General features: G+C 38.6%; 1 protein-coding gene across 1 annotated transcript; it reads left to right on the top strand.

The window, feature by feature from the left end:
- The first annotated feature begins 27456 nt into the window (after positions 1–27456).
- Positions 27457–116249, top strand: LOC145997204 (juvenile hormone epoxide hydrolase 1-like). The gene is made up of 6 exons (XM_083133952.1): positions 27457–27580; positions 84989–85184; positions 85973–86517; positions 88805–89004; positions 93440–93674; positions 113670–116249. Exons 2-6 carry the CDS (start codon positions 84996–84998, stop codon positions 113896–113898), a joined length of 1398 nt encoding a protein of 465 aa, XP_082990078.1. The 5' UTR covers positions 27457–27580; positions 84989–84995; the 3' UTR covers positions 113899–116249.
- Positions 116250–144179: the final 27930 nt, after the last annotated feature.

The following is a 144179-nucleotide window of genomic DNA, read 5'->3' as shown; positions in this document are numbered from 1 at the left end:
GCTTTATGAATATTTGGATACATTAGGTGAAAATGTATTGTACTATGATACCGATAGTGTTATTTATATTCAAAGGCCAGGTGATGTTGATCTGCCTGTTGGAGACTATCTAGGGGAGTTAACAAATGAACTAGAACTCTATGGGAAAAATGCTTATATCAGAGCATTTTCATCCAGTGGCCCGAAAAGTTATGCATTTGAGGTAGTAAATCCAGACAATACTAATGTTACTACTGTTTGCAAGGTGAAAGGCATATGTCTAAACCATAAAAACAGCAGCACAATCAATTTCGAATCACTCACCAATGCTATTCTCAACAACACCTCCTCTTTAACTTTACTCAACTCGAACAAAATCGTACGCACAAAAACACATTCCGTTGTTAGTAAGCCGGAAATAAGGGTTTTTCAGGTGGTATATACCAAAAGAAAAAGATGTGCATCAAGTTTCGAGACTTTACCATATGGATTCAAACAACAGAAAACAGAATGAGTTAATTTTGTAATGCAGTGGAATATATTTTTATTAGATTAAGTTAATGCTATCCTTAGTAATAGTATATCTGTGATTTGGTCAACATACAAACTGGATACCAAAACAAATCTCATATTATATGCAAATGTTAAAACTTTTCATTACCAAATCTGTTACTTAGTAAAAAATAAAAGTGAAAACCATTCATTTGAAACCATTTGCTGTCATTGAAATATAATTATGCAGCCGCTATATTTTTTTTTTGCTTATTATCAGTGCAAATCTGATATTATGTTGTGCACTTTAATGATGGAGTGAGTGACTAGTTGACAAGTTGGTTCTTCGGTGCAACGTTGTATGGTACAAACGGCTTTGTGCCCCTCTCCAACTTAAAAAAAAAAGAGGCCCCCACAGATGGTAGCCACGTTGATGTCGTTGTGGGGCTTTCTACAAAAAGCTACCTGTACCAAGCCCAAAAACTTATTTTGAGATGGCGAATAAAAACTTTCCATGCCTGTTGACCTTTAGTTTCCTCAACACACATACCCAGTTGTAATCGACCCCTCGACCCCCCTTTGGTTTCAAAACACATCTGTTTGTGCATAATGGCTAATCGAGACTGGTAACGCATTTTTTAAAAAATTCGATACTATTATTTATTTTTGGTTTTAAAACATAGCATACATTAGTGGAAAAGTCTTTGCATTGTAATCAAAAGGTTCCAGGTTCGATATTCGTTGAAACAGCTTTATGCATTACGGTTAATCGGGACTGCGTTAAAAAACGCCAACATTAGCCCCTTGGTTACGCATTTTCTATTTGTGTATCAAAAATAATCGGGGATAGTAACTCACTTTTTAAACAAATCAATGTTATTCTGCAAATTTGCCAGCATTGGAACCCAAAACCTTTTGAATACTAAACAACAATATCAGCTATTTTGTTTTGCTTTTTGAATATCTGTTCGTGCTAATCGGGACTGATAACACACTTCTTTTTTATTTAAACAGAAAATCATTATTAGGCACTTTGACAACAATTTCTATGTATATATCCAACATGTCCAAATGCCACAAAGGGGGGAGGACGTGTTCGTCAAAACGCAATAAATGGGAACTAATTCTGTAAACTAAAAAAAAAAAAATTATAACTAGGAACTCGAACCTGGAACCTTTCGAATACTAAACTCCAGTCACAGCCATTTTGTTTTGATTTTTAATATCTGTTCCTGCATAAATACTAATGGGGACTCAACACACTTCTTTTTTTATTTTATTTTAAAAACAACATCATTATCAGCCAATTTGACATTGTGAATCGAACCCGGGACCTTTTCATTACAGCATAAACATCCTATTTCCAATTAATTCATTTTCTCTTTGTGCACAAAAAAGCTAATCGGAACTTTTAAACAAATACAATTGAATATCCAATTTTCACCAATATTGGGAATCGAACCCTCAACCACTTGGTTGAAACATCTCGCGGAATAAAAAACACCCGCGCCGCGCCGCCCCCCTCCGCGCCGCGCCGCCCCGCTCCGTCCCGCGCCGCGCCGCCCCGCCCCGCGCCGCGCCGCGCCCCGGTCGCCGCCGCCGCCGCCGCTAAACACAAAACGCGGCCGCCATATTGATTTTATTCAAATACTATTTATGCACAGATGGACTAATCGGGACCTATAATGGCGGGACAAAACAATTGGCCTCATTTAACTACCTAGAGAATCGAACCCGCGACCTCTTCATTACCAGGCGACAACATTAACCACTAACCCAAGGCCGCCATATTGATTTTATTCAAACACTATTTATGCACAGATGGACTAATCGGGGGCCTATAATGGCGGGACTAAACAATTGGCCTAATTTAACTACCTAGAGAATCGAACCCGCGACCTCTTCATTGCCAGTTGACAACATTAACCACTAACCCAACTCGATTTTCGAACTCAACCATTTTGTTGCCTTTATTTACACACAGGCTAATCGAGACCATTCAATATTGACATCGTCGACTTGTAATCAAAGGGGTCCCAGATTCGATACTCGGTGGAGGCACATAGTGGTCCGAATCACCACTTTTCAACTGTAGCTCCAATCCTGATTAGTTTTGCCGTGCATAAAATTGACTTAAAAAACTAACTCAATCTATCAATCAATCAATATTGACTCTACCAGGAATCGAACCCTCGACGCCTCTTGTTTTACAGAGCAATAACCTTAGCCACTAAACTTTCGGGGGTAAAGCAAAATTCGGCGCCATCTTTAAATCATTTCTTCATGTCTTTGAATCATACGCAATGGTTGCGCGCGCATTTCCTCCACACACACACACACACAAACATACGCACGTGTTAGGTTAGCATACATCAAAACACAACGTGACAAATCCATTGACCCCCTCCCCCCACCGCTTCCGATGCCTTCAATGTCAACAGTCACGTTCTGCTGACTCAACAATAACATCGCTCGTACCCCGCTACACCGGATGTAACATAACACCAGGCGCATCAAATTTTTGCTGACGCGTAGGAACATAGTGCTGCCACTACTACTAAGGCACATCAACAAATGCTTCTACCCCTCCCTTAAAAAAAAAACAATGATAGAAGTTCATCAAGGCGAGTGTAGGGGCGCCGAAATTTATTCCCGCTCCAGACGCAGAAATCTCTAGTTACGGCTCTGGCGCCAGGGGTCCCGAGTTTGAATGCCCGTTCATCAATTTCATCACATCATCACTCATCCCCTTGTTCGCAATTCGCCACAAAGTGGCACCAAAGCGAAGTAAAGTAAAAGAAATCAATCAATCAGTTGTTTTTCTTCATCTTCTCACACTTCACACTGTTCATATATTGAAATGCATGGTTAATCAATTCTGTTAATAACTCTTTCAAACTGCGTTCAAGGAAAACCTTTGGAAGTTAGGGGACTTCTAGTCATTTATCGTACGTTCCGCAACCTCTAACATAAAAATCTAACTTCTGGAATTTTCCAACTAGTTGAACCATTTATCTTCTGGATTCGGGGGAAAATACGAAAACATGGTGTTCTGATCTATCTCCTGCATTTTACTCTAACTCTCTGACCTAATTCATTGTTTTGTATATTATGCTAGGATTCTAATTAAGTTAACTTAATTTCTGTTATTGACTGTCAACATAATACTATTATTGCTTTCTCGTAATTTAAAATTAATTGTACCAATTTCCTGGGGGGATCGACCGACACGTTTGGCACCTCCTCCCCGCCGCCCAGATCCTACACAATGTTTACATCTCCGGAAATATGAAATAATGGACCTATGCCAGCTTAGTAAACTCATGCATGTGCAGTAGATTAAAAAAAAAAAAAGTCCAAAGCAATCCTGGACACCGATCCAAAGCGTAGGTGAATTGGTCAACAGAACACCCTATGATAAAGGTTTATAGGATTCGGGAAAGAAAGCAAACACAGGAATCATGTTGACAGGAAGATTTTTTTTTTGTTGGGAACACAAATGTCAAATAGTTGTAAACCGTCCAGCTGCAGACGAGAACCTTTCATACTTGAGATATTTCACTCATTTCATATTTCATTGCAGTCCATAATACTTAGCCATTAACGTCCTGGGCAAGGAGGTCAAGCTCTACCTCATGGAAAATAAATAAAAACCTAAAATTATATATTTCACATACGTAATTTTATTTCGGGTGCAGTAAGTAATTTATGTTAATTATTAGAAGAGCGTTGGAGGAACATGATGACTTCAAACTGAAGTAGTGCTTCTTTGAAGCGACATCATCATTGTGGTAGAAAAAATCGTTTTCCGTCCTAGATAAAAATTCCTACAGACGTGAATGTAATTCTAGCACACCCACTAGCAGCATAATTTAATCTGAATAGCTACTAACGCGCAGAGTGAATGACAGTGATATATTGTCCACTGCAATATAAATAGTTTTATTGGAGTGTGTAACGGTATGTCGCACCGAAACCTTTTTGCCCTTCCACAGCTACAAACAGAAACTAATCATATTTATGTGTCATTACAGCAAATCTAGATACAAAAATTTGTACGAACGTACACTTCGTTGTCTTGGTCCGTTGAGTACACGCCTCAATGCCCTATCACCGAAGTTTCTTGGTTCAAAATGCGACTTGGTGTTGCTATGCGATTTTCTCCTCAACAATGTTGCGATTCTTGAGTCGGTGGCAGAGAGTAATCCAAGGTTATTAGAAGTATAGGTTGGGCCAATCCGTTGTTTACTCGTGATGACGAAACGACGGTAAGAGGTGAATTTATCCATGAAATGAATTCCAAATTTATGCGCTAGTGTTGCACTATGCAGATAGGAAACCATGCCAGAAACTGAACACACGAAATCGAGTACACAAATGAGCATTTCCACCCATTTACATTTTGTGGCTTCAGACAAATTGAAAATAAATATAGATAGTTACTTATTTTTATGCGGGACAGAATATTATTGATCGGAACGGGATTTTTTTTAAAATCCCGACATTCGGGACGGGAAATATTCGCAATTTCTCGACTAGTCGGGAAATCTCAAATTCTCATTTTCACCTTAAGTGATTTTCTTTGCATTTCTGGAATGAAAACTAACAATTTCTGATAAGTTCCAGACACTTGTAATGCAGAAAACGTCAAGAATTAATACGGTTTTAAAATGACCGTTCGGTATTTCCCGACTGCTCGGGATCCAGAAAAGTTGGGAAGTCATTTGCTGTAGTCGGGATAGGGACGGAATTTTTCTTTCCGATCCCGGTCCCGACTTTTCGAGATACCGCAGACCACTTGTTATTATTATTTATTTTAGTTCAGCACAAGATACATCTTTCAAGTACGTTGAACATAATATATACGTTATATACGTTTTTCAAAAGGATTCTTCGGTCACCGAGCTTTGGATTCGTGTGGGAACGCTAACGTGAATCATGCTAATGCTAGAATCTGCAGTGCGCATTTCTGCCCAGAAGATTATGTACGTGATCTGATTTAGGTTTTACATCGAAGAAAGATCCTTAAGCAAGTTGTCTTCGACTCCTTATTATGAGCAGGAATGTAGGGAGTATAATCCTGGTAAATACTTCGCCTACCATTTCTTTGCCATTGGTGTACAATTCTCTCTCGCTTTTTCCCTACATATTCACTTAAAGCAATAAAAATACAAACTGCTAACTTTTCATTCCATTTTGGTTATTTATTAAACGGTACGTGTTTGTATTTATATTTGATAAATTTCCTTGCTCTTCCGGCCATTTAAGTCAATTGAGATGATGAAGAAGTGATAAAATAGATGAATCACCAATCACAGTTCCCCTTACTTAGAAGAGCGACCACAAGAAAAAGAACCTTCGTCGAAAAGTCCCGCGCACCTTCCTCCTCTTCCGTTCAACTCGAGGTATAAGAGAGCATGCTCCACTCTCCCCCTCCCCTCCATACTGGAGTACGGTGCACAGGACTCGCGAGTCTGCGCAGGTTTCTTTGCTTGTGGTTCCACTATAATAGTAATATAAAATTGTACACTCACCTCACTTAGTTCTCCGGCAGTTTGTTTCTTTATACATCATATTTGGAGTCTATAGTTGTACGTACACTGTATATAACACACCTGGATGTATAGGGTCAAGGAAAACAAACAAATTAGCATAATTTTCTCTTCGGTGAAGATGTTGAACCTAAACCAAAAGAAACTCAAATAATGAATTCGACAATGTAAATTGACGAGATTTAGTAAATCATTTGATGAAGTGAACTAACTCTGAGTGGACTAATCGCAAAGTACATAATCAGCTCAGACCCTATTACTTCTTCATGGTATGTGATGCAAAGTTCCCGCCCAACCGTTTGACGGCGTTAGTGGTTATCGCATCTCCATTTCTACAACCTGTAGCACACATCCTCATCTAGACATTGTTCTTGTTCTGATGTTTAATATCTGCATACTGCAACACTGTCGTTTTGTCATTTCACGCGACTTCACATTGAAGTGATGCATTCACTTGGCCGGTTACACGTCATCGCACGCAAAAACTTCAACCGTTACCATGGTTTTGGGCCAGGGCTGGAGTAATCGCCTCACGATCTCAGAACAAAGGGTTCCAGTTTCGAGTTGTGGCCTGGCCATCGATGTTCCATTGTGAGTGCCGTTTCATCAGTTTCACGTAATCGTCATTACATCCTCTCAGAAGTGGAAGAAATGTAACGTAAAATAACAAAAATACAAGAAACCCAGTCAGGACTAACGTAAAATAGGTAGAAAAGCGACGTGAAATAAGGACATCATCATTTCAATTATTTCACTTACAGTGTTTTTTTTTCTGTCTCTCTTATTTTTATGTCGCTTTTCTACAGACTCATTCTATTCTATTCTATTTTAACAGGAAACCTAGAGACAATATCTGTTAGAGCCTTACACTATGGCAAGAGCATTTCGTGTTGTCACAGTGGAACTCAAATCCACGTGGTTAACAGTTCGGGTTGCAATTCGCTTCAACCTTCCGTCTCTAACTCAAGAAAGACCCAACCGTTAAAATTTCAATTTGAAGGCTGCACGTGTAACAGTCTCCTCTCAGTGGCTTTGATTTCTCACCAACACTTGCCAGAAAGGATTTCCTCATATTGCTGGTGAACCCTGAACGAAAGGTCATCTTTCCAGGTGGTTGACAGCTTGGGCTGCAAGTCGCAAACTTCAGTGGAACCTCTCGCGGCCCTGTACAATTGACGCCAGGGCCCAGTGGTTGAGAAATGAGAAACACTTGTTTAGATCACGAGAAACAAATTTCATACTGTATTAAAAATAATAAGACACAGTTATATATTGAAAGGGAGAAAGACTATAGATAATGAATAATCAAGAACTGCCTACCAGAAAACGAAACTTACGTACAAATATATAACAGTTGGGCTGAAAAGTTCATAGGCTGACTCATAGATGGCGTTACTAGAATTAAATCCATGTGATTTTTACTTAGTACTAACCTTCAAAAGATACGTGTATAAATTTCACAGCTGCCGGATAATTAGTTCGTGAGATACAGCATTGTGAGTGAAGCAGCTTTTGTTATTGTGAAAAAATGGATAAAAAAGAATTTCGTGGGTTAATAAAGCATTGCTTTTTGGCAAAAAAAAATACTGTTGAAGCCAAGACTTGGCTTGATAAACATTTTTCGGACTCTGCACCAGGAAAATCAACCGTTGAGAAGTGGTTTGCTAAATTTAAACGAGGCGAAATGAGCATCGAAGACGATGCACGCAGTGGACGCCCCAAAGAGGTTGTTACCGACGAAAACATCAAAAAAGTCCACAAAATAATTTTAAATGATCGTAAAGTGAAGTTGATCGAGATAGCTGAGACTTGAAAAATATCAAACGAACGTGTTGGACATATTGTGCATGAATATTTGAACATGCGAAAGCTGTGTGCAAAATGGGTGCCGCGCGTGCTCACAATCGATCAAAAGCAACAACGTTTTGATGATTCGGAGCAATGTTTAGCGATATTCAACCGTAATAAACACGAATTTTTCCGTCGATATATTACAATGGATGAAACATGGCTCCATAACTACACTCCAGAGTCCAATCGACAGTCAGCCGAGTGGACTGCACGTGATGAACCGAATCCAAAGCGTGGAAAGACGCAACAGTCGGCTGGCAAGGTTATGGCATCAGTATTCTGGGATGCGCATGGTATTATATTCATCGATTACCTCAAAAAGGGCCAGACCATCAACAGCGATTATTACATAGCGTTGTTGGAGCGTTTAAAGGATGAAATCACGAAAAAACGGCCCCATTTGAAGAAGAAAAAAGTGCTGTTTCATCAAGACAATGCACCGTGTCACAAATCAATGAAAACGATGGCAAAATTATATGAATTAGACTACGAATTGCTTCCCCATCCACCATATTCTCCAGATCTGGCCCCCACTGACTTTTTCCTGTTTGCAGACCTTAAAAGAATGCTCGCTGGAAAGAAATTTAGCACTTATGAAGAGGTAATCGCCGAAACTGAGGCCTATTTTGAGGCTAAAGAAAATCGTACTATAAAAATGGCATCGAAAAATTGTATGACCGCTATAATCGTTGTATCGCCCTCAAAGGCAACTATATTGAATAATAAAATCGAATTTTGTCAAAAAAATATTTTTTACTATGTTAGCCTACGAACTTTTCAGCCCAACTGTTAGTGTTAGCATAATAAGCATCATGTACTGCATACAAGAACGATCTCATGCATGAAATCTGAACTTCTGCCGTAGTAGGTACGGTGGCGCGACTAGGGGGACACTTGCACCCCCTCCCCGACTATGACCTCTTAATGTTAAACCTTGTCAACAAAGAGAATAAAAAACTGCCCTTGCCTCCCAGTTGTGGCACCCAATTTCCACTAATGGTAGGAATGATATCAAATTATAAACGATGAAAAGAAATATAGAAACGATTTTAAAAAATTCGTAGTATCTATCAGACAAAATTCAACATTCATCAGGAAGCAATTCGTAAAATCAAATCTGTCTCACAAAACTGCAACAATAAAAGTGCTTCTATTATCATCCAAACACTGAAATTCGATTTTCATTCTGTTCGAATCTCCTTGGTGCTTTCATTTTAATATCCTACTTCGTCATACTTCTATTATATTTCGTTAGCATTACTTCTTTATTTAGTGTTTGCCCCCTCTCCCCCCCCCCCAGAATTGGTTTTCGTTCATGGAGTGGAGGGACAATGCATCCCTGTGGTTGCATCACTGATATCAGGACGTCTGGAACCTGAACTGAAGACAAGTTGTAAAATAAATCTCGTTATCTAGTTTACTGATTCATTGATTTTCTTTGTTTTACTTCGCTATTCTGCCGTTTTTAACTAATCGCAAAAATGATGATGATTCATGATATGATGGAGAGACAGAAAACGCCGATGCCCAGGCCGGGAATCGAACCCTGATCGCCTGGCATTTTTAGTAAAAATAGTTATTATATTAGTATTATTACTGTGGTAGTATATTCAGTGTGCGAATTAAGCTTTATGCTTTGGGGGAATGCCCCCAATCAGTGTCGTAATTGTAACTTCCTTTCCGGGGGGCGGGGGTAGGTTCTTTTAGTTATGCAAATTTGTATGTGTTACCAGTTAGTAAATTCTACTATTGCCTGCCAGTTCTAAGGACCTGAGACATTAAATCTTCTGATAACATTTAGACATAATTTAGAAACACAAGCCCATACACAATACGAGCTATTTAACTAGTAACACCCAGAAAACTCAATGGCGAGAAATGTGATTTATGTACAGTGCGTAAATTTTAAAACCGGCTCCGAGCATAAAGATGAGGAACGTTACAAGATAGTGATCTGCCCATTTAGTACCTTACAACAAATGTTGGAAATGACATCCTTCTTGCAGGATACACATGTCCAGACGAATTGCCATACTCCTAGCAACCTTATGGAGTACTTCTGCGGTGATATTCTGAATGGCAACAGTGATGTGATGTTTCAGGCACACCATACACCACCTTTCATAGGATGGTGGGAAGACTCAACAAAGATGTGTGGATTTTCGGCGCTCCATGTTCGGTAATTTTGCGAATTGACATAGTCGTTAAGGTGGAACCACATCACTGTTGCCATTCAGAATATCACCGTAGAAGTACTCCATAAGTTTCCTAAGAATATGGCAAGGCGTCTGGACATGTGTATCCTGCAAGAAGGACGTCATTTCCAACATTTGTTGTAAGGTACTACATGCGCACATCACTATATTGTAACATTGCTCATCTTTGTGCTCGGGGTCGGTTTCAAAATGTACGCACTGTACCTCCAAGGAATAAGGCTGACGAAATCACCTCTTCTTGCCATGACGGTAGACTTTTGTACTTTGTTTGGCAATGGACAGAGCAACGGCGTTACCGTGGGAGCTGTGCCCGACGACAATAAACAAATAAACATTGAGTTATTTAAAAATAGAACTTCAGACGCAAAGCAGGACACAATTGTCTTAAAGGTTAATTAACTGCTTTCCCGAATGATTTTTCAGTGGTGTTTGTTCCTTAGTTAAGAAATGGTATTCTACGTATGTGCTTTCATTTCCAATTTCTTTGCCAAGGATAAAAACATATCTGGCAGGGATGATTTTTTCTTCTGCTGGGGATAATGAAATTTTGTTGGGGGGAAATCCTCGGCATCCCCCCGTTAATTCGCACACTGGTAGTTATCAGTGTAAACTATAACAATAATAAATTATTGATAATTTTCTTTGTGATTACAGTAGTTGTAGTAATGATTACTAATGCCAATTACATGCATACTTCTTAGTGTTATCATTAAATAAGAAAGTGAATAATATTTATAGGTAACAATTGGATTAATTGTTGTTTTAAGTCCACTTTATGCACAGCATTGCTAATCGGGACTGGACCTACAGTTTAAAGTGGGATCCGATCCACTATGTGCCTCCACCGGGAATCGAACCCGGGTCCCCTTGATTACAAGGCTACTACTGCGCCATTGGGGAGGCCTAACATATAACAAGAATGGAAGATTTACTGACTGGCAAATGCAACAGATCATGTTGAAATAGTATTGACAGAGACAGGTGAAACAACAAGAATGAAGAATCGGAAAAATCCAGGGTTGACTCAGTAGCTCAGTTGATAAGACGACCTTCCTGACGGAGAGGTTAGCACAGCGCGTTACGACGACAGGGTTTCTGGGTTTGAATCCTTGAAAAGACATGGACGTTCGTGCTTTCCCCAGAGGCGCAACCACGAATTTTTGCCTGGAGGGCAAGGACCAAGAAGATAAACATGCCAATAATAATAATAATAATTGCATTATTATTATTATTAATGGCATTTTTTCTTTCTTTTTTTCCAACATGTTCCATTTCACAATAGCTAATAATGGAATACAAGCACACAAACTGTATTTTTGAAAGACAAAATTACGAATATAATTCCTTTTGTCGTATGACATGTGTAACTTTCATGTAGAAGATATGTTTTACACATATGCAACATGGAGAGACGTAAAATAAGAAAACATATATGCAACATGTTAACACAAAATTATGCACGTATTCAATGTTTCTTTAATACATATATAAGTATATTATTTAAATACACTACATAATCAATTCATTCACAGCATAACAAACCAACAGAAAAAAATATAAATCGGCTCTCACGTGTGTGTGCCCCTTTTCCTCAAAACGATTGTTCATACATTTAAAACAAAACTTTTTAGCAACAAGTCTGAAATACAGATTTGGTCTTACTTCCACAGAAGAATTTAGAATGCATTATAGAAAAGAATCACAATGCGAGCGAAACGAGGAAGAAAATGTTCAGCTCCAATTTTTGTAAACTTAAAACAAGTGCACAAAAATAGGGAGCAAATAATTTCACAGGGCACCGTGGCATTGTTTCTTTTACAACATTTTTCATGTAGATCGCTCGATGCCCAGGTCCAACTCATGCCGTACCCTAGCTATGGCTCTGAACTTGATGACACTGTAAGAGTAGCACATAATGCGAGCGAAGCGAGCAAGAAAATTTTACGAAACTTATTTTTATTTGTATAAAATTTAAAATCGAGGGAGACAATTGCCTTTCTGTTCCCTCCCTCGGACAGGTGCTCTTGGCTGTCAGGAAGAAAATTGCAAGAAGTATATGAAAACTAATTCCATCTTGAGTATCATTTCGTCCTGCTACTCTTAGATTCTGCTAGCCTTACTTTTCTTCATTTCAGTGTTTGCCCCCCTTGAATTAGCTTCCGTCCAAGGTTGGGGAGGGGGGCAATGCCCCCTGCCTTCTGTGGTTGCGCCTTTGGATTTTTTCCTTCAAATAATATAAAATTCAACATTTATATATTTTTGCAAAATATATGTAAACATTTTACACCTTAAATACACCAAATTTAATCCATTACATGAAGAAAAGAAAGTGTTTAATAATAATAATAATAATTTCTTTATTTAGCAGTCGAGGTTCAGCTGTAGGCTGCTGTACCCGAAAGGGGGGGTGGGGAGAAATATCCAACTCTTACGTATTAGGCCTTAATTGACACGTGAGCTCTGGAAAGGGGGATTCTGAATTAAACTTTGGGGCGGATAGTATCCAACTCTAGGTCTTAGATTATGGCGGGTGTTTTAGTTAGAGGGGATTGAGCAATAAATTGAGGGGGTATCCAATTCTTGTGTATTGTTATTATCTTAGAATTTTGCGGAAATTCTTCTGTGGAGACTGAGAATTAATTTTTTGAAGGAGGCAATATCCACTCTTCAATATAAACAGTAAGTCTAAAATTGGCATGGAAATGTTGGTGATAGGATTGAGTATTAAATTTAAAGGGGGGGATAGGAAGCACTTGATAATGTGCTAAATCTTAGGCGGAGAAAGAGTTCGAACATTAAATTTTGGAGACTGTATTTAGCGATATGGTATCCACACGTTTTCGACCCCGAACGTGCCAAAGGAGAAGCTGGAAAAGATTAAATATCTCGGGATTCTAAGAAAGTATTGACACCCCATATAATTATTAATGAAAGCCTGAAAATAAATGGATGTAAATTTTTTTTTGCTCGCTTCGCTCGCTACGATTTGTTACGGGAATGCGTGTTTGGCGCTTCACTGACTTGAATTTGAAATTTCATGCTATAGCTACAAATTATATTCTCGATATTCATTAATAACATCACTTCTTAAAATATAGTGCTTAGTGTTGGTATACTGCTTAATTTAATCTGGTGCGTCGTATTATATTATCGCCGTGAGTAAGAATTTCTCGTGAAACAATTGTTGAATTGTTGTAGCTTCGCTACGGCTACAGCTACATTTACTGAAAAGTAGCTCGCTACGCTACTCCTGTTCACTACTCGCTACTTCGCTACTTTTTGCGCTACTTCTGCATAAAAAATGAAAACAACCATATGGGTATTAAAAAAATCCCCTACTACTGCTAAATAGATTCTGTTATTTATTATTATGTTTCCAGACATTCGATAATTTTGATAGCAGTGTTACTTCAGTTACTTATTTTTACTATAGTTTTTGAGAATACCATACCTATGCAAGTGGCATATCAATTCAAATTTGAAATATGAATATTGCAATTAGGGTGTTACCCAAATTAATTGTTACACCTATACACAAATGACATTTGGTAGGATTACGTATTTATGTTCACATCAACATATTTTTCTTGAGAATAAATATTTCATTTTTTATAGACTGATATTAAGTACTCCAGGTACTTTTCATTCATTTTGAATGAAAAGTACCTGGAACCCTTTGACTACAAAAGGGCCTCAGGTTCGATACCGTACAAACAAGAGTTTGTTTATCTTTCGGGATCGTTGATAGGCTATGTGAAGTCTGATATTCGAAGTTAATTGGCTGCGAGAGGTGTATCGTAAGAGGGGGTACGTCTACACTTAATCAAGCAAGGGGGCTAGCCCCGTGAAATAAGAACTACACTCACGATTAACTTTAAACACTAGAATTGACTGGTGTGGTAGGGGTGTGAGAGAATGATAGACAAGGATTTTAGGAACGTTCGTTACCTGTATATCTCGAAGTGACGATCGACTCGCTGGTTCGTTGATGAAACTCTGATGAACTCTACTGAAATAAAGCTCCTTTCCGATAGTGTACTACTCCTCGCTGTAACACCTTTTGTAACGTTCGGTAACAACTATTCACGCCATAACTTTCTTAGTTCAACAACTTGTATAATTCCGAGGCACCGACTGTGCACGGGATAGATTTCAGATACCTACTGTTTGAAGAAATATTTATTCTCTCGAGCTATTTAAACGAAATTCGAACTTCGGCCGTTGAAAGACTGCGTCTCTCAATAACGGTGCTTTCAGCGTTAAGCTGTGTTTGCAGTATCTTTCCTGCGATTCCAGAAGAATTCGTGTCAGCGAATTTTTACATCCGTTGAAGATCGCAGGTGGCATTTGCTTGAAAGAAGCTCTTTCCAGCTTCTTTCATATTCGGGCCTTTTTTATGAAAGGATTATACAATCGGACTATGTCGCCCGGGGTCCCAGATTCGAGTCATGCCTTCGGCATGATACGATACCCAGCGGAGGCACATAGTGGTTAGGATCCAGTCTCGATCAGCTTATCTATTCATAAAATGGACTCAAAACAAAAACTAGGAAAGACGCCAAGTTGGGAGGATGAGATCCTCCTGCTCCTCCATTCCCGACACTGATCATCATTCATCATTCTTCCTCGTTCTCACAATTAGCCGAAAGTGGCAGAAAGCGACTATAGATAAGAGAATAATTAAATAAACCATTCATTCTCATTGTCATGATTGAGAGAAGTGGAAGAATAGAGGAGGAGGTAAACAGAAGAGGACAAATCGGGGGTGGACTATATCAAAGCGTTCGAAGATTAATATGGAACAGGGAAGTACCTATGAAATGCAAGAAGGTAATATATAACACATACTATGTGCCAATAATTACGTATGGAGCAGAGAGTTGGATAATGACATAGAGAGAGAAAGAAAAGATGCAGGCAATGGAGATTAAATTTTTAAAGAGTCTTTTGAGGGAGACTAGAAGGAATAGAATAAGAAATGAGGATATGCGACAGACAGTGTGTGTGGTGAAGCTTCAGGAAAGAATAGGTCAGGCACAGATGAGATGGTTCAGACACATGAAGAGGATGGATGCAGAAAGACTACCAGTAAGAGCTTACAATGTACAAGGAGTGGGAATAAGGCTAAGGGGGAGACCAAGATGTCAGTGGAAAGAGCAGATAGTGGAGAGTGTTAGGAGAAGAGAACAAGATTGGAACACCTTGGAAAGAGAGGAGTGGTGAAAGACAAAGAAAAAATGAAGAGGCTTGACTTCTATGCCGACCAGCCAGAGGCAGGAAACAGCGAAGGATGATGATGATGATGTCATGATTAGCAAAAGTTACAGAAAAGTGACGCAAATGTAGGAGAAATACATAAATTTGAAAACTATGTATATTAACTAAAGAAAATTGTTGTTTCTGCAGGAAAGTCAATAACTCGTACATACTTTTTGCAATATGATAAAATTATTGAGGAAACTGTCGTGTAAACCTGAGTGTTCTAAACGTATTGTAATTTTAAAATTTGTGAACAAATACTATCGTGAACATAATTGTAATTCCAGAAACTCTATCATTCTTGTAACAATAATTTCTTGCTGGTGAGATCCTATATACTGATGATGATCAATGCTGTTACCGTACTGAGACATTTATTGCTGGCACTATTCCCTTGTCAGTGTAGTGGAAAATCCATCGCTCGTTTTTGCACTGCAAGTTGTCTTACACAGCAATTAATGACTTTTTGGTGTCTCTTACACCATGAATATCCACAGGATTGGTTCCGGGTGTGACACAAACGAGGCACTTTTTTCCAGTGGTGCAGCAAACGAGGCATGTTTCTCCACAAAATATCGATGCAGCTAAAAAACGTAGCTGTTAGCAGGAATATATTCATATATGTCAGTTAGTTATCTGGATTTCTGAATTATTCAGATACTAATTAATTAAATTACGCATATATCTATAATCTACAATCTAGATAATCTGTAACTCCATGTAATAGACTTTCTTTATGAACGTCCTGCAAAATTAAGGGTTATTGTCGATTTTTTCTGACGCTGTTGCCACATTCAAAATTCACCTCAAAATCGTGAGAAAAAATTGGAAAACTACAGGAATTTTTGTAGCTTCGCTACCGCTACAACTACAATTTTCAAAATGTAGCATCACTACAGCTACAGCTACAAATTTTGTAGCTAACTACAGTAGCGACGCTAAAAGTAGCTCGCTACTTCTGACCACTGCATCTGGAGCATGTTATTTGGTTTGAATTTTCTATCTTTATCTTTAGGTGTGTAAACATTTGTGTTAAATACTCGAACTATAAAAAAAAACTATTTATATGCATATTTACATAATTTAATTTACTACATTTAACCAATCAATGTGCTAGCTTTAAGTTTTTTTCGAAAATCCAACAATAAAAAAATATTACGAATTCATCCAAACTATTTTGGGGAGATTATGATGAATGATTTTAGGGGCGGTCTTGAGTGATGGGCACCCTTGTTTAGGGAGGAGGGGCAGATCAAGTATAGTAGGCTATTCAGTAAAGCTAAGGAAAAAGTTACTTTCGATAGACAGGCTGTCGTAATTAAACACTTTGTTGGGATTACGGTATGATTTTGGGGGGACGCATGACATGATTTTGTTGGGGGGGGGGGATCCGCCATTGGCCTTGGGGGGATGGGCACCCTTGTGCGGACGGGAGGGATGCAGTTCTCCCTTATTACTTTGTCTTGGAAATTTAGTGTAGAGAAATCTTATCATCTTTATTAAACAATATTATACGCTTAAAGAAAATTAAGTATTTTTAAATTAACTAACGAACGTTCAAAGCAACTGCGGCGATTAGGAGGGGGTGGGTAGCCAGTTGTCCCCCTTCCACTTTTTGAACACGCATTATGTATTGTTAATGGTAAGTCTTGTCTAACAAGAAAAAGTAAACTGTCCTTGCTCGCTCCCCGTTTTAACAAACAATCGTTCCTACCTATGATTAACACTCCCACATAGTTTAATCCTTAGCTGTGTTACCTGTATCTGGCTGCAGCATAAATTGCTCGATCATTGCAAAGGAATTAAATACGTGTAGTTGTTTTGAATCTGCTGCATGAAATCATGTTTATATTTAAAAGAGTATCTGAATCACAGTTACTAATTCACACAGTGTAACATCCGACCTTTTTGGATTAATCCAATCCATGTATATATTTAGAGAAAGTAGCCCAACTACGCACCGTCTCTTGCAAAGCATTTCAAAGGAAACAGGACAGAAACTTCTCTCTTGAAAGTCTCCATCCAGTGACAGGGATTAGGGAGGTCATAGGCGGCTGTTACCCCCACTTTATGTCACTATGATCTTTTAATGACAACCCTTTTCTGCCAAGAGCAAGTAAACTGTCCTTGCCTTCCAAACCCAGTTTTGGCACCCAATCGCCGCCACTTCCCCGTCGGTAGCAATATGGGTTGCATACGGACTCTTTGATCGTCATAAAATCATTCCTTAAATATTTGATAGCAGCTATTGAAGAAATGGCTTAAACACAACAGTAGCTGTAGTGAAGGCGAAAGCAAAGAACTGCTTTCGCTGATAGCATTTCGATTCGTGGTATGTTTAAATACCGTGCGTCCATTTCGATCTGCAGCCGAGAGATCGGGAGAAGCGTGGCGGGCGGCACTGACGGAGATGCCGACATTTGCGGCCTGAAATGCCCGCTTATTTTTATGGACATATGCAGACATTTATATAAATATTGCAAAACGATCACTAACACGGCGTAGAGGTTTGTTTGGAGAACGTTCTAACGCTGCACCAATATCATCGAGTTTTGCTTCGGTTAGAATCCGTCGTTTTTGCTTAGGTGTTTTAAAATTTAACGATACAGTTTCTCGTAATTTAAGGACAAGATGTCTAACCGTATCTCTGTGTGGAGTTGAAACGCATGGGAATTTCTGTACAAATTACCTACACACGTCTCGACACGAGTTTGTTTTCACGTACGTGTCATACATAAGAATTCTTTGTTCTAACGTGAATCTTGCGGCTGGCATTCCAATCGTCTCACTGACACGTCACACATACACACTACAATAACACAAACAAGTAACTGCAAGTAACCAAGAATAACACTCTTGCGCACAGTACGAAATTAACACGCTCTTGGTTTACATTGCTCGCCACTATATTTACAACTCTGTATTCATCTAGTCGCGAAGGAACAAAAAACTCGAGCTCGGAGATTTCGGATTGCAAGGAAGCTCACGAACACTATTGACTTTTAACGGTTTCTTCTACAGCGTAATCTTGATACAGTGTTGCACATTCAAAACCTCCAAACGATCCCCATCGGCACAAAACTCTTTCAAGGATATAAACTTAAGCAGGACGTTACTGGTCAAAACTATGATTAAAATGTTTTATTATCTGTGGCTCTTAACATCGTTTCTAAAGCGTATTTTTTTGTGTATATAAGAGCAGAACTTGGATGAATTACAGAAGAACTTTTGCGTGTTATAACACAGGTTAGTGATCGTTTTGCAATATTTATATAAATGTCTGCATATGTCTATAAAAATAAGCGGGCATTACAGGCCGCAAATGTCGGCATCTCCGTCAGCGCCGCCCGCCACGCTTCTCCCGATCTCTCGGCTGCAGATCGAAATGAACGCACGGTATATTGTCTCATATTTTAAGTCCGGTTGTTATAGCTGGCACGTCTTTAGAGTCATCACAGATTGACTTGCTATCAGCAATGGGACATCTTCAAGTCACTCCACAAAACCTACATAAATATCGCGTTGGTACTCAACCATATTCACAAGTACTGATTAATATGTAATGAATGTTTTGAGTTTCTTGCAGTTTTAACTACTTTTGATGAACATGTAGTCTAATCGGGACTGGACGTAGAGTTTTAAGTGGGACCCGAACCACAATGTAATGTGCCTCCACCGGCGAAATATGTAATGACTTGGAAAAAGAAATTTCTCCAGTCAAAAACAAAAACTGACGCACCGACTAGTTGACAAAAAGGAAGCCCAGTGCCATTATCAAAGGCATCGATGTACGTTTCAGTCAGGAAACTGTAAATCTGGTGAAAGCAGTAAGCAAGCTTTTTACATTAAAACCTAATGAAGAAGATATGCTTTATTCTGCCCAATTGAGTGTATCCGAGATTGATCTACATGCAGAAGTTTGACTTCTTCTAAACAGCATTAAATATGTGACTTAGATTTGGAATTATTAAAAAGGAAGTTGCATAGACAATTCTTGTACACCCTATATATATATATTTAAAACGTTAGTACAGAAACTGCACGGTATCCCAGAGACCTGGGTCCGAGACCTGGTTGAGCATTCATCTTTCGCTGAAATTTCTATGAAGAGTGGAAGAATCGTAAAAATTCAAAAGAAATGTCGACTGTATTGAATTCGCCGAGGACTGCCCTTCGATTCGGAACATCATTCATCCTCATCGTCCTCATGAAGGATTAGGGGGGGGGGCGTCCACTTTTTGCCACTTTTCCCCTGCACTATGCTAAACTTTATCTACGAAGGAAAAGTAAACTGTCTGCCCCCCCCCCCTAAGTTTTGACACCTTGCTCCCAATTTTGGAACCCAAATCGCTGCGACTGAAGAAAAATTACCGCATATATCCAAATACAAACGAAAAATTCAATACATTTAAGAAATTGTACAGGTGTACCAAACGTCCCATTAGCCCCTATTTGAATTGTAGACAAATCTGCAAAATGTTATTTTAACAGCATGCGTATGATGAGAGGAAGGTATACCATTAAATCAGACAAATAGCCATCATTTACTCTGTGCGCACACCGTCATTTTCATGGCACAGTATTATTCGCCTCCAGGTGCGATGTGAAATCCTCCGTAACGTGGCTGGCGTGAAGGAAGCAAACGCACTGCGAACAGCTTCTTGAAGTGCCTCAGTTGTCTGATAATGATTATGGGCGACTTTCTGTTTGATGTGCCCCATAGTGCATTATCACAAGATGTCAGATTTGGACTTCGGGGTGGGCATTTTAAAGGTGCTGGTAAATTTGGCGATCCTCGTCCAATCCGTTTGTCTCTGAACACATCATTGAGGAATTCTCTTAAAATGGTCACCCCGAAATCCAGATCTGTCATCTTATGTTACGGAGGATTTCAGGAGGCAAATAATACTGTGCCATGAAAATGGCGGTGTGCACAAAGATCCTCTGGAGTAAATAGTGGTCATTGTTCTGATTTAATGGTATACCATCCTCTTATCATACGCATGCTGTTAAAATAACATTTTGCATGCTGTTAAAATAACATTTTGCAGGTTTGTCTACAATTCAAAGAGGGGGTAATGGGACTTTTGGTACACCCTGTATATTACTTATCGATCTGGATGACTCATGGACTCTAAAACGAGACGCAATCACCTAATGAGAAACAGAACCAACGAGAATCGTTGCATGACAACCAACCAGTTCCTACGGACAACTTCACAAGGTCGTGAAAACCTGCTTCTATAAACATTTTCTTCCTTATTTGTATGGAAATGGAACTGCACGTGCTTACCGTATCACTAGGCCTTGTTCAGCAACGGATGAAAGGGGTGTACTCTGTCCCTACCATCTCTGAAGGAAGGCCCGCATAGCGGCAGAGAAGGAGGGGAATCGAGTGGGCAGAGCGAAGCAGTACACACTGCTGGATAGGCTAGTAACTGCAGTCGTTTTCTCCCCCTCCACGCAATTCCGTTCCCTCTCGCGTGTTCATTGGTGGAGCCGTCTCGTGTCACTACTTGCGTAGAGACTTCTTTTCGTTCGCTTGCTCCAGAGATACCCGAGACAGAGTATAGTCTTGGCAGATTTTCAGAAAGTTAATAAACTGAAGCTTATTAAAAACGACAATGTGTTAGAGTTTGACGCACTGAAATAGCCGGTATGATAATACATTGGAAAACCTCATATTTAAAAATTTTGTTCGAGAGGGTAATACGGGTGGGTTAACAAATTTCTTATTATTTGTGCGTTTTAAATTAACCAAAAATTGTAGTTTATGCTATGTAATTCTGTAATTTGAAGCCAAAATTTCGTGGCATTATTTAAATATGTTACTCAATCAATTCATCCACCTCGTAACAAAGCAACAGCAAAAACTGAATAAATTGTCTCTCAAATGTGCAAGCTCCTTTTCCTACAATTGTCCATGCATTTAAGAAAAAATCAATTAAAAGATGTCTCACTTTTCTCTCTGGAAATTTACAATGAATTACAGAAAATAATAAGAAATGGCGAGCCAAGCGAGCAAGAAAATATTTAGATTCGTTTTTTTTAAAACTGAAAACATTATTGATTTAATAGGGCGCAAATAATTTCACAGGGTGCCGAAGCATTCTCCTTTTTAAAACTTTTTTCATTTAGATCGTTCGGTTCGCCATTAAGGCCCGACCTCAGCTACGACTCTGAACTTGATAAGACTAAGAAAAGTAGGTATTACGAGCGAAGCGAGCAAGACAATTTTACGAAATTTGTTTAAATTTTTCAAAAAAATTGGAACTGAGGGGGGCAATTGCCCCACTGTGCCCCCTGCAGGTGCCTCTCGATGTCCTTGCCCCCCCCCCCTAGAATTGCTTTCTGGCCAAGATTGAGAGGGCAACGCGCCACTTCAACACGTTGCTCTTCACTTATGTATAATTTTGATCATCAAGGTTGACATTTTTCTGGGATTGCTCTATAAGTTCTAGGGAGATTTCGCAGAGAAGAAACAAGCGACACGTGTCATGTGTCACTTGAAGACAACTAATCAACTACAGGCTTATGCAGTGTGGGACGTTGCTGCAGTGCGAAATGTTTGATAATGATTAGTTCGTTCACAAGTGACATGCGTCGCGTGTCGCTTGCCACCTCAGTGTGGAAGATCCCTTAGACATCTTCGGATAGAGGAAGGAGGCGAATCCCCATATTATAGAGAGAGGGTTGTCGGGTTGGGAAAGGGATCATCTCTGTCTTCTTAAATATGTCTCTGGGCTGTAGAGCTGCAGCAACCTTCTTCCTGGAAAGACATTAAGAACAAATCTCTTCAATAATTGTGGTATGAGTGAGAAACTGTCACTTGCGAAGCAGACAATGCTCTCCCTTATTACAATAATAATTTCAAAATACTTTCCACTCAATAAAACACATTGAAATGAGTTAATTCACTAATGCCATTATAAAGAAACGTTTAAATATTGTGTTAAATGCAGAAGGAAAAAATACTGTGTACATTATTTTTCGTGTACTTGGAATAATAAAAATACTTTGTTGAGTTAAGGGGCAGTCGTTAATTTAATCTGCAGTAAGCACATACATTATTATATCTAGGCTGTTTGAGAAAAAGTACTTAAATTTTAAAAAAATGCAATTTTGCACAATACAGTAATTTATGTTTATTCCATCAATAGCAAACATTACAGACATGACATACATGTTGCATCATCACTATTTGGAATCTTTGCATATGACCAAAATAATATTTTCCTTAATTGATTCAGTGTGACCTAGATAAAAGAAACAGAAAATCGCAGTTTGTGACTTTTTTCCCGATCACCCTATAGATATAGGAAAATGAAACCAGAAGAAGCGCATACTTTCTGTGCTAACTTCCTTCAATTCTGCGCTTCATTACGAAGAGGTACTCGTATTCAAGGCCAAGGTTAATTAGTTATTCTCTACAATACATTATTATAAAATCTAAAACACATCTTCTCTGTATTTTTAGTTTGTATATGTCTGAGAAAGTGAAGGTGGTGGGGGGGGAGAACAGGTTTTAACCCTTCTTCTTTCTGTAAACCCAAAATGCGAGTACAGTACATGCATAAGTATTGCTTGGCAAATTGTCATTTCATATGAAGAAGTTAAATAAACAAAACATAATAATTGTAATATTTAAGGTACTGAAATCCATGAATGGGGTTAAAACCGTATAACTATCTTAGAATATTTTATTTTTTAAAATGACTAATATATATATTTTTAATTATCTAATATTCTACTTTCCTAATTACATCCATGTTTTTTAGCATGTAACTAAAGAAGTTTGTATAAATAAAAAAACTGCAATATGAAAGAGAGACAAAAAGCAATCGACTCCGACGCACCGCCACTGTCACGCATGTTTGGTTATAGCTCTGCTAATTTCCACGTTAGATTAAAGAAATTATCTTATTTACGTTTACATTGCGTTGACTTGGCTGTAGATGTTGTGATCTTTCCCCTTCTTCAGAGAAAGCATTCCTGGAAAATAAAGTTGATTCTCATCCTATACAAGGTGGCACCTAGGTGCGTTCATTTATCGTCATTAGCCTTTTCAGCAAATAAAATTTTCATAAAAGGTTTCTCTTACACTTTTAAAAGTATGCATGCAAAGCTGTTTCGAAGCAACTAATTTGAAAAAAAACCCACTGCAAACGTTGACTACATCTCATTGCTAGGCAATAACAGTAATTGTTAGTAATTGCTATTGGATCAGAAAAATACGTCAACAAAACAATACAATTAATGACTGATATAACGTTTATTATAGTGCTTGTACTGCATTCCTCAAGTAACTCAGAGTGCCTGACGTAAATTCTAATAAACAAATGGAGAGTGAGACAAGTCGGTGGCCTAGGGCGTTGAGTGTTCGACTCACGATCTCCTCAAAAAACCTTCGGGTTAGATTCGCTGCCTTGGGATGCTTTCCTTTGTGATTGTCCCGTCATCATTTTCATCAAATCATCATTCATCCTCATCGTTACGATTGATCAAAGGTAGTAGAAAAAGCTACGTAATATAAGAAAAAATACAAACACAATTACTGTGTAAACGAAAAGTAACATACACGTAAAGGTAAGAAAAAAATGAAAGGGTTCTTCGATCTCTTGCAGCCCTGCAAAGGGCTACCAGCTCCAGTGGCGGCGATATTTGCTTTAAAAGACCTGCCGAACTGAAGGGGAGTCCTAGCTAGATATACAGAAAAACAGGAACGCGATTGTATTTGAGAGAAACGCTACGATGTGTTTAAACACGTCAAAGGAAAAATACATTTTCACTCTGTTACACGCACTATACACAGTACTCAGCCATTTTCTTCAATACGCTATATGGAATATTATTATTATTATATTCATAATCATCACCATGTTAAAATATGATGCGTAGGACGTAGATTAAAATATTGTAATGTATGCACTTGCTACATATCTTGATCGCCTTGTAATCAAGGAATCCCTGTTTCGATATTCTTTGAACGCACATACTGGTTCGGATCCCACTTTAAACTGTACGTCTAGTCTCGATTAGCCTCACTGTGCATAAAGTGGACTCAAAGCACCAACTCAATCAATCAAAGCTATATATTTTGAAAGATTGATCTGTTGCATTTGAGTGAAATTGGTCAAGGTACTTGAAATTGATATGCAAAATACCAAACGTATTATCAATAAATCCTCAATATTTTACGTGTTTATTATAGTAGATAAATACTAGGTGAGTAATGATATGATGAAATTGATGAAATGGCACTCACAAAGGTCGTCCATGCCAGTCCGGAATTCGAACCCGGGACCCCCTAAATATGAGAATGTTACTGGATATGATAGAAATTCTCACTTTCATACGTAAGATAATAGTTTGATGTTGACCACGCTCAGTTTTCTGATTACGTTAAATACGATGAACCTGTGTATAGAACCGGTGGCAACCCAACATCGTGAGCAAATTAAGGGGGCTACGAGGAGTAACGTAACCCTGTGTGGGAAATATCCTATAATGGCTGGAGGTTCGACGTGCTGACCCCACTTCAACCCCATTACCGGTTGAAGATCTCCAAACATTTAGATAGGATTGTGAGAGGGAGACTTGCAGTCGGGAGATAGGCAAAGGCCCTTCGAGGGATGTCGAGCCATGGGTTATTATTATTATTATTAAACTCAATGAAGGTGTCCCAGTGGTACATCGCAGATGAATGGAAACACTAATTTTGAAATTATATTAGTCTCCAATAATTCATGGTTTAACTTTCAACACCTTCTACTTATTGGGTAATTAATTAATTATTAGGTAATAATATGAAATACAGAAATTAATTGTTTTTTAATTGTCGTAATATTTATATTGTGATTATACAGGTATATGTACGAGATATGCCCCACACCCCGCACTGACCTAAGGCCAGAACGGATTATGCCTTGTGGCATGCGTTTTGATCATAACCTGTGGTTAGCACATCGCGCTACGACGCCAGGGGTCCCGGGTTCGAATGCTGGTCTGGGCATGGATGTTTGTGAGTATCCATTCATCAATTTCATCTTGAAAAAAAAATCATCACCAAAAGTGGCACAAGAAGCTAAGTAAAATAAAGCAATTCAATCAATTGATCATAACCTGGTCTGTAAATGGAGGGGTATTTTTTTTTCCCAAAAAAATATATTTTTCTATCTTTCGAGAGGGAATATTTAGTTAACGAAGTACCGGATGTTTGCACCCAGGTCGTTGATCTCGTCGCGTGTCGGATTTCTCTTTCGGTCTGGTGGAGTCGGACGCTGTCTTGGCTCTTGGGAGCCTCGGAGCAGTCTGCGCCGTAAAGCAGGTGAATGAAAGTTGCGGAGGAACAAAAAGGCAGGAGGTGAAAGGAAGAGCGTGATACTTTCTTCACCCTTGCCAGATTTCCCTTCATACCTTCGTTCAGTCATACTGCAGCAGTCTACAAGGATGTTCAGTTAGTTCTCGGCATTATCTAACAATGGTAAACTGAATAAATGGAACCAGGGTGCGAAATCACAGGGATCGACGAGTGTTTCCAAACACCAAAGATTTCGACTTTCAAAATCCTACCCACAATAATTTTTGGGAAGGTGGGTTTCTATGTTAAACACTGAAGATTGATTGATTGCATTTGTAATTTTGGGTGCGTCAGCACTTTGGCTATTTTGCACCCGTCAATTATACAAGGTCCAGCCCTTTACCACAACTAAAAGAAATCCAATAGAACACAACTGTAATGTCAGAGGAGTAAAATGAAGCTCGTAGTCAGGATTTATTTCGGGGGGGCTCATCCCTTACCAGCACAGGCGTCGCCAGAAATGTTTTTAGAGGGGGGCAGGCCGTGCTGATAAAACTTGATTAGTAGAAATAATAATGATAATAATAATTACCACAAAGGTTATAATTGCCATTTTACAATAATAACTATTATAAGTTGACAAGACACAGGACAACACAAACACACAGCCGGACGAGGATTACACTGGCCACATGTCCAGACGCCAGAGCCTCGTCAGACTGCAAGATGCAGTCCACGGTGTACAATGTGAAAGTAAGGTTGACAATTGGGTGTACTACGTGAAAGGGTTTCCCCATTACACCCCAATACTGAATATAAGCCTACTTCCGTAGCGGAGTGGTCAGCGTAGTGCACTTCCAATCCAGAGGTCTTAGTTTCGAACCCTAGTCAATGTATCAATGCGTTTGTCCCAGTGCCATTTCATCACTTCATCATTTATTCTCATCGTTGCAATCAACCCAAGAGGTAGAAAAGCGACTTGAAATAATTAATCAAAATATAAATTCAATCAATGATGATAAAAAATAATGTTGACTTTAAATATATTTTATTAAGGACATTCTCGGAGACACGTACACACTCGCAATATAATGCCAAGTATCTGTGTAGTGTGTGCATTTGATTCTTGTATGTTGCATGCTTCAATCTCTACACGAACCCTTTTGGAACTGAAGGCGGAAATCCTACGGGTGATTGGAGGCATCGGGACAGACATCTGCGAGAGGGTTATCAATAATTTTGTGGAGCGTGTAAATGCATGCAGGACATTTTCTTTCATACGTAAATAGGAGATGTTACTGCTTACATACATGTGAAATATAACTATTTTAATGATATTTTCCCTATTTTTATTTAATTTTCTAATTCGGGCGACGCCAAGGCTCACGGGTTCGAATCCAGCTCGGGCTTGGTTGTTTGATAATGTCCATTCATCAGTATCATTATTTCATCACTTATCCCCATCTTCGCAAATTAGCCGAGGCACAAAACGCGAAGTACAATAAACTAAATGAATAACAATAACAAAAATTCGGCGTCCTATACGGAACATCCTACTTATAACCTGATGATAATTATTATTATTTCTATTCTGGAGTTATTATGAATAGCTCGACCTCATTACAAAACTTTCTGGCCATGACCAAAGTATAAACAAATTTTAAAACCTTCAGAAAACCATTTCCATGTAAATGCATCGTGATGACTTGCGTTTTACAGAAGGCACTATAGATGTGAACTTATGAAGGGGATTGGAAACACTGCTCGAGACTCCAATCAAGGTCACGGCGACGCTTCCTCGCTCTTACGGCATCAGTCAACTCTCCCAGTCCACGAACAGCAGTGACTCGACCTGCAGGCTGCGGGAGTTGACTGTTGCTGCTTCAAGCAAGTGAGTGTTGTGAGTGCACGTGTGGATTCAAAATTTGACTGTAAGTACGATTGTTATTCTAATTCTAGTGTTAAATGGTGTGATTTAAGTCGCGACCTCTCTTTTCAGTAGATTAAAGTCGGAATTTTGAGTGCCTTTCCCGATCAACAACCGAAGGGAAAATTATTGCAGGTCAGAACATGTTTTCTCGCTTCCCAAGACGCAAGATTACAATGAATGTTCGTTCATGAAGTAAAAGTGCCTAAAGTTTGGAGAACTTCCACAATACAGCTTGGTGTGGCTGGAATAGAAATGGAGGAACGTTAGTTGAAGCTTTGCTTGAGCACAGATTCGACACGCCCCAACTTGTAAACAAACAATCTTGAGTTGCGTAGGAAGCACAAACAAAACAAGCAGAGGGGATGGGGGGAGGGTCTTTCTCGACAAAAATTCATTCTGGTCAGAGAAAGCCAGGCACGTAGTAGGAAAGAGGATTCCGGGGGCTGAAGCCCCCGCCAGAAATCCTTCCAAATATCTAATTTAAAGTACAGTGGTAATTAATTTTATTTCATTAGCAGGGTTAAACATCTTGTGTACAGGCCCTTACCTAGAATTGATCTCCAAGGGGGGGCTCACGGGTTATCAGTGGGGACTTTGTAAACCAAGTCCATTTTTTAAAAAAATAACAGTATTAAATGAAGGTAAATTATGTGTGGGTAAGGGAGGGGAGGGCCTCATTATGTTATTTGAAATTTATAAATATCATATACTACACAAATACTACATTTTCTACATTTTTTAAAACATCTCTTGAAGTGTTAATTGTCTGGTACTGAAATCATCCCTTACACACTCCATACTACTTTAGATTATATAGATATTTATATCACACAAAAAAATGCACAATATTCAATCATAGTAGCTAATCAGTGGTGATTTATTCATTATAGAGTCCAAAACTCTATAATCAATCATAGTGCCTACAGTACATTCCACCCCCGGCCAAAGCAATTAAACTCCCCTTCATTCTCAAAACTTGGGAGCTGTTGTTGACCTTTGATGCAGATAAGAAGGGAATTTGCATGATGACGTCAAAGTCAAAGATTTCTGTCTAAACGGGAGGTCGCAACAGGGACAGTGAAGGTACAGATACTCCCCTATGAAAGAACTTTCTGAAGTCTAGAGAATATTCTAATACTTGCAGCTACTTCTGCTCACAAACAAAATGAGCGGATGTAATAGATACTGTTCATATTATGTGGACTTATCCTTAAAGTTGTGAGTTGTCTACATTTTCACTCTTCACTGCAAACAAATTATACAAAATAGTTTCCCTAATGTCAAGGGGGCTGATGGCAGTGCCAGAAGGGCTGAGCCCCCCCTGGCCCCTGCCTGGCTACGGGCCTGCTTGTGTAATAAGTTGTAATATACCGAGAAATTCATCTTCAGGGCTTCTACGCCCACTTTGTCACTTTTAGATGGCGGCTGCTGATTAGGGATGAGCCCCCCCCCCGAAATAAAATTCTGGCTACAGGCCTTGATTAAGCCCAATGTGGCATCTGTGTTACCTCACAGCAAACTTTAGATTTATCTCCGGCGAGACGATAGAAAAAAAAGTTGGAGTTGCGGTTACGGCCTCTACATCAAATGACCTGTTTGGGGGATATATCGTCCTACGTGATCGAGTGGTTATCGCAGCGCGCTACGACGCTAGGGCTCCCGGGTTCTAATCTCGGCCTGTCCATGGTGCGTTCTTTGCGAGTGTCCCTTCATCAATGTAATCATGTCATCTCTCGCCCTCATCGTCGCGATTAATCAAAAGCAGGATCGGCGATTGGGTGCCAAAGGTGGACGATACGGGATCGGTAGGGGATTTTTTTGTTTCAATACCAACGTTGAGGACGGGAAAAAAATTGACACTGCGGAAGTTTTTAGTCTTAACGCACTCATAATTAATAAAATAATCAGTGGCGGCGATTAGGAGGGCGAAAGTTGTGTGTTCGAGTCCCGGACTGTCTGTGAATGGGTGTTCCTTTGTATTTCTCCTTTCATTATTTTCATCTAATTACGATCTAGCACGAAAGGCGACCTAAAACATGCAAAATGCAAGAATGAAACCATTAAAATCTACGGCAGAGTCGAGTAGTTGCTTGTGGTCCGTTTGGTATGTGGAGTTTGTAGTGGAGGCAGTGGCGAAGATATAGTACAAGCAATGCAAGCACTGCTTGCACAATTAAAATATTATTTAATGTACTTAACGTTGAGTGCATTATTTATTTTCTATCGCACTCGATTTCGCGAAATTTTACGGCCGCAAATTCTCTCCGCAGCCCGTTGGCAAGCAGCAACCTCTCTGCTTGCAGCCACTGTGCGGGAAACCAACGCTTCTCAAGTATCATATGGCGAAGGGTAGATGCTGGTGAAGGGACGGTCCCCAAACCACTAATAAAAGCTCTGCTTTTCGGAGCTTTTCGGCTTCTCGAAAACACCCGAGCCAAGCAGAAAGCAGACACTACTAGCAGAAAGCATAGAAGTGTTAACATGATCTCGAAGATGTATATTTGCTTTATTATAAACACAGAATTATTGAAATAAATTATTATAACTGTTCCAAATTCCATGTAGATAAACTTTAAAGCATTACTTTGAGTTTCAAGATTTGTAAAACGTGTCAATAATGTCGACGTTGAGGGATTAAGACAAACATGGTGTTCCGGCACTGGGGAGCGCTGGAATCTGCAGAACAGCTGGCTGTTGTCCGCTTCACACTTCTCTTGTCTCAAATTACAACGCACGCCAGTGTTGACAACTACCAAATAATTTACACTATATTTATCGTAAGTTTTCATACAAACGATGAACTGATGTTTTTTTTCGATAAAACGTATGTAAAAAAAAAAGCAATGAAACTCTCTTCTGAGACCTGCAAATAGCAAAAACGTTAAGTCATAAATGCTATCCAACTCGAAATATTATTTTTATTAATATAATACATTTATTAAAAAGAAGAAACAGCGCATGTTCTTCCTATTGTAATGGCCTATTATTCGAAAGCTTAATTAATTTTAAGCTTCAAGTCAGTTCTATTACTCCCCCGTGAACATTAATTTTTACAACGAGGTTGACATCACTTTTCTGTTAGCTTCTGAGCTTTTCGGAATATTTTCCATTTATGTGGGAAGAACGAGTGGTTGAAGTGAGTGTTCTCTTTTGTGAAACAAACATGAATATTTCAAATTTCGTACGGGAAGCTGTAAGTAATAGCAAGTATTTTATTATCAATAACGTGGAATTTTGAACTTAGCAGTATGGCCATTGAGAGAGGAGTTCATGGATATATTATTATTATTTAAAATGTCCTTTCTTCCCTAGAAAAACTGGGGCAATGGACTGTATAATTTATATACCCCCCCCCCCCCCATTTTTCGGAGTATTGCATTGCTTTCCTTCCTCTTAAGACCACGCTTCGCTACTGAGTGGAGGCATGGACGACCGGAAAGGGGGGGGGCTCCCCTGGAAAATGAAAGTAAAAACAAAATTATATATTTCACTTCATTTCAGCCACAATAATATGTGTTAATTATTGCATGAACGTGAAAAATTCATATTGATGCATGTTTCTGGAGGACGCAATATTATTATGGAGGAAAATGTGCCTTGTTTGCCCCCCTGGAAAAAAAATATCTTGCTTTGCCCCTCCCTGGAAAAAAAACCCTGCGGACGCCCATGGTGGGAGGCCTTTAAAATAATATATTTAAATAAATATAAAGGATTGCTATTTTACGTCAGATGTTTATAAAGTAGAAACTAATTCCTTTACTAACTGGTTGAAGATGTTAATAAATTAAAACAGATTTGATATGTACAAGTTTTTGTTTAGTTTTTGCTTTCTGTTAATGTAAATCAGTTAGATTTCATAGTTATATTTGTCTTGCAGTCTTGATTTATTTTTCTGTGCACTTATTATTATTGGTGGAGATCTGTTAATGATCTCTTGAAAGACAGAGAATAGTGTGTATTGCTAGAAATAATCCTGTTAAAATTTGAAAACACAGATAGTGAGAGAGAGAGAGAGAGAGAGAGAGAGAGAGAAAGCACTAATTTCCGGGTGTGTTTTCGATAGTATCCTTAGTAAAGTACATTTTTAGTAAAAAGCAATTACTTGACTTTTGTTGTTGTAAGGATATTGCCCGTCCCAGGCCCTGCACCCACTAGAGCCGACCCTGGACAGGCGTTGTAAAACCAGAAATAGAATTAACCCTTTATCGACTGACGGGACTCTAAGTCCCACATCATACACGGCTTGCTACATGACACATTTGGTTTCTCTCTCGGTGGGATTTGTGTGTCCTTGTTATGTGTAGTATTTACTAAATCACAACAAACGGCAGGCGCCTGCTGGAAGTAGGCTATATGCAATGGAGCAGTAAGCAATTTCTTAGACCTAAGCATCAGCTATGCAGCCATATTGACCTCATAAAAGTGCAGTGGTCTTACATTTATGAAGATTAGATATTAGAATGACTATAAGTACCCCCAGAATTTTTATAACTTATTCTTATCTCACATATATATGGTTATAAAATATTTTTTTAATAGATTATAATTTTGGAGAAATACGATAGGAAAGTTATTTTATGAACAAAACATCATTTCCCGACAGGCTTCCGGTGTCTACTACTTTGCTCGAAAAAATATTAATATATTTTCCGTACTTCTAAACTAGTGGCGTGCACAAGATTTTCAAAACTTGTGGTATCTATTAGTGTTCTGCCTGTGTGTTCAAAACTACTAGAAAAAATAATCTATAAACAGACATTTAGCTTCATTGCCCAAAACAATATTCTTCCACCCTCACAGTCAGGATTTCGGCCAGCACACAGCACTGCTACGGCTTTGCTGAAAGTCACAAGTGACATCCTCCAGGCTATGGATAAGAAATTCCTCACTGCATTAATATTATTGGACCTGTCCAAAGCATTTGATACGGTACAACATAAATTACTGCTCAGTAAACTGAAATATTACAGTTTTTCACAATCTACCCTTAACTGGTATTTTTCATATCTAAGTAACCGAAATCAACGTGTAAAACTGTCGCCTACTTTATTATCTAATAATTTATATATTTCATCTGGTGTTCCACAAGGATCTATACTAGGTCCCTTATTGTTTACGATTTGTATTGCAGACCTACCCTCAGTTGTCAAATACTGTAACGTACATTCATATGCTGATGACACTCAACTAACCAAATCATTCAATCCAACAGAAATTGCCATAAGTATTGAATACATAAGTAATGATTTGGGTGCGATAAAAACATGGTGTGATGCAAATGGCCTTAAAATTAATGCTAATAAGTCATGTTATACATTTATTGGAACTCGAAATGCTATTGGTTCGGTCGAGCACACTAATACAACAATTACAATAAATGATGATGTCATACCTAGAGCTCAAGTAGTTAAAAGTCTTGTACTGATATTTGACACTCGTCTATCATGGAATGAGCATATTAGCCGCCAAATCAATAAATCATTTGGAACACTTAGATTCTTGTTTAAATGTAACAAACTATTATCTTCAGAAATCAAGCAGCGATTAGTTGAAACACTTACATATCCATTTCTCGACTATTGTGACGTAGTGTACTCTGGTAGAATAAATAAAACTTTACAAGCAAAGATTCAAAAATGCCAAAATGCGTGCATGCGGTTCATATTTTGCATCCCGAGACGTGAACATATTTTACCTTCCGTAAATAATAAGAATATCCTCAATATGTACCGTAGGCGGCTACTGCATACATATTGCCTTATACATAAAATTATTACATCTGGCAAGCCGTCGTATCTGGCAGACATGTTGATCCCTCGCACCAGTATTCGCAGCCATCATACAAGAAATAATTTCAAATTTAACCTTCCACTCTGCAACACACAGGCATATCAGTCGTCGTTTTCATATTTTGCTGCAAAAATATGGAGTGCCCTACCTAAGACCATGTTGAGCATATCTAAAATAGAATCTTTCCGAAATGAAGTAAAGAATTTTCTTTTGGCAGAGCAGAGATTGTGTTCAAATACTATGATGTAACTTGTATGTTTATGTTATGTATTTTTTCTACATGTTTTTATTTTTACTTATTTTTCATTCATTTTATTTTATTATTATGTAGTTGTCTTTTCACAATTTTTGTATCATTTTATTCATACATTTATTACAATTATTTTATCAATAGATTTTGTAACTAAATCATACAGTTTCTTGCACACTATTAATACTGTAATAACGTATGTATAAGAAATGTAAATTTAAATGTAATCGATGACATGGTTTAGGTGGCAGAACAGCCTCAGGCTGAACCTCGCCCACGTAAATAAAGAATTTTGAATTTGAATTTTTTGAATACACTTTTCTTAGGAGTCAGCCCTCATTTTGCCATTTTTCCAATTTTTAAAGGTATATTTTTAACACTGGGCCAAATGGGAGCTATGGCCCCCCACTAACCCCTCTCATTGCACACCTCACTGTTCTAGACAGTTTTTGGTGTTGTAGGGCTATGGAACAAATATCGATATGGATGAGGATATTGATGGGTGACTGGTAGAAAATATATCTGATGTAGACACCATTTGAGCATAATAACGAAAATATAAGGTAGTGGCGTGCCGAAGGGTGTGTTGGCGGGGATTTTAACACCCCTCTCCTTGGCATTTGGCCTAGTATTTTTAAAAAGGCCGAGTCTGCTGCCACGCACGTGTCAGCAGCAAGAATAAGCGTCAAATTTGCTCCTGCCACGTAATTCGTCTGCTAAGAGGATGTTACAAATCTTAAGAACAGATTAAGACGAGAGAAATGCAAGTTTATGATTAGTGGGAATGAATGTACAGGTAATTTAGAACCTTTATCTTTAGAAAGCATTTAGCGATATTATTTTAATGCTAACAGAACTTAACCTAACTACGAGAGCATTTAGGTTTATTATTAGAAGAATGCTGAGGGACCTAATCTTATAAAATTTTTGTGAAAGTAATCGCTACAACTTCACAGTATGTGTTACAGACGTAATTGCATACATAGCATGATGAAATCACGATAAAACAAAAAACTAGTCTACTGCCACGCGCATCTTTTTTCAAGGTTCCAGCAGAAAAACAACGTGGCAGCAGACACTACCTTTTAAAAAAGACTGTCAAAAAGAGGGAATAGACGGAAAATAAGGGCTTTCTAATAAAGAAAAATATACAGGGTGTCCACAAAGTCCTGCTACCGTTACGATGAAACTTAACTCCTAAACTATATGAGATAAATACATGCAGTTTTTTGCAACGTGTTCTACAGCTCTCAAAGTTTTATTTACAATTACAACACTTCCACATGCTCCCCGTTAGTTGCCCTCAGGACGTCGAGACTGTATTCGATCTCCATCCATACATGCTGCAGCATAGCAGCATCAACCTGTTCGAGAACTTCTGCAATCCGTTTACGAAGTGTGACAATATCTAGAACAGGGGTTTCGTAGACATGATCCTTGACATACCCCCAAAGGAAAAAAAATCCAAGGGGGTGATATCAGGGAGCGCGGTTGCCAGGAAATGTCTATCCAAAAGGTCCCTCACAACATAATCTGCAAAATCAAAAAAAATAAAATAATAACAAAAAAATACCACTACTTATTAAAACTTTGAGAGCTGTAGAACACGTTGCAAAAAACCGCATGTCTTTATCTCATATAATTTAGGAGCTACAGTATGTTTCATTGTAATGGTAGCAGGACTTTGTGGACACCCTGTATATAACTTACCCCTTACCAAAATCCAGGGCACGCCACTGTTTGGGTTTTAATTTATATATTTGTCTTCTGAGGAGTATATTCTAAAGTATGTAACAGGTAGGGTGTAGATATTTTGCCTATAAGTGTTGAAGGGATATTTCATAATTAAGCACAACCTGATGGCTGATACGAGATACATCATTTCTCTGTTTTTTACACAAAACGTTAGTGGCCTATCGGGACTTAAAGGTCCCATTAATTATAATAGGTATAATTACAACACTCATGCAATAATTAACATAAATTACTGTGACCGAAATGAAATATATGTGTGTAATATATAAGTTAATGGTAACAAATTTTCGAGGGGGCGTGACCCCCCTTGCCCTCCTTCCGGACACCCATGTAGTCAGTCCTCATTTTGCCATCTCTTCTTGCCTTTCATGTAATTTCTTTTTAAGAATTATAGGAATACTGGGCCAAGAGAGGTGGTACGACCCCCACTCCCCCTTTGAACACACACTGCCCATTTCTGCATGGTACGGAATTATTAAGTCTGCTGCATGATTTATTTATTAATTTGCTTGTTACTTTTTGTGGCGGAGATTAAGGCTCGTGCCTTTCCTCAAGGGTGCATGACCGCTCGCAATGAAATTTCCATACCCAGCTCACTGTTTCTGTGCAGAAAAACAAAGCTTGGAAAGTCTAGGAAGGAGGCTAGACAGAGAACAGGCAAAGTGCAGCAGTTTTAGAGATAGCCATTGAGGCTGACCTTGACCCATGACGTTCTGCATTATGTAATGATTACCGTCATGGTCGCATGCTGAAAGAACCGCTGCTACCGCCTGGATTCCTCCCCCCTATTAAAAAATCGTTTTCCATCTCTAATTAAAGGGTTCACCTTCACGTTCCGTGTACGTAATGCATATGTGAGTTGGGGATATTACTGGGTGAACTTTCCTTGTAAATGTTGCATAAAACTCCTCGTGCACTCGCCTCACTTAGCACTCCGGCAGTTTGTTTCATTGTACGAGCGTATTTGCAGATGATACAATTCAACTTACCTGACTGGATTCCGATGAAATCATAATGTGCGTACCTTCCTACAAATATTTTTTCATTCTTATTAATGAAAGTTTTAAATAGTATATCAATACAAAAAACACCGTATAATTAAATTCGTCGACCCTGCAGGATTTTTTTTTCGGATAGGACTGAAATTGTACAGATGGATATTACATGGCTGCGTTCTGGAAGGGGTTACATAGTAACACATTTCGTAATTGCCAATCTTAGCCTTCGCTTTAAAAGTTATTCAAATACAAAAATGCTAATCGGGGATCATTTTAAGGTTCGTTTGATTCCACTTTGGTTTCTCCTGAGGGTGTTTTTATTTTTTCATTTGAGCTCTGATTTTCTCAAAATTTTGGGATGGACCGTAGCCCACCAGCTCTCCCTCTGCGTACGCCAGTGCCCTCTAACTATAATCTAGGGAATCGTGGACATAGCCAAAGCTCAAGTAAGTCATTCAGAATCATGGGGTTGATTGAATTAATTGTTTTTTGTTATTTAGTGTCGCTTTTATGGAACTTTGGTCTAATGGCGACGATGAAGATGAGTGATGATAAGATGAAATTGATGAAGGGACACTCGCAAAGAACATTCATGTCCAGGTCGGGATTCGAACCCGGGACCCCTTGCTTCTTGGCATGCTATGGAAACCACCACATCACGGAAAGGCAGGGGTTGATAAAGGGGAGAGCGGAGGGGGCGATCGCCCCTCTAAAACAAACACTCACCAATGGGCCTCGCCAAAGAAAACTATTATAGGTGGCAGCAGCTCTGTTGTGTCCCAAAGGCTTTTGATCGGCAATTGTTCTCCCATTTAAATAACATGGGGAATTTGATGCTGAACGTGCTGCTATTACATTAAATTGAAAGTTCAATATCATCTTAACCTCAGAAATGATGTCTGAACGTGATAGTTGAATAATCAGTGCTGTAAAGGTAAGATTTTTGAAAAGACGATCGTCAACAACAGAAAAGATGTCGGAAATCAAAAAAAGTCTTAAAATATGCACAACACTTGTTTACGCCACTTGCAATTTTCACAATTTAAGTGATCTATTGTTGGGAATCCGGTAAAGAATAATGTATAATAATTCCACGCATCTGTACATTTATTTCTATAGTTGTTTTTTATAACTGACTTTTTTTTTCACGTGATATCATAATTTTCCACGTAGGTAGTAAATATGGTCCTTTGTTTAAATTTATATACACACATTTATCATTACAAGAAATATATTTTCTTCTGTTTCATGTCTCGCAACCTCTAGGGCTATCTTATTTACAGGAATTATAATTGTAAAATTGTTGTTACCGAGAAAAAGAAGGACGAAAATAGGAGGGGAGAATATCTGCTTAATAAAAGTGAAAACATACGTTAATATTAAATTACCGAATAGGGCATAATGCCAGTCATAGTGTATAATAATATATATAATGCTTTTACGTACATAATACAGTTTTTCTTTATAATTTTGAGTTTGTTCGATTCCTACTCCCGCCGTTGAATACACATGCTCGCAACCAGAAAAAGAGCAAAACATAGTGTAAAAATCGAAATATTTGTATTATAGACCCATGGCAGCTAGAGACAACCCAAATGACGTAAGGTTTTGTGTTCTTTGTGCATAAACGTACTATATTTAGCTCGTTTTTGCAACCATTTCGTTGTGCTTTAATATATTAATTCTTAGGTTCAGGAGAATTTATTTTTTGGAAACTTATGACTGGCTACATAATCTTAAAGCTTTACTAAACCCATTTTTATCATCGATTTACACGAGGAATTCTTACCTTCGTTGAAAATGACGTTTTAATAGCCATCCCACCGTGGTCCAATGTAAAGATTAGGGCAACCAAATGACGAACGAAATTATTTAGGGACACAACAGGGGTGGCGCCGCCACCGGGAAAGTTTGGCAATGAACAGTCCCATTGGCATAAGGGTAAATGGCGATCGGAGGCGACGTCTAAAACTAACATCAGCTTTAGCTAAACCTGACTGGCAAAAGCTAAATGTCTCCCCCCCCCCTTCCTCCGCTCTCGTTCGGAGGGAGGTCGTTAATCCATCACTGTCACCAGTTATCCACTCGCGATATCATCTCCAGAGGTTCTGGGTTCCAACCTTTGTCAGGACATCGACATCGTTTCGTGTTTGTGTTCTTGCATACATGGCATGCGATGTACTAGTAGAGCGACGAAAACTTCAACAAGATAGATTTCGCGGACAATTTGCTGCGTATGAACATGGTGGATTTTCCATCTACAGAGGACTGTAAGGTTGGATTAGAGCTAAATTCACCATAAACTGTAGTCTGGCACAGGAATCAGTGGAGCAAGGGAACGAAAATGGGTCTAATACGTATGCACAGCCTCGAGAGGGCTCGACCAATGAATGTGTGAGAGGGGAAGTCATTGCATGGAGGGCAAAACGGCCGCAGCTACCAGCCGTTTGCAGCAGCGCGCACTGCTTTGAACCGCCCACTCGTTTTCTCTATCGTTATGCGCGACCACACTCCACAGATTTGTGGGACACTGTACATTTTTGTGACAAATTTTAGTGGTGCATCAGGAAATATTATGGCGTTGCACGCTTGACTATTTGTAGTGTATAAGTGTTAAACTGAGTAAGCTCGAATTTTGTTTCTCTGCATGTCTGTGCGCTATTGTTCATTCGCAGAACTAAAAGCACGGCCTTGGAATTAGGCGGTGGGAGAAGTTCGCTCCGTTGCCACGTCGAAGCACAACTCCGTGTGTTCGGAGGTTTAAGACAATGAAAGATGTCATTGTAGAGTTGGTCTTTGTAATCCATGTGATACAAACTGGTGTGGCACCAGCGTAGTTCTGCCCAGCCGCCTATTTTCATGGCGTTTAGTTAATTGTTACAAGAACAGGAATGAGACACAGACGCTGTGACATAAAAAGCGAACTGTGGCTTCTTTGTTGCTTAGTCATATGTTTGTAAAGGGGCAGGAAAGGAAGGGAAGATTGATAACAGCGATGAGCAAGCAGCTTCTTATCAGCCGTACATAAACTTAGATAGCAAATCGTTGTCACGTGACGCGTCCAGTGCACGAGCTTCACACATTATGCAACTTGAGATCCGGGAATAACCACAGACATACAATCAATTAATTTAGTAGCACTGTATAGTTTACAGAGCGCACACTCATTTTGACGTTTTGCAAAATTAATTAGAATAGTTTTCGTTTTCACCAAGAAGAATCAAACACTAATTACACAAAGTAATAGAAAATTCAACTTAAAAACAATCGAATAACGTCGATCGAACTGCACCTTGGACAAAAATGATGTTTAAAGGAGCGAATTGCAGCACTACTGATTGAGCCAATACATCCAACAGCAAAATAAATAGTAAACGAATTGTCCATAGCCATTTTTGTTCAGACTATTTTCGACAATGTGACGATGTTGATCATAATTTGAAATAAAAATGTGAGTAAGCAGAGGAAAACATCTGCTTCTCATCAGCAGTATTCTATTCTCTACACAACACAGGACGTAAAATAAAAACAGAATTAAAATAGTGATGGACAATTTGCCTACTATTATCTTTGCTGTTGGCTGTCTACAATACAGACAATAAATCTACCAGTACTGTAATACGTACAGCTTAATAGTAACCAGAGGCGTAACTAGGTTGCCGGGGCCCCCGAGGTAAAGGAGCCCCGAAACGCCGGAAGACTTCAATGGATTTTCGCTGCATGTAGATTATAGTGAAGCGTGATACCCAAAGCTGATGGTTTCGTGTAGTTGCGCGTCTGCAGTAATCATTTTATCAATGTAAAGACTTGGAGCAGACGAGTATCACTTCTACGTCAATAAAACAGACTGTCTTGATACGGCTGCATATGATCTCTCACGTAACGCTCTCTTAGAAATGACTGAGCTTCGGGGAGCATTTGAATCAATTGTTAAAATGATGAAAATATGTTCTAAGTAGGAGGATTTCACGTCAATTCTCTGACAATAGAATGAAAAAGATAAGGAATCACTATGACGAACTGTGTCCAAAGACATACCAACGGAGAGAGTTGGTTCAACGTATCAATATTTTACCCGATATTCGACACAATTTACTCACAACTGGAAAATTGTTATAAAGGCATGAAAGGAGTTGTATACGCATTAAAGTGATGCAGCGTTCTTTAGGTCAAGATCTATAGACACCGAGCTTCGCAAAGAACCTGAAAAAAATGCAAAAACATTTCCTAACTTTTATTTTATTTATAAATATTAACTGAAGTTCTTTCAAACACAAGATAAAGTGTGACGTGATGTGGAAGAGCTTGCTCATCTCCTTGTGATGCAACGTAATTAATCGGCTTCCAGTTATTGTGATGGTGCCCGGCTTGTTTCATGTACAGTCACCGGCCATAAAAATGGGACCCCTAAATCCTGAAATACTGGCATCCCTGCAATGCGTTATGTGGCGGTGACTGTACCTTACTGTTCCTCTCGCAGTAGCAATTTAAAATTTTTGAAAGTTATTTGCGCAGTACTATGAGTCAGGGGCCAGTGGCCTGGCTTTATTTTCAAAGGAAAATGACGCAGTCAAAAGAATCAACTTTAACAAAGTAATCGATGCTTTGCGTAAATTATAATCAATTAATCTATAATGTAAACATTATAATTAATCATTAATCTTAATTTGTTAATGAGTAAAAATGTATCTATTGTATTAGTTATTTTGTACAGTCAACGGCAAAGATAATGGTAGGCAAATTATCCACCTCTATTTTCTTTACTTTTTTATTCTACATCCTGTGTTGTTTTGAGGAATGAAACTATATTGGTTCGAAGCAGGCATTGTTCTCTGCTTATTGATGTCATTATTTCAATTCATTGCCATCACATTGTGTAATACAGATGGAATGAAAATGGTGGTGGACAATTCGCCTACTGTTTCTTTCGCCGTTGTGTGTACTATTCGTCTGTAGCATTTATCAAAAACAAACATATCTTTAATCATAATACAGATAATTGATTTTATTTGCTTACACCCCATATCCTAAAATTACGCATTTTATGTTCGTATATGTAGTCATTATAATAGCATAACTGGGGCTCCGTAATCGTGTTGTCTGCCCCAGAGCTCCCACGAGTCTCGCTACGCCCCTGATAGTACCCAGTATTTATGAAAGTTACTTTAAAAAAGTAACTTAGTTACAGTTACTCATTTTAGAAAGTAATTCTGGTAGGCTGCTTGAAATGTGACTTAAATCACTTTTACAGTTAGGTACTTTCTGCTGGAAATTTGTTACAAACAAATTACATTGTACGTCTGTGTGTATTTATATCATTGTAAGAATTTAAAAAGTAATGAAACTAGGAGTGAGTTTTGCTTGAGTGATTATAATTTGAAAAATCGTTTATATTCCGCGGTATTTTAGAATGCAGTGGCTCAATTCCACTTGCAGCTATTTTTATCTCTTCCTTTACAAGCTCAACAGGATCCATTCCCTAATCGAGGCTTTCTTTTTAACTCGACTGCCGTGCTCTAAATGCTCTGATTGGATGCAGCAATCCACGTGAAACAACGTATTCTTCGCCTGAAATTAGAAGTGACAAATTGCAATCAAGTTTGGATGTTCTAAAATTATGTGCACCAAGCCTAGTTTAATTGCCTTGCTTAGGCGATTCCATTAAAATCCTTATTACTTCAGCATCTAGAGAAGACACATAGTTGGAAGCTGAGTTGTCAAATGTAGTTCTTTCCGATGTTATAAATTTTCAATTGATTGAGTATTGTTTTAAGTCCACTTCGTTCAGTCTAAAGCTAATCGGGATGGGACCTAGCTTAAATTGGGGTACGAACTACTATGTGCCTCCACTGGGTATAGACCCCTTGATTACAAGGCATTGACTTTACCACTGTTTTTCAAGTTACCAATTTAAGTGTGGGAAAGTAATTCTAAATGTAACCGTTGACTTGATTGATTTGCTTCTGCTTTATTTTACTTCGCCTTTGTGCAACTTTTGGCTAATTTGTGTAGATGGGGATGAGTGATGCTATGATGAAAAAACTGATGAATGGACACTCGCAAACATCCCTGCCCAGGCCGGAATTCGAACCCGGGACCCTTGGCGTCGTAGCGCGATGCACTAACCACTCCCCCACGTGGGCCAGCTGTAACCGTTGACAACGTTATTTTATTACAGAAAGTAACTCATATACAGTTACAGCTTCTTACTTTTAAAAGTAAGGACACACGCTGAGTAAAAAATACCCAGAAGAAGAATTTCTTATAAAGTCGGAATTTTAATTGGTTCAAATCATGTAAATAGTAATAGCTTCATTGGTTACTCTAGTTTTATTAATTTTGAACATTTATATTGGATCACACAATTGATAAAAATGAGGAAAAATAGGAACATGTTGAAATCCCAAACTGAGACATGAGCTCGCGTTGGGTGAATTTTACCCAAGTAGTGTTTCTACTGCCCTGCGAGTGGGACTAACGAACTAACTGGCTCAAGATCCCCACGCTCGGAAGGATTCTCTGGAGAGGTACTGAGAAGGCAGCCCTCAATCATCTGAAGTCATAAAAAATATATATTTCAAAATCGGCTGCGTAATTTTACGCATACGCGTCCTCACAGGTTAGAAAAGTAACCGTTTCTTGAAACTGCGTTACTTCCTAAACTTATGCACTTATTTTTCACGCTGTTTAGGGTGTACCAGAAGTGATAGCGCAGAGTGAAACGGTGAAAAATACATGATGGTAGAAGCAAAAAAGTCTGAGTAATTATTGGGTCGCAAACGAGCCGCTTACGAGATAATTTCGAATGTATGGTTAAGATCCTTCACTGACTTATTTTTTTGTACATATCGTACGCTTGTCTCCTTGCGCACTAAGAGCTTTCTTTAAAATTGAAAACTGCCGAACATGTTTTTTAAACTGTTGGTGTTAAGTCCACTTTATGCACAGGAAGATTAATCGGGACTGCACCTACGGTTTAAAGTGGGATCAAGACCCACTTGTGCCTTCATCGGGTATGGAACCTGGAAGTCCTTGATTTCAAGACGACGACGCAACCATCACGCCATCGGGGAGACCCACTGCCGCACATGTAACATAGTGCACAGTGCAATAGTCCTTTGTAATAAGGGGCCTCCCCGATGGCGCAGTGGTAGCGTCGTAACCTTGTAATCAAGGGGTCCCGGGTTTGATACCCGGTGGAGGCACAAGTGGTTCGGATCCCACTTTAAACTGTAGGTCCAGTCCCGATTAGCCTTACTGTGCATAAACTGGACTTAAAACACCAACTCAACAACAACTCCTTTGTAATAAAATCAACAGTAATGTCTAGCGAGGTTATTTGTTACCAAATAGGTCTCTAGCACCTCAGACGTGAAAAGCATACCATGTGTATAATCAAGTCAGTGGCGGGTGGTAACCATACATTGGAATTATCGTTTACTGGAATGTTTTTGTTTCTACTATCGTGTACTTTTCACCGTTTCAGTTTGCTCTATCACTTCTGGTACACCCTGTATAAACATGATGAGAAGTATTAAAGCTAATGAAAGCAAAGCCCAAGGGCTCAGAAGAAACGAACTACCACAGTACTGACAGAGACGAGTGAACAATTTCAAGAGCAACGTTTATTCGGTGTCGTGCTACTTGAGCCGACCGGTTTTTTGTGCTGCTTGCACCGATCCAAGAAATTCCGGATTTTAGCTGTGCGAGTTCTACCAAACTCGTCTTTTGCTCCCCATCACAATTTATCCATGCTTAGGACTAGCAACACAGCGTTGCCGTGCTTAAAAGCAGAAGAGCCCTTTGCCATTAAGAACAATAAGAAATAAAGTAAAAAAATATATATAAGGGAACTCATTTGTCATAGTTCACATTCATAGTGTTTCACAGCACAGGTTTTTTCCTACCAAATTACGTAAAATTTTATAATTTTGATACTTCTAGTTCTATCGTTTCATCAGAATTCATGACGTATTTAGAAGGGGGTCCCCCCTCCGATAGACTTACCAATTAAATAATAAAATACCTAGGTATGCTTGTTTATCATTTGTTGTATATAATCAATGTTTGTTTTTCGTCTGTTTACTGGAAGGCGAGGTTTAGATTGGGATCATACGGCTTTGAATGACAGTTACAAACAAGATTTATGCATACTTATAATAATATGCATAAAATATTAACCACAAACTTTACTTTTCGTCAATTGGATCTAACATTCTTTTTGGTTATTGAAGAAGTATTTATGTCTGTATGTTTTTGATATTAAATTCCTTGTCAGGCCATTTGTATTAATACAAATTTTTTGCGATCTTAACTGCACGTAATCTAGATAATGAATACGTGCTGTTATAACTCTAGTCTTACACCGTCTCTTTACCTATTCCTGTTTCTATTAATTAATTGAACAGTGGATCCTGAAAACCAATATTCCGGACATGTGGAACATTTAAATGACATAGATAGAAGTGACAGGCATGTATCTAGAAATATATTTCGGGGTGGGGGGGAGGGGCCGAACGAAGTGTCTGAGAAATAATAATAATAACTTTTTGCATTTTCTATTAGGTAATTTTTCAGAATTTTTACAGTTTATGTTGCTTTTTTTATATTTATTTTGCTCCCCCCTGTTGTTTCGTTAATTTTACATGCATTTGCTAACATATTTATGTTCCCTTACATGGTATGTTTAGCAAGTACGCCGTTAATTGAAAATTTTGTCACTGTAAAGTACAATATTATTTTAACCGAAATCTTTGGCAATGGATTATATCTAATTAATTGTGGTTTATTTCTCTTCCAGCAAACTTAACATTCTTCGAGAGAATCCAACTTTAAAGTGTCCTTGCTGGCCACTATCCCTTTAATCTGTGCTTTTAAAGTAAAATTAGTCACCACATCAAATAAAATTTTAATCTGACGTAGTACGTACGCAAAAGGCAAATGTATTTTCACATGCTGTAGTACTGTATCGATCCTGCAAGGCACACTCTAAAAAAAGCTTAATGACATACAGAAAAATCTTCTGGCGTATTGTATGTAACGTTAAAGTAAAAATAATGTAGTTTAAATCACCAAACAATGGGTTTTATATAATTATTCACCTACTCTCATGTAATTTATGTGAAAAAGAATCACTTTCATTTTAAAATTTTAAATCTTAATCTCATTTTAAAATAATTTTAAGGTCATCAACTTCCGAGCCGTACTTATCACTGACTGTGTAAATACATGGTTGAAGTACACTTTGTAAAACAAAAACAACGACCATCCAAGCACATCATCAATCGAAATGTTTTGATATGAGAGTGTGTGGTTTGTAAACTCGTCCTTTTCCACCATTCATGCAGCAGTGCCAACACATGAGTTTGACACAGAGGATCCTCCTCACTCCACTTTCACGTGCTTGCTTTCTCCCGGCTGAAAGAGAAAGTAGGATTGTCAGGTGAAATTCGATATCGAAGTTACCACACAAAAGGCATTGCTGTGAATCATCCTCTTTCTATTGATTTAGAAAATGTATGTTTCTGGATCTTACCGAGGAATGTAGGCATGTGAAAGAGGGAGGGGTGTCCTTAAATAGTTTCCTTCTTTTTTCACCTATTCAACCCCTTTTCTGCCAGGGAAGCTTGGGCACTCGGTTGCTACGATATTACTTGTCTACATCCAAGGCTCCGTCGCCAGGCCTGAAGCTAGAATTGACCCATGAGAGGGAAGAAGTTCATACACTGCTAAGAGAGTGTATCTCATATTTTACTATACAAAACAAACGTGTGTGTGTTTGTCTATAAAGATGCACACGAACCCACCCCATATCTCCACTGTATGCACAGAAAGGCTCATTTGCACTATCCTTAAAGTTTAATGTGGCATGCGAACTACTATGTGCCTCCACATTGTATCGAACCGAGGACCCCTTGGTTATAAGGCGACTACGATACCACCTTGCCATCGGGGGTGTGGATTCGTCACTCATTCCAGTTACATCATCATACTCACCATTCAAGCACTCCTCGTGTGTTTATATCTTCAAAGCCATATTAATTGTTGAAGGTCCACGAATTTTAATTAAATTCAATTCCGGTCCAGGAGAGAAAATCAGCAAGCATAAATGGATTCTGGCCCTTTTTATCTAAAGTATTTAAATTCGGGCCAGGAACCTTTTTTCAGGGTTAAGTTAAATACGGTCCAGGAACCTTTACTACGAATGAATTTAAAAAACTGTCCAGGAACTTTTATTCCGGATCAATTTGAATATTGAAATGTATCAATACGCAACTTGGACCGAATTTAAATTGTGCGAGAAAAAAGGTTCCGGTCCTATTGCGGAACTCAATAGAACCCAGTTATTGGACCAGTGGCGTACGCAAGGGGGGGGGGTTACGGGGTTTAACCCCCCCCCTTGAGCTTGAGAAATATTATGAAAAATGCTGTGGAAAAAAATTTAAATGGCCAATTTATCACAGTCAATGATCTGGGACAATACTATTACTACTTCTACTACTACTCAAGCCCGTAGCTAGAATTGTTCTCCAGGGGGGGCTCACGGGTTATCAGAGGGACTTTGTAAACCAAGTCCATTTTTTAAAGAAAATATTAAATGAAGGTAAATTATGTGTTTGGGGGGGTGCTCATTCATTTATAAATATCATATACTACATTTTTCTACATCTTTTAAAACATCTCTTAACGTGTTAATTGACTGATACTGAAATTATCCCTTACACACCCCATACTATTTTAGATGATACAGATATGTATATCACACACAAAAGACGCACAATGTTTAATCACAGTGCCTTCAGTATATTCCACCCCCGGCCGAAGCAATTCAACTCCCCTTCCTTCCCAAAACTTGGGAGCTGTTGTTGACCTTTGACGCAGATGCGGAGGGAACTTGCATGATGACATCAAAGTCACAGATTTCTGTCTAAACGGGATGTTGCAACAGGGACAATGAAGGCACAGATAAAGAAGCTCCCCTATGAACGAACTTTCTGAAGTCTAGAGAATATTCTAAATACTTGCAGCTACTTCTGCTCATAAACAAAATGAGCGAATGTAATAGATACTGTTCATATTCTGTGGATTTAACCTTAAAGTTGTGAGCTGTCTATATTTTCACTCTTCACTGCAAACAAATTATGCAAAATAGTTTACCTAACGTAAAGGGGGCTGATGGCAGTGCCAGGGGGGGGCTGAGCCACCCTGGCCCCTGCCTGGCTACGGGCCTGCTACTACTACTGCTAATAATAATAGCTAATAATTTGAATTATTATTTCCATGCAGCATGAGAAAAGCACAGCATTCCAAACACACGCGTCTTTCAGAGTGATGCCTTGAAAATAAACACGAATTCTTGAAAATAAAATATGAGGGTAACTATGATTTAAAACAGAAGAAACATGTTTTGTATCTCAGTTGCAACAATGTTCAATACACTGGCGTACGCAGGATTTTTTTTTCCGGGAGGGTCTGGAATAGTAAATGTGGACACATGGCTTCGTTTTGGAGGGCAGGATGCATAATAAAATATTTCGTGTTTTTGGAGCTTTTCAGTCTATTAAAATTGTATTCAAAGTCAAAAATGGTAATCGGGACTCACTTGAAAAGAGGTTTCGCATTTACACATTTTGATTTTTTAAAGTTCTTAACGGATTTTAATTTGAAAATTCTGATTTTCTCAAAATTTCGTTAGGGGCTGGAACACCATCGGCCACCCCTCTACGTACGCTAGTGTTCAACGAACTTGTATTTTTTTTGTGTGTGAACAATGAGAATTAACAAAATAAAGTTCTTGGTTCGTTGTAAGAGGCTAATGTATAGACAAAGGCTAGGCCTAGGCGGACAAGAATACAGTCACCAGTTCGCCTTCCCATTGTATTGTTTACCGCAGCACGTTTGAATGTCTCTTTTAAAATGTCTCACCTTGTTGACTAGACAATTATTCAAATGACAAGAAACTTAACTATTGTAAAATATTTTGTTGGTAAGAACAGCGAGACAATCCAGATGTGAATTATCGGGGACATTTATGCGGGGAAGAAGCCGGAAAAATTCCAACCAAATTTCTGGAATCGAATCCGGATCTCCCGCGTGATTGTCAGACACTCTACCGACCAGACCACCGCAGCTCCTTGGATGAGTTCCATACTTTCATTATTTCAATTTATTTTAATATATTTTCTTGTTTTAATGGATTTTCTTAATCCTTAAAATGTCGCACCTCGTTGACCAGACAATTATTTCGTAACAAAGAAACAAATAAATGCTCCCAGAATTTGATAGAAATCGAATGACTAGCAATTTCGTTCTATTTTTTTCATAAATACTATATTTATGTAGATCTCTACTACTTAATAGTGGTAATGGTATTAGTAGTATTATTAGTAGTAATTCAGCTAATTAATTAATTATAAGTATTATTAATTAATTGTGATTATTATTATTTAATTAAAGTATAATAAAACAATGGTAGTGTGAATTTGGAGAAAGTTTTAGAAATAACCCCCCCCCCTTGATGAAATCCTGCGTACGCTACTGTATTGGACCTTTAACAAATCTGCTAAGAAATCTCAGACCTCCGTGGTGATATGGTTAACGCATTCCAATGCCAGGGGTCTCGCGTACGAATCCCAGCTTGGACAAAGGTGTTCTTTCTGAGTGTCCCTTCATTAATTTTTTTACCATCACTCATTCTTATCTTCTCCATTAGCCAAAAGAAGCAGAGAAGCGAAGTAAACTAAACCAAATAAATATCTTTAAAAAAAACAACATATTTTAGAAGAAACTCAATACTGAAGAAAAGAAATTCAGATTATATTTTTATTCCTCGTCTTGTGGTCGTAGAAAAGCGCAGTTTATCCCTACATATGTTTGGCATAAAACATTTATTCGCATTTAGAGGCTAACCTATCGAATTTAGCGCCTAAATATTATGCGCTAGTCACCAAACGGCACATATGTTGAACCCTTCTAAATTGTCGCCATGGTCATCAACGACGCCTGCAGGAGTTTTTCTCAAGGAGGGGCAAAGCAAGATTTCATATCTTGACCCTCAGTCACAGACCTTGTATTTTGCTTTTTATTATTATTATTATTTTACAAATCATAAAATTGAAATTTAGTGAAAATACCTTGGCGCTGTTGACAAATTCCGACTTGAGTTCACTATTTAAATAGAACTTGTATTGCCCTTGCTTCCTTTCCATAAATCATTTTAGTGGCGAATAATTCGTCATAGTCTTGTACTTTTTCACGATACATAGATATCTGAGACCAATTAATCTGCTCTCCATCATGGCGCCTATGATCGATGTCATTACGCTTCAAAGAGCATTGTACAGGGTGCGAAATCCCGGGGGGGGACAGGGGGAATTCTCCCACCAAAGATCTTGTCCTAAAATCCCCCCACCAAACTTTTCCAGGAGGGGAGAGTTTTTGTTCTAACAACAAAAGATAAAGAATTAGTTTTGAAGTCGAGTAAACTTCACGGGAATAATATCGAAACACACAAAACACAAACAACAGAGCATCGTCTCTAACGACACTCAACCCAGCAATCCCCAAAACACAGAAATTAGTCCGATTTGTTATTTCTTCTCCATTTCTCATCGCCTTTCGTCATCTACCGCAAAATATATAAATAAAAAACGTATTGGCTTTTAGATGTGATTTTTATGTTGGCAACTATTATCTTCTTAATATCTCTTCATTTTATCCACTCCCCCTACTCACGCAGATAGTTGTTCGTAGCATTAGCAGTGTAGTCAAATATTCAATTTGCAATCGAATTTTGAATGAAGGACAATCGATATAATATATTGTATATTTTATAATATAATTGAATTATTTGATAATTGACATATATTTATGACATTATATATATCTATTGTGTGTTATCTGTGTGACTGCTTCTTCCCCCACCAATCTGTAGTGATTTCTCACCCTGGCATTGTATAAGAAAAGTAATTCAAAACGACGGTGCGTGAAATGCCGAACTCAGATGCCGATATGTGGAAACGATTTTCGACTTTTTGGGATCCCGAATAGTCGGGACATTCCAAAGAATCCTTGGTATTTTTTACGCTAAAAGTGTATTAACTTGTTTTATTCCAGAAGTGCAAAAACAATTATGTGCAGTGTGAAGAATTGAAGATTTTTACCGCGTCCGTAAATTTTGCACGTTTCCCATCCCGAAACTTGTCTGGAAATGGTGATTTATTTTCCCGTCTCGTACGACGGGATTACATAAATTTCCCTTCTCAATCCAGCCCAGACCAAAAACTTTCGTCCTGGGCATCCCTACTTACGGAAGTCAAACGTTGTTTCCTCATTTTGTTCGGCATGACAGTCTGCAAGTCGCAGAAAACATTATTATTTATAATAAAATATCACCACTCGAATCACATGGTATTTTCTCAGATATCTCAAGGGGGGCAAGTGCCTCCCCTGTTCCTCCTTTGCTAGCGCACGTGATGGGCATAGAGTTTACGCACATGCTCGCTTCTCTGCCAGTCTTCCACGCATGCTGTAGTTGACCCTGGGAAGTTACGCTGGGTGATCGTGGCTTTCCTTGAATTGCGGTACTTTGGATGGAAGAAAAGTGAAGATGGCTCAAGGGCAAAGAGAAAGAAAGGGTCGGCCACAGTGTTGCCAAACCATTGTCATTTTTTTTCCTCTTGTTCTCCGTGGTAAGAGTTTCAACATTCCTGGTGCTTCGTTCAGAAGTGATATCGCCATTTTGGTTTTTAGTCTTACCACCCGTATACTCCGAATAATAACAATTATATGTATATCCGTTGATTGATTGATTTGGCTTATTTTACATCACTTTTTTTGCCACATTTGGCTAATCGCGAAGATGAAGATGAGCGATGATAGGATGAAACTGATGAAGGGACAATCCCATGCCCAGCCCGGGATTCGAACCTGGGGCCCCTGGCGTCCTAGCACGGTGCGCTAACCACTCCGCCACAGAGGTCGGGATACTTGTTGACACGCGAAATGTGTATACTCTGTCCCGGTCATCATCCCTTGAGCAAGGCCGTGTATAGCGGCAGAGAAAGGGGAGAGGGGCAATCGAGTGGGCGGAGCGAAGCAGTACACGCTGCTGCGTAGGCTGGTAACTGCAGTCGCTCCCCCTTCCCCCAAGCGATCCCGTTCCCTCTCACGTGTTCATTGGTGGAGCCGTCTCGCGTCACTACTTACGCGGGGACTTGTTTTCTATTCACTATTCATTATTTTGTTGCATTCACAATAAAATGTGATTCGTATTTAGGATAACAAAGTAGTTACCACGTGGATTGAGTGCGACCTTGCAACCGTAGAATAATTGGACCTTCTCGAACAGCCCACTAACATCGTTGCTTTGTAATCAAGTAGTCCCGGGTTCAAAACTCAGCAGAGGCATGTAGTGGTTCGGCTCCCACTTAAAACTCTAGGTCCATTTCCGATGAGACTATGTGCGCATAAAGTAGGCTATATTGAAACTAGAACGGTCCACATGCGAGATTGACAAGTAACATTGATGGGTATTTTAAAAAGTTAGTGAAATGTTTGGTAAGAGACCTGTAGGAAGGCTACGACAAAGATGAAGGGATAACGTTGAGATGGACCTAATGGATATCTGTATGGATGGAAAAGATTGGATTGACCTTGCCCAAGAACGGGACAGATGGAAGGCTTGTGTTGCTGCAGCCATAAACCTTCGTTTTTAAGAAAGCTAGAGAGTTAGTTAATTAATAAAATGTTTACGTTATACTAACTAAATTCCTTGTATAGTTATCAATTAACCATGATTATTAAAAATGTCATCTTTGCATTATGTGTGGAAGGTTTTATATGTTCAAAACATGTTTTCTTCTTCTTGATTATGACACCATCTAAAACCTTTGAAACATTTTAAGACTTAACTACCAGGCCGAATTTTGCATTTTCTTGTGGGAGGCCGGAGTTATTTTGATTACGTGTATAATTATTATGCACACACCCTGTGTAATACACTCTTTAAAATTTCTTCTTCCCTAGGTCGTGTGTATAACAGTTATACAAACCAGCATTTGTTTTCAAAGGAGCTGTTTATTAGAATTATACACGCTGCCTGCAAGTTGTGTAACAATCTGATACACATGGTCTGCGACAGGAGACGCCTGGTTATCAATTTGATAGATATGGCAGTTACTGTTAAAACAAGAACACAAAAAAAAATGTTTCTTTAAAAAAAATCCCATCCTTGCCACTGAGTGTGGTATATCACTTTCTTCCCACGTGTCTTTTCATTTCTTCCTATGGCAGAATTCCGTTTAATTAGCATTTACTACAACTTTATTTGAAGTCTTTAAATTTCCTTCTATCGATAGATCGTTTTCGATCGATTGTTGTGAGACGAACGGGTCGATCGAGATAAGTTACTGCTTGATAGGCTTATAAGACCACGAAATGTTCTCCTTTTAGTTCTAGTTACTTCTGAGAGCAGATGACACTGACTGTCTGACAGACGGACACAACCGTCGCACAAGGGTACTTTTTCAGCTCTTGCTGATAACTAGCTTAAAATTAGCTCTATGCATTTGTAAACTGATAATTGAACTTAATATGGCACCAAAACGTTTACATGACTCCTGTTTCCTCTTTTTTGCTTGTTTGGGGCCCCCTTTTATTGACGGGCGCGGTGCGTTCCCCAACACCGTAAAAGTATCACGCACATGATTCCTATTCAGTAAGGTCTGAATTATCCTGTTAAATTTTGAAAAATGTACCCAACTATACGGTAAGGAAAGGGTCCTGGGTTCGATAACCAATGGAGACGCATTGCACATGGTTCTGATCAAACTTTAAGACTTTAAGTGCAGTCCCGAGTAGCATTTCTGTGCATAAAGTGGACTTAAAACAACAATTGAAACAAATTCCAATTATGCGAAAGAATACAAATAGCAGAATTTGCGATAGGTGTATAGAAGAGCCAATCACAGAAAAGAGAAAGTAGGGGTAGTGCACGGGTTCACCAACCGAAAATGGGGCTCGGTGGGGCTCGCCTTAATGGATTTCTCTCGTAAGGCATGAGCCCCATTTTCTGGCAGTGTTGCCAGCTTCTTACTCGAAAAAATCACCAAGGTTTTTTTTTGGGGTTTAACCTAGCCTAAAGCAAGGAGCTGGCAATCTTGCTTGAGGCTCGCCTTAATGGATTGCTCTTGTAAGGCACGAGCCTTATTTTCTGGCAGTGTTGCCAATATTTTACTCGAAAAAATCACCAAGGTTGTTTTTGGGGTTTAACCTAGCCTAAAGCAAGGAGCTGGCAATGTTGCTTGAGACTTGCGTTACAGTGCATAAAGCAAGGAGCTGGCAACCTTGCTTGAGGCTTGCCTTACAGCGCATAAAGCAAAGTTGCCAACCTACTGGTACTTTTGCCAACCTACTGGTATTTTTGCCATAGCCTTTTACAAAAAAAAGAGAGAGGAGAGAGAGAGAGGAGAGAGAGAGAGGAGAGAGAGAGAGGGAAGAGTTAAACAACCGACAGCTGCCAACACCCAACCTAACCTAACCTAACCTAACCTAACCTAACCTAACCTAACCCACCCTAACCTAACCTAACCTAACCTAACCTAACCTAACTAGGTCTAACCTATCCTAAAGCAAGAAGCTGGCAAGTTTACTTAAGACTTGCCTTACAGTGCATAAAGCAAGGTTGCCAACCTACTGGTATTTTTGCCATAGCCTTTTACAAAAAAGAGAGAGGAGAGAGAGAGGGGGAAGAGTTAAACAACCGACAGCCTACCTACAGCTTTTTTTTGGTCTAACCTAGCCTAAAGCAAGGAGCTGGCAACCTTGCTTGAGGCTTGCCTTACAGTGCATAAAGCACCTAACCTAACCTAACCCAACCCAACCCAACCCAACCCAACCCAACCCAACCTAACCTAACCTAACCTAACCTAACCTAACCTAACCTAGCCCAACCCAACCCAACCCAACCCAACCCAACCCAACCCAACCCAACCTAGCCTAAAGCAAGAAGCTGGTAACCTTACTTAAGACTCGCCTTACAGTGCATAAAGCAATTTGCTAACCTACTGGTATTTTTGCCATGGCTTTTTACAAAAAAAAAGAGAGAGGAGAGAGAGGGAAGAGTTAAACAACCGACAGCTGCCAACACCCACCTACAGCCTTTTTTTTTCTTGGTCTAACCTAACCTAAAGCAAGGAGCTGGCAACCTTACTTAAGACTCGCCTTACAGTGCATAAAGCAATTTGCTAACCTACTGGTATTTTTGCCATGGTTTTTTTACAAAAAAAAAAGAGAGAGGAGAGAGAGAAGAGTTAAACAACCGACAGCCCACCTACAGTTTTTTTTGTCTAACCTAGCCTAAAGCAAGAAGCTGGCAATTTTGCTTGAGGCTCGCCTTACAGTGCATAAAGCAATTTTTGCCAACCTACACACACTATACAAGGAGATAGGTTAGGTTAGGCAACAAACATATATACTGCCGTAAAAGAGAGAGAGATGGGTGGATGGTAATATAGTATGTGTGTGCGTGTGTGCGTATAATATGTAGCATTATTAACTAGAGTGTGTTGGCAATTTACTTACAACTAAAAAAAAATAGAGATGCCAATTTTGCTGTAAGATGAAGAGAGAGAGAGATTTATGGCTGGCAACAGTGGTGAGCGATGTTCTCCCTCTTCTGTGCAATATGATATTATGATGTTACTGTAGTTTTTGACGAGGATTACGAGTTAACTAAAAAACCTGCAACTAGAGAGAGTTGCCAGCACACACACGCTGTTGTAAGAGAGATGGGTGGCAGCATTTCTGGCATTTCAGCAGGTCTGGCAACTGTTGAGAAATAGTGACGTCAGTTAACAGCATTGGTAGCAGTGATGCGATGCGATGCATTAACTTGTGAATTTTCGAACTCGTAAAATGATGTGGCTGAAATATAGGGGGAAGAATGGCTATTCACAGAGGCGGATGTACTTCCTGTTTTTCAAAAGCTAACAATAATAATGGAATTTCATGCTGACGTATTTATTTCGTTCAAAAATTCGTGTTCAGCACAGATGATGCTATGTAATTTTCACATCAGCTCAGCCAACTGTTGAGAAATAATGACGTCAGGTAACAGCATTGGTGGGGGTGACGTGATGAATTTACGAAAATAGGAAAAATGACAGTGCTAAAAATTGAAGTATAGAACTATTTTCTAGAGCATACACATGATGCTTAGGTTACAACAGCTGTTAACATCAGGTCTGGCAACTGTTGAGAAATAGTGACGTCAGTTAACAGCATTGGTAGCAGTGATGCGATGCGATGTATTAACTTGTGAATTTTCGAACTCGTAAAATGATGTGGCAGAAATGTATGGGGGAAGAATGTTCTAGACTGGATTTCTACTAGTCCACGTTGTTAACCTACATATTACTCCTCGACTAATAAACTAGAAGCTCGAGGGGCATCAGGTCTTATTTTTTATTGTGAGCTGCAAGAAGAATATTGTGATTGTGATTGAAATTAACTAACGTGAGTAAATTTGTTTGTTAGCTTGCATGAGTTGGTTTTGTGTTATATAAATAGGGTAGTGTTGCTTCTGTGAGTTGATTCTGTAATAACCAAACAAATGTAAAGAAATTGTAGATAAAAACCAAACAATTCTTAAGCATATTGTGGAAGGAATATATACTCGCAAAGCACGCAAAAAGAAGAGAGATAGAGTATACGAGTTTTAAGTGTGTTGCAAGTATCTCTCTTTTTTTTTCTTGCTTTTTTTATATATATATTTATTACATATTACTATATACACCAAGCATATGCAAAATAGCAATATGCAGGGGTGTAAGAGGACGACTTTCTGGTAAGACGCCCAACAGTTAACCTCACTTCCACGTAGTACACCCTGGACTGTAGAGTAACGAGGCTCTGGCGTCTGGCAGACCAGTATAATTTTGCGTGTGTTAGCCTGTTTTTTTTTTTTGTGTGTTTGATATTTAGTGGAGGTATAGTGTTTCGAATTTTATTATTATTTAGTTTTATACACAGAAAAGATATTAAACATAAAATTAAATAAAATATATCTAATTATGTTTTTTTTATCACAACAAGCATTCACAAAAAAATAACAATAATGTGGTTTAAAGTTTTTTAACGTAATTGCTACGTAAACAAAATGGCCGACTTGCAATGAGTGTGTCAAAGTTTTTTAAGCCTAATTGCTACGTAAACAAAATGGCCGACTTGCAATCACCGTGTCAAATATGAATAGATTGAGAGATGGAAAGAGAAGTTAAATATGCTTAAATAAAGTGCTCCTCTGTGCATAGCACCATACCATAAAAGCATATAGGAAAACTGCCATGTTTAATGCATGGAACTTAAATATACATATAAAATTAAAATATTTGGTGCTGACCACATTACATATTGCTGATTTTGCATTGTATTTTCCTATATTCACATATGCACAGTAAAACTAATCGGGACTAGGCTTTTAGTTTTTTTAAAATAGGATCCGAACCACTATGTACTTTTACCGGGTTCGAACCTAGGACCTCTTGATTACAAGGCAACAACACAACCACCGCACTTTCGAACCCTAATGAATATGTAGGAAAAAACAACGGTATATACATAATCCAAAATTGCGAGGTTCTAGGCCCCATAGGAACCGAGAAAATCAATGTCTTGGAAAACATCTTAAGATATTTGTCTTAATCTTTAAGAAAGTCGACTTCCGGTCTGTCAAGATGTTACTTCCGGTCTGTCAAGAAAATTTTCTTAAGACAAATATCTTAAGACGTTTTCCAAGACATTGATTTTCTCGGCTCCTAATTGAGCTAGAATGATGATTTTAGGTTTGTTGGATAGGATTCGACGAAAACTATTCGACTAGCAAATAAAATCGATTCCACGCCCTCAAGTTTTGGAAATACAGACAATTTTTTATTTTTTGAGAAACTTGATTTGCTGGTTTAGTTTTTACCCTATTTCGAAAATTTTAATGACATTTGATAAAAAATTGAATGTACTCTACAACCTATTGGAAACATAATGATTAGTACTTACTGTTTTCGAGTTATTTTAAATTTAAATTTCAAGATGTGATTTCTAAGTTGTTTTGTAACTCGTAAACTGGGGGTCGTAGAAAACCCATTCTTGTTTTATCTGCTATTGCCCGACAAATACTATAAACACAAATAATGTTTATTGTTTGATTTAAAAAAATCGAAAATAACTTTGTTTTCTGAAAATAAAAAAAATGTGTGTATGGAAAAAAAAATACAATTGTGTAATTTTTTATGATGTATGTTTGCATGTAAAAATAAGTATACCTGAAAGTTTTAGAATTTCAAAATAGCTATATATATATATTTGCTATTATATCAGCCGAAACAATAGAATATATATAAACAAGTACATTTTCATAGTTTCATACCTCTACTAGATTGGTGGAAAAATATACTAATAGGCAATAAAATCTGAAGAAGATTCGTGTCTAGCAAAAATAAACTAAATAGAATTACACATGCATACAATATTTATTGTGCTTTTTTCTATCTACAATCATATTTTTCTTATATTTTTTTTTAAATTTTTTTTTACAGGGTTTATTTTGTAAACACTCTACCACCAACAGATCACATATAAATAAACATACCCCCCAAAAAAAATGCGCTCCATGAAAAGTTGCCCCGCGTGCAAAAAAACCATATCAAGCAAACATTTTGCAAGACACTGTCGCACCTGCGTGCCAAGCAAGCATTTGGCTGCCACTGAACTATGTTCCGGATGCAATAAACACATTACAATTGCGTATGCCAAGAAGCATAAGCTTATTTGTCTAAGCAAAAATACATCTGGTGCTCAACCGTCGACCAGCTCGACCAAGAGGAAAGCCGAAGCCGACTCGCCACCACCCGCCAAACGCGTCAAGCCTGTAGCGAAAGCGAACCACTCTGCTTTCGAGCGGTTGTTAGAGGACTTTGTCCTCACGTCGGAGGGCTCATGCGACGTGCGTAGCTTTTTGGAGAGCGTGCAAGCCAAAATCATTTCCATCCTCGGCGATGCACTGGCTACGCACTCCACCAAATTCTACGCATCGCTACGTTGCCAATACAAGAACCCGTCTAACAAAATTTACAGCTTCTGCCACAATACCAAGGCGAAGACGCTGCATCTGGCGGATATCGACAACCTCGAGGTCATCTACAACCAGTTTGCCGATGAGCTGGTGGCAAAACAAGAAGAACATCAAGCTAAAGACTCGGGGGGTTCGCTGTGTGGCGAGCCTCACGAACTGTGCGTCAAACTTTGTAAGTTCGTGCCTCTCTCCGCCTCCAGCTACGTCCGCTTACCACGTACCATTGTGGCAAAGAAGGCCGTCCTGAACATCCAAAATAAAGATAATAAGTGCTTCGTCTGGTCGGTGCTTGCAGCGTTGCACCCTGTCCACTGGAAAAACCAACCACACCGGGTTAACCACTACATACCCTACGAGCCAGAGCTGGAAGATGCCATGGCTGGGATCGACTACCCGGTGGAGGTCCCGGATATTCGAAAGTTTGAGGCCCGTACACACAACCCTCGGTTGGCCATCAACGTTTATGGCCTCACTGACAAAAATGTGGTGTACCCTATCCGGGTGAGCGACGTAGACGACGATGATGCTCGAGAAATTCACCTTCTGCTCATCAAGAACGAGACCCATCACCATTACAGCCCCATTCGCTCGCTCTCTCGGCTTGTTTCGAGCCAAACAAGCAAAGACAAAACCCACATAGAAGTTTGTCGCAGGTGCTTATCTACATTTCATAATCAAGAACAGCAGGATTATCAGCGCATCAGAGGTCCCAACATCGCAGCAGAGAAGCTCGCTCGCCACAAACTTTATTGTAATGCCAACGAGCCGGGTGTGGCAGTCTTGCCCAAACCTGGCGCCGTGGAGCGTTTCCGCATGCACGGTGCCATGGTGGAGCACCCCGCCATCATCATCGCGGATTTCGAGGCCTTCCTCAAACCCCTGTCCACTTGCGATCCAGATCCCGAAGTTTCCTCCACCACCCCTTACCAACTCCACGAGGCTTCGAGTTATGCATACGTTGTGGTGCGACGAGACCAGCACATTGCCCCCGAGCCCTACGTGTACCGTGGTCCCGACGTCGCCAAACACTTCCTCGAGAGGATGGTTGTCGAGGCCAACGAGATAGGGAAGGTACTGTTGGCCCCCAAGTCTATGCCCCCACTGTCTCCCGACGATCAGCGTAGACACGACGAGTCCATCGCTTGCCCTGTCTGCGTCAAGGAGTACACCGCCAACAACCGTAAAGTCCAACACCACGATCACTTTACCGGTAGGTATGTTGGTCCTTGGTGCAACGGATGCAACCTCAAGGCCCGGGACCCTCGATTTATCCCGATCTTCTTCCACAACGGCTCGGGGTACGACTTCCACCACCTGATCAAGCATCTTGGATACGACAACAAGGGAATCAACGTTCTCGCCCAGAACGAGGAGCGTTACATCAGTGTGAGCAAGTGGGTGCGAATCTCAGGATCACACTCTACCGTCGAGCTTCGCTTCCTCGACTCCCTGAGGTTCCTCCCGGCCAGCCTCGATGCTCTCGCAGGGAAGCTTAGCGACGAGCAAATGCTTATTACCTCCGGAAACTTTCCGAACTTGGACGCCAGCCTCTTCAAGCGTAAGGGGGTCTACCCCTACGAATACATCACAGACCCTTCCAAGTTCGGAGAGACGTCGCTACCTCCTCGAGCAAATTTTTATAGCAAGCTGCGAGGCTCGAACATCACCGACGAGGAATATCACCACGCTCAGTCCATGTGGCGCGAGCTGGGCTGTCGAACTCTCGGGGGCTACCACAACGCCTACCTCAAACTTAATGTGACGCTCCTCGCCGACGTGTTCCAGACGTTCCGTGCGACCGCAATAAAGATCTACCAGCTGGACCCTGCCTACTTCTACAGTCTCCCCGGACTGGCGTGGTCAGCCATGTTTCTGGTGACGAAGATCGAGCTGGAGCTTCTTTCGGACGTGGATATGGTGCTGTTTGTGGAACATGCCGTGCGGGGTGGAATGGTCCAGGTGTCGCAGCGACACTCGCGCGCCAACAATCACCACATGGCCACCGGCTACAACCCCTCACAACCGCTCAGCTACATCATGTACACGGACGTTAATAACCTCTACGGACACTCCATGATGCAGCCACTCCCTTTTAAAAACTTCGAGTGGGCTGACCCCTCCAACTTCGACATCGAAAGCTTCGACGATTCGGAACATGGGTTCTTTGCCGATGTGGACCTTGAGTTCTCCGAGAAGCTGCAGGATTTGTTCAGCGATCTCCCCCCTGCACCTGAGTTGAAGTGTCCACCGGATTCCAACCAGAAGAAGCTCGTCATGGATTTCGAGCCCAAGAAGAATTACGTCCTGTACTACCAGAATCTCCGGTGGTTGATGCAGCGAGGGGTCGCGGTCCACGCAGTTCACCGCATCCTCAAGTTCGAGCATTCTCCGTGGTTGCGTCCATATATTGAAGTCAACACCAAACACCGCACCGCAGCCACGTCCGAGCTTGATAAGGATTTCTTCAAGCTTATGAACAATGCGGTGTTCGGGAAAACCATGGAGAATGTACGGAATCGTGTAGATGTGAGGCTAATATCAAACAAAGCACAATGTCGCAGGCTCGTAGCAAACCCGTTATTCAAATCGAGGACCATTTATAACGAACAGCTTGCTCTGGTGCATATGAGGAAGAGCGACGTGAAGCTCAACAAGCCAATTTATGTTGGCGCATCAGTATTAGACCTGAGCAAGCTGCACATGTTTCAAATATATTATGAGATACTACACCAGCACTATAACGACAATATTAGCCTACTCTACACGGACACGGACAGCTTGGTGTACCACGTTCACACGGACGACGCGTACGGGGATATAGCCACAGTTCCATCTTTGGTTAACCTTTTCGACACCTCGGGCTATGCCCAGCAAAACAAGTACGGTATCCTGCCCCGCAACAAGAAGGTGCCTGGCAAACTCAAAGACGAGAAGGACGGCGATGTAATTCTCGAGTTTGCAGGTCCTCGCGCCAAGGCCTATGCCATCAAAGCCGAGGGCAGCGTTACCAAGAAGGCCAAGGGTGTCGGCAGACAGGTGGTTCGGGAGCATCTCACATTCGAGGACTTCGTCGATTGCCTCAAGACCAGGTCGTCGGTTCTAAGAGAAGAACAGCGCATCCAGAGCGTCGACCATGTGTTGACCACAAACAAAGTTAGAAAAATTGCGCTGGATCCCAACGACGATAAGAGGTGCGTCCTCGAGTGTGGTATTCACACATTGCCGTGGGGGCACTATCGCTTAGCAGAAAGCAAAACCTGCAACATATGTCCATCTTCAACAGAAGATTCATAAAAACAAAACAAAACAAAAACAAAAAAAAAACACTTTGACTGTCATTACAAGAAGCTTTGACCGTATTCTTAAATAACCAGCATGCCTATGAATTTGTTCGGTTTCAAAAAACAGATCATTATGGAAACCATACCAGATCATGAAGTCTTACCTTCCGTGTTACCTAAACTCAACGGTCTGTTGATTATTCACCTCAACAGCATTTGGACGAAACTGAATGACGATGTGGGCAAGATGTTTTATGTTTTTAATAACAATTTACATTTCTACGAAATTCCGATCGACGGGAAACTTCAAATCACCGTGAATCCGGAAAACGCAGGCGAAATCAAAATTTCTACCGGCAAGAACATTTTTCGAATCAAGCACGACAAGATGCTTTCTAACATTACGTACGATGTGTCTGCAGGAGATTATTTTTACATAGAACTCCTCGGAGATTACGACAAACTTATTCCTCTCTTCGTAGAATTACGAATCGTCTATCCTATTATAAATAACCGTTAACCAAAAATGCCTAACGACATTTTCGGCAACACCAAGCGTGTAGACCATGCAGAAGAGATTCTCATGTTGGATAAGCTGATCATTCAAAACACGAGCGAAGTGCCACCCTCTTTGAATCCCATCACGCTTGTGCTTCTCTTGAAACGTAATCTCTAAAGATGTCTAGGCAAGCCATCGTCGAAGAATTGCATAAACCTGCACGCCGTAACTACGAACGTTTGGCTGTGGTAACCAAGGGCATCGACGACCTCTGGCAAAGTGACCTCGTCGAGATGAGTAGCGGCAATTTAAAAAACGTGCATAAATTGAACAAGGGAAACAAGTACCTTCTCACCGTCATAGACACGTTTTCGAAATTCGCATGGGCTCTACCTTTGAAGGCGAAAACGGGAACATGCGTCACGGAAGCATTCAAATTAATTTTTCGCGAAAGCGGTGGCAGACGACCACGGTTTCTGCAAACGGACAACGGTAAGGAATTTTACAACGCTGTATTCCAAAAGTTTATTCAAAAACATGACGTTCGACATTATTCGACCTTCAGTCACATCAAAGCCAGCATCGTGGAAAGATTCAATCGAACCTTGAAAACTCACATGTGGAAACAATTCACGCTTCGGGGAAATTACAAATGGGTCGACATCCTGCCGGAACTCGTCGACACCTATAATCACACGGTACACAGAACGATAGGCATGAAGCCAGCCGACGTTACCAAGTCCGACGAGCAGCGTTTAATTTCTACAGTTTACTGTCCAAAGTACACACCCACGACAAAAAAAGCTAAATACAAAATTGGAGACCAGGTGAGGATCAGCAAATTCAAACGCACCTTCGAGAAGGGATTCACAAAAAATTGGAGCACGGAACTTTTTACCGTGGTTCGAGTTCTACCCGGAAACCGACACACGTATATAATAAAAGATAGTAGCGGCGAGATTTTGAAAGGAAGATTTTACGAAGAGGAACTCTCTAAAACGAAACACCCCGACACGTACCTCATCGAGAAAATATTGCGTAGGAAAGGTGACAAACTGTTTGTCAAATGGCTGGGACTTCCGGAAAAGAGTTGGATCGACGCGAACGAAGTGATCTTGTGAGTACGTGGAACGTGGTGAAGCGTCTACCGGATCCGGAAAGTCAAACGAAGAAAAAGAACGGTGAGTTGCTTCCCGACAGCATCCGCTGTCTGATCGTAGGTCCTTCGGGGTGTGGGAAAACAACACTGCTCGTGGACAATTTTCTCCTCGCACCGAATTGGTTAGATTGGAAGAACAGGCACCTGTACGTGTTCTCGAAAAGTTTGGAGCAATCCAAATACCAGCAACTGATGAAACTGTACGATGGTCTGGATATTGCAACGTTCGCCTCGGAAATAAAACCACTCGACGATTGTCGTGAAAATTCAGTCGTTGTGTTCGACGATGCCATCCTGGAAAATCAAAATGAAATTCGCAACTTTTTCACGCAAGGTCGTCACAAAGGAATGGATTGTTTTTACCTAGCTCAAACGTTTTCCAAAATTCCAAAACAGTTAGTACGCGACAACGCTAATTTCATATGTTTGTTTCGTCAAGATCACACCAACCTCAAGCATGCGTACGATGACTACGTAGGCGGAGACATGAACTACAATCAATTTTCGGAACGCTGCTGCTCTTCTTGCTGGAACGGCGACGATTTCGGATTCGCGACGATCGACATGACGAGGAAACCCAACGACGGAAAATACAGAAACAAAATCAACGACTTTCTAAACGTTGCAACGTTGTGAGAAACGACGTATATAAATAACGTCATGACGAAACGAAAAATCGAAGACGAAAATCTCAAGTTGCGAAAATACCTCGCGAAACGCTTCAAAGGTTGGAAATCCGAGAATCGCGGATTCTACGAAGAGAAGAAACGTCAGGATCAACCTGTGATCGATGCCATCAGCAGTCTAGGTAAAGAAATTAAAAGTGTCACGGAACAAAATAAAAATTTGATTAATGAACTCGTACCGCTCGCAGCTAAAAGTTACGCCGTACCCACGCCTATTTCGAGCATTCCTTCGACGCCGTTCGAACTGAAGGATGCACCGGCACGACGTCGAGCCATAGGCAGCACGTCTTCGGATAAAATAGAGTTGGGACCTTTGGCACGAGACTATCTGAGTACGGGGAAATTCGACAAGGATGAAGTGTTCGGATTGTATCCCAGCATGGAAACCAGCGAAGACGGCGGTGTGGTGTGGAAGATTGGGAAATCGAAGGTGACCTTCGAAGGCAACGACATTAAAGTCAATTTAGGCGACAAGGATAGTTGGAACAGGTATCCGGGTACGGTGGGACTGTGGGAACTCGTCGCCAAAAAGCAGCCGAAAGATTACACCGACGAAGATTACCAGAGTTACAAGGAAATTCTGATCATGACGGATGCCTTGTACCAGAACAACGACGCCTCGCAGAATAGGGTGAAATCGAGCAGCGGCGAGAAGTACAGGAATCTCATCAAACCGATTTGGAACCAGGTCAAAACAGGCAGCGGCGTCAAACGCTACAACACGTTACCCAAAGAATTCGTTTGGGTGGACGACGTAAGGAAACTCGTGGACCGATTGTTGGTGATAGCCGGCGAAGAGAATGCAGGCAACCGTAATTTCTACAACGAGAAGGTTGGCATCGTGGACATGATCAGCACGAAACTTTCCAACTTCATCGTGAACGACGACAAGGGCATAGGTTACCTGATCAAAATCATCAACACGCTGCCTCCGAAATTTTGGAACATGGCCGAAGGAAAGGGACTCGTGAACGACATCATCAACAAGTTACCTTTCGAGATGCATCTACCTGGCTACCAGTACTGCGGACCGGGTACCAAACTCGAGAAAAGATTGGAGAGAGGAGACAAGGGTGTGAATCCGTTGGACGCGGCATGCAAAGATCACGACATCGCCTACAACACCACGCAGACGGATCTGGACGCACGTCACGAAGCAGACAAAAAATTGGAACATGCAGCTTTCGAAAGGTTCGTGAGCAGAGACGCATCGCTGGGTGAACGGGTCGCCGCACTGGGTACCACCATCGCCATGAACACGAAACAAAAATTGGGGTGGGGTATATAAATAACATCCAGTAAAAAAAAAAAACTTGATATATAAATAACACACATCATAAAAAAATAATATTGGGTATATATAAATAACACACATCGTGAAAAACAATTAAATTTCTCTCTAACACTCTGAAATTTTTTTGATATGACGACTGAAAAAATGAGCGATCTCCAAGCGTTAAAACAAATGCTAAATTTGTCAGTCGAGTATGTAAAAATTCAGGAATTGGAAGTCGACAAACCTTACACGATAACTTCCGGTTCAATCGTTTCTACCCAGTATGGTCCCAAGGTACGCCTGTTGCTCAACGCACAATACAGTCTATTTTTACCAGATCGATACGCTAACATGTTATCCGACGAGAAGCTATCTATTTTAATCGAGAACAAAACTCGAATCGTGTACAAGGGGACAAAGGAACTTCTTGGCAAGAAAACAAAGCACGTAATAGAATTTGTGTAACGACTGCGAGGCCTTGAAAATATATAAATAACATACCGTAAAAAACTACACGAGAAAAATCTCAGAATATATATATAAATAACATACCGTGAAAATAACACATAGAGCATCAACATGAAGCCCAAGGGTGTCGTGTACCAGATACCATACTCCAATCTTAAAAATCTAGGTGCCCTCGATGGGTTACTCACCAAGAAACAACGCGAGAAGAAACGTTCTTGCTTGTCGAAAGGACATGGAATGAAATTGCTGCTCAGCACACCTCAATTGAAAAGATTGCAGCGTTCGCGGAAACAGCAAAAGATCGGAGGTTTCATATTCAGCATCACGGCCATCCTGGCAGCATTGGGGGCCGTTGGAAGTTTGGCCGGTGGAAGTGCCGCCATCGCGAAAACCGTCATCGACTCGAAGAAGAACAAGGCCGAGTTGGAAGAACAGAAACGTCACAACCTGGCCATGGAGAAGAAAGGGGGGAAGGGCGTGATGAAGAAGTTTAAAAAAAAGAAACAGAAGCACTCACCAACCGAGACATTGAATCTCTGATCGAACCGTTACAAATCAAACACTTCAGAGGAGTTTTCATGTCCAACTCGTTACCTTCAAGCGTCAAAAGAAGAGAATGCGGAGTAGTCAACTTGGACGGTCAAGAAAATCCAGGCACGCATTGGATATGTTACCACAAAAACGACAATAACAAAGCATTCGTTTTCGATTCTTTCGGAGGTGTTCCACCTACAAATTTAATTCATTATCTGAAAACGAACAAAACCTCTATATACTACAACGACGAACGCATTCAAAATTTCGGAGACGTGAACTGCGGCCATCTCTGCCTCTCCGTGCTCGCGTTTCTCTCTAAAATAAATAACCCTACGATCGAGGATTTCCAGAAAGCATTGTGGAACCTCAAACAGCATCACTAGGATGGGCGTGTTCCATCTCACGAGCGAATCTTCAATCTTGAAACTCACGCTGCACGACGACATCGTCTATCCTAAATCCGTGGCTTTGCGTGCATTCTACAGCATGTACCTCATACCTAACGTTACGCATCACAACAACAAAATTAGCGTCGGAAGCGAACACATCGTCGTCACGCCAGGCCAATACAATCTTTCCACTTTGCAAGCTCAGTTACCCAAAGGCACATACCTTTCTCAAAATTCGGTCACGCACAGAGTGGAAATCCTATCCGCGACGGAGACCGTGGACCTGGGCACCATGGGAGAACTTTTAGGTTTCGAGAACGACACCAAACTCGAAGCTGGCATCAAGCACACGGCAACCAACATTCCTAAATTCTTGGCCATAGAGACTCTGAACATACACTGTAACGTGGCCGAAGGCATGATCACGAAATCCTCGGACGGATTATTAGGAAGTCACAAGCAGACGGGAATCATAGCCACTTTCAAACCAAGTTCCGAGTTCATGGAACCGATCATCTACACGCCCTCTTCGCCGATCTATTTTCCAGTATGTCGCAACCGCATAGACGACATAGAGTTGGTGGTGACGAACGAGAAAGGAGACGTGGTGGATTTCGCAGGTGCCACTACGACGGCCATCGTGGAGATCAACGTATAATAAATAACCATACATAGTGAGCATGGAGCAAATCGAAAGTTACGAATTGCAATCTTTCCCTCCCAACCGTCGCACGTTCGCCAATCTGAACGAAGCGAACAGGGAGATCGAATACGACGTGGACGTAGGCGACGGGTTCATTCATCCTCACAGAGCGGACCTCTACCTTCAATTCGACGTGGTGAAGAAGGAAAGCGGAGACGCGTTTCCCGCAGCAGCAAATTTGATACTCGTGGACAACTTCGTGCCTCACCTGTTCTCGCAGGTGGAGGTGAGGAAACACAACACCGTCATCGACAGAATAGATTATCCAGGCATCACGTCGACGGCGGTGGGAACATTGAAATTATCCAAAACGGACGCAGCGTACTACCAGGCCGGGGGATTCGAAGCGGGAACCAAAATATCGACGAGAAGTCACACGGTGCTCTTTCCCATGCGTCTGCTGCCCGGTTTCTTCTCGGACTACAAGGAGATCATGTGGAAGGGAGGACTGCGCGTTACGTTTCGAAGAGCGGCCAACGACAACAACGCACTGATGCGATACGCTACTTTGGGTCCGGACGCCACCACGCCACTGCCCAACACTTTACCCGAAGCAGCCAAGTGCGTCATCCGAAGCATGGAATTGAGAATGCCGGTGGTGGAATACGAAACGAACTACGCCCTCAAGTACAAAGCGGAGATCTTGAAAAGTCCGCAGGTGCCGATTCACTTTCACGGTTACCAGTGCGTGCAGAAAATGGCGTCGGGAAGTCACATGGAATTCGACGTGACGACGCAGTTCAACAACATACAGTTCGACATGCCAGATTTCGTCGTAGTGCTCTTTCAGACCGGGAGGGACAACAATCAGGAAAAGAATTCCAGCAAATTCGACGACTGCAAGATCAAGAACGTTTATCTGAAGAATGGACGCAACGAAGTGTTCCCGCGCGAGAATTACAACCTCGACGTGACCAAAAACGATTACCTCAAACTTTACGAAGCTTACACGGCTTACAAACGCGTGACCGAGGGAAGCGTGGACATGTACTACACCCCCAGCGAATTCAAAATCCACAGGCCGATGTTCGTCATCAACACATCTAAGAGAAAGAAGGTTGTGGTCAACGATCGAACCAACATCAAGGTCGTCTGCGAGTTCCACGATGCCTTGCCCGAGGATACCCTATGCAGTGTCATCCTGATTGCAGAGAAGTCCTTCGCCTACGACGTGAAGAACGAGAGGGTCACAGAGCAGTTTTAACAGGTTTTTAACATCTATTTTCTTGCACAATAAGAAATTTTCTGCACTAGCACAATCAGTTACAATGGCACAATACGAATTTCACTAGTTCAGATCAGTTACAAATGTCAATTTCGTTAGTTATCAGTTACAATATCTTTTTGCACTATAGCACGAGACAATCAGAAAATTTGCACAAAAAAATTTGTTGTTGTTTTTACACGTGAAAATTAACAATAAAATTTCTTTTTTTATCGTTTCAGATGCTGTCGAAACATCAAAAACACATACACACACACACTAGAAAAAAGCATGCAACTTTATTTGTAACACGCACATATTCTCCATCTTCATCAAGAAAATATTATAATAAACATAATTATTTTTATCTATGTCTCACAATAAAACTCTATATCCAAAAATATCACAACATCAAATAACACTAGAGTCGTTAGTACACGTTGCATGCATTACGGAGGTCCTCTGTAGGGTTTCATGGAAGTTTGGGGGGAAAAAAAAAACACGTGAAACTCTACAGAGGTGCGGTAATCTATAACCGCAGCCATTAGAAAACTTTTACATTTTTGGTTGGGCACCACGCACCCTGGCGAGGTTATAGGGGCCAGGCCTCCTAAAAACAACAATTATTATTATTTTGTTTGTTTGTTTGAGTTACAATACAGGTGTGCGCGCGCACGCGCGCGTGGCAGATCGTTCCCCCCGAGAGAGGTTTACAAAAGTCACGATATATAAACATTTGGTCCCCCGGGGACTTGGAAAAAATTTACAATAAGAGAACATCGCTCACCACTGTTGCCAGCCATAAATCTCTCTCTCTCTTCATCTTACAGCAAAATTGGCATCTCTATTTTTTTTTAGTTGTAAGTAAATTGCCAACACACTCTAGTTAATAATGCTACATATTATACGCACACACGCACACACATACTATATTACCATCCACCCATCTCTCTCTCTTTTACGGCAGTATATATGTTTGTTGCCTAACCTAACCTAACCTAACCTATCTCCTTGTATAGTGTGTGTAGGTTGGCAAAAATTGCTTTATGCACTGTAAGGCGAGCCTCAAGCAAAATTGCCAGCTTCTTGCTTTAGGCTAGGTTAGACAAAAAAAACTGTAGGTGGGCTGTCGGTTGTTTAACTCTTCTCTCTCTCCTCTCTCTTTTTTTTTTGTAAAAAAACCATGGCAAAAATACCAGTAGGTTAGCAAATTGCTTTATGCACTGTAAGGCGAGTCTTAAGTAAGGTTGCCAGCTCCTTGCTTTAGGTTAGGTTAGACCAAGAAAAAAAAAGGCTGTAGGTGGGTGTTGGCAGCTGTCGGTTGTTTAACTCTTCCCTCTCTCTCCTCTCTCTTTTTTTTTGTAAAAAGCCATGGCAAAAATACCAGTAGGTTAGCAAATTGCTTTATGCACTGTAAGGCGAGTCTTAAGTAAGGTTACCAGCTTCTTGCTTTAGGCTAGGTTAGGTTAGGTTAGGTTAGGCTAGGTTAGGTTAGGCTAGGTTAGGTTAGGTTAGGTTAAGTTAGGTTAGGTTAGGTTAGGCTAGGTTAGGTTAGGTTAGGTTAGGTTAGGTTAGGTTAGGTTGGGTTGGGTTGGGTTGGGTTGGGTTGGGTTAGGTTAGGTTAGGTTAGGTTAGGTGCTTTATGCACTGTAAGGCAAGCCTCAAGCAAGGTTGCCAGCTCCTTGCTTTAGGCTAGGTTAGACCAAAAAAAAGCTGTAGGTAGGCTGTCGGTTGTTTAACTCTTCCCCCTCTCTCTCTCCTCTCTCTTTTTTGTAAAAGGCTATGGCAAAAATACCAGTAGGTTGGCAACCTTGCTTTATGCACTGTAAGGCAAGTCTTAAGTAAACTTGCCAGCTTCTTGCTTTAGGCTAGGTTAGACCTAGTTAGGTTAGGTTAGGTTAGGTTAGGGTGGGTTAGGTTAGGTTAGGTTAGGTTAGGTTAGGTTGGGTGTTGGCAGCTGTCGGTTGTTTAACTCTTCCCTCTCTCTCTCTCCTCTCTCTCTCTCCTCTCTCTCTCTCTCTCCTCTCTCTTTTTTTTGTAAAAGGCTATGGCAAAAATACCAGTAGGTTGGCAAAAGTACCAGTAGGTTGGCAACTTTGCTTTATGCGCTGTAAGGCAAGCCTCAAGCAAGGTTGCCAGCTCCTTGCTTTATGCACTGTAACGCAAGTCTCAAGCAACATTGCCAGCTCCTTGCTTTAGGCTAGGTTAAACTCCAAAAACAACCTTGGTGATTTTTTCGAATAAAATATTGGCAACACTGCCAGAAAATAAGGCTCGTGCCTTACAAGAGCAATCCATTAAGGCAAGCCTCAAGCAAGATTGCCAGCTCCTTGCTTTAGGCTAGGTTAAACCCCAAAAAAAAACCTTGGTGATTTTTTCGAGTAAGAAGCTGGCAACACTGCCAGAAAATGGGGCTCATGCCTTACGAGAGAAATCCATTAAGGCGAGCCCCACCGAGCCCCATTTTCGGTTGGTGAACCCGTGCACTACCCCTACTAGAGAAGGAACTTGTGTTGATCTATTAATATTTATTTTTGAGAACACAGTTCCTTCTTAAATCTATAACTACAAAAATGTACATCTTTTCTGTGTTAGTTCTTACATACACACATTGTAATGCATCCTCGCGATATTTTCACAATTTTTACATCCGTATTGGAGATTGTAACTGAATCTGGGTTAGCTTGAGCTAGCTATTAGTACTTCTACTCTCTCTGGGTTGAGTGGATGTGGATTTAGAAGAAAAAATAGTTGGTGAAGAATATGATGGTACTGATGTAATGTGTGGTAGAATTAAGGGATGAGATAGATTGATAATTTCAGAGAAGTGTCCGAAAGCAATTTTTGTGCATTTTAACCCTGGCTATTGCCCATTTCTGTTGAATTTCTGCGATATTGAGACTGTCAAATCAGTTATATTTTCCCTGCTCGAGTCTTCTCAAAAGAGCAGCCCACCGTGGTTAGCACATCGTGGGTCCCGGGTTCGAAACCCGAAATGGGCATGTGCATTTGTGGGTGTCCATTCATCAATTTCATCATGTCATCGCTCAACCCGATCTTCGGAAATTAACCAAAAGTGGCACAAAAGGCGAAGTAAAATAACGCAAATGAATCAACCAATGTTCTCAAAATAATTTGGTTGTAAAAAATGCAGTGCAAGATACCTAGGGAAGTTCTGTAATGTTCTCAAGTTGTTTGACACAAAATGGACAGAAAAATATCAATACTCAGTAGGGTGACTTGTGAAATCGTATACACTAATAGTAGAAACTTTACTGTTGTCCATTTTTGGACCATTTTGTAGTAGAAATGAATCCAAGTTTCTGTGAACACAGTGCAGGGTCCATTAGTCGAGGATCTCCCGTTGAATTGTAAGGACATTATTTCAACCTCCTTAATATTAAACACATCCTCTCGGATGTTGAAGATGAAACTGGCAGTGTAGCCAAGATCACCAACAATTTGTACATATTTGAGTACAAGAGCTTGTCACAATTTTCTACTGCCTACAATGCAGACCCTGGACATGTCTTTTCAATTACTGTTTGCCATATTTTTCATTCAGATTTGAAAATGTACAAAATATCAACCAGGCCATCCAACATTTTGACACAGTTCCAATGAATGAGGAATAGGCATTTCATATTGGAATAAGTAGTTGCAATTTTTCAATGTGTTGACTGTTAAGTGTACATCCATACGAATATTAAAATAACACCGATGATGTTATTTTCAATTTTGCAGCAAGGAGGAAAAGACTAATTCTAACATTGCAATTCTTTTTTAAGGAGAAGCTGGGATTAGCTTTTTCAAAAGCATTTTCTGCTCATTTTATGTAGAAAAGTTAGAAGCTCGTAGATAGACTTAATTTAATAAATGTGTGACCTTTCATGTGGTAGCAGATTGGATTTTGATAGCCAGATCTTACCTAGGGATGCTATACGTTCCGGATTTTAACGGACAATCCCGGAATGGTATCATTTGTTCCGGTGTTCCGAATAGTTTCTTCGGGATGCACAAATGTCCTGGAATCGGGTGGGAAAGAAGAAATGATTAAGAATCCTACTTTCCTGAACTTTTATTTTTATTTTAAATGAGTGGACGTAATTTTAAAATGCTCATTTTACAAAACAATCTCACACTACATTGAACCACTCCCTCTCCATAATAGAAGAGTTAACGAGATACAGACGGTACTGCAAACATCTTTGACTTCACGATGGCGCCGCAGTCTGCTAGCACTGCTGAATTTCAGTTACGATTCTCTTCCATTGTCTAGTAACCTGCTAACTATAAGGAGTCAGTGCTTGGGTGCCTATCTGTTCAGTCCGCAGTTTTAAATAAAGTTCCAACACAATGTGTGATGTAAATGACAATTACACAGTGCGGCAATTTGAAATCGAGACTAATTTTTTTTCTCTCGGTAGGTGGCGCCACTATGCAAGCTTTCTGTGGTGCGAACAAGTAACGGGTATCTCACGAACAATCGACCTAGAGCTCGTTGACCTTGAGTGACATTGCCGCTTGTGGCGTTGTTGAATGTGGGCACGTGTCGTGAAAGTGCGTATTGATTTCAACATGGAACAAAGAGCAAACATCAAGTTTTGTGCGCTCTTGATTAAAATTGCTGCGGAAACGTTTGACATGTTGTAGCAAGTCTATAGGGACAATTGTTTATCCTGTACGCGTGTATTTGAATGGCTCAGGCGTTTCAGTAAAGGACGGGAGCCAATTGAACACGACGAGCATTCAGGTGTAGCAGGGACGGTGAGAACACTAAAATTGGTTGAGAAAGTGAGGATAATCATTACTGAAGACTGAAATTTCAGACAGACTGTTACTGCTGTATTTTATCTTGAAGTACTGAAACGTTTGGTTCAAGGAATAACACTGTGAGGCCCGAGTATCGGGATGATGGCAGCTGGCGTCTGCTTCATGACAGTGTCCCAAGTCACAAGACTGTGATTGCAAAGAACATTTTGGCCCTAAATCGACTGTGTTTTGCCACACCCTGCCTACTCACCGGATCTGGCTCTGTGTGAGTAATTTTTTTTATTTCATAAACCAAAATCTGCACTGAAAGGTTCCTACTTTTATGATGTATCAACAATCAAGAAGGCTACGACATGGGTTTTAAAAAGCGTTACACAAAACAAATTCCAGCAATCCTTCCATGCACTGGTAGGCATTGCGCTATGATGTGTTGATGCAGGAGGGTTCTACTTTGAATGATCGAAGGTAAGTAACTTTCTATGAAGACTTGTTTGTTTTTTACAGCACTAGTCTCGATTCCAAATTGCCGCATTGTGTATGTTGTATAAATAATGTATATACATACAACTTTATCGGGTCCACTCCCCCCCGGCTACCTAACAAGCTACCGGTCAGTAGTGTCCCGGATTTTCACATATGAAATATAGGAAACCTAATTGAACCAAAAGTTGAGCCCCCGTTACGTGAGCTATATATACGCCCATGATCCCACCCCCTCTTCTTAGAACGCGCTGTGCAATATACACCTTTACAGTTATGACCCCCCCTCCTCTCTTCCGCGGCACTACACTTCTTTGGAATTCTACAGAAAATAAAAGAACAACGACAATTATTTTGTTCGAATCGGTGGTCGGTGAAACACGACAGAGTAGCTTAGATCGTCTGTGAACTCCAACACTTATTTACATTGTGTTGTTTATTCTTCCGTGTATGCTAGTGTAAAAGTTTGGCCAAGAGCTGTTCAAATGTAACTGGGGTGCTTTCGGAAAACAATATTTTCGGTAGGAGTTATCACTGCACCAAAACTTTGTGCTGCGATAATACGAGTTGGGCATCTATTTTTGAATGGACCCCCTTCTCGCTAGATGTTCTCAGACTTTCTTTAAAAATAGCCTGGTGATCTCATCAGCTTCATTTCCTGATTTTTTGCTCCTTCTGATTAGGTCAGCTTTTTTTTGTCTACAGCCGAGTAGTGTTGTGGGAGGATTACGAGGCGCAAACAAGGAACAGCTGCCATCTCGGTACCTGAGCGCATTGTTTGTTCAAATCACGAACTTGCCTGCAAAGGTTCTGTATTCGAATCCAGACCAGAGTGAAGACGTTGGTGAAGGTAAAGTTCCCCGTGCATATAGCACCGTGCCATGAAGGCACATTTAGGGGATATGAGGGTAGGACCCCACACATTCTCGATCTCGGTGCACATGCTTTATCCCCCAGGGTTGTCCCAAGGTTAGGGTGACCGTAATTTAACCAAAAACGGAACATTCCAAGGATATCACTTTACCCACCCACCCCCTCGTGAAAAATCGGTTAGGCCTAATTATAAAATTATTGTTATTATTAACGTATTATCATTTATTAAAGGATGGATCACATAAATGATACGTCATAAACAATAAATGAAATATGACCTCCCAATATCAAAATGTATGAATTATTATAATCTCGGTATGACTTTCTCGTTCCTTTTGAACAACCTATGATGCCAGACGTATTTAGCAGAAGAACCAATCTTCTCGAGAACAACTTTATTCTTCGTCAATGGTTTATAAATCTCCCCGAAAACTTTACCCGACATATCAGACACACAACTCTAGATTTTTCTTTTAAGTTTGTATGAAGACAACTTGAAATTCTTGTTGAAATTCCGTAAAGAAACTTCATGCTTATTCACTGCTCTACAAATAACGCAAGACACAGGAAACCTTTTTAGCATGAAATTTCTCTCAAATTTAGACTTGTTTTTTTCAAGACAAATCCTGGACTTTTATAAAACGGAACAAATGGTGAATTTTTAATAATATGGACGGAATTACCGGGACACGACTCTGAAACGGGACTGTTCCGGTCAAAGCGGGGCGTATGATCACCCTACCCAAGGTACCCACTGATTTGAGGATGGTTGATGGTAGGGGACTAGAAGTTGATCGATTAAATGCCGGTGAAAATGCTTTGCATATATGTATTTATGTATGTATGTATGTGTGTGTGTACTACTTTATATAAAAAAATAACATTGCCCCCAATAATGTAATAATTGAATTTTGTATTTGTATTTGATTTAATTAGCGTCGCTTTTCTGCCATTTTGGCTAATCGCGAATATGAGGACGTGTGATGATTAAAAAATGATGAAGGCACACCTCTCAAAGAACACGCATGCCCAGACCGAGATTCGAACCCGGTACCCCTGGCGTCGTAGCGCTATGTCGATCACCATTCCAAAACAATAAATCGTCCTTGGACAGAAAAATAAGTGCCGACACCTCTCTTTGACGTCTAAAAAAATCCCTTGAGAGAAGTTGTTTACTCCGCCACTAGCCTTGAGACACCACTATGCAATTTAACACAGATAAAATCGTAAATAATAATAAAAAGGAAGATAGGAGTAAAACTTAACCAGTGTATTTAATTGTAATCAATACTGTGCTTTTGGCGTTATTTCGCATTCGATATCAGGGGCGGTTACTGATATTGTTGCACTGTTGCACAACGACCGGATATTTTACATTTCATACTTTTTGTTAGCATATTTTTTCATTTGTTTTCCTATTAAATATACTGAACATAAACAAACAATTTTGCCCTTCATTGCTTCATAAAACAAATTCCATTATGATCTGTAAAGGAGGCAACCTGCGAGATTTCACAGTGTAGACGCACAGGTAGGCGTTGCAAAGCCGGAGCAACGGCCTGATCTCTACAGCGAGGAGTATTGGATCGAAGTTGAACGCTGTTCTGCCTATCCCCTGCTTCAGTCAGCTTGGTCGTTACAATGGGCTTACAACACAGCAAAGTCAGGCAACCCTTTTCGAATCCCCCGGCGGGCGAGGGAACAAGAGGACGGACCAACAACAAACGCTTGATGCTAATTCTTTCATACACCGTTAGAGAGCAGCAGCGTTCGAACAGCAGCCAAGTTCTCACTGTCCTGTGTCGTAGAGTAACAGACAAAATGTCCACGTTAAGCAAAGATAAATATTTTATTTTGGGGAGAATCTTAACCTAATTTAAATTATGCTTGAGACTTGTAACAATTTGATTTGATTTGTTGTTTTCTTTAAATCCACTTTGTGCACATAAACACTAATCGGGACTCGACCTACAGTTTAAAATAGGATCCGAACATTAAAGTACTTCTTTTATAATCACAAAAAAGAACCACAATTCTGCCGAATAAATGGAAACTTCAAATTCTGTATGATGATTATTAATTGTACTCCTCGAAAGTGTTACGTGTCACTCACATATAAAATTATAAATACATATAATTACATTATAAATATAATAAATGTATATACAAATTAAAGTTATATAAATATATATATATATATATATATATATATATATATATATATATATATATATATATATTTTGCTGCAACCACCAACATTCTGAAGCACGAGCCGCCACTGTTCGATATATATACACAGTACTTTCGGTAAAGGCTTTCTATTGAAAATTAATGCAAACGAAATAGTTACCTCGCATTCCCAGGTGCCGAAACATGTCTGCTCGAATGCAATGCAGACTGCTCTACTCTGGGCAATAATTGTCCCTTGTCCAATTCTAAATTTGCAAAGGGAAGCCCATATAGGCGGATCTAGATTTTTTTCGAAGGGGTACAAAATGTGCTTACAGCACGTTTGAAATATATTGTGCTGATTTTACGATATATTAAAAACATCACACCCACAGATAAATTATTCACATGAAGCCAATTACAAGGGTTCGTTTAGATCCAATTTGCTGTGAGATAAACAAATCAGAACTGGACCTTCAAAGTGGAATCCCAGCCTGTACGTTCTCCAGGAAACAAACCTAGGACACTTTGATTACGAGGTGACACATTAGTAAATGTTTGTGAAATACAAATCGTTCTATAAAAATTGTACTAACAATGATTACAGGTAGGCATAAGCTTGAGAATTGATTTACAGAGGCGAAACTGTCAAACATTCGAAACATTTGACCTACAATCAGCGGCGGCGCCAGAATTAATCATCTAGGGGTGCTCAGGCAGTGCTGAATAAAATATAGGGGAAGCGATGTTGAAAATGAAGAAACCATGAAACAAGTAAACAACCTTTAGCTACTACATCAAATACCAATCAACTTTTACTAGGCATCTATGATAATATTCCAAGGAAACTTAAGAATAGTGACTTGTTTAATTTTTGCTTGATTTTAGCTTAGCAACAACAAAGTAGGCGGAAAATAAAACCGTTTGAAAACAATGCAAAAAAATAAAATAAAACAACTCACACTGAGGTGTAAACAATCATCGATAGTCGCAAAGAGACCATTTTAAGAGACTGCTGCAGTATAGCAAAGTAAATGTGGCTTCTCTTTCTCTTTGCATTCTACGCTCAATATGACCACTTGACATAATATGACACTGTAAGACAGGGGCGGCGCCAGAAATTTTCGACCGGGTGGGCAGAAGTTCCATATTGATAGATTAGGGTGGGCAGGTATAAATTTAAGACCACATATAAATATGTGTACGTAAGACGTATATGTATCCCCCTCTCCCTTACACTCCCGATTTTCTTCTTGCTTCTTTTCCCTTTCCTTTTCTTGTTTTCATCTTTATTCTTTTCTAATCTATTCTCGCATCTTGTTCCATTTTCTTTCGCGTTGTCTCTGATGGACACAATTATTTCAACGAAGTGTTTCTCCATGCGCAGCCATACATTCAGTCACATTCTTTCATACATGCTAATATAATGAAATAAATTTTGCCCTTCGAGAACAAAAAAAAATTACAAGGCACATATTTGATGTTATGTATTCGGCGACAGTGATAGAAAGTGCGAAGGTAGACAATCGTGATGTTTCTCGTAATTTAAATACATGTTCCTGAGCATAGTATTTTCATCCTATGAGTTTTCGTACTCCTTGGGGGTCACTTTTCTTATCTTACAAGGTTTGTACAACTGACAAATCAATCTGAATGTTTGTAGTAGCGGCGATTGGGTGCCAACATTTGAAGGGCAAGGGCAATATACTTTATTTTGGTAGAAAAGGCTTAGCATAAAGAGGTCATAGTGCGGGGGCAAAAAATGGCAAAAAATGGCAAAATGTGCCGGGGGGAACTGCATCCCCCATCTCCCTCTCCCCCTAATCGCCGTCACTGAATGCTGGGATTAAAATTAACGTCTTATTAGGAATGATTTAAAACACACACGTAAAACCAATTCTTTGTTCATTATCCATGAAGTATTCCTAGACTAATGAAAGGCTATTTTGACAAAATATCACCCATAAGAAATAAACAGGTAAGATTGAAAAATCTGTTCAGAATTGAAGAGATTATTAGCTAAGTGGATATTCGTTTTCTGAACTAAGTCATGTTACTCATGCGGGAGAAGCAATACATGCATGGTTACATGGAGAAGCAATACATGCATGGTTACATGAACATATTTTTTGAGGCAACAAAATGATTTAGGACACAAGGAATAGATGCAAGTTGATCACCGTACCAGGAATAATCCATCTATTTTTCATAGATGACTTGAGTTGTATGGCATGACCATTTCGAACGCACTGGAATGTCAACCTCTGTCCTGTACAGCATACCCTGCAAACTTTATTCTTGCAGGGCAACGAGTCCCTGGCGCCTGGAACCATAGTCGAAGTAATAATTTATGGGGGTTTGTATTTTGAGTGTTCGTGCGTGTTTGCTTTTACCCCTTCGTCACTTTCATCTAATCACCATTGAACCTTATTGTCGTCATTATCAAAATTAGCAGAAAGATGACTTAAAATAAAACAAATCATCTACAACTTACTCTCCCAAAAATGGAGTTTCGTTAGTACATACCACTTCGAAAGTTGAGGTGGTAGGTTCTACTAATGAGACACATTGCACAGTGTTCATTAGTAGATCAAGGCAACTAATTCCGTGAACAATGACGTTGTTTTCCAAAAGTCTCAAATAAACACAGTCAAAAAAGTTTTGCATCACCCGAGAAGTGATGAAAATAGCGTCCGCAACATGCCGAAGCGGACAAGAAACGATGAAGCAGAGCTCATTGTGCGAAGTAACGCGGTCGACGTGCAATACCGATCACCACAGACGACTACCGGAGTCGGCAAGTGCATGCGTGTGTTCGAGCGTAGCACCACAGTAGTCGGCGAAGGTTGGTTAGGTGTTCTTGTGTCCAGTTAGCGAAGGCGAGCGAGTGCAGCTGTGTGCAAGACATGCCTAGGCGTACGATAGTGCAGTTTGATCGCGCCAGGATCATCACGCTACTGCAGACTGGCATGTCACAACGGGCTGTAGCTAGGGCTGTTGGACTGGCGCAAAGCGATGTCTGTAGGACCTGGAGGCGGTATACAGACACAGGAACAGTAGCAGATCGTCAACGGACAGGTCGTCCACGGGTCACAAAACCAGCACAAGACCGCTATGTACGACTCTCAGCTCGGCGACAGAATACCATGACGGCAAGGAATATCACTCATGCCCTCCAGGCAGCCTCTGGTGTGCGTGTGTCAAACAAAACTGTCCGTATCAGACTCCGAAAAAGTGGTTTACGTTCCAGAAAACCTCTCCGGTGCCATTGCCACGACATCGGCGCGACTGTGTGCATTGGGCCCGTGCACATCGAAATTGGGGACCCGGTAATTGGGCTCATGTGCTCTTCACCAATGAATGTAGGCTCTGTCTAAGGCCAGATTCACGAAGAGGACGGGTGTGGCGAGGCCCTGGACTGTAAGAGGGGCTTCGTGGTGTCCAGGGGGTCTATCCATACCAAGGAGGAGGAATCATGGTGTGGCCAGGGATCATGCTCGGACGTCGAACGCCCCTAATTCCAATTCGAGGAACACAAACAGCTGTTCGTTATGTCAGGGACATTCTCCAGATGACTGTGGAACCATTTCATCAGGAAATTGGTGACGAATTTGTCTTGGTGGATGACAATGCCCGTCCACACTGCGCACAGATGGTGCACGATTATCTGCAGGCGGCGAATATCCGTCGCATGCTCTGGCCAGTGCAAAGTCCCGACATGAATTGCATCGAACATGCACGGGCAATGCTAAGAAATTCCATTGCAAACAGTTTTATGGCTCCCACCAATCTCCGTGAAGTTCTTCTTGCGGCACAGGACGAATGGGATGGCTTACCGCAAGATTACCTTGATCGTCTCATCCTCAGTATGCCACAGCGTGTTCAAGACCTTCTTGCAGCCAGGGGAGAACACACCAGGTGGTAGACAATGTTTCTGGTGGATCCGCCAGTACGAACAGTCTTCTTGTGACAGTTCTTTGTTTTTTCGCCTCCATCATGAATTGTGCCATTTTCGTTTTAAATACATTTCTGAGAAAATCGTACGTTTTTTGTTCCCTTTTCATTCATGTCTTGTTCTTTATCTTTCCTTTTGTATTCCCACTGTCATTATCAATAAACCTTGTGCTTCATATATCTCTTGTCATTTTCCGTCCTGATTGAAAACTTTTTTGACTGTGTTTATTTGTCTCAGGCAATACACGCTCTTAAAATAGACGCATCTTCTGTGGTGGTAAAATGACACGTTTGTTGCGAGTTCTTTCTGTATATTTTTTCTCCAATGGCATAACGTTGTCGCATTATAATGAAGAGGTCCTCTGTTCGAATCCCCCCTTCTCTGGTGGAAGCACAATGCACACTGGTTCGGACTACACGTTAAACTGTAGATTTAGTCCCGATTAGCCTATCTGATCATAAAACTGGGCTTGAAAACAAACTCACAAAAACGTCTTCTGGATACTTTGTGACATAACTTTTTCTTTACTTCAGCTGCATCTACAGATTCTGTCGACATTTTCGGTTGATTCATGTGGCAAAATTTATGTGTCGAACGAGGATTTCTAAATATGATAAGCCACTCAATAGCAATTGAATAATTCTGCAGCTTTTTCCATACATAACTGGTTTATCAAAATTTATTCAGTTCGGTATTGTAGTGATTATTGTGATTACGTATTAATAGAACGAATATAAAGTTGATATTTCACATACCATATTGGTATTTGAAGATGACAGGTATGTAAAAATTGTAATGAAATAAAGAAAGGGACACTTTTGGAATTTCAATGCAGAGCTAATTTCCTTTAGGTCCATCTCAACGTTATCCCTCCATCTTTGTGTTGGCCTTCCTACTGGTATCTTACCATCAGGTTTCCCAACAAGAATCCTGTAAACTATTCTTTCCTCTGCCATTCATGTCACATGACCTTCCCATCTAAGTCTTCTTGATTAAATTATTCTAATAATAATTAAAGAGTCTAAATAATTTGTTGTGTTGCTGGAGGAAGTAACGCTAAGATGATGTTTTTATTTGTTTATTTGGAGATTATTTTAATCATACTCAGGCCGCGATTTATGTACGTATGTGGAGGCCCGGAGCTTACAGCACCAAGACCTCACTCCAATCCCCTCTACACAGTTTCAGTTATACCTTCTTGCCAAGTTACATGGTGTGCTTTGTTATTGTATTCCTTACCACACCCGAAGTACCTAATTTTTTAATTATGTGGTACTTTTCAAAGCAGTCTTTCCCAGTGAAGACCTGGAGCTGCAGTCCTCAAGTTCACCCTAAATTCTGATCGAATCTTGATCATGCCCTGCATAATTTTGAGACTCCTAAGCCTACGAGCTGCTTTTAATCATAGAAGTATTAATTTGATCACATTTTTTTTCAATAGCTCTTTCACTTTCTAATGGCAAAATTGGCTTTTTATGCGTTGATAATATGTGAACATTTCTAGGATAGATAATATTCACAAGTAAAAAAATATACATGTTATGAACACCAGAATACACTTATATTTATTGAGTCATTCACATATCCCCAAGTATATGTACTTATTGAATTTGATTGGGTGGGCAATCGGGTGGGCACAGGAATTTTTGGGTGGACGCTTGTCCACCCGTGCCCACCCCTGTCGCCGTCCCTGCTGTAAGAGTATTTTCAGTTGAATATAGGTCTTGAAAATGGGATGCTTAAGGGGTGTGGAAGAAAATTAAGGGATACTCAATCTCCCCTTTGCACCCCACTCCCCCTGGCGTCGCCTCTGCCTAGAATGCTCTCGCTTTGTGCCCATGTCAGTTTAAAATATCTTTATGCAACCAACAAGCCTCTTATTTAATTGTGTAGTAAATATAGTCCCGATTAGTGTAGTTGTGCTAAGTTTTTATTATTTTGCTGTCTGGCACGTGCCCCTCCCGCTAAATCCGCGAATGGGTGTGGAGATTAGCTCAAGAACTTGAAATTCCAAGAAACTATCCTGACCTACATGCACCTTTACTCATGGACAGTGAACTTTTTTCCCCGTGGTGTTCCCTAGTCCATAACGACCGAAGAAATTGCCAAGATTTGGAAAATGATCCTCGAACTGAAAACTGCTCTGTTCCTGAATAGCCACAGGCGATGGGTTGGCTACCGTGGCCAGTGGCGTCAACTTTTGAAAATCGTTGGGTGGGCTAAACTCGGAGATTATTTTTTACATAATTTTATCCAATTGAGGTTTTACCCTAAAATGCCTTTTTTGTTCCTTGACCTAAAAATGTTAGGCTTTTTTGTTAACAAACCGTTTCTGGCAATTTCCGAGGCTGTTTTTGCCTATTTTAGTCGTAAGTGTTTACTTCGGAGATAACTCCTTTTTGAAGATCTAATCTGGGAAAATGACGAAAAATCTACCGAATGTTTATCAATTGTAGTGCCTATTTTGTATTTTCGGCGATATTTGCCTGCCTATTTTGAGTTTTCTTTGTGTCTATAGATCCTCATCCTGGTTGATTGATTTAGTTTATTTTACTTCGCGTTTTGTGCCTCTTGGCTAATTTGCGAAGATGGGGATGAGTGATGAAATGGATGAAAATCGACATTCACAAACAACCATACCCGACCAGGATACGAACCCGGGACCCTTGGCATCGCAGCGCGATGTGCTAACCACTCGGCCACAGGGTCGGGTCCTCATCCTGGTTATAAGTCCTTATATTTCCTTGCTTTTCTAATTACAATGTGTAGCGTAAATAAAATAGGACACTGAAAAATACCATATTTTAGATGTAGCAAATTATTATGAAACATTTTGGTAAAACTGAGTCACTATTTAACTTGTGAGAATTCTTTAGGTCTATAATGATGAAATATTTTGTTTTCTTACTTTATTTCTAAAATAAAATATAATTACAGGCAAACTATTGTGTCGGCTTGATCCCACAGGCCCATATGTTGTCGCTATTGACTTTGAAAGGCTGTCGAATGCAGTCTCAAGCATTGTGTTAGCCCAAAAGGGGGCCTACAACTTGCGAATTGCTTCGAGGCGGAACGTGCGCCCTTAAGAAGTTACATCCTTTATTTCTAATTCTTTGAATTCGTCTTTCGAACTGACGGCGAGCTAGACTTGTAATCATTGCTGAAGCCTCCTTTAACGCAGATTTAAAATACCTTTAAATGCACAGAGTGTCTGGACACCTCTAACCTTCCTCTGGTTATGCCTAGGTACAATTTCACAATTTGAATTGTGTAAGATCTTTTCATATATCTCAGGAAGGGAAATGCTTCCTCCCCCGACCCTCCTCTGTGGGCGCTCTTGATAGTGGCGAGCAAGGCATTCTTTCATATTATTAAATATGAGTGATATTATTTTTTGATGTAGCTGTAATAAACGTTCCAGCATTTCATTAAATCAATGTAAATCTAGCTTATTTTGTTGTTGTACACGAGTATATATTTCTGTGTATACATGAACATGCATGTTTGCATTATGATGTGTATAAAAATAACCCATAGCTGGACAGCCCTTGAAGGGCCTTGGTCTATCTCCCGACTGCCAGTCTCCCTCCCACAATCCTATCTAGAGGTGTGGAGATCTTCAAGTGGTAATGGGGGTGAAGGGGGGTCATCACATCGAACTCTCAGTTGTTAGAGGAGATTTCTACTCACTTGTAGCTCCCCAATTTCCTCATGATGGTGGATTGCCACCGGTCCTATACACAGGTCGAAAACCCCGAGATTGAACCCAGGCGGTCTCAAACGCATGCCATCCCACAGTCAGAGCCCAAAGCAAAGTGCCTTAGACTACACAGACATGGAGAAGGACTTATAATCTGTATGGTTACATTATTTGTGCTTGTTCATACTTACTCCTTTTTAACCTTTTTTCTGTCTTTATATGTTACATTAGTGTTCTTATTTTTACGCATAATGCATACACATGTATTTTGTTGAGCGAGGAGTGTAAGTGATCGAGTACAACTTGAAAACTATAAATCATATTTTAATTTCAGGTTCAGGATGGGAATGTCAGTATTCAAAAGGCTACTGTTTGCCTTTTCTATAATCATACTTGTTGCTGCCATCGTAATAAGGAAGTATTCAGAACCTCCTCCAGTGCCAGACTTACCTGACACCTGGTGGGGACCAGGACAGCCTGTGAAGGAAGACGAATCTATTAAGCCTTTCAAGATACATGTTTCGGATGAGGTGAGAAAGATTACATTTAGAGGAACAAACATTGGCAGATTAGGGAAGGATAGAGGGCAAATCACCCTCCCCAAGGCACTTACATCAGTTAACATAAGAGTAATTAGTAAATGGCAACCACCTCTTTCCCTTGAACATCTGGAAATGCGATTGCCCCATTTCATGTCTAAATTTAATTGACGTTCCTCCTGAGATTTACAAATGAGTGTAATGGTTGAAACTTCACATTTACATTTACAATGAAGCAATTTCCCACAGGATCTCCTTTGAATCTAATGGGCAATCTTGTATAAGAAAAGGTCATCCACCTCAAAAACCTCCTACATAGTAGAACTAGTGTATTTGAAAACTTCGAAAGTTTGCACTCGCAAGACAAAAAATTTTACTTACCATTCATATTTTATTCCTCACAATTTCAAATCTGAGATATTGGTAGGCTATGTGAAACCTGTTCTTCAGTTATAAGGGTGCTTGCTTAGGTAAAATATATAGATTTAATTTGCTAGTATATACTTCAAATTTTAAGTTACCTACTTCCGGTATTTTTTCTTTTTTGTTTAAGTTTTCAGCATTTCAGTAAGAAGTTATTTCAGTAACTTGTAGCAAATGGTACTTAACTAAGAAATATGCACAGTATTCCAATTACTTCTTACTTAATACAAACGTGGTGCTTAGTAACAAATTCATAAAACCTGCTTGCAGATTTCAACTCTTTATGTTCCTATTTGCAAGTTGTTTCATTAATTAAATCTCCAGTATTACTATTTATACTGTGTATTACATTGCAGGTTTTAAATGACCTTCAGGATCGCCTGGAACTTGCAGTGAACATAACTCCTCCAATGGAAACCACCAGATTTGAATATGGATTTAACACTGCATACTTGAAGAAGGTTTTGAAGTTTTGGATGGACGAATACAAGTGGCGGGAGAGGGAAACCTTCCTCAACAAATTTCCACAATTCAAAACCAGGATTTCTGGCTTGAACATGCACTACATACACGTGAAGCCTTCGGTGAAGAACACTAAGGTGCGGGTGTTGCCTCTTCTCATGATGCACGGGTGGCCAGGATCAGTTCGAGAATTCTACAAGATAATTCCATTGCTCACGACTGAAGAGAAGGGGAGAGATTTTGTGTTTGAGGTCATCTGCCCCTCTCTGCCTGGATATGGATTTTCAGAAGGTGCCCACAAACCTGGTCTTGGAGCTGCCGAGATGGCTCTTGTGATGAAGAAACTCATGAACAGAGTCGGTTTCAAGAAGTTCTACGTCCAAGGTGGGGACTGGGGAGCCCTTATAACAGCCAATCTGGCTACAATATACCCAGATAGGTAAGTATTATTTGACATGCAAGATGTTCAATGTACATTGTGTAGATGGTAATGGGAAATTCACTTTGTTAATTGTACTTGAGTTGAAAATACTGCATCAATTTGAGCATAATCTCAGTACATGTGTCAAGTTGGAATGTTCCATTTCTGTTGTACATTACTATATATTGCAAATCTTAATTGAATTGAAATAGTAAACAGTAAAAAATTTTAATTGGTCAGATGTGAGATGATTTAACAAAATATATTGTAAAAGAAGTATTATTTTCAGGTATTTTAGCTTCCATTTTATATTATAGCTCCTTGAATTTGCACGTTCAAAAAACTATTAAAGGAGACTGCAAACTGCACACATATAATACATAATTATAGGTTGAAAATTTCTCTTAGAATATCAACCAATCACGCAATGCGAAGGCGAAGCATATAAAACTTGAATTCTAATTTCAATGCATTTCATTATATTTACATTAAAAAGTGTTCATATTATCTTTTTTATCATATTATGGTGTTTCAGATAAAATCTGTAAAGAAAAAGGATATAAGAAGTTGTAGTTAGAAATGTTTCACGAAAGAGATATTCATATTGTAGAGCTTGAAGTGACTGGGTCTCCCCCCCAACCAACGAACGAACATCTTGTCAGTTAGTACCTTTGCATAAAACGTTATTCATAGTTTATTTGTTACCATTTTCAACTATGGAATGAATGCACCACCTTTCCATTTTTGTCATAGAACTTGAGCAAATATTTCCTCATATAAGATTTTCCACTTTAAACTTTGATAATAACACAGTCATCAGAATCTCAAGTCCTGGAAGATAGCTGTTCCAGTGCTTGCTGCTGACTGCTTGCAACAACGGTAGTCTGTAGTGCTGCAGTAGGGAAAACTAAGCCAAATCTCCTCACCATACCAAGTTGGAATCTGGCAAGGTTCACATTGCTGTTTTGTGACATCTTTCTCACATTTCTAAGCAAATCATATTTCTCACAGTATTGAACTACAAAATGATATGCAAACATGATGATGGAATTAAGAGGAAGTACGTAACAATATTAATAAAGATTTGTCTTTATTATCATTGCAAAGCAGAGTTGGAGACATTAATTCCAGGTACCGAAGATTTGTTGATTGAAGTAATTGTATTTGTTGATTGAAGTAAATGTTGTATGTGTGTAATGATTTAACTTACTAAGCACACAAACAAAAATAAGATAAACAATTTTTTAAACCCACTGCTATAATTAACATATACAATTGAAAAATACTCTGACTATCTGTAAATGTATAAGCAGTATATATACTTTGCAATTACATAATTACAATCTTCTGTTCAAAATTAGTGGTCATAAATTGTGACTAATAAGTTCTTATGATTAAAATTTTTCAGTTCACTTGTTATGCTTTTCTTATACTCTGGCTTTGCCATTTTGACTTTCTGTAATTGAATCAAATTTTGGCAGCTAGATTTTCAGTTTTGGCACCAAGTCCTGTTACAATTAGAATTATGCTCTGAATTATTTTTAAAATGATAACTTTAAAAAGGTATGTTAATATTTTGGAATTGAATTGCAGAGCACTTGCTTGATTACTTCGTGGGATTCCAATTCTCCAGAGAAAAAAGATCAACCAGCATATCTGTACTCAATGTGTGGGGGTTAGGGTTCAACCCTCTCCCATAGTTGAATTAATACAAGTTCATAAATCAAAATCAGCAACTCGTTTTGAAAGCTTTACAAAAATACAACACGAAAACATACCGAGGAAAACATTTCTTTGGGATTATTGAGCTAGAAGTTTCAAACATTTGGAATCCATGCAACTTGTGCAAAGTAGGTTTTATTTTTGGAATGACAGCCCATGACTCCTTCACATTCATTTCTGGCCAACCTCTTTCCTGTGTTGATATTGGTTCAGACTGAAAATTCTCATATGATTGCTCCAAACTTTATTTTACGATTTTAAAACCCCGGACTATCGCAAATGTTTTAATCCTTCTTGACAATGCTTACATCCCTATCTCAGCAGTCAGGAGGCTGCTCTGTAAAAACACATGTTTGTATAGTTCACAGTGACTGTATATCATAGTTTTAAGTATTGAACCCTCCTTTTTACGATCAAATCAAGTAGTAACAGTAATTAATTTGTAACACACACTTCCAGAAAACACTAATATTGGTCAGGATATCAATAACAGATGAATTCCAGCTAAAGAGGTATTTGTGCTGAAACATGTTTGAAATGATCATATTTCTTTGAACATTCATTATGCTATTTTTTATTACAGCCTTTATGGAATGCATTCAAACATGTGTGGTGCAATGACAATATGGAACACTGTGAGACTTTTCATTGGAAGCTTCTACCCATCACTCTTCATGGACGAAGTACAAGCAAGTAAGGTGTATCCATTAAGTGAGAAATTTTCATATCTAATAGAAGAAACTGGCTACATGCACTTACAATCTACAAAACCAGATACTGTAGGTATGTAATTCTTTCTTCTTACATACATTACCTGTAATGTAATAATGTTCAAAAATTTTGCTACTTTACTACACTGACTATAATCTCAATTCTTCATTATGCTAGGGGCTCTCCAATGGCATAGTAGTAATGTTGCCACCCATGGACATAACCAGAAATTTTCTTATTTGGGGTTGTTGGGGGGTCAAATCGAAGATGTCGAGGACATACCTTCCCCTCAAAAACATTCTGATACAGACCAGTGGCATATGCAGAAGTTTGTCAAAGAGGGGTTCATTTTTAAAATTACTACATTATCAGTATTATAAATTATGTTATTATTATTATTATTATTGCTAGTAGTAGTAGTAGCAGTAGCAGTTTTAATTTAGTTATTAGTTTATTTTAGCATCCAATAAGTTTATTATATGAATAATATAGTACTTGTTACAACAAAGATTACATAATAGTTACTTCGAACGTTAGTAGTAATAGTAGCAGCAGTAAACGCAGCTTCAAAACGTGTGAAAGTTACAAATTAACAGAGTTTCAGTGTCGCAAATTATGAAAGTTTCGTACCAAATTCGATATCACAAGACCATTTTTAAACAATGACGCAAAATGAGGTGAAATAAAGTGCTTCGTTTATAAATTGCCATAAAATTGAAAAAAAATAGTAGATTGAAATTTCCAGGGGGGTCGACTGACCAGTTTGACACCCCCCTTCCCTGCCGATGCCCATGTTGCCACCTTGTAATCAACCCAAGTAACCAAAAGTGGTTGCAAATGGTTGGCCAAATGTAAGAACACACTGTTGGAAATTGTAATTTTGACCATGGTTCCAACATAGGGCAAATGTGTGGTTTTTAAGTTGGGCCAACATACTGAAAACTAAAGAGTATATATAGGTTTGTGTTGTGATACACATGTAATTTATTGTGAGGCCAAATATAAAGATTTGTACAAATTATTTGTGAAAAATAAAGTAAAAGTAAAGTGCTCCCCTGTGCTTTGCACCATGCCATGCAAGCATACAGGGGTGTGGAATTAGGATCCCCTTGATCATGGCCGAAAGTGAGGGTCATGTGATCAGCACCATGGCCCTGGCTGCCTTTACCCTCCAGAGTTTCCTCCAGGTACCCACTTTGTATGATGTTGGGTGGGTGCCAGAGCTGCTTGAACAGGTGGAAAAAATCCCGATTCTCCCCCAACAGGGATCGAACCCAGGTCTCTCGCATGGTAGTCAGACTTAGCTATCATGGCTCATAAAAAATGAAATTGCAAAGCACTTTCTCATATCATTGTTTTCAATGTACCTTCAAGTGATGGCACAAAACACTTTCTAGAGTTTGCTTAGTTTTCCACCTTTCATGGAATTTAATCTGCACATAACATTGTTTATTTTACACGCATAGACCTTGAACCACCTTCAAAAGAATGCCTGTAAGAATATTCTTGTTCTGCTACAGCTAAACAGACAAACCATAAAGCATTTCCCAACACATCTTTCATCCACGGTAGCTGACAAAAGACTGGTGAGATGAGTGACTACAAGTTACAAATAGCTTCTACAAAATAGCCTAACAAAATATACTCTAGAATTTACAGCATACTCTTGAAAGTTGTCTTAAGAGGAGAAAGTTGTTTTAAAAACTGATTTTGACTTACTTTTGTATGGTTGGGTAAGTGGTGGTAAGAACTGTTAACCCCTTGTAAGACCAACTTCAATTTGCCAACTAATATAAGCCCAACCTTTCCCATGTAAAAAACTCTAGTTGGCCTAACAGTTCTGGTTACTGTTAAGTGTGCATAATATCTGAATCGATATTCAATTGTTCGAAAAGTTGTTATTGATAAAATTGAGAGTTCAGCCATCTTAGAAATGGTTATTGTAAGTTTAGTATTAAATCGTTATTTTGTATCCTTGTTTCTATGTTTATACTGTGAAGTACCTACGTGTGCGAATCAATTAACCTCTGCGTGTGAATACACGACAGTTACTTGAGAAGGTGTTTGAGATTTCATCTCTGGTGGAGGCATATACTGGTTAAGGTACCACTTTAGACTGAAGATTCAGTTCCGATTAGCCTGTCCATACATAAAGTGAATTTCAAGCAAAGTTTGACAAACCTTTCTTGGGCTGAAAATGTTGCTAAAATGGCTGAGTAGTTGGAAATGTTACATTAATAGGTCATTACAGTGCCAATCTACAAGAAGTTTTTCACAAATTAGAACTACGTTTTATCAAAAATTTGTTCTAAAATCCATTTTATACTTACATAGGCAAATCAGGACTGGACCTAAAGTCTAAAGTAAGACAAAACACTATGCAATGTACCAGTGATTGTACCCAGGACCCATTGATTACAAGACAAAACAGTAAGCACTATGCCATCTGAAAGTCCCTGTTATTTTGTTCATATCTCATAGGTTATAAGTGATACTGATACTATTGCTATATCGGCTGATTAAGGGGATTGGATGGGGCAGTTACCCCTCCGAGAGATATCTGAAACTAAAAGAAAATTGTCAATTAAAATAAAGAGTGAACAATGATCACCTTTCCCCCCAACTTCTAAGCTAGCAATATTTTTTCAGTAAACATGATGGGTGGCTAAAAAGATAAAAATATATTTAAAAAAAAGGTGTCACATTGCCAATGCCAGTTAATACCAATACATTTATTCTAGCTCATTGTTGGTATGAAACTGTTACTGTTACAATTATATAAAAATGCATCTCATGTGATAAATTATTATAATATTATCATTAACACTAGCTGCCATGGGCGTTTTAGCGAATTGTCTATAGCACACACAGCTGTACTGTCGGTGGTTCAAGTATGTGTATACCCAGGAGGTCAGTTGACCTGCCTGCTGTCATGTTGCTGTTAAATTTGAATTTATCATGTTTTGTAAGGCTCTCTGGGCAGATAATTATAAATTCAATATGGCTTGCTGGGAATAGTATTTTTGTTCTATGTGAGCAATATTTATAGCATTACTTTTATTTATTCATTTTATTTATTATATTTTCATGATTATTGATGAGTGATCTAATCCTTTAGTACTGGCTACAATATTTTTGTGTGAATCAATTATTTCTGTCCATTTTTCTTACAAGAGAGCCGCTGTGCTGTAGTCATTGTCAACATCCATGTGAGAGTGATTATCACTGCACCCTAAAATCTCAGGGGTGCAGGTTCGAATCCCAGTTCAGACATGAATATTTGTGTTTGTGCCAGTGAGAATTGAGAGAATTTAGAGAAAATTGATAAGTGTGAAACTTGAGGAAAACATGAAAGCAAGAGATACAACTTAGGGGTTTTCTAACCCAAAGAAAAGTCTGTATGGCATCAGAGTGCCATGGAGGAGTCCTGGGTTCGATTCCCGAGATGGGTGAGCTAATGTCAAACATTTTCAGACCTTCTTTCAACATAAAGCAGCTCCTGGGCTCACCAAGCCTCATATCAGTGGGTACCTAGAGGGTGTTAATGCAGCCAAAGCATGTAGCTGATCACATCATCTCCAAAATGGCTGAGATCGAGAATATGTGGGCCCATCCTCTAAATGTGCTCTCATGGCATGGTGCTTTATTCACGGGCAAATTTACCTTTTTACATCACCTATTTTTGCTTACATTTGTTTGCATATTTACATATCTTTTATTTATCACATATTTACGAAACATTATTCTCATTTATTTAGTATACATTACATCATACATTACAGCATAAAGTTTTTCACACTAAATACTTCCACTTTTTATCATGATTAACATGATTGTGCAATGAAATGCTTCTAATTATAATACAATACTACATGTTAATCCATTTGTATGTATATCTTTCTATTTATCAATACAGTGTTATAAATAAAGTGAAAAAAAAAATAGCATACATATTTTGATAGGCTTGATTCAGTTTTTGAATCAAACTGCACCTTGAAGAAACTAGTGCCATCATTTTGTTGTTCATTTGCAAATTGCCAAAAGTAGAGTAAGAAAGTATACAAGAAAACAATAAAAGGAGCAAGTGGTCAGAACAGTGACACCTATCAAATTAAAGCAATTGTAACAATAGTACTACTTTTGATAGATCTCCTCTGTGAATGTTCGAGCACATGAAGCATTTGAACAATGATAAGCAGGTTTCAATCCCTTGAACTGCTAGCTGTCATGTTGGCCTCACATGCATCAAATAATAGTAAATCAAAAAGAGTCTGACAAAAGAAAAATACAATTATCCAACATATTATTGTCAATAATGTGTCATGCAGATACTTACAGACAGTAAGGAAGTAAACAAGAATACATTATTGAAGATGAAATTTTGGCCTCCTGGGTACGCCAACCAAAATCTCTCCTGGTTTGCTAGTAAAGCATATGCTTGTACCACTGGTGGTACATGTGGCAGCTAAAGTGTTAACTTAAGTACATGTACAATGAATATTTACAGGTGTTGCCCTGGGAGATTCTCCTGCTGGACTAGCTGCTTACATCCTGGAGAAATTTTCGACCTGGACAAACAGTAGCTGGAAATCTTTGCCTGATGGAGGCCTCACAAAGAAGTACACTTTGACTGACTTGCTTGACAACGTGATGATCTACTGGGTCACAGGTTCTATCACCAGCTCCATGAGGCTTTACAGTGAAACTTTCAGTGCCAAGCAAAGAAGTTACCAATTAGACAGGTATTTATGTATATTTATATGTTAATATATACTAATTTTCACTCCTGAAGGCATATTAAGATATTCGTCATATGCACAAGCAGAATTCTCTAAAAAAATGCAAACTTTCTCAAATATTTTGCATGAAATACATGAATAAAACAAGCTATCTCAAAATTAACAACCTCAACTTTTAAGGTCATCACATTTTCTCCTGTCAGGAGGAAAGATGTGCAAATGGAAGAAATGAATGTGCCAAACAATTCACTACTTATATCTTACCTGTATTTATTTTAGTGCAAAACCTAATGTTCATTCTTCTCATTGGCTGTAATCAAATTGTTCAGGCACCCAGTACAGCCTATGAAGGAAAACAACAGTAAACAAAATAATAAAATTGCAATCACTTGTTTCATTCTTTATAATCAAGGACTCCTGGTTTCAATATCCGGTGGAGGCATATGGCACAGTGATTCAGATCCCACTTTAAACTGTAGGTCCAGTCCCGGTTAGCCTTTCTGTGCATAAAGTAAACTTAAAACATCAATTCGAACATGGGACTTTCCATCCCCTGATAGTCCTTGTCTAGAAGAAGAGTGTAAAAAAAGTTGGAACCCTGATAGATTGTTTTCTCAAACAATAGAAGTGTTCAAAACAATGAACACTTGCCTCACTTGCCCATTCTACACAGACATTTCCAAGTATTTTCCAAGGGAGAAATGATGGCAAGGGAATCAGTCAACCTTTCCAATTATTTATTTAATACCTACATAAAACTAAAAAAAACTCCATGGTGCAACATCCCTCTAAGGGCCAGGGCTTATCAGGGCAGATATTACACTGGGTGAGGCATTGTCAGTGCATCAAGCCCCATCACTATTGCTTTCTGGCTTTCAAAACCAAAACTACCTCTTTTCAAATAGCTCCCTAATTGTCCTCCCGATGTGGGCTTCCACCAGGAATCAACCCAGAACCAATCATACCAATGCACCATGGCCAAAATTCTGAAAACTGGGACAAAAATCTGAATTGGTGAATAGAGATGCTCTACGCTGTCAGTATTTCTAATAACAGAATGTAATACGTAAAAGAAATATGAAATGATTGAAATTCTGTTGTTATTCACATGATGACTGTACAAAATAATAAAGTAACGGAACGTGCATAAAGAAAGCCCTATCCTCATGGACTGAGAACAACTGCAGTTTGCAAAATTACATAAAATCAATTAAATCCTGTACATTCTGACATGAACACTACCAAATGGAGACATGGTGGTCCAGTCGGTAGGGCATCTGACTGCCAAGTGGGGACTCAGGTTCGATTCTCAGAGTGGGTGATCTACGGTCAGAATTGTTTCCCGATATGTTCCTGCATAAAGTGACTCCAAGGTTTACACAGCATGTAATAAATAGGCATCAGATTGATCAGGCAGATTGTTGAAGTTCATCTGGCACTCCATGATTTCGAGCAAGTAAGTGACGTCGTCTAATAGCATACATGACATTTCTTAGCAGGCAAAGACCAAAAGCTTGATATTGGCGCATCAGACGAGATAAGTAGATGATGCTCTTTGCTGGTAGAAATTCTGGAGATCTCATGGGAAAGTCACTCTCTTAATGTTCTTGATCCTGCTTCTTGAGCCTCCTCAGAGAGCTGCTGACAGGAAGAACAGCTGCTGTTGTGGCATTTGGACCGTGAATCAAGATCTTGTGTTGGCCATTGGGCATATACGAGGGTTACAGCAAAAGTCATGGCAACTGTATTTTCTTTTAAAAAAAAAAAGTTAATCGATGGTACCACAATAAGATCATATGTCCGTGAGAACATGACACCCATAGTGTGTGGACACATCACTAGATAGCAGTGTGATAAATGGTTATTGTACAGAGGGCAGTGGTAATTCATTGTTAAGTCAACTGCCGTGCCACGGCATGCACAACATTTGTGTATCACAATAGCCGTTCTTTGGGAAAGAAATGCCAGAAGATGCCACAGGAAGCTGCTGGAAACTGTGGAAGAAAAGTGTCATACCATAGTATACACCTCTTTTGTTCCTGTGCTTTCAGTCTTGTAAACACATATGGCATGATGCTAGATTTAAGGATGTTTTCTCGCTTCCCTATCCCACACCTGTTACACTAGATCTACACTGTTCATACATCCACAATACCGTACACTTCCCCCTTTCATTTGTATATTTCGAATTTTTGTGCTGGTCTTGCATTCTCGCAAAATAAAATATTGCATGATTTTTTCTGTAACTCTCGTAATATCAGAAATATTCTGCTACAAGAAATTTTGCAGTTTCCAATGTATATATTCATGAAATCTGTGGACCTTAGTTGGTAACCTGATGATAGTGTTTACAAAATAGCTGTATGATTTGATTTTGATCAACACCTTGCTGATGCCTGTGATTTTAACTGACTTTTTTAGGATCCTTAAACAATTGGTGTGTCATCTTGCCATCATTGGAGATGCCACTGCAGTCTTGTTTAAGCTTAATGCTATGAAGCATTTGAATTTCTCCTGGACATTCCATTTTCGAGCTTTCATCTTTGCTTTGTCTTCTCCACAAGCCTGTCCCCTCTTAAATTCAAGTTGATATGACATGTGAAGGAAGAACTCAAGAATAAAATCCATGCACATAGGACTGACAGTCAGAACTAAGTATTTGCTGCTCTTTGAGTGATCTTGTCAAAATTGTTCATATCTGTCTGCCAAGCACCACAAATTTAACACGCCTGAGCAGATAAATGTACCTCTAATTTTGTTGCAAACTAATGTGTGAAAAAAAAAGTGAGATGCTCTATCTGGTCTCCAACGTATTCCAATTCTGCTCGGTTTACATTAAATACCACGTTCTAATGAAATTCTATTTCAATGCAGGCATATTTGTCAGTGTGAAGCCTCATGAAAACTGATTTTCTTTTTACATTTTGCAACCATGCATTGGCACGAGTTAGCATCCAGTTTTCTCGTGGTTGCATTTATAAGACTCATTGAATCATTTGGCATAAATGTCTTCAAACCATCTTGTCCAAAAAATTTTGAAAGTCATAGGGAAGAAACACACATCATTGCAACTCGGCTGAAAACAGCAACGTATGAAACTGCTTGTATAACAATGCACACAATATGGTAAATCAATTCGTACTCTACCCTCGGGAAGTACATACCTTGACGATATATAGAATATGTGCAACAGAAGCCCACACAGATAATGTTCTGATAATTCAATGCCAGTATCAATGGGTGAAATTGCATGCAAGATGTCTGTGAAGTGGCATTTGGTAAATATATCTGTTTTGCACACCTTAAGTCATCATTTATATTAACATCTGGATGGAACTATTTGAGTTTTGAGTTAAAAAATAAAAAAAAGTAAAGTGCTCCCCTGTGCTTTTACACCACGCCATTAAGGCGTATAGAGGGTGTGGAGTTGGGGCACCACACTTTCTTGATCATGGCCAAAGGTGGGGGTGATGTGATCAGCACCATGCCCCTGACCACCTTTATCCCCCGGAGTTTCCTCCAGGTACCCACTTTATACGATGCTGGGTGGGCACCGGAGCCTTTTGAATAGGTGGAAAAAATCCTGGTTATCCCCCACTGGGATCAAACCCAGGTCTCTCACATGGTAGTCAGTTTTGAGGTAGCCCCATCATTGCTCTATGGGGAGCAAATGGTTTAAAAGCTCTGCTTTAAAGTAGGAATTTTGATTTTTGTCCCCATTTTCAGAATTCTGGCCCACTGTGCAATGATGAGACTGCTAACATTTTTTTAAAGATAGAGAAAAACCCTAAGCAGTAGTTTCCCCATCAGTTACTCTCTGTGTTTTCAGATATATCAGTTGTTAATCAAATATCTCTATTTTCTCATTAACCTTTCGTGGGTCGCACATGGAGCATTAATTGTCTAAAATGCCAAATCCTCGAAAATTCCAAATGCAGATCCTTTTTTTCAACACTTGAGATTCTATAAAACTATAAAAATTGAAATTATTTAAAATTATAAGAAGGCACTCTTCATTAGTCGGGCACGGAATGGCAGACCAGATTTTCAGTAGAAACTAGGTACAGATATAGTCATGCTACACATGGACTCATACAGCAAGGACTTAAAAGCAACCCCCTCTCCCCTTGCAGCTTGAAGAGATGATTAACAATGAAAACAAGATTGTGGTGTAAAAGAGGAAGGTTAGAAACTCAGCTAGACAGAGGAAGGATGTTGACAAACCAGTCATTGATAAATAACAACATTAAAGCCATACACCTAGAACTAGAGACCATATGCAACTAATGCAGGGTTAATAACAAACAAAGGTCTTATCCAGGATTCGAATCTGTAACCCTTGCCATCATAGTGCACTGTGCAAAGCACTCCGCCATAGAGGTTGGCTTCATTTGGCTATGTGGGAGTCGCTTAATACCTACATAAGGATGTCAAAATAATTGTAACCTGTTATCTTATTGCTTCATGTTTTTGAAATAATATATTATGTTATGAAGCAGTAATATCAATTAATTTTGTCTTCACAAATCCAACTAAAAAAAAATAAAGGTCACACTTACATTATCAGAAATAAGGTTTTGCGGCTACTCAAGGGGGCTGCCCCAGTTTGGCACTCACCCAAAGGTTGCACCCCGATAGTCGCCCACCACAACAGTATGGTATGCCCGAGATCCAGGTTCGAGTCCCGAGTCGAGCCTGCATTTTTCGATGAAATTTCTACATAGTACATATCCAGTGTATGCCAAATCTTATAAGGAACCTCACTTATTTGAGCTTTAAATTACTCTTCTCATCTGCATAGTGCAGGCACTCAGGTAGATGTGTTTCATGTTTTTACATTCAGTGTTTTGAAATTACCTTTGATATCTTGTCTTATTTTTACAGAAAAACCCAAGGTTTCTTCTGAATCACCACCATGTTAAGATTTGATTTTATCACCACTTTCTAGATTGAGTTTGCAAGAATAACATATTCCTTTACTAGGAGCTCATATATTTCTAAATCATACACTATTATTACCAAGACAAACTCACAAAAGACAGGCGAAATCAGTCCATGCAAGAGTTTGCCTTTGTTTCACAATAAATCATCAATTAACTGTCTCCATGTGTCCACCCTGCTGTCTACTAATCCCAACCTTTGTATGGGTGTTCTTTGTGAATGTCCCTTCATCAATTTTATCATATCATTGATGATCCTAAACGTAGCGATTCACCGAAAGTAGCAGAAAAGAGAAGTAAAATAAACCAAACCAATTCACTGCCTATATGATGAATGATTTTCTTGCTTTGACTGTCCTCTTGAGCTTCATCCTTTCCTTGACCCACCTTCTTTTACATTTGTTACAGAATTTCCCTATGGAACTAATATTAGCCATGTCACATCTAAAGAATGCCCTTATTTGGCATAATTGGCTAGTGGCTATGAACCCTGATTTTATTTTTTTGGTGTACCTCATAATGGTTAGAAGAAATTTTACTTCTACATAATTTTGATAAATATGGGCTTAAGAACTCTGAAGTGTGAACAACTGAAGGCAATATGTATCTCTATCTGTACGACATGGGGTTTCCAAGAGCAGAATCAAAGCTTAAAGTGGGGTAACAGGTATGTGCAGGATTTTATTTTGGAGGGGGATGGAATCTCTACTGAAAATTCTGCCTACTGTTTTCAGTAGATCAATAGGTGGTTTGAAGCACCTACTGTTTTCAGTTGATGAACTGTACTGCTAATGTTTTCTACTGATTTTAGTAGCTGAACTATGTTCTCAGTAGCTGAACTGTACTGCCAATGTTTTCAGTAGCATAATTGTACAGCTATCATCTGTTATTGTGTTCAGTATATTGATATAAAAAAACAGTACTCTTAATGAAAATAATTCTTATCTATACAACTGAAAATGCAATGGAAAAGTCGTACAAACAACTAAAATAAATGTATAACAAAGCATGTGGAATTTGCTTCTTAGGAATACTTTCACCCAACAAAACAATCAAAAGTGAACACGTTTTTGAGTGTGTAGCTTCATTGTGGTTAACATCTTGTAGAAAATTTAAAACATACTGTTTTAGACATAATTGTTAAATTGTATATTCACACAAAAACAGCAAAAAATTAGTTTGAACCAAGACCTGCCTCTCACTTCTTGCTACTAACTGCTTTAAGGTTGAGTTATTTTTTAAGAAAGAGCTCTATTAACTTATTTGTTAAGAAATATCTGACTTCAGTAGTATTCATTAGAAAAACAGAAATTCAATTCATGTACTGTTTTTCCAAGACACTTCTAAATCACTTAAAATGTTGTGTCAAGATTTGAACTACCTATTCTTAGAGTCCAATAAATGATTTTATGTGGCAAGTATTATGCATTATTATTTACATTGTTTTTTCAGTACAGTAGGTCTACTGTGAAGTACACCAGCTGTACAGTAGACCTACAATTGGGTCTCAGTACATTTCATAGTACACAGTAAAAGGCATTTGAAAACAGTAGAATTGTCTGCTGTAAACAGTAGACATTTCTACCAGGGAAAGGTTAAAAGTGTCTTTATTTCCATATAATTTTGAAATGCAACTTTGAACTTTGAACAATGAAGAGCAATATGTATCTTCATTAGGGCTAAGCCAATACCATCTTGAACCGATACCGATGCTGATACTCTCACCGATACCCTCCGAAACAGATACCCTCTCATACTGATACCCTCCGATACCGATACTTGAAAATTGTAATAATTAAAATTGTTCAAAATATTGATCAATGGTGGTGTATAAATATTCTTCTTCAATTATATGCATCAATTTACCAAGAAATTTGATGTAGAATATTCAAGAATTATATCAGAATATTAAAGTAGATAATATGTAATCACAAAATACAGTTTTTTGTGCAAAATTGGTGCAAAGTCAAAATAAAGTTTGAATTTTGCATAACGTCCAGGATAAATAGAACTCATGAAAGTGTCGAGCAGCCCATGAAAGATCAAAATGCCAGGAAAGTATCGGCTGGTATCAGTAGATGAATTTCAACTGATACTTCCTGATACCAGTACTGATGCATTGGTATTGGCTCAGCCCTAATCTTCATCTGTATGAAATGGGGTTCCCCAAGAGCAGAACCAACCCTAAAAGGGTGCTAGCAGGCCACACTGGTACATGCAAGATTTTATTTCAGAGATGGCTGGGATTGTAAAGGTGGATGCTACATTGCTGCATTAAGGAAAAGGGGATTACATACAATAACATTTTTCATAATTACCATTTGCAGCCTTCATTTTAGAAGTTGTTCAAAGAATAAAATGATAATTGAGGGTCACTTCCACAAAGGTTTTCAGTTACCACAGGTCTTTCCTGAATTCTTAAATGATTTTATTTGAAAATTTTAATTTTACCAAAATTCCAGGAGAGGCTGTAACCCAATCAGCTCCCTCCTGCATATGCCAGTGACAGAGCATATGCTCCAATGTCCCATGTCAGATAAAAGAAGTAAAACATATATTAAGGTGCAGTGTCACGCTTTACACACAGATGAGATATGTAAAAACCAACAAAGAACTACTACTTCCAAGGAGTTAAACCTGAAAGTAATATTACTCCAATTTAGATGTGCTAAATGCCAAAAACGCAAGAAGTGAATATTTGGGAAATGATAATTATAGAGGGAGAATTCAAAAATGGAGAAACATCCACCAATATTTTATGCACTTTTGAGGTTAAAATATTCAGTTATTTGAATGTTATGTATATTCGCTAATTTTATGTCACATCTCTGTGTCCTTAGCCAATTGTTGCAATGTTAATGAATGATACTTTTGTGAATTTACCACACATTTATGGAACCTAGACGATACATAACCTTGAGTGTCAAGACAGTGAGTCAACCATCAAAGTACCAAATATTTGTTTACAATACAATACAATATATTTATTCATCGTTAGACATTGTACAATGCAATAGATGTCGTCAGTTATTGGTTACATATTTGTTATTGTATATATGTAAATATATAATTATATATAGAGAGAGGGATTACATGGAACTCCAATATGTTATAGATACTAATATGAGAGTATATGCATATATAAAGTAAGAGTACATAGACATTAGACAATTATAATATTAGTGACGATGAAATAATATAAATATGGCAGTGGCAATATACACAACAATAATTCATAAAACAGGAAATAAACAATACAATACATTCTAGAATATTAAATCATTTTTGGGATGGATTTCAAATTCTTCTAGATTGTAGAAGACCTTTTCTTTTAACCAGGGTTGAAGTACACTTTTAAATTTTTTAAGAGAGACACTGTGAGCAGCTTCTGGTAACATGTTGTATAACTTAATTCCTAAATACTTGTAACTATTTTGTGTTTTACTTAATCTGATTGATGGTGTGTCGAGCTTGTAACAGAATCTTGTATTGTGTCTGTGCACAGTGTGTCTTGCGTTATAATTATGTACATTTTCTTTTGTATACACTAGACAGGTAAATATATATGAGCTTGGCACAGTCATTATCTTTAGTTCTTTAAAGAGATTTTTACAGGAAACAGACTGATCAAAGACTCCTGCCATGCTTCGTAAAGCTTTTTTCTGCCAGATAAATACATCCCCAGCACCAGATGAGTTTCCCCACAAGAGAATTCCATAAGTCAGAAGGCTATGAAAATATGCATAATATGATTGCAGCAACAAGTCCTTGCTAATGCATGTTCTAAGCTTTTTAAGTAGAAATACCACCCTGGCAAGTTTGGAACATAGGTGATTTGTTTGTGACTCCCAAGATAGTTTGGAGTCTAAGTGTAAACCAAGAAGTTTTACAGAAGTCCATTCATGGCCATTTCCTAATGTAAAAAATATTTTCTCTGTTTTATTTTCATTAATTGTAAGTTGATTTGTTTCAAACCAAAAAGTGGACCTTTCCTCTATTTCCTTATCAAGCTTCTCAACTGTAAATTTGTCACTCCCCACTGTAAGGAATGTGGTATCATCTGCATATAAAACAGTCTTATGAGGAATAATATTAGGTAAGTCATTTATATAAATATTGAACAACAATGGGCCGAGGACAGAACCTTGTGGAACTCCATTTTTTATATTTAAGAATTCTGATTTTATGTTGTCTACAGTGACCATTTGTTGTCTATTTGATAAGTAGGATTTTATTAGAGCAAGTTCAGTTTCTTTGATGCCATAGAAGTGTAATTTTTTTATTAATATTTGATGGGAAACAGAGTCAAAGGCTTTACTCAGGTCGATAAGTGTTGCACTTACAGAAAGTTTGGATTCAAATGCATCTAACACTGTGGAAACAATGGTTTCATTCGCTTTCACAGTGGATAAATGGGCTCTGAAACCATATTGTGCACTTGTATATAAATTATTATTTGTGAAATAGCTATCGAGTTGATTATATAAACAGTGTTCTATAATTTTTGAGACAATGGGAACAAGTGATATAGGACGGTAATTGTCGGGGCTCGATTTATCACCCTTTTTATACACGGGTATGACGACCGAGAGCTTGAGGCAGGAAGGAAAGTGCCCACAATACATCATCCAGTTTATGAGAATGCAAAGTGGGTACTGTAGAATATCAATGATTCTTTTTAAAATAAAGTTCGACATTCCATAAAAGTCTTCCGATTTTGAATTATTTAGTTTTTGTGCTGCTTTTAAAATATCAGCAGGTTGGGTCTCATGCCACCGGAAGTCAGTCAAAATGTTACAGATGTCTTGTGACATGAGATTATTATATTCATAATCAAATTGGTTCATAGAATTGTGGTTTGTATCCAATTTGTTACCTACCCTGACAAAGAAATCATTAAATTCGCTTGGAGTAATCGGAACATTTTCTTTTCTTCTGGGTTTCCCTCTGCCTAATTCTGCCTTAATGACATTCCAAGCTGCTTTGCATTTATTATTGGAGTTATTAATAAATTTATCATTTGCTGTGCATTTAGCTTTTCTAATTTCTGATCTGTAAATATTTCTTAATTTGATATATCTGTTCTTATCTGTGTTACCATTTTTAAATCCATTATAATACATCATAAGCAAGATTTTTAATTTACTCAAGTGTGGATTATACCATTGACCTAAGTGTCTTTGTTCGCGTTTAGCTTTAATTGGTTTCTCCTTTTTTTGGACTCTAGGACAGCAGTCGTTACATATATCAGAGATGGTACTCATAAATTTCTCAAATAATGCATCGACATTTGCACTTGAGAAAATTAAATGAATCCAATCAACGTCTTTTAATTTGTTTCTTAGTATATTCAGCCTAGTTTTTCTTGTATGTACGCATTGCTTGCATGATAGAATTATTTTCCTGTAGTTTACGGTTATTACAAGCATAAGAAAACAGTTTTTTCTTTGTGACGTTTCAGGAGAACACACGCTCCTTTCATCAGACATTTATTTTCATTTTGACTAAAGATAGAGTTATAACAATGGTTAGTAATTTTTAAACAAAAAGAATCCGTTATATAATGGATGTTGTCAATGTTACATTGTTGTAATATAGCAACTTAACTGTGAAAAAAGCAGTCTATTTTATTTTTATTTTAGAATTTTTTAAATTATGAATCCCAAATATCATCAGGTAATTCAAATTCATCATTGTTTTCACAAAGTCTCTTGATGTTTTCTGTTACATTAAATTTTAAAGATGGTGGCTTACTCCATTTGTGAAAAAGAAAACTCCACACTGGATCTATGTTACCATTTTCATTATTTAATTTATTCCAGTGTTCTTCTGCAATGAACGAGGCTTCCCAGACATTCAACTCTGTGTTTCCCGTTAATCTTTTTAAAACCCTTCTCTTTTTAATCAAATGCTTCTCTTCGATGATATGAGTTGACAAACCTGTTCTTGGGTTTAGATTTATAATGTCCAAATCATGTTCGTGCCATCTTATTGCCATTTTCCTTGCTGTTTGTCCCACATAATCTTTTGAACATGAACAACTTATATTATATATTCCTGTGGTTTCCACATCTGGTAGCGAGTTTCTCATTTTGAATTCATTAAATGTACATTCCAAACTTCTTGGTGCTTTAAAAACAATTTTGAAATTAAAACTTTTAAAAATTTTTGCAATTTTATGTGAGAATCCCTTGTGGAATGGAATGCACACAAATTTCTTTTCAACAGATTTTTCATCTTTGTCTGTATTTCTCTTTTCCTTTAGTTTTCTTGCAACTTGTTTTTTGATTTGGTTTATTCTGTTAGTGTGAAAGCCATTTTCTTTTGCTATATTAAAGAGCCTTTCTTCTTCATTTTTGATATCCTCATTATTAGAACATAGTCTTTGTGCTCTCAGGAAAAAATTTAAAAATATGTTATCCATTGTTATACGCGAATGTTCTGATTTGGCATGGATGTATTTTTCCCCCGCTAATTTTTTTCTATGGACTGATGTTTGAATTGTTGAGTCAGTTGTCTTAATTTGCAGATCAAGGAAAGAAATTACATTGTTATTCATGGGTTCGCAAGTGAATTTTATGCGACGATGTGATTCATTTAACGATTTAAATACGTCCATGATGGTGTTCTCATTTTTAGCAATAATTAGCACATCATCTACATATCTGATGTAGAGTTTGATATCCGCACCTATCGCATTAACAATTGGAGATTCTATGTAATGAAGGAAAATGCTGGAGATGATTCCGGATACTGGGTTTCCCATTGATAGACCATTATTTTGCTGATAGATTTTGCCATCAAATATAAAGTAATTGTAATTTGCACATACAGTAAACCATCGAACCATTTCCCATGATTCTACTGGGTTAACCTTCATCTCAATAAGCCATCTGTGTAATGCATCTGTGGCACCTTCTATTGGGACACTAGGATATAAATTTTCAACATCAAAACTTGCAATACGATACTCACTATTCCAAACAATATTTTTTAGTTTCTGTTTGACTTCATATGCATTTTTAACACTGAATGGTGTTTGTTGTTTAATTATAGCAAGTCTTTCAACTAAATATTTGGATAGTTTGTATGCAGGATGTGTGAAAGTTGCAATGATGGGTCGTATTGGAGTTCCCGGTTTGTGCAAATGGAGTAAGCCACCATCTTTAAAATTTAATGTAACAGAAAACATCAAGAGACTTTGTGAAAACAATGATGAATTTGAATTACCTGATGATATTTGGGATTCATAATTTAAAAAATTCTAAAATAAAAATAAAATAGACTGCTTTTTTCACAGTTAAGTTGCTATATTACAACAATGTAACATTGACAACATCCATTATATAACGGATTCTTTTTGTTTAAAAATTACTAACCATTGTTATAACTCTATCTTTAGTCAAAATGAAAATAAATGTCTGATGAAAGGAGCGTGTGTTCTCCTGAAACGTCACAAAGAAAAAACTGTTTTCTTATGCTTGTAATAACCGTAAACTACAGGAAAATATATTCAGCCTGTTATCATTAATTAGTCTAACAGATTTAATTTGTTTATGTATAGTATTCAGAGGTATATTATTGTTCAATTTTAACCATAAGCCTTTGTGGTCCGTTAAATAAAATGTATTGAATATCCCTATCTCATAGCAGTATTTATCTAGGTTTGTTAAAATGTTATCTAGACAAGAGTCTAGTCTTGTTGGCCTATTGTTTGGGTGTCCAAAAGAGGCACAATGGGAGAAGGAGTCAGCCTGTCTGTGAATAATTACTGGCAACCTAAAATTATGTACATGTATTTTTTACATATTTCATTTAATTAAAGGCATTTTGAATTAATTTGAAGTAAGACAGGTGTATTTCAGGAACACGATAACTTCATTCTCTGTAAGTAATTCTAGTTATTATTTCCTTCAGAAAGCAGTAGGAATTTTCATCAATGTTAATCAAAAATATTGTTTATGCTCTTCACTGCACATCTAAAAATGGTTGCGAATGAGGTTATGCAGGTGAAGTAAATTATAGGTAAAATTAGTCTTACACATAACATGAGCATTGTGATAGAATTGACAACTGAATATTAAATGAAATTTATACTTTGATAGGTATGACAAGCATATTTATACTTGCAAGTACATATTAAAACCTGGTCTGTAATAGAATGTAGAGAGTCAGCAAAACACTAGAAATTGAATGAAAATTGTGTAGACAGATCAAAAAATAATGCTAGTATGTGTAGTTGAAAATGTGATGGTGTGCAGTTCACATTAGACTAAGAGAACTTTGGATACAAATTACTAATTGTTTATCATAAAATTTATTTAGCACATGCAGAAACTCCTTCTAGGACCACCTGTGTTTGTAATGGCACTTCTCAATATGTCTATTGGATGTGATATAAATTATTTAAGCACATGAGGATTGGTTTGGAATTTTTACACATGTATGTGCATGTAAGAATACAATGTTAAAGTGAAACTTTGCCATCCAAATTGTTCTTGATCAGCATAATTCTTATTAATTGCATATATATTGTCTCAACTCACAACACATTGTGATTGTTGCACCATACAATTAACATACAGGAAAAACACATTCTCAGTATCAGTTGTGATTGTTATTGCAAGCAAGTTTCTGCATAATGGAATATTGCATTAATCCCACAAATACAGTATCCATCATCTAAATGTCTAGACCATTGCTAATGTTCAAATGACAAATGACTGTAAATATGATGACCAACTACAATCAATTTAGGAAATTAATCTTCTGAGAAAATATCTTCTGTTTAACACATTGACTGCCACAATAGAAAAAAATCCTTCAGAACACAATGTTTTATTATGAGAATATAATAAAAACTTGTAAAGCAATATGTTTCTTGATGATTAAGATTAAAATTGTTACTTTTAATTATTTTATGTGCATGAGTCACAGGCAAAACAAATGGCACAAGAATCAATTATTACACTGCACTCCACATTAGTTATATTTGGCTCAGAGCCTATTTAGGGTTATTCCATGATTTTGTGACACTTGCACTGATTTTTCATGTTCATGGAAGACTATTATGAAGCTTAAGTTCTGCAATTTCTGAATATGGGAACAGATTTCCATTCTAGGTAGCAACATTTATGTACAATGACGTTGAAATAAGCTCATCACAAAATCAAGGAAGCTCTTGTTTTTTACAGTACTTTGGATGTAACAAAAGATAAGGTAAAAGAAAAGTAATAATTAAAATGTGTTACTGGCCAAATAATATGACATGTATTGAGTGTGTAAATGCCTTAGTGGAAGAAATCCCGTGTTGCTACCTGTTAGTTTCAGGGTCCTGATTGTGCTTCATATCAATATTACATTAGTCACAAAAAAAGCATATTTTAAAGGTTATTAGAAAAAATAAGGGAGGAATGAGGAAAACTCTTACGCCGAAGTTAGAGCCTAAATATAACCAATAAAGGATCTCATAAACTATATTTGGAAATGTTGCTCCAAAACACCATCAAAAGTTGTATTACTTCCACATCAATGTGGCAAACATAACCTAAATATATAGGCCTTACAACATTGTTATGTTAGACACATTTGCTGGCACTATGTCTAAAAATTGTGCTAACTAGTGTCATTAGTATATAGTAAATACAATGTTAAAATATAGCTCACAGTTGCTATCAAAGCTGGGACATTACAAGGTTTCTTTAAAAATAGCCACATCTTAGTGCCATTCATCAAGCCTGCTAAATAAGGGCAGTGGGACAAATGAAGAATATCACATTATCATCCTTATGTGTTTCTTAAGCTGTTACTTTATGTTACGTTAGTTGCATTACGTTAGTCACATTATGTGTGCATAAATTTGTTACAGTGATTTGCTGAATTTCTAGAATCTGATACTTTACCATTTCACTCTTCAGTTGTTCAGTACACTGCAGAAAAATATTCAATAGATTTGGAGAATATGAACCTTTCTTTTTCTTGCATTCAAATTGCTTGTTTCACTATGTGTGTGACAAAAAATGTTACGTTAGTCACAAGGAATAAACATAGGAATTACAAAATGAGTAAACATTATATTTCACTTATGACACACCTCATACCATGCACTATGTCCAATACTTGCCATTAGCTATCTAGGTGTCTGTACTTTTAATATTCATACTGTTCATATTCCCTAATATACTGATCGGTTTGTTATGTTAGTCACAATGGAATGCTTTTTTTCAGGCATTGTTATTGTTGTTTTTTCAGAGTACAGGAAAACCTCATTAATACGAAGTTCAAGGGACCAAAAAATGTCAACTTCGTATTAAACGACTTCGAGTTATCCAAACTTTTCAAGATGGCGCCTGTTTTCAGGTGTAAATAAAGTAGAGTATAAATTAGCCCCACAAAGGATATTTTATACTTGGTGGTAGCTCAGAAAATAAGCTTTATATGTACTATATAATAATATTGTACGTTTTAAAGGAAGTGTAAAAAAATGTTACACAAAATGAGAACAGGGAGCTTAACGCGGACACAAAGATTACGAGGAGTCGGTTAACACCATTTATCCTGCCTAGTTATACAACCGGTTATGCATGGGATGCATGTTGTGGCAAAAAGTCTTATAAAAAACGGTATTTTCTTTTAATTGTGCAAAGTTGTTGCTCTTCCATGAAATTCTTACAATTTTAGTTCATAAGAAACCCGTTTGCACGGAGACCTACGGAAAAGAAAACAATCTAGTTTATTGCAAGAAGTGAATCTTGACAGTAGTCACACACGAGCAAGAGACGGGAGATAATCGGACAGAATGAATATTGGATTTTATGTACTAGAACATTGTCCGTTACAGGATTAACTGGTAAGAGAAGATTCTCTTGGAAGAGAACACAACCTTTCCCTGGCACAAAACAAAACAAAAAAATCGGGCCTGTAAATTTCATTCTGGTTCGGCTGTCTAAAACACATTGTAAAAAAAAGTCACATATTTTTTGCTTCAGTTAACTTCATATTCGCCCCCCCCCCCCTCTCCTTTTTCAGGGAGCAGTCCAAACTCTTCCTCAGCCTGCATTGTAATCAACTCTGAAAAAGTAAACACACAACTTCGTATTCCTACATTGAGCATTGGGTTGTTTTTTTTAATAGCACACCACTAATGGTTCTGAAGAAAAGCGGGGATTATATAGCTTTGCGAGATTCAAAGCAATGAAGCTTATTCCTTCCCACTGGTTGAGTCATTGCAGTTATCAGCAAGCCAGAGAGAAGGTTTTCAGAACTGTTTGCTTTTCCGAAACAATTAGCAATGGACCCCCCTTCCCCCGTTTGCTGATAGATAAAGGGGAGAAGTCACTCAGACAAGAAAACACTGTTTTGGCAAATTTTATGACCAGCACAGTTGGGAAACGTATGAAGTGGAAAACTGGAGTTGCAACATACGTAAGATCGATGTCAACTTTTGCGGGAAACCTAGATGACAACACATTAAGCGGGTTGACGATCTTTAGTTGGCCTATGCGGCTTTGATTATCTGTAACTGTTTCCCTTTTTTTATGAGGTTCTACAGGGCACAAAGAACACGCTTTTAATGAAAGTGGTTACCGGAAGTTGTCAGCTACCAGGCCAAAAGTTGGTTGCTCACGGGAAATTGCTGTATCTCGAGCTCAGAACTAGACAGATTGGTGAGACTTCCAGGTGCCACGCGTCTTGTATTTTGTAACATTCGTGCGATCTTATCTCGCATTTCTCATCTGGCACTGGTGAATATTTCCAAGGTGGCGCATTCAGCGCGGAAAGAGCTTGACCTCCCATGCACATTGACAAAGAATGTCAATGTCCAGCGGGCATTTCGAGCTGCTTCCCTGGAGTTGTCAGCAGCTCTTAGGACAAGGAAACATGTCAAGTTCAAGTTAAAATAACGTCCAAGCTCTTTCCACATTCGATCTTCTCTTGTCGACTTATGCAGGTGTCTACTTCGAATTAAGGGAAACAAGTTTTGCAGAACGGTTTTGTAAACAACTTCGTATTAAAAATTATCCATATTTCGATTTATCCTTACTGAAATACATTATAAATCCTATCTTATCTGCTGGGGAATGGGAAGAACTTCGGATTAAAGGGTACTTCCTATTAACCAATATCGTATTAACAAGGTTTTCCTGTATTGGTTTCTGAGCATTGTTATTGTTTTTTTCTGATCATTGAGTCTCTTGTTATTTGTAATATGACCTTGCCGTATACTATTGTATTGATATCGTTTAAGGAGCTGACAACAATAATTGAAAGCCAAATTTTATCTGTGGGGTCACTCTTCACATAACATGTATGTTATATCATTAGCGTGAGTTGCCTATGCTTCACAAGGCTAGGGTTACCAGATCGCTGTAAGGGAAATGTAGGACATTCAGTCAAAATATTCTCAATAAATAATACATATTTATGTTAGAAAGTAGTTGAAAAATAACACTTTTAAGTTTTAAAAAAAATGAATTCTTAATGAATGTTTAAATGCAAAATTTCAAAACTTGTAATCATACTAATCAATGCACCTCTTACTACATGATTTAAGTGTTACTTGTAATGTAATTAAGCCTTGTTTCCATATTAAAACCAATAAGTTGCTGACCAAGGCAGTTTATTAAGATAAAAATACTTAACACGTAACATTTCGACCCTGTATCAGGGTCTTCCTCAGAGGAAGAACTAAACTAAAATGATGAAATATACTACACACAGAAAGATTACATACACATAGCAGGGTCACAAGCCACAGGACAACAAATCAAGTTGACAGTCCTTATCTAGGAAGATTTCTCCAAAGGAATTAAACATATCACCTCCTGACAGTTGTTGACAAATGGGTGTACTACACTGACAGGTGATTGGCAGGTCAAGATTAGCAACAGTCTAGAACCACCAGCTTACCACTCCCCCACCCCTCCTGCCTTTTTGGTTATGGATGAATACCTCCTCCTCTGGTCTTCTTCTTTTCTTTTCTTTCTTCCTTCTTCATACTTCTTTTTTCTTCATTCCTTTTCTTCATCCTTTCAACTTTCTCTAACACACTCTTCCATTCCTAGAGAGAACTAGTGAGAAAATGGAAGGAGGCCAAAGAAATAGAAAAGAAAGGAGAAGACATCATGAATTGGAATGGAGGACTCAAGATAAACAAGGAATGGAAGAGTGTGTTAGAGAAAGTTGAAAGGATGAAGAAAAGGAATGAAGAAAAAAGAAGTAGGAAGAAAGAAGAGAAAAGAAGAAGACCAGAGGAGGAAGTATTCATCCATAACCAAAAAGGCAGGAGGGGTGAGGGAGTGGTAAGCTGGTGGTTCTAGACTCTTGTTAATCTTGACCTGCCAATCACCTGTCATTGTAGTACACCCATTTGTCAACAACTGTCAGGAGGTGATATGTTTAATTCCTTTGGAGAAATCTTCCTAGATAAGGACTGTCAACTTGATTTGTTGTCCTGTGGCTTGTGACCCTGCTATGTGTATGTAATCTTTCTGTGTGTAGTATATTTCATCATTTGTTTAGTTCTTCATCTGAGGAAGACCCTGATACAGGGTCGAAATGTTATGTGTTAAGTGTTTTTATCTTAATAAACTGCCTTGGTCAGCAACTTATTGGTTTTAAGTGTTACTTCTCAGAAGAGAAAATTTTTTATCAAAATTTCAGGTTTAGTGAAACTATATTTATGTTAGAGTGGACAGTCACTCTCTTTGAAATTATAGTGACCAGTACCAAACAAACATTTTACAGACTTGATGAAAAAATAATTTATCTCGTGAGTCTGTTGTGCTGATGGTAATAAAAGTACTCTCTGAAGTTTTGAATTATGACCTGTAATGGCATACAAATATTCAGCAATTACCGTAATTTAAAATGGTTCGAGAAGTTTCATCTTGGGTAGTCTTTAGTTCAATAACAGGGTATCTACCAAAATAACACATCCAGAATTCTTGACTTTTTCTGAACTTTTCTAGACCTTTTTCAGTCTTCTTAACGTTTATTTATTCGACCCCTACTTAGGTAAAGTTGGAAATTAGTAATTAAGAAAATAAATATTTATTTAATGAAAACCTCTACCAAAGGGCCAGTTAAGATGAAAACTGAAGCTGAATTTAAGAAGAGAATTAGATCTGCTTTCTCGTATTAATGCATCCTGAACTGTGTTTGGCAGACGAGCGAATCTTTGGCGTCTGGACTCAAGCCAGTATAATCTTAATGTGGGGCTTGTCGGTTGTCCCTATATGTTTGTGACTGTCCCTTCATCTATCTTTATCTTATCTCACCACCATTCATTCTCATCTTCGGGATTAACCAAAGGGACAGAAAAAAGTGAAGTAAAATAAACTAAATGAACCAATCAGTTATTATGATAGCAAAAATTCTTGACCACAAGAATAATTTATTGACTTTTTATTGACTTCTTGACCTACTTGTTGATTTCTTTACTTTTTCTTGACTACCATGACTTTCTTGACTGGCAGACACCCTGAATAACTTTGTTCTCTATACCCCTGCTTTACAATCAAATTATATTGAATAAGAATGGCAACACCTTGTTCCATCAGTATAAACCCTAAGGCAAGAAAGTCTGTTCAGGCATTGAACAGTGACGTTATCAGAAAGTGGTCCCAAAACTTTGTTCATTAAGTGATTCCATTTTTCCGTATGTTTAATAGCAGGACAAACTATTTTTCTTTTTTGGGTAATGACTGAATCAAAATAAATTTCACCATTGAATTTGGAAGCGCAGTCCATAGACTTGCAACTTGAATGATTTTTTTCTGTTACCTACTTTCCTAATTAATATTATGCGATGCTCAAAATGTAGGACATTTATGATATTTTTCAAAATTTCTTCCGGACGCCGGACATAAGGCTAAAATGTAGGACATGTCCGGGAAAATCCGGACGTCTGGTAACCCTACAGAAGGCTCCTAAGGTAAATGATGTGCGAGTTAAATACAGCCCATGCGGTAGTTAATGTGTTAATGTTATGTTGCTTTTTTTTAATGACTTGTATTAAAACTGTGAAAATTCAATAAATCCTTTTCTTTTGTTCTAGAATTGCAACTGATGTGCCTGCAGCATGTGCAAACTTTCCAAATGAGCTAACAAGCCAACCTCCTAGTTTCCTGAGGCAAAAATTTTCAAATCTTGTAAGTTTCAAACAAATGCCTAGAGGTGGCCACTTCGCAGCATTCGAAGAACCAGAATTGTTGGCTGAAGATATAATTCATGCTGTGAGCCTCATGGAAGAAATCAGGAAAAGAGGACCAACAAAGCAGAAGTAATAAATTTAAGTGAACATGTCAAACACTGGAACAAAATACAGTTACTAGGTTCAGCCAGTGTTTTTGAAGATTAACATTTGTCTTTGGGTGTTTATATTTTTGTGTGTAAAATGTGACTGGTTTCTGAGCTTTTTGGAAGTTTAAATACGACATGTAAATATGTGATGATAAAAAGATGTAATAAACCAAAATAGATGTTAAGAATGTAACAAATTTGAGAACAGTACATATCAAAGGCAGCTATTAGATTTTCTTTATGCTTGGCACTGTACTCTGTCTCAAATAAAAGAAAAGACATAGTGGTTTTGTTATTATGGTAATTGTCATGGTTGAGATATTAGTTACTCTCAAGTATGGTCTTTGCTCTATGCATTTCCATAAAATAATAACAATGTATTCCCCATGCCTACCACATACTAATTTCATTTACCTTTCTCTTTCTAAGAAACATTGTCATATTGATGGTCAAAGAAATATAAAGAAGTAACAGTCCACAAGGTCCCATAGTCCAATCTTAAATGAGATTTGACTTATCCAACACTGAAAGGAGAACAGCCATAAAGGCTCCCTGTTGTATTTTTGTAAAGTTGTGAATACATATTTCAAAATGGATTAATGATTTTTGTTTCTGAATTTACATTAATCCAACATGCCAAAAGTTTTGGAGGAAGAGGGTTTGAACCCTAATCCCCTTTTTAAATAAGGCCACAAGATGCAGGTATAGTTACAGACTGACTACATTTTTTATTCTCTTTTTTAATTTAGTATTGTTGAATTATAAAGGAAACATTGTGTGGTTCTTTGTCTCATTCTTGTTTGTTATGTGCATAGCAGTAACTGTTTAAGAACATATATTCAAGTGAATCCATTTAGTATAAGAGCCTCACTTATTAAGTTACATAGTCTTGGAATTTTAAAATTGCAATTTTACTTATAAAGAGTGAAGATATTTCTCTTGCAAAATTTAACTCTGGTATGCTATTGCTTTCAAGTTTTTATAACATATGAAATTTTTAGCATTAATGAATTACAAAATCAAAAGTAACAAATGGCTATGTTTATTGACCATTGTTATTTTAAAGGAAATGGTAGAGTTGTTGCCTTGTAATCATGGGGTTCTGGGTTTGATCCCTGGTGGAGGCACATAGTGGTTCAGATCCCACTTTCAACTGTAGGTCCAGTCCCAATTAGCCTTGCTGTGCATAAAGTGGACTTAAAACACCAACTCAATCAATCATACTAAAGGAAATTTATTGTTTTCCTGTTCCTGAATACAAAACCTTGCTTATTATATGTAAATCATATTTAATTTGATGAATAAATATTTTCAAGATATCAACTTGAAATTACCAGGTTGAAATCCTGAGAAAATTTCATTATTCATCATCAGAAATGCTTCAATATGCATTCTATGTTAAAACTCTCTTTTTAAAAATTATGTAAATACATGATATATATATATATATATACTCTACTAACCAGGTTCAGTTGCCATTCACAAAGGCTTGAATCATATATTAATTTGTACTTAGTGTGTAGCTTAGCAAACCACCTATAATTTGGTAAATATTATTTTTGATAAATTTGCCATCAGTTTCAAAATTCTAAATTGTTGCATTGCGTATTATAACACATAATTTTCAAACCAAAATTATTGAAATGTAACTAAATAATGCAATCAAAATACTTTTCTGCGTAGACCAAAGTGATGAATGAATAATTTAATTCAACTGGCATATGCTTCTTGCTGTATGTAACATCAAGAGAAAGTCAAGATCAGTGCTCAAATTACAATGCTCAATTATATTTCTTATCTTCAGGATTACCCTTTTAAACTTACAATGTGCATAGAATGTAACATACATTCGAATGGTACCAACAATATTTTGACAGTTGTTTCCCAGTTTAATTTCTTCTGTTATGTAGTATTTTTTAAGGAAATTGTAGAATACACAAATTTTGTTACAGTACTTGTGTTTTTGTACCATTTAATTACCCTTTTTAATTGCTGGTGAGGTAATAAATCAAAGTCATTTTAAGTTGGTACTTTGGTTACATGGTGTAAGTCCAGAGATTTGTTGCAAAAATTGCAGAAATTTCAGGTTGTTCAGTTCTGTAATACAATTATAATTAAAAAATAATGTTAGAATTGCTCACTAGATGCCAATGTGGAACTGCCACATGAAGTATGCATCATATGCATGACGAAATAGGGCTGACTGAACTCTGTGTCTTTGTGTGTGTGATAGCGAGCACAGAGCAGCCACAAGGGGTGGTACTTCATCGTCTTATAAATTGTGTTTTTGTGTATAATATCCATTATTATAATACATTTTTGTGTTCATGAGCTATGAGAGACTTCATTCTTTCACCAAACATGGGATCAACACACTCCTGGACTTGGGAAAGTTATGCCAAGTGTTTTAATGGTGTAACACCACTACACACGTACAACACAAATGGTTATTTTATGCTGAAATTATCAATAATGAAAAGAACAGATAGGAGGAGGAAAAGTGATGAAATAAAAACTAGCAAATTATACAAAGAATTAACACAATTACCTCAACATAAGAGAGTAGTAAAGACGAATGGAAAGTACATGTTTGACACACATGATTTATTCAGCTTAATATTTCCAAAACTTAACACACGTGTTACTATGTGTTTTAGTAACTTAAGTCGATCCGAGAAGAACTTTGCTTATCCCAGGAGACCTAATTAATATGGAAAATCACAAACACATTAGCTAAGGTGTAGTAATTTTGATGACATTACTTTCTTGTTTTACATGTAAGGGTTCTTCTATGGAAAAATGTAGTAGGCATGGTAAGTTTCACATTCCAAGATGGTTTATTTTGTTCGTTCCACTTCAAAACTGGAGTCTGACAAATTATGAGGTTTCTGTTATGTGACTGTGAGGATGAAACTTCAGATCAATTGGCTATCAACACAGAATCATCCATTTCTATGTCTATTCAGTTTCACTCAGTGGCATGCGGTGCTAAATCAGGCAGGGGAACAGGTGACATGCACTTGCCCCCTACCCTCCCATACCTATCGTAATATAATACAGTATACCAAGTAAAATTCAACCCTTGTTCAAATGAACCAAATAAACATACGAAACATATGCTAAAAAATTTCAGAAATCACATACATGAAGCACGTTAAAATAACGAAAATACCAATGTTAAAGCAAATATATAATGTAAACTAAACTAAACCCACAGCGCTACAGCCCTTGAAGGGCCTTGGCTTACCTACCGACTGCTGGTCTCCCTCCCACACTGTTCCTTCATCGCCTGTTATAGCGTGGAGGTCTTAGACCAGTATTGGGGTGACGGGTGATCAGCCCGACGAACCCCCAGCCGTTGTTGTAGGTCTTCTTGACCGGATTACGCTCACTCACTCGGAGCTTCCCAATTTCCTCACAATGGTGGGTTGCCACCGGCCCTATACGTAGTCCGAATAAATTCCGACCAGAGCCGGATTCGAACCTACGCCATCCCGCAGCGAACAATCTCGAAGACGAGTGAACGCCTTAACCCGCTCGACTACGGAGGAGGACTGATATAATGTAAAGAAAACATTAAAAACAAAATTGTTGATACGCAACATAGGAAACATTAATAAAAGCAATTTATGAGTGATCAGAGATCAGAAACCGGTTTCACCTCTCTATTTGTAGATTAAGTTGACATTTTTTTTTTATAGTTGAGCATTGTAATTCAAACGTCCTCAATGCAATAATGGCAATCAGATGGCAGAGTTTTTGTATGACGTCCACTCATGGGCGTCCAGAAGAGGGGCAAGGGGGGCCATGTCCCCCCCCCCGGAAAATGAAAGTGAACCAAATATTATATATTTGTCACATATAATTTCATTTCAGCCACAATAATATGTGTTAATTATTGCATGAATATGATAAATTCAAATTTAAGCAATGTTTTTTTGAGGGTACAACACTATTATTGGGGAAAAGGTACCTTGCTTGTCCCCCCTGGAAAAAAATGCCTTCCTTTGCTTTCCCTGGAAAAAATCCTGCGGACGTCCATGCATCCACTACATTTGTAGAAATTGTGACAAAACCCGAACTGTTCCAAACTCCCTTCTCGGGAACAAACAAGGACAACAATAATTTGCCACTGGAAGAGTATACAGTTACAGAGTTGTAGTAACTTGTTTGAAAATGCCTTGTGTACGATTTAGTTTTAGTTTTTATTTCGGTTAGGATAGGTGTTGGTTTGCTGTCTTTTCTGTAAAGTTCAATGAACTAAAATCTTTCGTCTTCAGCCGGTCGATCATACAACACTCGCAACATTCGCTTTGTCCTGCCGCTGCGCGCGTCTTGGGGCTGGTGGAACAGGTGGATGCGAGCTGTTCCCTCGGAAGCTATTTCACAGTGTTTAGCCAAGGCATTTAGCGGATGCTTAGACTGTAGAAGATTTTTCCAGTTCGTTATGAATGACATATGCAATTTTGCAATTAGATTAGGAAACTATAGACTTACTACACTCAAAACTATCACTACGACGCAATTAAACTTTAGCACATAGCAAAAACTCGAAGGAAAACGAATTCGCTATGTCTCTCGTAGGGAACAGCTAGAGAGTTCAGCTTCCGCGGCACCATGAGGATCGTTTACCTTTGCACGTGGTCGGAAATACTCGGCGACAGACAGCAGAGGGTGGGACGACGAGGGTAGGTGACTTAAACAAACGTCCAGTCACGGTGAAAGTTTTTCTTCGGCGTGTTGATTTCGGAAGAAAGAAGTGTTCTTTTTATGTAATTATAGATAATTTAAATAGCTAAAAAGGGCGATAAGTAGAAGGGAACAGCCTGTTCCCTCTGTTCCATGGAGGGACCGCCACTGGTTTCTCTAAAAATTTTACATTCACAGTCACCTGTTCTATCCATTCCTTGGGCCATTTTCTTTCCAAAGAAGCCTTTTGTAAAAGAGCACAGAGCCTATGTCCATCTATGCATTGCACTTACACTAAACCGAATGCTTCTTCTGCGTGACTATGCAGATAAAACAACCACAAATAAATCAATTATACAAGAAATCATCACAGACAGTATCAGTTCCTCCACACATTTCAAGGTCAACTGAAGAGATTAAATGCCTGAAGCACATCACCTGGTAAAAGGGGTGGGTAAAAGCTTTTCATATTTAAGTGTCAATTGGAAAAAGCTTTAACTTTGTAGGGTTGTTGTCTTGCAAAGTATTTAGTAACAGATTTTACCTCTATAATGCTTGAAAATTGCACAAATTCAAATTCTTGTTGCAGGTTCATATTGAAACTACATGTACGCTTCTTGGCCATACTTATCTACTGCTATAGATATAACAGAACACACACAAAATAATACAACCTGCGATGCAGGCTAACTTAACAGTAAACAGACGTCTGTTTGAACATTCTCGATGACAGTTGGACATTTTGATTGTTAGCAAGTGCTTGAAACGCAGTCCAGCTGTTTTGCCACAGTTCTTCTATGACACTAGTTTAAAAACTCTACTTTTTTCTTTTTGCATGAAATGTCTCGCAAATTTAAACTTGATTTTTTAGAAAATTCCTGGAGTCAAATATTGTTTTCTTTAATGTATGGGATGACCGGGAGAAGTCTCTGAAATTGGACTGTCCTGGTCAAAATGGGATGTATAGTCACCCTATACCTCAGACACTGCAAAAGGTATAAAAACGAAATTTGGCACATTGATAGACTACTTAATAATAATTTGATGCAACAAAAATCAACTTTTGTCAGTTTGTCCTTCAGGCTGTAAAATAAAATAATGAATCAAAAGTGAACCTGTTGAAATCTTGGAAAGTATCAAAGGAAAAATCCATAATTATTTATGGGGGGTTGCACGCAGAAGGACGCACTGAACAGATTTTTTTTTTCATCAGTTCATAAGCTATTGTATTCAATTCTAATAAAGATTCATTAATACTTAATAACTTGAAAATTTATCATTGCAGACTTCTGACCTTTTGTTGCTCACACCATGTACAGTGTCTCTCAAAAGTTTTAGGACAACGACATTTTAAACTAGGCAACCCAATTTACACAAGCCGTTGGTGAGTTGCGTGCAGAGTTAGGCTCAATTTCAGGGTTGCCACATGCATAATAGATATTTATAAAATACGCGAAAGAAATATAAACAAGTATTATTGTATAACATTATTAAAAATATCACTATTATATCGCAAATGACTAAATTCTTTCTGAAAGAAAAAAAATGGTTTTCTAGTATTTCATCGCTGATGAGTCTACAGTAAGGAAAAGAGGTGAGATGAAACGAAAGGTTACAAAGGAGAGGAGAGAGAGAAAGCGAAAGGATAAGAGGAAAAGTAGAGGAGAGAAGAAATATATGATAGACGAGGATAGGAGATGTAGTGAGGAGAATGGAAAAAGATTTGAGGAGATGAGGAAAAAGAACAAAGAAGAGAAAAGAGGAGGAAAACGAGAGGAGAGAAGAGTAGAGTAAAGGGGAGAAAAAGAGCAGAATGAAAAAGAGAGAATAGTGCAGTGGAGTCGGAAATCTAAGACAGGAAAGGAGATAAGAGTAGTGGAGAAGAGTGGGATGGAGATAAGATGCGAGAAAAGTAGGGAAGGAGATATGAGATAAAATGAGATAAAAGCAGAACAGAAAGAGGGGAGAGAAGAAGGAGAAGGAAGTGGAGAGAAGAGGTAGTTGCAGAAAATATCTTCTGAGCGTCAAGAATGGATGCATTGGTCAAATTATCGACATGAAACATTCAATAACATTTTGAAATGTATTGGAGAATATATTAGATCGGTGCGAAATGCCTTTTGGCTGAGTTCAGAGCAAATTAAAATCTTCCATGTAAGATCTTTGATTTTACCTGCGATTACACCACTAAAAAAATGAACGTAATTTTTAATATTTATAAGAATTATTCAATTTTTCTCAGTTCGTTGAAATGTAGATTTTGTAATTCAATATCCCCCTCCTCCATCGTTAATTCCAAACTGAATCATTCCGTTTTACACGGCGTGGACAATGAACAGAATGGGATAGGTCTAAAACTTACGAAAATTTTCTGCCACCGGAAGGGTTTGAACCTACGACCATCAAATTGACAATCCTGAACGGTAGCCACTACCCTACAAGCTTTCGCTCTTTCAACCAGGTAGAAGAACCACTACACCACGCCTTTACCTTCGAATGAAACAACAATTTTTTAAGTATTCTGTCACCAGCTCAACATGCAATAGTTTAAGTGATAATTCCTGACAAACAAAAAACCGTATTGAATAATTATTGGGATAGTAATACGATATGGCAACGTGTATCCGCTCGTTTTTAACAATGTAAGCTCGAAGACAATCTGTATTCCATTTATTTATATTGGCAACTTGGTCAACCAGAGGTTATCGCCTTCGATAATGGAATTGTCTGATCGATTATTTTTTGTTTACCCAGGAACATGCCCCATAGGAGATTTCCGAGACTGGGTTACGCTACACACTCGTAGCTCCCCAATTTCTTCACGATGGTGGGTTGCTACCGTTCCCATACACAGGCCGAGAACCTAGAGAGTGAGCATAGGCAGACTCGAATCCATGCCGTCCTGGAGTCGGGAGTCCAAAGCACAGCTCCTTAGACCGCACGGTCACGGTGGAGGACCTTCTTATTTTACCTTTTTCTAATCGCGACGATGAGGATGAATAATGAATAGAAAAATAAAGAACGTCACGCACAAAGTAGAGGACAATCTTCAACCTCTTAGGTGACGAGTTCAAGCCCTAAATATGAGGACTTCAACCTTAGACGACCTCAATTTCAAAATTATAAACAAAATGCCTACTTACACTAAACTTCTCATCAAGGCCAAAATAGTTTGTAACTGTGAAACTACCCCTGAATACAAATTGACATTTTTTTCCATGTGAGTAAGAATTAAATGTGTGGCATACCGAGATAGATGATACCTTTTGAGAAACAATTAACTGTACCCTGTCCCAGCATCTCTGGAGCAAAGCCGCGCATACCGGAAGAGAAGTGGAGAGAGGGGAAAGGAGATCGAGTGGACAGAGCGAATCAGTGCACGCTGCTGGGAAGGCTGGTAACTGCAGTGGCTTTCCTCTCTCCACGCAATCCCGTTCCTCTCGCTTGTTCATCGCTGCTCAGATACTTGTTTTCGTTCACCTGCTCCAGAGATAAGTGGGACAGAGTGTAGTTCGCATACATGTAGCAAGTAAAGAAACTTATCCCAGAATGAAAATTCCACATAGTTTTAGAACGTTTGTTTTAGCAATGAATGACTGGAAACGGATCACACATAATTCCCTTGCCAAAATCTAGTGGTCGAAAATTAATTTCAAGACATTTCATATCTATTCACCATATTCCAAGTTATAAGGAACTATTTCGTAGATGTTCATGAAACCGTTATAAAATTACAAATAAAATATATTCACAAGCTTAGATATACTAATACGAAGAAAGAAATTCAGAGTTAAATTTCAAATGCATGTGTATAAAGTAATTCTACAAGTACAGAGCTATATCTGAGTATTTAACTTATTTTTTGCAGATAACGTTTACAATATTGATTCGACAGAATAATTAGGAAATGTAGCTCCAAGAAAACAAAGGGCATAGTGTATTGGTTAGAGTTCTTGAAAGCATTACGGTCCCACGTTCGATCCTCCATACTAGATGTTCCTTAAAAAAGAATCCCTTCTATTAAACAAGAGCATGGTAACATTATTTGTAATAGCAGTATATAGTGGCTACATTGTTCTGTATATGGAATTTATAAAAAAATAAACAAATAAATGAATTGACACACGTTCAACGGGATATTTTTATATATAAGATCGTGAATTATGATACTCTAACGATAATTGTGTACTGCTTCAAAGACATTGACAAATATTAATGAAATAACTATTTATATGTGTGGCAATTCAGGACATGCTAATTTTACCCCTTTTCCCACTCGAGTTCAAGGCAAGGACACCTCCTCAAATATCGAATGAAAAGTTCTCACCATGTGCAATTCTACATTAAATGTTTTCGCCGAGTCGTACTACTTTCGTTCTCTTTGTTACATTACAAACAATACTTGTTTGCACGTTACATGCAGGAGAGTTACATCTACATTTCACATTGGTCAGCTCCTTCTACCTGCGTTAAGGAGCGAAAACTTGTAGGGTAGTGGCTACCGTTCAGGATTGTCAATCTGATGATCGTAGGTTCAAACCCTTCCGGTGGCAGAAAATTTTCGTAAGTTTTAGACCTATCCCATTCTGTTCATTGTCCACGCCGTGTAAAACGGAATGATTCAGTTTGGAATTAACGATGGAGGAGGGGGATATTGAATTACAAAATCTACATTTCAACGAACCGAGAAGTGGAGAAAAATTGAATAATTCTTATAAATATTAAAAATTACGTTCATTTTCTTAGTGGTGTAATCGCAGGTAAAATCAAAGATCTTACATGGAAGATTTTAATTTGCTCTGAACTCAGCCAAAAGGCATTTCGCACCGATCTAATATATTCTCCAATACATTTCAAAATGTTATTGAATGTTTCATGTCGATAATTTGACCAATGCATCCATTCTTGACGCTCAGACGATATTTTCTGCAACTACCTCTTCTCTCCACTTCCTTCTCCTTCTTCTCTCCCCTCTTTCTGTTCTGCTTTTATCTCATATCGCCTTCCCTACTTTTCTCGCATATTATCTCCATCCCACTCTTCTCCACTTCTCTTATCTCCTTTCCTGTCTTAGATTTCCGACTCCACTGCACTATTCTCTCTTTTTTCGTTCTTCTCTTTTTCTCCCCTTTACTCTACTCTCCACTTCCCTCTTCTCGTCTCCTCCTCTCCTCTCCTTTCCTCTCCTCTCGTTTTCCTCCTATTTTCCCTTCTTTGTTCTTTTTTCCTCATCTCCCCTCGAATCTTTTTCCATTCTCCTCACTACATCTCCTATCCTCGTCTATCCTATCTTTCTTCTCTCCTCTACTTTTCCTCTTATCCTTTCGCTTTCTCTTTCTCTTCTCCTTTGTAACCTTTCGTTTCATCTCACCTGTTTTCCTTACTGTAGACTCATCAGCGATGAAATACAAGAAAATATTTTTTTTTTCTTTCAGAGAGAATTTAGTCATTTGCGATATAATAGTGATATTTTTAATAATTTTATACAATAATACTTGTTTATATTTCTTTCGCGTATTTTATAAATATCTATTGTGCATGTGGCAACCCTGAAATTGAGCCTAACTCTGCACGCAACCCAGCAACGGCTTGTGTAAATTGGGTTGCCTAGTTTAAAATGTCGTTGTCCTAAAACTTTTGAGAGACACTGTACCAAGTACACAAAAAAAAACTAAAAAAAAAGGTAAACTGCTCCCCTGTGCATAGCACCACGCCATGAAGGCGTATAGGGGGTGTGGGGGTAACGCCCCACACTTTCTTGATCCGGTCGTGAGTGGGGGTGATGTGATCAGCATCATGCCCCTGACTGCCTTTACCCCCCCCAGGGTTTCCCCCAGGTACCCATGTTATTCGACGCTGGGTAGGCGCCGGGACCGCTTCCATCGTTAGAAAAGTTCCCGGATTTGAACCGACCGGGGATCGAACCCGGGACCTTGAGCATGGTAGTCAGATGCGTTACCGACTGAGCCACCGCGGCCACCATTTACATGTAAAATTATGTACCAAGTACACAAGCAACATTTTTTATGCTAAACATTTTTGTTGAACTACTAGTCAATTGTACAATTTTAGACAGGATGAAAGTTGACACTAAATGAACTTTCGATCCGAATGTTTTATAACCTACCAGTGGTTGGCCTGTTTCAGCCTCTGGCTCAGCACAGTCTACATGTATCCTTGTCTTAACCCTTAACAGGCATGGCGTGGTCCCTGGGACCTGAAACCTAGAACAACGCTCTCATTCTCAGAAGCAATAGCAAGCACTTCTCTCTCATTCTTGGTACCTTCAAATCTTGGAATATCACGTAACATGCCAGTAACACTTTGCTCACTGATTTTTAGTTTCAGAGCAATAGACACTCTTGTGTTCTCCCATTAAACATGCGATGCTCTTTGCATAAGTCTTTTGGTATAGAACCTTGTGCAAGAATCTGAGCTGACAATCTGTTTTATTATTATTATTATTATTATTATTATTATTATTATTATTATTATTTTGGAAATATCCTTGCCACACTTGAAGAAGTTGGAAGCAAAAGTGAATTATTAGATATGGAGTCTGATAAAAGTGATAATGAAGCACTTATTTCTGTTGGCAATTGCTACGATGAATGAGATCTTTTTTCCTCATTTTGGCATTGTGCAGAAATTTTTTTGTGTAATTTTGTTTTCTTTTGGTAACTGCATGTATGTTTGTGAAGCATTTTTTTTGTATCTTAGTCATATGAAAATGAATTTATGGAGCTATTTATGAATATGTGACAGATGTTTGTAGCATTAAATGAACTGAGTGGATAAAATGTTATCATAATTGCATGTTGAAGGTCCAAAACACATGATGATTTGTGAAAAAGTTTGCTAATGTTTTGATAACTAGCGGAATGGGTAAATTCAATTTGGTGGACCATGGAACTATGCCATGCCCTTTGCGTTACAATCTGGCATGATGCCTGTTATGGGTTAACTACCATAAGCTTCATGAAACTGTACAATTTAATGTGGCAAACTAGTCGCTGTGCCAACCATATATGGACTCCTGTAATCAACTATGTGAGCAATGTGAATGAAGTCAGAAACTGCTGGAATGATAAAGGAAATCATTAAAAGTACTTTCACGGTGGCATATGATTCCCAATACTCCTCCCATTTGTGAAATTTGCTTGCTGGCTAAATACAAGAGTATCAGCATTTTCGGAGGACTTCCTGGCAATTGATTTGATTGATTGATTTGTGGTTTTAAGTCCACTTTATGCACAGAAAGGCTAATCAGGACTGGACCTACAGTTTAAAGTGGGATCCGAACCACTGTGCCATGTGCCTCCACCAGGTATTGAACCTGGGCCGACGATGTTACCACTACACCATTGGGGAGGCTATTGTATGAGCTTTGAAAGATCCTAAGAAAATGCATGAAACTCGAAATAAAAAAGGTGAAAATTGAACTCTATAATACTGCGACAATTTGAACATATGTTGTGATGCTTTTCGTGATCCTTATTTAATCTGCTAAATTTGTACCTCTGTGCAACCAACTGCAAGGTAATAAGTAATTATGTAGTAAAATAACAAATGTGGCTCAATCAATATTTTGACATCTCTTCAAAAATATAATTTTTAGTTGCTCCAAAAGAATCCAAATCACTTTGAATTGCCAGTGGCATATTTTCTCATGTTATCTGGTTTACCACCAGTATACCAACCATTTTCATATACACAGAAATTGGTGTAAGATTTAAAGTTGTCGGATTTCTGTTTTACTGACAACCCTGCATTGGTATTTTATTTCCATTACATCTAATTAAAATATAATAAATATATACAATAAATAAGAATTGTTGTGGTAAAGCAGGTCAAAATACCCCACTGCTTATAACATTACATTCTTGCACTATAGTTCCCTTACTTGAACTTTGCTCTCTGAAAACTTTATGAGGAAGTGAAGAAAAAAACAACATGATTTCAAAGACAAAAATATTTTAAGTGGTTTAGTAAAGTAATAGTGAATTGAAAGAAGCAGAAAATTGCAACTTAAAAAAATGCCTTCATCAAGTACCTCTTCCTGAAGGTGCTCTCACCACAATGACTTGTTCATGACATTGAGTGACAAGGCACCATCATATGCCACCACTGTGAAGAAATGGGCAGGGAATTTCAAACATGGGCAAATTGGGCTGGAGGATGACCAAAGATCAGGTCGGCCAGTTTCTGTGACCACACCCAGGATGATTGATGTCATCTACAGGATGATTTTTGATGTTCGCCAAATCCCACTCCGAAGAATTGAGGAAGAACAGCACATCAGCCACGAATGGTGGTGGAGCATTATTCATGAGGACTTGGGCATGAGGAATGTTGCAGCAAAGTGCCGACCAGAAGCATGAACAGGTGGAGAAGTACAAGGAAGTTTTGGCCTCATTTCAAAGAGAGAGCTCCAGTTTTATGCAACGACTGGTAGCGATGGACAAAACGTAATTGTATTGCCACAATCCCATGACAAAACAGCAGTTAGCAGAATGGCCCCACAATAATTCTCCACGCCCAAAGAATGCCAGGGTACAGCAGGCCACCACAAAAGTTCTGAGCACTGTCTTCTGGAATAGTGAGGACGTCATTGTTGGCTGATTAACTCCAATGTGGTGCAACGATCAATACCACATACAAACTGAGGTGGCACTCAAGAGAAAGTGACAAAGAAAGCTGGCAAAAGGGTCTATAAGGTAAGTCAAATATTGGACAAACTGGAGCAGCTACGGTTTCAGATACAGGAGCATCCTCCATATTTCTGAAACTTGGCACTATCCATCTATTCCTTCTTTCCCAAATTAAAAATCTTTCTGAAGAGCATGCATTTTAATGGCACTGATGCCATCATTATTAGCAGAGAGGCTTGATTTGCAGTGCAATCTTCGGATTTCTATTTGCAAGGTCTGCAAGCATTGCAGCAGCGATGTGAAAAGTGCATTGCATTAGGAGGAGAATATGTCAAGGAAAACCACCAAGCACTATTGGGCATATCCATGTCTTATATAGGAGAACATGAATTTATCAACCTACACCCATATTAAAACAAATTAGTTCTCCCTTTTGTTGGAAAATAAATGGTTTATTTTATCCAAATGTAAGTAGTTTTGTTTTGAATATTTCAAGCATAATGCAAATGCATACTTTAAAATGTGCTATTGATTGTCAGTTATTTCTTTCACCTGTCAACTTTTGTTATCACGGAGTCACTTCATGTTCATGTTCTGCCACATGCCACTTGTGGGCTTGCCATTTGATTTTGAGTTGTTTCGGGTAAGCAAGATGAAAGGCCACAATTATTTAAACAAAGGCACAATCTTGCAAAAAAATTCGAAGTTGTGAAAGTTGTGCTAATATTTATTTTCATTTATCAGATAACAAATATTTCAGCATTCATTTTCATTGGTGTAACAGTGTTATTTTATTTCACTTATGTTACATGAACAGTTATATTCTTTTTTTCTTTTTTGTAGAACATAATCGTTCTAAAATCTAGAAATTGGAGTTGATTAATTCATGACATTCACATTCCTCAAGATGAATTCTACTGATTTACAACATTGCATAAATATTCGATTAACCCTTTAAGGGGGCATGACAGGGCATGGCTCCAAGCAGCAAAATGAGTCTTCTTTCTTTGAGTAGCTATAGAAGATGCACTTCGGTGAGTGATGAGCTATTGCAATTTTTCAATTTACCCACTATTGAACGGATTTGGCATTTGCAAATTACCCAGTAAGGGGTTAAGAAAGATTACTACACAGTAAAGTCCAGCTTGATTGCACTTCGGTGGAAAGTTGGACTCTAAATTCATTTATTTATTTTTAGTTCAGCTAAATAAGTGCCATCTACAATGAAACAGAAATTTTTATTTTACATTTGTTTTCAAATTGAATCTCTTTTGTCATACGTTTAGTAGTGTCAAGGATCAGGACTGACGTGTGCAAGTGCAACTTGAACGTTAATTAACATAAAATACTGAATAATTATCTGATGCTCTGACCACTGTGCTTCACACGTACCAACCTAAGATGTCTCGCGCTGCGGCCAAGGAAATCGGCGACTGGCTGGAAAGCTTCGAAAAGCAGGTACGTAGTGAGCTGGACAGTTTCAAATGAATAATTGGTAGTGAAAAACAGTCAAGAAGCAGTGACCTAAGTGCTACAAACGATCCCGAAGGAATGAAGAAACTTAAAGACGAGCTAAGTAAATTGTAGGCACGGTTGGAAGAAAGTTTCAGAGTGCAGAAAGACTACTTCCATTATTTGCTGGATAGGATAGAATCGCAAGAAGATAGGCTGGACGATTTGGAACAGTATTCAAGGCGTGAGTATCTCCTTATTCACAGAGTGCAGGAGAACGTGAAGGAGATGGTCCTGGACTTATTCCGAAATAAGATGCACATCAACATCAAGAGTGACCAGATCGCGAGGTGCCATCCTTTGGGAAAACCAAACCGTACCATGGCCAAGGCCATACAGGAAGGGAAGCGCTGCATTATTGTAAAATTCTAAACCTACAAAACCAGGCGCTCAGTGTGGTCGGCGAAGAAACAGTTAAAAGAAGCTGGGCCGCGAATATCACCAAGTCGCTAACTCCAGCACGACAGGAGATGCTGCTGGCGGCGAAAGAGATGATCGGGCACCGCACGTGCTACACTGAAGACGGCAGAATTGTGGTGCGCACCGCTACCGGCAGGAAACTCACTTTTACAAGAATTAAGGAACTGTCCCAATTGGCCCCTAAGCCTTACCGCTCACAAGACTACTCGGACTCTGTAGCCACTTTAACATTAACATTAGCAACTGGTTAACATTAAAATACTTTTTAATATATCTTTTGTTTTTATCATTTTACTTTTTTATTATTATTATTCCCTCACAAACTTAAGTGCGTAATCAAAGTGTACATCCGTGATGACCATCTTCATTTTATTCTTTAGTTTTATGTATTTTGAGCATGTGTTTGAAACCGTTTCCCTATTATGTCCATTGTGTGTATCTTACGTGTCAGCTCTATTCTTCTATGCGAGTGTTTATGCTTCTCTGCGTGTACTCAAGTGCTCCGCAAGTGTTTCTCTGTGCGCTAGTGGGAATTGCATCAAACAGTTTTTCTTGACAAACATTTTTATATTCACATACCTCTTTACAAATTCCTGAGCACGTCACTACAAATGAACCAATCTAGTGCACACTAGAGACTTAGCTTATCAATACCTATGGGGTATCCTACAATTACAATTAAACCATAACCTCAATTTTCGAAGATCTAACATCTCCATGTAAAACGATTGAGTCGTAAATATAGTAGATTTTGCTTATATGTTTTGTGACATTCATAACACCTTTATTTCATTTACTTCAAAGGAGCGTTTGGGTGTGTTGTTTATAAAGAGGCGGGTGGGGATTATATTTCTAATGCACATTGAACGAATTCGTCTTAACTTATAATCATGCCGTATGAAGGAACGAACTCGTGGTGTAGTTTGAGTCAGTGCCACGGCACGGTAGAGTACAGATGTGTTGCGAGCTGCTGTGAACAAACGAATTAACCGAGTACCGTGGTGAACTGTTTCGCGATCAAATTGGGATTTTTCTCCCACTCATTTTGTGAATAGACTTGAAACGACAACATACGATCATCATGCAGCGTGAAAATACCATTCAGGTAAGCTTTGAGAATGGAACAACTAAACCGAGTGCCAGTGAAATACATGAATTTATATACGGAACTTTTAAATTGACATTAAATGAAATATATGCCATACAGATACCGACAACTGTTCGCGGTGTATATTTAAAATTAGTAAGACGAGCAGCAATGGATAAAATTCTAGAAAAATATTCTGGTGAGGTAAACTTCCATTATGAAAATGGACAGATGACAAAAGTGAAACTCAGTGATGCTGGCCGAGAAGTGAAATATATTAGAGTGTTCAATCTCCCGCTTGAATTAGATGATAGACATATAAGTGCCAAATTAAGTGACTTCGGTGTAGTGGATAACATCACACGTGAAACATGGAGCACGAAGTTTAGATATCAAGTACAAAACGGAGTGCGAGTAGTGAAAATATCATTGAAAAAACCCTCAGCGTCCTTTATTCAGGTCGATAAATTTATGGCGCACATAATATATACTGGAGAGACACCCACGTGTGAAATTTGTGCTAGTGACCTTCACAAAAAATAGGACTGTCCTCGCCGGAAAACAACGGTATTACGTGTTCCAACTCGCCCCATTAGATCTTATAGTGGAGCGGTAGCGCAGTTATCCATGGAAGACAAAGATGACGGAATGGAAAATGGAATTCCCCAGCAGACCTGTGACCAAAAAGTGAATGACAACAATAGCGACCAAGAGACACCCCTTACCCCATTGATTCCGACCGTTCCAGTTGAAGAAAACGTGTCCACCCTTACAAGGAAGCAACCAGACTCCTTCCCGGAACAACAAGTGGAACCAAAAATCGACGTCACACCAAGCCAGGAGGTGGAAGACCGAGAAATGGACCACACAAATCTAATGGAACATGAAGAGGATGACGAATCAACGGATGTTGAAAAGGATTCCTTACTTCCAAATAGAGGTGTGCGAAAGAGAGAACTACGATCCTCCTCACAGAAATTATCGGCTTTAACTGTAAGTAAAATAATACAGAAACGTAAAAATAAATAAAAAAATGCTTCATTTGCTTATGACCCCAAATTCGATAGTAATGACCAGCCAATGGTTGATAAACCATGACATTGCAAAAGGAAGGGTTAGAAAATTTGAGTGTATAATGACCAAAAATGTTTGCACAATGTTATTATTTATACTAATATGTCCCCTTTATTTCCTCTTGCAAAGTAAAATGGTCAATCCGGTTCTCCAATTAGCAACCATAAATGTAAATAAGTTAAGTAGTGACACTAAACTTGTGGCCTTACGTGATTTTTAAATTAATAATAATGTATTCCTTCCTTGAAGTGTCATCAATATTATGAAGAATAAATGTGTTCAAAATTATACGGGAACATCCATTTTGGTACGTCATGGTTTAAATATGTTAAATGTTCAGTTTCATCCCGGTGGGAGGATTATAATTGGTAAATTGGGTAACTTAAGTATTTGTAATGTGTATGTTCCTTCTGGTACTCAAAATAGAAATAGATGTAGAAATTTTATAACACATGAATTAGCCCCTTGTTTGGATGGTCACACAGATCGACTTTGTGTTACTGGAGATTGGAATTGTACGTTACATAAAGAGAACCAAACTTCCACCTTCAGTTATTCCCCAGAACTCAACTCTTTAGTAACTGGTCTAAATCTCGTTGATGTATGGAAAAAAATTACAACCAGGAAAATTAGGCTTTACTTATAAAACACAAACCGGGGCATCGCGTTTAGACCGTATGTATATTCATAATAGTTTACAACATTTGGTGTCAGACATTGAGGTAATTCCTGTAATTTTTAGCGATCATGATGCAGTAGTAATGAAAATGAGATCCCCATTTGAATATATACATGTAGGAAGGGGATATTGGATTATGAATACCATAGTACTGAAGGAGGATCAATTTATTCAAGCCTTTCAAACGGCATGGAAAGGTTGGCAAACACGAACGCTGAGAAATACTGATATTATACGATGATGAGATCAGCTTTTAAACCATCCCTCCAAAGACTTCGTCGTACGTATTGAATAGAAAAAACGAGAAATTGGAAAGATTTAGTAAATTTTCATTTTTGTGTGTTACGAGAACTTCATAATAAGGCACAAATGGATAGGTCGACACAAAGTCGTATAAAAAAGGTCAAGGATCAATTAATTCAGTTATATGCCAAATAGGTAAATAGCATAAAGGCAAGAAGTAAATTAATAAATATTGACCCCGATGAAAATGTATCTTTAAATCATGTAGTTCAAATACATAAAAGAAAATCAAGAATTTAATTACCAAACTTCAAAATAATGAAGGAGAATGGTGTCAAAACGAAGAAACTGTACGTAATTTATTACGGGAGAACCTTTGTGAAATATATAATGTTCCAAGTAATTCGCTGTCTGATTCCACAGAATATATCCAACAATATTGTCCTCATGCTGAGCTTGAAAATGAGACACAAAATGGAACAGAATTTACGATAGACGAAGTTTATCACGCAGTGTGTGCGGCAAAATCGAAATCCTCCCCAGGCCTAGATGGAATTGCTGGTACTTTTTATTATCAAGTTTGGCCCCTTATAGGACCTACGGTAACAGAATGGGTAAATGCAGTCCTTACGACAGGGCAACTGAGTACCTTATGTAAAACGGGGGTTGCAATATTCATAGCAAAAAAAGAGAATCCACGGAACAGTTGATTATAGACCCATAACAATGTTTAATACGGATTATAAAATATTAACTAGATGTATCTTAAATAGGTTAAAAAACAATATAGAAACATTACTTCAGCCCTTGCAATATGGAGTACTAGGTAATCGAAAAGTATACCATCTGCTATCCAACATAAGAGATTATATTTCACTGTGTGAAAATACTAAGACAGATGCTTCATTAGTGTCTGTTGACTTTTCTCAGGCGTTTGATCGTGTAAACCACCAGTATTTATGGCAGGTGTTAAATTATATGGGTATACAACCGGTCCTTATTACTCAAATTCGAAATTTAATGGAAGGTATACAAATCAAAACAAAGGTAAATGAATTTCTCTCTAAGCCCTTTTTAGTAAGTAATGGCTTACCTCAAGGTAATCCCTTGTCTCTGGCACTATTTGCGTTATCTTTGGCCCCCTTTCTATGTCATGTAAATGAACAAGTTCAAGGATTTTCTGTAAACGGATTCCACGTGAAGGTCAGCGCCTTTGTGGATGACGTAACGTTTGTTTGTAAACACACTGCAGATGCGTTGGCTTTAAAAAAGTGTCTAATCGGTTACGAAAGAGTATCCGGTGCCAAGGTCAACAACTTGAAAACACGTTGTATGGCTTTAGGGTTACAGTGGCCTGTTTCAGCTACAACAGTGTTCCCAATGCAACACTCGCTAAAGATATTGGGATTAATGTTTGGCTCTACTATTAAAGAAAGTATAAACTTAAGTTACCAGAAATTATGTACAAATTTAAGGTATTATTTATACATGTATAATCATCTTGACTTATGTTTAATTTCACGAATTACTTTCTTAAATATATAGACGATGTTAAAGGCGGAGCTACTGAGGAGCATGCGCACTCGACTGGCCCCCTCGAACATCCGGTTACGCTTACGATGCTATGGACGTTAATATGAAAGGGCAAAGTGGAGATTCTTTTACAAGGAAATAGGGTGTCAGCTGTGTAGCATATGGTTGTACAGTTCAATCGGGAACAAATTTATTGAGTCAAGTATCACTTCGTAGGTTTCCGAGGACGTAGAGAGACGAAACCTGTTGATACAAGCAGAACAAAGAAAGGATTGGTACCCGAAAGGATTTGTACGACTTGCATTTTGTTACAAGCATGTTGATGGTTTATCTGCGTATTGTGTTGAGGTGAAAAGCACGCCTCTTAGTGAGGTTTCAAACCGAAACGACACGCGATAGCAGTGGTTCGTACCGAAGTGAGAAGCGACACAGGTCCATTTAGTCTATAAATAAGCATTTACCGCTCATGGGAAATCAAATCTCAGGCGGCACAATACACACTATTGGAAATCTGAGCGACACGTGCAGCTTGTCGTGTCGCTTCGGTTCGAAAAATTTAATTGATCACTGAGGATTCACTTTTAAGTGGCACGGAGATTACACACCGAAGCGCAGTGGCGAAGCGTGCTGTCTCTGGAAGGGTAGGCACAGGACGGAGCAGGGTTTGGGGGAGGGGAAGATGTGATTTTTTTTAACAGTAGTATGTTAAAATATAGCCCCTAGAAAATAAAAGATAACATATTGCCTGAATCTCGTCTACTTAAGTCGGGATAGTGATTGTAAAGGATAATGTAGTGATTAACGCTCTCGCCTTATAATCAAGAAGTAGAAGGTTCGATTCCTCCTGGAGGCATTGGTTCAGATTCTACTTTAATCTAGTCTCGATTAGATATCTGAGAATAAAGACGCTTCTGTCTCGAAGGTCAGAAAAAAGTGACAATGAAACTCGATGTTCTGACCACGCGTCACCCAATGAAGAAGCCGTTCTGTCAGGCCCTAGCCATCTTACATTTGTTAGATTAAATTAAAATATTTGCTACTTCAATAACAGTATTGTAAATTATAACCCTCTGCCCACAAATGCATTGAATGTGCTGGTAACATTGCAACTGATGTCATGCCTGGATTTGATTGGCTGTTATGCTCAGAGCCGCCAGGAGGAAACGAGCACGGTTTGTCTTGAGGCAACGGTCACGGGGGAAAGAGCAGTGTAGCTCTGACTGTAAACGTGTATGCTAAGTGTGGCGATATGATGGGGAATTTACGTAGTGTGGTTCCTTTAAAATTCTATAGTTTATTTGTTCATTTCTTTACCCTATATTAGGTTTTTGTTATTCTAACAACTAATTAAATTAATATTAGTTTGGTATTGAGGAACCTATTCTCAGAATTCTCGGTCGTATGGCCGCATTCACTATCCACGCATTGACCCCTAATTATTTATCACTCAGTTTAAATTGCATATCATACAATTGTCTGATTAAGGATATATATATAAAGAAAGGGAATATATTTACTTTTTGATTGTTACCATTGTATAAAAGTACCTTTGCACTTTTAAAATAAAAAGGAAAAGATCTAAGTTTATGGTTTTGAATTCGTAACTAATTTCCTAGAATAATGGACTGTGATAACAGCTTGCTTTCACTGTCCCTCTGTATGGTAGATCCTGCTTTATGCAGTTGAGGTTGAGCGTGTCGAATATTAGTAAATGGGCCTTCTTTACAGCTAACTTGCAAAATGTTTCTCGCATTACAGAAATGGTTGGTTCACTTGATCGTCACTTAGCGTTTATTTCTTTTTAATGCTGACCTCCGCGGCAGATTGGTTATAACAGCGTGCTACGACAAGGGCCTCAGGTTCGAATTCCCACCTGGGCATAGGTGTTCTTCGTGAGTGTCCCTTCGTCAATGTCATCATATTATCGCTCATTCTCATCTTCCCAATTAGCCAAAAATGGCAGAAAGCCAAGTAAAATAAACTAAATCTATCAATCAATTATTTCTTTTTAACTTTTTTATGCATATAATCTTCTTCAACAGGGGACTTTTTAAAAAAATATATAATATAATTTAGAAAATGATGAAATGCTAAATGAGAACACGGACTGTGTAACACACCGACCAGAAAATTTCAGTAACATGGATTTTTTCTATACTTTTGCATTGTACGTACTTTGCCCCATTTTAAAAGTAGCGCGTTTTCAGTTACGTCACTAATCATGAAAGGAAATTTCATCTCAATATCCCTTTCCTCAAAGAAATAAAATACTTTCCCTCTCTGAATCGAGATTGGTGTGGGGCACATTCAGCAGCTAACACTTCGCGAAAATCGGTTCCTCAAAAGAGCTGAAAGCACCAAACTTAACACTGGTAACCAACTTGCATGCATTAATTGCAGTTAGAATTCTAATAATGCCTACTTTGATAGGTTAGGAGGCCAGGCTTAGAGGTGTTAGCAACACATTTTCGCTACATGTTAGCAGCTGGGTGTGCTCCGCTCCCGGCACAGCTCTGAATCTTCCATGGAAACACTGCTTCAACAAGCTCTGTACGTCCACTGCCTGCTTCGTCACGCACTCGTACACGATCGGCACTCTTCGGAAGTCAGGGAGAGGGGGTGAGAGAGAGAAAAGAGGCCGGCCTCTCAGGTTACATTACAGGCGAACGCACCCCTGAAATTATGCTTTCCCGCACGAATCACATAGGTTGTTATGGAACCAGCTGAGGCACTCTCAGGCGGGCCTCGCTGAATGCGCAGATACGGTTCCATGCAGGGTTGCAAACTTGTGGTAATTATCGGAAGACCAAGAATTTCAGTTTTCTCTTAATAAGCGTCGTTTAATGAAATTTATAAGTAATAAAATAATCCGTTATAGACAAATATATTAGGGTAGGCCCGGCCTCCGGGCCTCATAGGACGCTTCGTCACTGCCGAAGCGACAAGCAACAGCCCCTTTACTCTAAAGGAAGCTTTCAGACTGCAGCGATACGTGTCTCTTGGGAACCAACATTCAAAAATAAACAACACCTTCCGAATGAAAGAGACACGACAAATTGCAGGTGTCGCTTGTCGCTCGGAATGGGCCATTTTATCAATTCCGTGTATTGGGTTGCCCCGGCCTGTTACTTGCGCAAGCGTGACTGGTGAATGGTTTGCTTTAGATGGAACGCTTCTGTGCGAAACCCCGATATCGCTTGTGGCTTCAATCTGAAAACTCCCTTGTTGCTTGAAGTAAATTCATGCAAGTGAAAGTGGCATGCCATATCATAGGTTTTCCCTAAATCCCTCAGGCAGAAAGGCTACGTTGAAAGCACATATACTTACTAGCATTTGTTATGTGTTGCAGATTTGTTGGCAAAGATTCACTTAAGCATACTTTATAATATAATAATATCACTAGTTTTATAGAATTATCTTCCCCTCACTTTTCCGTTTACAAAATAATTGAATATATCTAAACTTTCGTACGTTTTGAGTTCGTCGTGCTTGTACATGAGATATGTAGTATGCTATACAACTGGCGGCCACAAAGACACATCATATTTTAATACTTTGCTCTGCAGTTGATCATCCAACCGATTCTAGACGTCTACTCCTTCATAGTAGAACATTAACAAATAACTTTCTTGACTATCGTCGCACAACTGATGAAAACAATCGCCCATTTCTTACTTCGTATGCCGGTGAATCTGCACTGGTAACAACGGGGACTGGCCTAAACCGGAAGTTCCGGGGGGACCGGGCTAGACCTCACCAATGTTTATGTTTACATTTTTAACACTGTCTATATGGCCTGTCAAGATTATGGTATACTTGTCAGATACTACCAATAACACCTCAATATACGCCCACAATCAAGGGCCTGATTTTATTTCTTTTTTAATAAATCGCTCTAATGCCCAGCCCGATACTGCCGAAATATTCACTTTAGAGAGAGAGAGACCTTAGATCTCTTCGTCTTTCGACCCGAACTACTCGTAGCACTACTCGAAGTTCCGCTGTCGTCAATGTCTTTAGCTTTGGGACCGAACTGGAACTAGTAGTAGACTTCGTTACTTTACGGTATTTAGTCCATTTCATTTTCGAATCACTAGATCTTATAAAGCTACCAATGGACACTGATTGATCACTAATCGACTGTATGAATTGTCATACTTACCTCTGAAGTCTCCACCTATTCTGTTGTACAGATCAACCGGGAAATTGAAGCCGCGTATTAATATGCTCATTATATTCTAGAACGTTCCGCAGATGAAACTATTCTTAAATATTGCCAGTAGTTCGACTCCTTCTCTTTTTCAAGAACGTTCTCTCTCGCGCTTTCCAGAGATTAAAAAATTACAATGAATCCGAATCGCCCTACCTGTGGCGCTACATTTGTTGTGCAGCTTCCAAATGCTGACAAGTCTCTACATAGTGTTCAAGTTCGCTACGACAACACCGAAAGCGTAAGAAAAGTTTAGGTGCAATATTATCAACAACAGGGTTATAGAACATTCTCCGCCTTGCCTTGATAAGTATTTCTCTCCTAAAATTATCATCACATTATTGAAGAAGACAAAAACCTAATTTTATCTAGTGTAAACTGAAAAATTTCCTGGTGGGGGCAGGGCACGAGTTACGATCCCCACCTTGGATACGCGCTATAAACAATAACAGGGTTATATAACATTCTCCGTCTAACTAACTAACTAACTAACTCCCTAGCCTTCTTAAACCCGAAGGTTCATGGCTGCAGCAACACAGGCCTTCCATCTTTCCCTATCTTGAGCAAGTTCTATATACTCTTTTCCATCCCTACCGATTTCCTTTAGGTCCATCTCAACGTTGTCCCTCCATCTTCGTCTTGGCCTTCCTACAGGTCTCTTACCATCAGGTTTCCCAACAAGAATCCTGTAAACTCCTCTTTCCTCTCCCATTCGTGCCACATGGCCTGCCCACCTAAGTCTTCTTGATTTAATTATTCTAATAATATCTGGACATGAATACAAATTATGTAGTTCTAAATTATGTAACCTTCTCCACTCACCTGTCTCCTCATCCCTTTTAGGTCCAAAGATTTTCCTAAGGATCTTATTTTCAAACACTCTCAATTTATGTTCCTCTTTCAATGTAAGGGACCAAGTTTCACATCCATATAATACTACAGGCAAAATTACTGTTTTGTATATTTTAACTTTTAGTTTCTTAGATATTAAACGAGAAGACAAAAGTTTATGAAGAGAGAAGTAACATGCATTTCCTGAATTAAGCCTACTTTTTATTTCCTCTTTAATATAATTTTCATTTGTTAATATTACTCCTAAGTATTTGAATTTGGAAACTGGTTCAAACGAGTTGTTATCAATAATTAGATTTTGATTATTACCTAACACTTGGTTTCGGCCTGTAAGCATATATTTAGTTTTCTCTTTGTTAACTTCCAAACCTATCTCTTTAGCAGTTTTGAAAAATATTTTAGCATTATTCTTAATTGTATTCACATCATCCCCCAGTAAGTCTACATCATCTGCATATGCTAACAACTGAGTCACACCATTTAATTTTAGTCCTTCTTTAGTTTCTTTTACCTTCCTTACAGCATATTCTAAGGCAAAATTAAAGAGCAATGGAGATAATGCATCTCCTTGTTTTAACCCATCATTAATTGTAAATTTGTCAGACATATTAATACCCACACGAATTTTACTTTCTGTTTCACTGTTGCATATTTTTATCATACTAATAAGCTTCTTAGGTATTCCAAACTCTACTAATATATTATATAATTTATCTCTTTTGACCGAATCATATGCTTTTTTGAAATCAATGAATAGCTGATGAACATTTTGATTATATTCCCACTTTTTTTCAAGTGTCTGTCTGATGTGAAAAATTTGATCTGTAGTTGATCTGTTACGTTTAAATCCACATTGATAATCACCTATAATTTCATTAGCATATGGGGTTAGTCTTGTTAAAATAATGTTAGATAATATTTTATATGTTGTTGAGAGTAGAGAAATTCCACGGTAATTATTGCAGTTCATTTTATCACCTATTTTAAACACAGGAACAATTATGATTCTTTCCACTGTTGAGGGATTTCTTCTTTATTCCATATTAAACAAATTAATTTATGAATTTGATATATTAACGAATTTCCACCATATTTAATTAACTCAGCTGGTATTAAATCAATGCCAGGTGCCTTTTAATAGCATCTTTAACTTCAGTCAAGTTAGGTTCTGGAACTAAAGGTTCTGTGTGTACTTCATTTACTTCTGATTTATCTCCTACATGAACATTTAAAATATCATTAAAGTAGTTCTTTCATCTATTTAGAATATTGCTTGGGTCAGCTAGAAAATCACAGTCTTTATCTTTTATCAAGTTTACTTTAGGTTGCCACCCCTTTCTAAATTCATTTACACCTTTATATAAATCTATGATATTTTTATTTTTGCTGTTTGTTTCAATTTCGTTAATTTTGCTTTTCAAGTAATCTCTTTTTTTTACTTCTAAACGTGCGGTTAACTTCTCGCTTTATTCTATTATAATTGTTTAGATTTGTATCATCAGAGTTATTTAACCACCTAAGTCTAGCCTGATCTCTCATTTCTATTAGATTATGACATTCAATATCAAACCATGGATTACTTTTTCTTGGTTTATGATATCCTATACTTTCTTTAGCTGCTGATTCTATTGCATTACGTATGTGCTCCCAATTCTTATTTACGTCTGTCTCATTTTCAACATCATTTAAATCCAGCAAAATATCAAATCTATTTGACAGTTTAATTTGGTAATCTTTCTTAATTCTTTCATCAGTAAACTTTCCTGTATCAAATTTTATAACTTTTAGATTTTCTTGCTTATGATTTATCACTGAAAGTCTTTCTCTTAATTTAGCAATTACTAAATAATGGTCACTGGCACAGTCAGCACCTCTATGTGTACGAACGTCAATTATACTAGTATGCCATCTCTTATCAATGAGAATATGATCTATCTGATTATGAGTTTTACCATCTGGAGAAGACCAGGTATATTTATGAATATCTTTATGTTTAAAAGTGGTACTTTTCACAATTAAATTCTTTGAGGTTGCAAAAGTAATCAATCTTATACCATTATCATTACTTAATTCATGAAGACTTTCTTTACCAATTGTGGGTTTAAATGTCTCTTCTTTGCCAATCTGTGTATTACGGTCACCTAACAGAATTTTCATATCATACTGAGAAAATTTATCAAAGACCTGTTCTAACTCTGTATAAAAATCATCTTTAGTATTATCATCTTTATCTTCCGTTGGTGCATGTATGTTCATTAAAATAATTTTACACCACCTACCCTGTAAAACTGCATATGATATCCTATCATTAATAAATTCTACTGTTTTAAGAGCCGAGATAATTCTATTATTTATGAAAAAGCCTGTTCCGAAATTATGATTTTCAGTACCACCATAGAAAAAAGTATAATTTTTAGTTTTATAATTCCCTTCTCCTGGCCACCTAACTTCCTGGACAGCTACTACATCTAATTTATACTTAACTATCTCATTAACTGTACACTGAAATGCCCCAGGCCGGTAAAGGCTCAGAACATTCCAGGTGCCTAATTTAATATCCGTATTCCTAACGTAGATCTTATCCTTAGTCCAGGGACCTCCCAAAGTAGTCCCCACCCGGAGATCCGAACGGGGGACTATTTTACCTCCGGAATATTTTACCTTGGGAACATCCATGGCCTTATATTGCTGTTTCTTGACATGTCTTTTTACAGTGCAGAGTTGTCAGCTCTACGCCTAACCCCCAATATGAATGGAGGAACTACTACACAAGACAAACACAAACACATTAGACAGCACAATTACTACACAAGACGAACACAAACACATTAGACAGCACAACTACTACACAAGAAACACACAAACACATCACAATTATAACACAATATAAACACAAACACACCACAACTACTACACAATATAAATATAAACAAACTACACACCACAACTACTACACGTGACAAACAAACAAATTAGACAGCACAACTACTGCACAAGACAAAACAAACATACTAGACAGCACAACTACTACGTAAGACAAAACAAACATACTAGACAGCACAACTACAACACAAGACACATACATACACATCACCGATACTACACAAGACAAACAGAAATATATTAGATAGCATAACTACTACATAAGATAAACACAAACACACTAGACAGCACACCTACTACACAAGACAAACCCACATACAAGCACACCACAACTACTACACAAGACAAACACAAACCCACTAAACACCACAGCTACTACACAAGACAAACTCACACACTACACAGCACAACTACTGCACAAGACACACCAACACATAACAAACACTACACAAGAAAATAACAAACGCACAACTACTACTACACAAGATTATGAAAAAAAAACGTATGAATGAAAGAATGAAAAAAGGAAAAAAAAACACATGTTGAAAATAGAGATGGAAAATGGGCATGCCACTGATTAATGTGAGAGTATGTGGCAAACGCCCATTTAACGTCTACACTTCAGCAACCGCAACTAAATTCAGGGACGTAGCTAGGTTGACCAGTGTGGGAGAGCCGCAAATCTCAGAATTTTCTCTCAAACCATTAAGAAAATTCACAACATTATGTAGGGGGTACAAGGAGTCAGGTGCAGAACCACAAATTTTTGTGTGCCGTGCAAAGTATTTAGATCCATTGGCGTTGCCAGTGAATAACAGTTTGGCTCTTGCATATCCTTTTTGAGTAGATCTTTCCTTGCTTGTACATCACACCCCTACCTGACATACACGTATATAATTGGCCTTTCTTCTGTACAAATTCTTGTATGCACTTGAATGTATCTCTTATCTGAACATACTCTTTGCATGCTGCACACAATGATTAGTTTTATATATATTATATACACTGCTCAAAATAATTAGGGGATCAGGCAAAAATAAGTAGGGGATCAGACCAGATATGTTGTCAACACCTGTATGAGCTACAATCAGCTGCTAAAGCCCCATAAACGAAAGTTCCAGTGCCTTAAACATGATGTAACCTTTGCACTGGTGATATCAAGGGGTAGAGTGGAGGAGTGTGTGCGTGCTGGTGTTGTATGCTAGTCACCTCTGGTTAGCGATACAGTTCAGTTGGGGAAGGCAAAGGTTCAGGTGAGAAAGGCAATGCCGCACCAATGTGATTTACCGGAAGCTATGGCTTGGAGAGCCATAGGAAGGATTGAAGCTGGGCAGTCACAATGCCAGGTAGCACACGCCATTGGAGTGTCGCAAAGTGTAATTTCCAGACTATGGAATCGTTTTGAAATGACAGGAAGTATTCGCAGAAGACAAGGCCAAGTTCGTCCACCACCAACAACATCGAGGGAGGACCGTTATCTGTCAGAAAAGGAGGCAGAATGCAACACTACTGCAATGTGCCTGGCAAACAGCAACGGGATGCAGAGTGTCATCGCAAACTGTCCAGAATCGTTTTCATGAAAGTGGCCTCTATGCACGTAGGCCCATGGTGTGTGTTCCAGTAACGTTACAACACCGTAGAGCCGGTAGAAACTGGGTGGAGGAACATCGTGGTTGGGGACATGCAGAATGGAGGTCCGTTCTGTTCTCTGATGAGTCGCGATTCAGTTTGGAACCTGATAATCGACGTGTTCTCATCTGGTGGGAACGCGGAACACGAAACAACCCAGCTTTTGTGCACGAAGGCTCCCGATATGGCGGCGGTGGACTGATGGTGTGGGCAGGACTCAGTATTGGTGGACATTCGGACCTGCACATCATCCGCGATGGCACTTTGACAGCTCGAAGGTATAGAGACGAGATCCTCCGACCTTATGTCGTGCCTTATGCTATTGCCATTGGTGATTCTTTCTGTTTCATGGATGATAATGCTCGTCCACACCGAACTGGGTTGGTGGACGACATGTTGGACAAGTAGGGTATCAAGTGTCTGCCCTGGCCAGCTTGCTCTCCAGACTTAAATCCAATCGAGCACATCTGGGATGCACTAGGCCGACAAGTTGCAGCTCGATCAGCACCTCCCACAACTCGTGGAGGGCTGGAAATTGCCCTTCTGGCAGAGTGGCGATGTATCCCCAACAGCTCATTGACCAACTCATTGATTCCATGCCACGCAGGTGTGCAGCAATATTGGCCGCTAGGGGAAACATACACCGTACTAGAGGAGAGTTACTGTAGTGTTTGTGTCTATTTTTGTGCTTTTTTGTGTGCTGTCCTACTGATGCTCTAATTGTCATATCTCGTCACATGTCATTAATGTCATTAACATCAGGTATCATGGCAGCATATCTTGCTGTAACTTATCTCAGAATG

Source organism: Lepisma saccharinum, chromosome 13, assembly GCF_977018435.1.
Source record: "Lepisma saccharinum chromosome 13, izLepSacc3.1, whole genome shotgun sequence".
In the NCBI taxonomy this organism is placed as follows: Eukaryota; Metazoa; Arthropoda; class Insecta; order Zygentoma; family Lepismatidae; genus Lepisma; species Lepisma saccharinum.
This window is presented reverse-complemented; position numbering and strand designations above follow the sequence as displayed.

Excerpts from the sequence above, each read along its gene's own strand:
- LOC145997204 (XM_083133952.1), top strand. The coding sequence starts at position 84,996 with ATGGGAATGTCAGTATTCAAAAGGCTACTGTTTGCCTTTTCTATAATC. Across the intron at positions 85,185-85,972 it reads AGATACATGTTTCGGATGAG|GTTTTAAATGACCTTCAGGA; the intron begins GTGAGAAAGATT and ends ATTACATTGCAG. Across the intron at positions 89,005-93,439 it reads TACAAAACCAGATACTGTAG|GTGTTGCCCTGGGAGATTCT; the intron begins GTATGTAATTCT and ends GAATATTTACAG.